The 144,179-nt window shown below is 38.0% G+C and overlaps 4 protein-coding genes, 1 long non-coding RNA gene and 2 pseudogenes across 5 annotated transcripts; all 7 read right to left on the bottom strand.

Annotated features, from left to right (window-relative positions):
- Nucleotides 1-33,268: 33,268 nt before the first annotated feature.
- Nucleotides 33,269-34,225, bottom strand: LOC144302839 (glyceraldehyde-3-phosphate dehydrogenase pseudogene; annotated as a pseudogene).
- Nucleotides 34,226-38,435: 4,210 nt separating this feature from the next.
- LOC144303623 (olfactory receptor 4F3/4F16/4F29-like) lies at nt 38,436-41,003 on the bottom strand. Its single transcript, XM_077882074.1, has 2 exons — nt 40,062-41,003; nt 38,436-38,456 (listed from the first exon to the last, which is right to left on the bottom strand). The coding sequence occupies exons 1-2, from the start codon at nt 40,974-40,976 to the stop codon at nt 38,436-38,438; spliced, it is 936 nt and encodes a 311-aa protein (XP_077738200.1). The 5' UTR covers nt 40,977-41,003.
- Nucleotides 41,004-43,671: 2,668 nt separating this feature from the next.
- LOC144303636 (uncharacterized) lies at nt 43,672-95,564 on the bottom strand. Its single transcript, XR_013370634.1, has 4 exons — nt 95,421-95,564; nt 90,955-91,100; nt 90,307-90,371; nt 43,672-43,775 (listed from the first exon to the last, which is right to left on the bottom strand). It is a non-coding gene; the product is annotated as an uncharacterized LOC144303636 (long non-coding RNA).
- Nucleotides 75,577-76,513, bottom strand: LOC144303622 (olfactory receptor 4F3/4F16/4F29-like). Its single transcript, XM_077882073.1, is given in 3 exon segments — nt 75,577-75,773; nt 75,776-76,183; nt 76,186-76,513. Coding segments are annotated over 3 exon segments (933 nt in total).
- On the bottom strand, nt 89,177-90,115 carry LOC144303621 (olfactory receptor 4F3/4F16/4F29-like). The gene has a single exon (XM_077882072.1). The coding sequence runs from the start codon at nt 90,113-90,115 to the stop codon at nt 89,177-89,179; it is 939 nt and encodes a 312-aa protein (XP_077738198.1).
- A 10,889-nt stretch (nt 95,565-106,453) lies between the features above and the next one.
- LOC144303620 (olfactory receptor 4F3/4F16/4F29-like) lies at nt 106,454-107,836 on the bottom strand (annotated as a pseudogene).
- A 22,229-nt stretch (nt 107,837-130,065) lies between these two features.
- On the bottom strand, nt 130,066-132,012 carry LOC144303619 (olfactory receptor 4F15-like). Its single transcript, XM_077882071.1, is given in 2 exon segments — nt 130,066-130,397; nt 131,184-132,012. Coding segments are annotated over 2 exon segments (966 nt in total). The 3' UTR covers nt 130,066-130,260.
- Nucleotides 132,013-144,179: the final 12,167 nt, after the last annotated feature.

Below are 144,179 nucleotides of genomic sequence, written 5' to 3'. Positions count from 1 at the left end.
TCACTCACTCGTTCTTCCACCTCGTTAACCCTCGTCGTTAGGACTTCTAGTTTGGATTGCATCTCATTCAATTGGTTTTTAATTTCTGCCTGATTAGCTCTAAATTCTGCAGTCATGAAGTCTCTTGAGTCCTTTATACTTTTTTCTAGAGCCACCAGTAGCTGTATAATAGTGCTTCTGAATTGGCTTTCTGACATTGAATTGTAATCCAGATTTTGTAACTCTGTGGGAGAGAGGACTGTTTCTGATTCTTTCTTTTGAGGTGAGGTTTTCCTTCTAGTCATTTTGCTCAGTGCAGAGTGGCCAAAAGCAAGTTGTATTGGGAAAAAGAGAAAAAGAGAGGAGAGAAAGAAGGAAAGAAAAGAGAAAGAGAAAAAAAAAGGGAAGAAAAAGAAAAAAAAACGAAAAAAAAAAAAAAAAAAGAAAAAGAGAAAGAAAAAGAAAGGAGAAAAAAAAGGGGGTGGGGGAAGGAAACAAATCAAAAAGCAAAACAAAACAAAAACAAAAACAAAAACAAACAAACAAAAAAAGAACCACAGGGGAGTATCTTCTGATTCTGTGTTCTTTAAGTCCCTTGGCTTCTCCTGGAAGTTGTCAGTCTAGCTGGTGTTCTGGGGGAGGGGCCTGTTGTGCTGATTTTCAGGTGTTAGCAGTTGGGGGAGCTGCTGTGCCCCTGCCTGGTGCAGGGCTCGGTGGGGGTTGTTTACCCCGTGAGGCCGCAGGAGGAACAGCCCCAGTGGCGGGGCAGCTCTGGAAACCTGGATTCAGCTCCGGCAGGAACTCCGGAGCTCTCGGTCTGCAGGGCCTGGAGGCTCCGGGGCGGGGCCGCTGATGTGCTCAGCTGGGGCAGGAGCGTCCTTGCTGTCCTGGGCCCTCCCGGCCTCTGCCTGTCCCGGGGGAGGCGGGATCCTGGGCTGTGTCCCGGCGCCCTGTGCTCCGGAGCCTGCGCTGGTGGATTCGCGCTCCCGGGCCGCGCAACCCCCTCCCCGGAGCTGCCGCCCGAGCCCCTCCGAGCTGCTCCTGGAACCGCGCAGCCCCCTCCGCACGGAGCCTCTTCCTCTGCCCGAGCCCCTCCGAGCTGCTCCCGGGGCCGCGCAGCCCCCTCCGCGGAGCCGCCGCCCGAGCCCCTTCAGCTGCTCCGGGTCCCGCCGGTCCCCCGTGCGCGCTGCAGCCCTTAGGGAGCTCGGCGCACTCTCCTGGGCGCGCAGTTGCTCTGTTACTGTCCCAGGGAGCCCGAGGGCATCCCCTCCCTCCTGGGTCCTGCTCCAACTCCCCACGAGCCCCTTTCCGCCCGGGAAGGTCGGTGCAGCTCCTGCGTCTCCGGGACGGGGCTCTCCTGACCTGGGGACACTCGCCCCGGCCTCAGCCCGGCTCCTCGCGGGGCCCCTCCCCTTTGGAGGCCTTTGTTCCTTTATTTCTTTTTCCCCGTCTTCCTACCTTGATAGATGCGCGAACTCTTCTCACTGTAGCATTCCAGCTGGTCTCTCTTTAAATCTCAGGCCGAATTCATAGATTTTCAGGATAATTTGAAGGTTTTCTAGGTAGTTTGGTGGAGACAGGTGATTTGGAGACCCTACTCCTCCGCCATCTTGCTCCTCCCCCACAAATCAATAAATTTAAAAAGATTTAAATCATATCATGCATCTTTTCCAACCACAATAATATGAAATTAGAAAGTAATCACAAGGAAAAAACCCACAAACACATGGAGGCTAAATAACATGCTAAAAAACAAATGGGTCAATAAGGGAATTTAAAAAGAAATCTAAAACTACATGGAGACAAATGAAAATGTAAAAGTCCAAAATCTATGGGATGTAGAGAAAGCAGTTATAAGAGGGAAATTTATAGCAATACAGATCTATTTCAAGAGATAAGAAAAAGTGCCCCCCAAATCTAATCTTACACCTAAAGGAACCAGTCAAAGAATAAATCCCAAGGTGAATAGAAGGAAAATAATAAAAACAGAACAGAAATAAATGACAGACTTAAAAAATAGAAAAGCTCAAGGAAACCAAGAACTGCTTCTTTGAAAAGACAAACAAAATTAATAATCCTTTAGCCAGACACATCAAGAAAAAGAGAAAGGACTCAAATAAATAGAATCAGAAACAAAAGAAAAGAAGTAGTAATCAACATCAAAGATTTACAAAGAATTACAAGAGGATATTACAAAAAGTTATATGCCAATAAATAGAACAACCTAGAAGAAATTAATAAATTCCTAGGAACTTACAATCATCTAAATCCGAATGAGAGAGAGAGAGACAGACAGAGAGAAACAATGCATACACACAAGCTAGCTGAAAGATGAAGAAATAGAAAATCTGCACAGACCAATTACTAGAAATGAATCAGTAATCAAAAAACTCCCAACAAAAGCCTACAAATAGATGGATTCACAGGTGAACTCTACCAAACGTTTAAAGAAGAGTTAATACCTATTCTTTTCACTCTATCTAAGATAAAAGAGAAAGAAAAGATTCCAAATACATTCTACCAGAAAAGCATTACCATGATACCAAGTTTTTCTTTTGTTACAATTTAAGGATCTAGTTTTCTACAAATGGACCAAAATACAGACAGGATCCAGGGTATTACACCACTATGTTCACCTGTTTGATTATATTATTTATTTAATTATATTCTTTGTTTGTTTTAAGTTTGGGTTTTTTCTGATTTGTTTAGTGTATATTTCTCTGGGGTCCTTGTTGCCATCTTAGAATTTTGTTCCCTCATCCATCTATTCTTCTCTGGGTAGAAGGACAAGATGGGGAAAAAATCACCTCAAAAAAGAGAACAAGAGGCAGTACTGACTGCCAGGGATCTAACCACTATCATGTAACTAAGATGTCAGAACTAAAGCTCAGAATGATATTTACAAAGATACTACAGGGCTTGAAAAAAGCATAGAAGACCCTAGAGAATCTCTTTCCAAAGAAATAAAATAACTAAAATCTAATCAAGTTGAAATCAGAGACCTATTAATGAGATGCAATAAAAAATGGAGGCTCTTACTACTAGGATAAATGAGGTAGAAGAGAGAATTAGTGAAATATAAGGCAAAATTATGGAGGATAAAAAAGGTGAGGAAAAAAGAGATAAACAGCTACGGATTACCAGGGGAGAATTCGAGAGATAAGTATAATAAAGTAAAATAATATTAGAGTAATTGGGATCCCAGAAGAAGAGGAAAGAGAGGGTGGGGAAGAAGTTATATTGGAGCAAATTATAGCTGAGAACTTCCTTAATCTTGGAAAGAAAACAGGCATCCAAGTTCAGGAGGCACAAAGAACCCCCTTTAAAATTAATAAAAATAGGCCAACACCCTGACATGTAATAAGGAAACTTACAAGTCTCAGAGACAAAGAGAAAATCCTGAAAGTACCTTGGGACGAGAGATGTGTAACCTATAAGGGTAGAAACATTAGACTGGCAACAGACCGGTCGCAGAGACCTGGCAGGCCAGAAAGGACTGGCATGATATATTCAGGGTGCTAAATAAGAAAAATATGCAGCCAAGAATACTTTATCCAGGTAGGATCTCATTCAAAATAGAAGGAAAGATAAAAAGCTTCCAGAACAAGCAGAAATTAAAAGAATTCATGATAACCAAACCATCCCTGAAAGAAATATTAAAAGGGATTCTTTAAATGAAGAGAGAGTCCAAAAGACACCAAGACCAGAATGGGAAAGAGACAATATACAGAAAAAGTGACTTTACAGATAATACAATGGCACTAAATTCATATCCTTCAATAGTTACTCTGAATGTAAATGGGCTAAATGACCCAATCAAAACAGGGCACCATACTGGACAGAAAAAGCAAGACCCATCAATATGCTGTCTGCAAGAGACTCATTTTAGATCCAAAAACACCTCCAGATTGAAAGTGAGGGGGTGTAAAATCATTATCATGCTAATGGACTCAAAAGAAAACTGGGGTGGTGATCTTTATATCAGACAAATTAGATTTTAAATCAAAGACCATTATAAGAGATGAAGAAGGACACTCTATCATAATTAAGGGGTCTATCCAACAAGAAGATCTAACAGTTATAAATATTTATGGCCCTAACATGAGAGCAGCCAGTTATATAAGCCAATTAATAACAAATAAAAGAAGCACATCAATAATAATACAATAATAGTAGGGGGCTTTAACACCCCACTCACTGCAATGGACAGATCATCCAAGCAGATGATCAAGGAAACAATGGCTTTGAATGACACACTGGACCATATATATGGACTTCACTGATATATACAGAACATTTCATCCTAAAAAGCAGTAGAATACACATTCTTCCCAAGCGCACATGGATCATTCTCCAGAAAAGATCACATACTGGATTACAAATCAGGTCTCAGCTGGTACTAAAACATTAGGGTCATTCCCCGCATATTTTCAGACCACAATACTTTGAATCAATCACAAGAGGAAATTTGGGAAGAACTCAAATACATGGAGGCTAAAGAGTATCTATCTTACTAAAAAATGAATGGGTCAACCAGGAATTTAAAGAAAAATTGAAAAAAAATCATGGCAACAAATGAAAATGAAAGCACAAGTATTCAAAAGCTTTGGGATGAAGCAAAGACAGTCCTAAGAGAAAAGTATACAGCAATATAAGCTTTACTCAAAAAATAAGAAAATTCTCAAATACATAGGCTAATCTTACACCTAAAGGATCTGGAGAAAGAAAAGCAAATTGTTGAACACTACATATGAAACTAATGATGTACTATATGTTGCCTAACTGAATCTAAGTAAATTAAAAAAAATAAGAGTAAAAATATATTAGTAAACTGCACACAACAATATATTAAAGGATCATTCACTATGCTCAAGTGGGATTTATTCCAGGTATGCAGGGATGACTTAATATTCACAAATCAATAAATAAGATGTACCACATTAACAAAGTCAAAGGCTAAAAATTGAACAATCATCTCAAAAGTTATAGAAAGAGCATTTGACAAAATACAACATTTGTTCATAATAAAAAACTTTCAATGATATGGCTTTAGAGAAAACAACATAAGGCCCTATATGAAAAACTCACAGCTAACATCATAGTCAATAGTGAAAAACTGAAAGCTTCCCTCCAAAATCAGGAAAAAGACAATGATATCCACTCTCACTGCTTTTATTCAACATAGTATAAGTCCTACCCACACACAATTAGTCAAGAAAAAGAAATAAAAGGCATCCAAATTGGTAAGGAAGAAGTTAAACTGTCAGTATTTGCAGATGAAATTATAGTATACATAAAGCAGCCACCATATACTCCACCAAAAATGTTCTAGAACTGATAAATTAATTCAGTAAAGTTACAGGAAACAAAATTAATATATATGTCAGTTGCATTTCTATAACTAACAACAAAACAACAGGAAAAGAAATTAACAATTTTATTTATGATCTTACCAAAAACAATGCCTAGAAATAAACAGCCAAGGACATATATAATGAAAACTATAAAACACTGATGAGAGAAATAGAAGACAATACAAACAAATGAAAAAATATTCCATCTTCAGGGATAGGAAGAATTATTATTGTTAAAAATGTCCATACTACACAAAGCAATCTACAGATTCAGTGCAATAAGTATCAAAATACCAACAACATTTTTCACTGAACTGGAACAAATTACCCTGAAATTTATATGGAACTACAAAAGACCCTGAATAGCCAAAGCAATCTTAAGAAAGAAAAACAAAGCTGGAGGGACATCTCTGTGGCTCAATTGATTAAGTGTCTGCCTTCAGCTCAAGTCATGATCTCAGGGTCCTGGGATTGAGTCCCCAGTCAGGTTTCCTGCTCAGTGGGGAGTCTGCTTCTCTTCTCCCTTTGCTCCCACCCCCCCACTCATGCTGATGCCTCCTCTCTATATATCTCAAATAAATAAATAAAATCTTTTTTAAAAACCTGGAGGTATAACCATTCTACATCTTAAGATATGCAACAAAACTGTAGTAATAAAAATCAGACACATAGATCAGTAGAATAGAATAGAGATCCCATATATAAACCCACACTTCTGTGGTCAATTAATCTATGACAAAGAAGGCAAGAAGATATAATGGTGAAAAGACAATCTGAGAAAACTGGACAGCTACATGCAAAAGAACGAAACTGGACCACTTTCTTATGCCATACATGAAATAAATTCAAAATGTATTAAAAACCCAAATGTAAGACCCCATATAACTCCTCAAAGAAAATATAGGCAGTAATTCATTTTGCATCAGCCATAGCAACATGTGTCTAGATATGTCTCCTCAGGCAAGGGAAACAAATGCAAAAAAACTATGGGGACCACACTATAATAAAAGCTTTTGCACAGTGAAGGAAACCATCGACAAAACAAAATGGCAACATACTAAACAGGAGAATATATTTCCAAATGATATATCAGATGAGGGGATAATATGCAAAATATATGAAGAATTTCTACAACTCAACACCAAAACAAACAAACAGACAGATAAACAAGTAATCTGATTTAAAAATGGGCAGAATATCTGGACATTTTCCCAAAGAAGATATCCAGATGGCCAAAAAACACATGGAGAGATGCTCAACATCACCCATCATCAGGGAAATGCAAATCAAAACTAAAATGAGATATCACTTCACATCTGTCAGGATGGCTGGAATCAAAAAGACAAGAAATAAGTGTGGCAAGGAACATGGAACATGGAGAATGTGGAGAACAAGGAACCCTCATGCACTTTTGGTAGGAATGTAAATTAGTGCGGCCACCATGGAGATCAGTATGGACTATGGACATTTCTCAAAAAAATAAAAACAGAAATATCACATGATCCAGTAATTCCACTACTATTTAAACAAAGGAGAAAAAAATCCCAGTAATTTAAAAAAGATATATGTACTTCTATGTTTATCGCAGAATTATTTGTAGTAGCCAAGATACAAGAGCAGCCTGTGTCCATCCATAAATGAATGAAGAAAATGTGAAATATAATATATGCATTATTACTGATCCATATAAATGAATGAGATCTTGCCATTTGCAACATCAAGGATAGACCTAGAGAATATTATGTGAAGTGAAATAAGTCAGAGAAAGACAAATAACTTATGATTTCACTTACATGTAAAATCTAAAACAAAATAAAATAAAACCAAAAAAGCAGAAACAAACTACAAATAAACATAACAAACTGATGCTTGTGGAGAGAGGAATGGGTAAAATCGATAAAAAGGAACAAGAGATTCGGGTTTGCAAATGATTAATTCACAGGAATAAAAGGTATAGCATAGAGAATATAGTCAATGATATGATAATAGCTTTGCATCATGACTCATAGTAGCTACACTTGCAGTGAACATAGCATAATGTACAGTGGGGTCAAATTGCTAAATTGTACACCTGAAACTAATTTTGTGTCAACTATACTTCAATTTTTAAAAAACATTAAAAAAACATTTTAAGAGAAATAAATGGGATAAAAGATTACAACTGAGGCAAACTATACATTTCTGAAAACCTGAGAGAAAAGATAAGGGGAGATTTCCTTTGGAAAGTGAAGGTATTCAAAACTACCCATTTATACTGGGAATTGAAAAACCCATGTGCATGCACAGGACAGGACATATACTCACAAAAATGCCTGAAAAGACCTGAAATTTTCACCCCTCTCTGATTTCCAGGATGGTGCAAGCACTTTAATGCAGTTGTTGTTGTTGTTGTTTTTTAAGATTTTATTTACTTATTTGAGTGAGACAAAGAGAGAGAGCATGTGTACAAGCAGGGGAGGTGGTGAGGAAAGGGTCAGGGGGATAAGCAAGCTCCCCAGAGAGCAGGGAGCCCTTTTCAGGGCTCCCAGGACCCTGGGATCATGACCCTAGCTGAAGGCAAATGATTAACTGATTGAGCCACCCAGGCACCCTCATTAATGCAGATTTTGATACAGCCTAAGAGTTTCAGAGTGCCCCAGTAGACAGCCAACCAGCAAATCCTTTTTGTTTTTATTTTTTTGTCCCGTTTTTCTTAGTTTTCCAAACATGTGTTATGTCAGATCTCTGGATTCAGCTGCCATTTGGATGGTACAAAGGTCAATGGAAATGCTGAACTGCAATGAGTGCCTGCAATCAGCAAAATTCAGAGTGTGGGAAATCAAGCGTCAAAGGCTCATGTTTTTCAACAAATGAATTATAAAGAAAAGAAAAAGGTTGGAGGAAAATCTATATTGAAGAGATTTGAAAGACATGTCAAGTGACAAAAAAAAGAGGGGGAACACCACAAATTAGAGTGTCTTGGGATACATATCTGGAAGACAAAGCTATAAAAAAATGCAAAGAACTCTTCACTGTAGCAGCCATGATACCTTTTGAGGGGGAAAATGGTTGTAGTTTGAATGAGTCACAGATATTTCTGGAATGGGATACTTGACAATTTTATACCTTGTCTTGGGTAATAATTACTTTATAAAATTTGATTGAGCTATTAATTTGTTTTATATCATTTTCTGTATCATGTTTTATTTTGCAATTAAAATCAGTCAAAGCATGGTGACAGTGGCAGCACAAAACCTCCAACCTATAAACATTGGAGTGCAGGTGTCCCGGCGTTTCATTGCATCTGAATCTTTGGGGTAAATCCCCAAAAGCGCAATTGCTGGGTCATAGGGCAGATCTATTTTTAACTCTTTGAGGAACCTCCACACAGTTTTCCAGAGTGGCTGCACCAGTTCACATTCCCACCAAAAGTACAAGAGGGTTCCCTTTTCTCCGCATCCTCTCCAACATTTGTGGTTTCCTGCCTTGTTAATTTTCCCCATTCTCACTGGTGTGAGGTGGTATCTCATTGTGGTTTTGATTTGTATTTCCCTGATGGCAAGTGATGCAGAGCATTTTCTCATGTGCATGTTGGCCATGGCTATGTCTTCCTCTGTGAGATTTCTCTTCATGTCTTTTGCCCATTTCATGATTGGATTGTTTGTTTTTTGACGTTGAGTTTAATAAGTTCTATAGCAGCAATGTCCACAATAGCCAAACTGTGGAAGAAGCCTCAGTGTCCATCGAAATATGAATGGATAAAGAAGATGTGGTTTATGTATACAACGGAATATTACTCAGCCATTAGAAACGACAAATACCCACCATTTGCTTCAACGTGGTTGGAACTGGAGGGTATTATGCTGAGTGGAGTAAGTCAATTGGAGAAAGACAAACATTGTATGTTCTCATTCATTTGGGGAATATAAATAATAGTGAAGGGGAATATAAGGGAAGGAAGAGGAAATGCGTGGGAAATATCAGAAAGGGAGACAGAACATAAAGACTCCTAACTCTGGGAAACGAACTAGGGGTGGTGGAAGGGGAGGAGGGCGAGGGGTGGGGGTGAATGGGTGATGGGCACTGAGGGGGGCACTTGACGGGATGAGCACTGGGTGTTGTTCTGTATGTTGGTAAATTGAACACCAATAAAAAATAAATTTATTATTAAAAAATTTAAATAAAAACTTAAAAAAAAAACCCTCCAACCTATGACCACTCTTGCTTACAGAACTACATTCAATTACCATTCATAGAGGCTACTCACATCAGTCTATATGGATTTTTTAAATACTGAAACACAATGAGCAGGAGAATTGTGCCCCTCTGCCTGAGGGCATAAAGCAACTGTACCTTCAGGGAGTCAGAACAACTCAGAAAGTTTCTATCTGCTGCATGATTCTCCCCTGTGCAAAAAGTTACACAAAATACTGCCATCATAAAAGCAGCTAATTAACAACACTAATTGTGCTTGGGTAGTGACCAAGTTCAACTCAGAGACTTGGCACTGCCAGCCAGGAATCAGTCTGTTATGGGAATTGTCTCCTAGAAATGTGTTTTTTTTTTTCAGAGCAACTACAGGGGGGTGGTGGTGGTGGTTAATGAGTCACCTGAGGGGGGGTGGTCACATCTCTTCTTTCTGTAAATTACCATTTCCTTCTCCTGCTTAAAAAAAAAAAAGAAATTTGGCCATGAAGTAAAAAAAGCACTCTTGAAAAACAAGGAAAACAAATAACAAAATAACAGGAATAAAAATAACAGTATCAACAATTGCAGCTTTGCAACATTCTTCAGCCTTTGAATAACTTTTGAAAGTATAGAGTCACTTGCCATCAGGGAAATACAAATCAAAACTACAATGAGATACCACCTCACACCAGTGAGAATGGGGAAAATTAACAAGGCAGGAAACAACAAATGTTGGAGAGGATGCGGAGAAAAGGGAACCCTCTTACACTGTTGGTGGGAATGTGAACTGGTGCAGCCACTCTGGAAAACTGTGTGGAGGTTCCTCAAAGAGTTAAAAATATACCTGCCCTACGACCCAGCAATTGCACTGTTGGGGATTTACCCCAAAGATACAGATGCAATGAAACGCCGGGACACCTGCACCCCGATGTTTCTAGCAGCAATGGCCACGATAGCCAAACTGTGGAAGGAGCCTCGGTGTCCAACGAAAGATGAATGGATAAAGAAGATGTGGTTTATGTATACAATGGAATATTACTCAGCTATTAGAAATGACAAATACCCACCATTTGCTTCAACGTGGATGGAACTGGAGGGTATTATGCTGAGTGAAGTAAGTCAGTCGGAGAAGGACAAACATTATATGTTCTCATTCATTTGGGGAATATAAATAATAGTGAAAATAAGGGAAGGGAGAAGAAATGTGTGGGAAATATCAGAAAGGGAGACAGAACGTAAAGACTGCTAACTCTGGGAATCGAACTAGGGGTGGTGGAAGGGGAGGAGGGCGGGGGGTGGGAGTGAATGGGTGATAGCACTGGGGGTTATTCTGTATGTTAGTAAATTGAACACCAATAAAAAATAAATTAAAAAAAATAAATAAAAAATAAAAAAAAAAGAAAGTATAGAGTAAGAAGGTTCTGGCAGATGAGTCTCATTTTATGTATTCTAGCTTTGGATCTAAGTTTGATTAGCAAACAGATAAAGCAAACAGCTATGGTCACTTCAAGCCATCTGAGCTAATATACTGAACACAGAATCATTGTTTAGTGTAATAATACTAAGTGTGGCCTAATCCAACATTATACTCCCTCCATTCTAACCCAACACCCTTAAGGATCTACTTCAAACATATATGTTCAGATTTCTGTTGATATAAATATGTAAAATCTTAGTTCTTTTGATATGTATTGCATCTTGTCATGAATTCCACTTTGTCCCTGACTCACTGGAGCTCTCTGGAACTTGAGCCTGCTTATAGGACTGGGAGTAATGTGAAGAGGTGGGAGCAGGCACTGAGGATTACCAGCAGGCCCCTCTAGGGCAACCAACTCAGGAAAGGTCATTATAATTTTCAGATAAATATACACAAATCTCTTCCGATAGAGGAAGAAAAGGTGCTTCCACCAGGAAGGATAATTGAAAAAAACTTAGGAATTCAAGTTTCCCAGTTTTATTGGAATCTACCAATATTTCCCATCCTGATTTTCAAAGTCTTACCCCTTCCTATCCAATCCTATAACATTGAGAGACAGTATGAGATTGTAAATTCAATTTACCTTTCTAACTCAGCAATTCATATATTAGGATTTTTCCCTCCTAAAAGCCATGACCTCATAGCTGCAATAGATAAAAGTTTCTTTAAGGGCAATCATAGAGGCTTTCTGGTCCCTTACATGGACTTTAGATAAGAATTTAAAGCCTTGAATTCACCCATTTCTTTCCCCAAGTTCTCCAGGCACCTATAAACAATCAATCAAACTCATTATACTCCTTATTTTTCCTAAATTATTCTATGACAACAATTTCTTGATCATCCAAAGCCTTGCCTCTATGAACACTTTGTTGCAAGTGTCTACAGGTGATAATTGATGTAACTGTTCTGCTACTTCATGGTAAGGGCTATCAATATCCCCTTTATTGCTGACAATAATTAATACTTTATTGCTGACAATAATTAATACTTTTAAGTCTAATCTGATCAGTGGGGGAGGAGTTACAATGGCAGAGTGGTAGGGGGACCCTGGTTCTTGCCTTGTCCCTTGAACACAGCTAGGGAGGCAGCTGTGCTTGATCTACATCAAATCATTTTTAACAACTAGGAAACCAGTCTGAGGATTAAGAAAACAATCTGCAAAAAAAAAAAAAAAAAAAGAAAAGAAAAGAAAACAATCTGCACAATTGGAGGGAGCCAATGTGATAGACACAAGGCTCTGAAATGTGAATTGGGAGAGAGAAAAGCCAGGGTGCCTCAGAGAGGTGGGAGCCCTTTCCGCAGAGAGAAGTCAGGGAGAGAAGGAGAGAGTGGGAGAGAGCAGCTGTAGGGTTCACACAAAGCACTGTTTATGTGGGGATCCCCTGGGTCACATGGGGAGAGAATGTTACTCTTCCTGGAGTACATTTGGAAAAGGATATATTGCCTCTCCAAGGACAAAAGACCCACCAGGCAACACTGAAAGGCTGTTCAACAGCAGGGGACAGAGATGCAAGCAGAGGGTAGATAACCTGGTCCTAACTTTTCACTGTCCCTCAACATAGATTCCAGGCACTCACATAGGCATGGTACTAGTTTGGGGGACAGAAAGGTGCCAGGTACAGTGCTGCAAGGCTCTCCTCCAGGGGAAGGAAGCAGGCCCACACCCTGCTGAGTACTTAATATTTGTCGTTTTTGAATCCCAGCCATGGGCCAGAGATAAAACACAGGAGAACCATGGCACCAGGCATGCTGATGGCCAGGCAGACAGATTGAGGGCAGAGGTCTGACAAAAGCCTGGGACACAGCAAGGGCATTGCTCCCTTTTCTGTGAGGGTCTCCTGAGTAGTGGTAGCCAGGATTCCCCACCCATGGGAGAAAGGGCAGGGTGACTCAATCTTCCACTGCACCTGCCTCCCTCCAACCAGCATGTAGGACTTCAGAGAGAAACACAGTGCCTCCAGGGAAGGCTGGAGTAGCTTACAGCAAACCCCACCCATCAGGGGCACTTTTTATTTTTTTAAAAAATTTTATTTATTTTAGGGATTGAGCTAGTGAGACAGAGAGAGAGAGTAAAGGTAGAAAAATAATAAGGGGAGAAGCAGAGGGACAGGGACAAGCAGACTCCATGCTGAGTGAAGAGCCTGACTCGAGGCTCAATCCCTCAATCCCTATTTACTGTGTTCTAAGATCATGACCTGAGCCAAAATCACGAGTGGGATGCTCAACCAATTTATCCACGCAGGTACCCCAGGGGCATCATATTTAGGGCAGGTCTATAAGCCAGTGCAGTGCACCTCTCCCATTCATCTTTCTCTCCATTCATCTTTCGATGGACTAGTTTCCAAGATCTATAAAGAACTTATTAAACTCAACACCAAAGAAACAAACAATCCAATCATGAAATGGGCAAAAGACATGAACAGAAATCTCACAGAGGAAGACATAGACATGGCCAACATGCACGTGAGAAAATGCTCTGCATCACTTGCCATCAGGGAAATACAAATCAAAACCACAATGAGATACCACCTCACACCAGTGAGAATGGGGAAAATTAACAAGACAGGAAACCACAAATGTTGGAGAGGATGCGGAGAAAAGGGAACCCTCTTGTACTTTTGGTGGGAATGTGAACTGTGCAGCCACTCTGGAAAACTGTGTGGAGGTTCCTCAAACAGTTAAAAATAGACCTGTCCTACGACCCAGCAATTGCACTGCTGGGGATTTACCCCAAAGATTCAGATGCAATGAAACACCAGGACACCTGCATCCCGATATTTCTAGCAGCAATGTCCACAATAGCCAAACTGTGGAAGGAGCCTCGGTGTCCATCGACAGATGAATGGATAAAGAAGATGTGGTTTATGTATACAATGGAATATTACTCAGCCATTAGAAATGACAAATACCCACCATTTGCTTCAACGTGGATGGAACTGGAGGGTATTATGCTGAGTGAAGTAAGTCAGTTGGAGAAGGACAAACATTATATGGTCTCATTCATTTGGGGAATATAAATAATAGTGAAGGGGAATATAAGGGAAGGGAGAAGAAATGTGTGGGAAATATCAGAAAGGGAGACAGAACATAAAGACTCCTAACTCTGGGAAACGAACTAGGGGTGGTGGAAGGGGAGGAGGGCGGGGGGTGGGGGTGAATGGGTGACGGGCAATGATGGGGGCACTTGACAGGATGAGCACTGGGTGTTATTCTGTATGTTGGCAAATTGAACACCAATAAAAATAAATTTATTATTAAAAAAATAATGTTTATATTAACTAACCTGAATTTAAATAAAATCTTGAAAGAAAAAAATGGCTATTCTTTTGAGAAGATCAATAAAATGGACAAAACTTTTTCTAGACCAATAAGAAAAAGAAGACACAAATAAATAAAATTACAATGAAAGAGAACACAGTAAATAATATCACAGAAATACAAAAGATGACAAGGATTACATGAAAAATGATATTGCAACAAACTGGATAACCAAGAAGAAATAGAGAAATTTCTAGAAACATATGACCTACCAAGACTGGATCATAAAGAAATACAGAATTTGAGTAGACCAGTAATGAGAAAGATTAAATCAGTAACTGAAAACCTAACAATACAAATCTCAGGATGAGATGGCTTCACTGGTTAATTCTGCCAAACATTTAAAGAAAAATTAATAGCAGTCGTCTTCAAACTCTTCGAAAAAACTGAAGAGGAGTGAATACTCTCAAACTCATTCTACTAGAACAGAATTACTCTGATACCAAAGCTAGACCATGACATTAGAAGAAAACTAGAGGCAATATTCCTTATGAATATAGATGCAAAAATCTTCAACAAAATACTAGCACTTTAAAATTCAACTGCACAATAAAAAATTATGTGCCATAATCAAGTAGGATTTTTTTCTGAGATTCAAGGATGGTTAAACATATGCAAATCAATAAATGTGACCTATGTTATCAGAATGAAGGATAAAAATCATGTCATCTCAATAGATACGGAAAAAGCATTTGACAAAATATACTATCCTTTCATGATAAAGACAATAAACAAATTAGGCATAGAAGAAATATGACTTATTATCATAAAGGCCATATTTGACAAGCCCACAAGTAATACTATACTCAATAGTGAAAAGCTGAAAGCTTTTCTTCTAAGATCAGGAATAAGACAAGGATGCTGTCACTTTTATTTGACATAGTTAAGCCAGAGCAATTAAAGCAATTTAAAAAATGGAATAAAGTAATCCAATTCAGAAAGGAAGAAATAAAACTATCTCTATTTTCAGATGATGTGATGTTATATGAGAAAAGCCTAAAGACTCTACCAAAAACTGTTAGGATAAATGAAATAAAGTTGCAAAATACAACATTGACATACAAAACTCACTTATATTTCTATATACTACCAAAGAACTGTTTATTTAAAGATTTTATTTGTTTTAGAGAGTGAGTGTGTGAGTTGGGGAGGGGCAGAGGGAGAAGAAGAGAGAGTCTCAAGCAGACTCCTCTCTGAGTGCAGAGCCTGATGTGGAGCTTGATTTCACAACCTTGCAATCATGACTTGAGCCAAAATCAAGAGTAGGACACTTCACTAACTGAGTCACCCAGGCTCCCCACAAAGAACTATTTAAAAAAGAAATTAAGTAAAATATTTATAATGCCACCAAACAATATGAAATACTTAGGAATAAATTTAACCAAATAGGTTAAAGATCTGTGACTAAAAACTTAAAGTCAGTGATGAAAGGAATAAAAAAAGACACTAATAAATGGAAAGCTATCTCATGTTCATAGGTTAGAAAATTTAATATTGTTAAAATATCCACACTCCCCAAAGTGATCTGTAGATTCAATGCAATCCTATCAAAATTCAAATGGCATTTTTTACATAAATGGAAAAGAAGTCCTAAAATTTGTGTGGAACCACAAAAGATCCTGAATAGCTAAAGCAGTCATGAACAAGAACAAAACTAGAGGCGTCACAGTTTCTGATCTCAAACCACATTACAGAACTGTAGTAACCAAACAGTATGGTATTGGCGTAAAAACAAATAGACCAACTGACTAGACATAAAACCAAAAATACAACCAAAAATATATGGACAAACAATCTTTGACAAAGATGCCAAGAATACACAGTAGGGAAAGGATTCTCTCCTCAGTAAATGGATATTACATGCAGAGGAATGAAATTAGATCCTTATTTCATACGTGATAGCATGTGATGTTGAAGGTGGGGGAATTTGGTGTGTGCATATGTTAGAGGGTTATGTAAAAACTGTGTACTTTCTGCCCATTTTATTGTGAATCTAAAATCGTTATAAAAAGTCTGTTAATTAAAAAAACACAAGCAACTCAGTTGGTAAACACTGATTCCGTTTATGATAAGTATTCTTAGAAGTTTGAATGGATACAAGAAGCAGTTCAAGCATAACCTCAACTAGGTTCTTATTCTATAGATAACCAAGAATAAGATGTTTCTGATGTAGTTTTCAAATTTTTATGGTCCAAAATTTAGCTGTGTGTCTCCAGGAATATTTATTTTGAAGAGTTACCCTGAAGTCTAAATAATTATGACTAGAAATTTTGAGTACTTTAGGATGCCCCCTGGTGGAGTTTTAGAGGTGTTTAACACTAGAGAGAAAATCTGATACAATAATGCCAAAGCCATACGTATTGGATGTAAAGAATACTGAGGCTCCTTCCACACTTTGGCTATTGTGGACTTTGCTGCTATAAACATCAGGGTGCAGGTGTCCCGGCGTTTCACTGCATCTGAATCTTTGGGGTAAATCCCCAACAGTGCAATTGATGGGTCATAGGGCAGGTCTATTTTTACTCTCTGAGGAACCTCCACACAGTTTTCAGATGAAGGGCAGGTCTAGCCCTTTATCTGATACGTCATTTGCAAATATCTTCTCCCATTCTGTAGGTTGTCTTTGAGTTTTGTTGACTGTATCCTTTGCTGTGCAAAAGCTTCTTATCTTGATGAAGTCCCAATAGTTCATTTTTGCTTTTGTTTTCCTTGCCTTCGTGGATGTATCTTGCAAGAAGTTACTGTGACCAAGTTCAAAAAGGGTGTTGCTTGTGTTCTCCTCTAGGATTTTGATGGAATCTTGCCTCATATTTAGATCGTTCATCCATTTTGAGTTTATCTTTGTGTATGGTGCAAGAGAGTGGTCTAGTTTCATTCTTCTGCATGTGGATGTCCAATTTTCCCAGCACCATGTATTGAAGAGACTGTCTTTCTTCCAGTGGATAGTCTTTCCTCCTTCATCGAATATTAGTTGGCCATAAAGTTCAGGGTCCACTTCTGGGTTCTCTAATCTGTTCCATTGATCTATGTGTCTGTTTTTGTGCCAGTACCACACTGTCTCGATGACCACAGCTTTGTAGTACAACCTGAAATCTGGCATTGTGATGCCCCCAGATATGGTTTTCTTTTGTAAAATTCTGCTGGCTATTCGGGGTCTTTTCTGATTCACCACAAATCTTAAAATAATTTGTTCTAACTCTCTGAAGAAAGTCCATGGTATTTTGATAGGGATTGCATTAAATGTGTCAATTGCCCTGGGTAACATTGACATTTTCACAATATTAATTCTGCCAATCCACGAACATGGAATATTTTTCCATCTGTTTGTGTCTTCCTCAATTTCTTTCAGAAGCCTTCTGTAGTTTTTAGGGTATAGATCCTTTACCTCTTTGGTGAGGTTTATTCCTAGGTATCTTATGCTTTTGGGTGCAATTGTAAATGGGATTGACTCCTTAACTTCTATTTCTTCAGTCTCATTGTTAGTGTAGAGAAATGCCATTGATTTCTGGGCATTGATTTTGTATCCTGCCACCCTGCCAAATTGCTGTATGAGTTCTAGCAATCCTGGGGTGGAGGCTTTTGGGTTTTCTATGTAGAGTATCATGTCATTGACGAAAAGGGAGAGTTTGTCTTCTTCTATGGGAATTTGACTTTAATGTCTTTTTGTTGTCTGATTGCTGAGGCTAGGACTCCAGTACTATGTTGAATAGCAGTGGTGAGAGTGAACATCCCTGTCTTGTTCCTGATCTTAGGGGAAAGGCTCCCAGTGCTTCCCCATTGAGAATGATATTTGCTGTGGGCTTTTCATAGATGGCTTTTAAGATGTCGAGGAATGTTCCCTCTATCCCTACACTCTGAAGAGTTTTGATCAGGAATGGATGCTGTATTTTGTCAAATGCTTTCTCTGCGTCTAATGAGAGGATCATATGGTTCTTGGTTTTCCTCTTGCTGATATGAGGAATCACATTGGTTGTTTTACGAGTGTTGAACCAGCCTTGTGTCCCGGGAATAAATCCTACTTGGTCATGGTGAAAATTTTTCTTAATGTACTATTGGATTCTATTGGCTAGTATCTTGTTGAGAATTTTTGCATCCATGTTCATCAGGGATATTGGTCTATAATTCTCCTTTTTGGTGGGGTCTTTGTCTGGTTTTGGAATTAGGGTGATGCTGGCCTCATAGAATGAATTTGGAAGTACTCCATCTCTTTCTATCTTTCCAAACAGCTTTAGTAGAATAGGTATGGTTTCTTCTTTAAACGTTTGATAGAATTCCCCTGGGAAGCCATCTGGCCCTGGACTTTTGTGTCTTGGGAGGTTTTTGATGACTGCTTCAATTTCCTCCCTGGTTATTGGCCTGTCCAGCTTTTCTCATTCTTCCTGTTCCAGTTTTGGTAGTGTGTGGCTTTTCAGAAATATATCCATTTCTTCTAGATTGCCTAATTTACTGGCGTATAGCTGTTCATAATATGTTTTTAAAATCGTTTGTATTTCCTTGGTGTTGGTAGTGATCTCTCCTTTCTCATTCATGATTTTATTAATTTGAGTCTTCTCTCTCTTCTTTTTAATAAGGCTGGCTAATGGTTTATCTATCTTATTAATTCCTTCAAAGAACCAACTCCTGGTTTGTTGATCTGTTCCACAGTTCTTCTGTTCTCGATTTCGTTGAGTTCTCCTCGAATCTTTATTAACTCTCTTCTTCTGCTGGGTTTAGGATCCATTAGCTGTTTTTTCTCTAGCTCCTTTATGTTTAAGGTTAGCTTTTGTATTTGAGGTCTTTCCAGTTTTTGAATGGATGCTTGTGTTGGAATGTATTTCCCCCTTAGGACTGCTTTTGCTGCATCCCAAAGATTTTGAACAGTTGTATCTTCATTCTCATTAGTTTCCATGAATCTTTTTAATTCTTCCTTAATTTCCTGGTTGAACCTTTCATCTTTTAGCTGGATGGTCCTTAACCTCCACGTGTTTGAGGTCCTTCCAAACGTCTTGTTGTGATTTAGTTCTCATTTCAAGGCATTATGGTCTGAGAATACCCAGGGGAGGATCCCAATCTTTTGGTATCAGTACAGACCCGATTTGTGACCCAGTATGTGGTCTTTTCTGGAGAAAGTTCCATGTCCACTTGAGAAGAATGTGTATTCAGTTGAGTTTGGATGTAAAGTTCTGTAGATATCTGTGAAATCCATCTGGTCCAGTGTATCATTTAAAGCTCTCGTTTCTTTGGAGATGTTGTTCTTAGAAGACCTATTGAGGGTAGAAAGAGCTAGATTGAAGTCACCAAGTATAAGTGTATTATTATCCAAGTATTTCTTCACTTTGGTTATTAAATGATTTAAATATTTGGCAGCTCCCACATTCGGGGCATATATATTGAGGATTGTTAAGTCCTCTACTTGAATAGATACTTTAAGTATGATATAGTGTCCCTCTTCATCTCTCACTACAGTCTTCGGGGTAAATTTAGTTTATCTGATATAAGGATGGCTACCCCTGCTTTCTTTTGAGGACCATTTGAATGGTAAATGGTTCTCCAACCTTTTATTTTCAGGTTGTAGGTGTCCTTCTGTCTAAAACGAGTCTTGCAGACAGCAAATAGATGGGTCCTGCTTTTTTATCCAGTCTGACACCCTGAGCCTTTGATGGGGTCATTAAGCCCGTTCACGTTCAGAGTTACTATTGAAAGATATGAGTTTAGTGTCATTATGATATCTATTCAGTCCTTGTTTTTGTGGATTGTTCCACTGACCTTCTTCTTACAGGGGAATTTTAAGAGTCCCCCTTAAAATTTCTTGCAGAGCTGGCTTGGAGGTCACATATTCTTTCAGTTCCTGCCTGTCTTGGAAGCTCTTTATCTCTCTTTCCATTTTGAATGAGAGCCTTGCTAGATAAAGTATTCTTGGTTACATCTTTTTCTCCTTTAGGACCCTGAATATATCCTGGCAGCCCTTTCTGGCCTTCAGACCTGTCTCTGTGGAGCGGTCTGCTGTTACCCTAATACTCCTCCCAGTAAAATGAGGGATTTCTTGTCTCTTGCTGCTTTAAGGATCTTCTCTTTATCTTTGGAATTTGCAAGCTTAACTATTAATGTCGAGGTGTTGAACGTTTTTTTTTTTTTTTTTTTTTTTAATTTTAGGGGAGTTCTCTATTTCCTGGATCTGAATGCCTGTTTCCCTTCCCAGATTAGGAAAGTTTTCAGCTATGATTTGTTCAAGTACATATTCTGGACCTCTGTTCCTTTCGGCATCCTCAGGAACCCCAATTAAACGTAGGTTTTTCTTCCTCAGGCTGTAGTTTATTTCCCTTAATCTATCCTCATGGTCTTTTAATTGTTTGTCTCTTTTTTCTTCAGTTTCCCTCTTTAATATAAACATTATTGATTTGACAATTCACATCTTTTTATTTTGTGTATCCATTAGATTATTATACTTATTTTTTTTTGTCTTTCAACTTTTTTGAAAGGCTTGAAAGTGATTTGTGTACCACGATCATAGTATTAGCATGTTCTGTATTTCACTATATATCTACCTATACCAGTGAGTTCTCTTTTTTTTTAAGATTTTATTTGTTCTTTTGAGAGAGAAACAAAGGAAGAGAGAGTGGGAAGGGGAGCAGAGGGGAGTGAGAAGCAGACTCCCCGCTGAGTAGGGAGACCAACGCAGGGCTCCATCCCAGGATCCTGGGATCATGAATGAGCCAAAGGCAGATGCTCAACCAACTCAGCCACCCAGGCGCCCCTACCAGTGAGTTCTATACTTTTTTATCCCATGAATTGGCATCCTATTGTTTCAGTTTGAAGAATTACTTTAGTAGCATTTTATTTTAAAGATTTTATTTATTCATTCATGAGAGACACAGAGAGAAAGCAGAGACACAGGCAGAGGGAGAAGCAAGCTCGCTGCAGGGAGCCTGATGTGGGACTCGATCCCAGGACCCTGGGATAACACCCTGAACCCGAGGCAGGCGCTCAACCACTGAGCCACCTAGGCATCCCGTTTTTAAAGCATTTTTATAAGGCAGATCTAGTGATGATGAATTCCAACTTTGGGAAAATCTTTCTCCTTCATTCTGAACGTTATCTTTGCCAGCCATAGCATTCTTGTTTGGCATTTTTTTCTCTTTCAGCATTTTGAATATATCCCACCCCTCCTCTTGCCTAAAAACTTTGGCTGAAAAATTCACTGACAGCCGTAAGGCTCTATTGTATAAAATCAGTCACTTTTTTCTTGCTGCTTTCTTTTTAAGATTTTATTTATTTATTCATGAGAGACACACAGAGAGAGCGAGAGAGAGAGGCACAGACACAGGCAGAGGGAGAAGCAGGCTCCATGCAGGGAGCCTGATGTGGGACTTGATCCCGGGTCTCCAGGATCACACCCTGGGCTGAAGGCAGCGCTAAAGTGCTAAGCCACCGGCGCTGTCCAGCTTGCTGCTTTCAAAATTCTCTTTGTGGAGGAGGGGCAAGACGGCGGAAGAGTAGGGTCCCCAAGTCACCTGTCTCCACCAAATTACCTAGATAACCTTCAAATCATCCTGAAAATCTACGAATTCGGCCTGAAATTTAAAGAGAGACCAGCTGGAACGCTACAGTGAGAGGAGTTTGCGCTTCTATCAAGGGAGGAAGACGGGGAAAAAGAAATAAAGAAACGAAAGACCTCCAAGGGGGAGGGGCCCGCGAGGAGCCGGGCTGAGGCCGGGGCGAGTGTCCCCAGGACAGGAGAGCCCCGTCCCGGAGACGCAGGAGCTGCACCGACCTTCCCGGGGGAAAGGGGCTCGCGGGGAGGTGGAGCAGGACCCAGGAGGGCGGGGATGCCCTCGGGCTCCCGGGGACACTAACAGACACCTGCGCCCCGGGAGATGCGCCGAGCTCCCTAAGGGCTGCAGCGCGCACGGGGGACCCGGAGCAGCTCGGAGGGGCTCGGGGGGGCTCCGCGGAGGGGGCTGCGGGGCGGGAGCAGCTCGGGGGGCTCGGGGGGGCTCCGCGGAGGGGGCTGCGGGGCGGGAGCAGCTGGGGGGGCTCGGGGGCGGCTCCGCGAAGGGGGCTGCGGGGCGGGAGCAACTCGGGGGGGCTCCGGGCGGCTCCACGGAGGGGGCTGCGGGGCGGGAGCAGCTCGGGGCGCTCGGGGGCGGCTCTGCGGAGGGGGCTGCGGGGCGGGAGCGCGAATCCACCAGCGCAGGCTCCGGAGCACTGGGCGCCGGGACACACCCAGGATCCGGCCTCCCCCGGGACAGGCAGAGGCCGGGAGGGCCCAGGATCGCAAGGACGCTCCTGCCCCGAGCTGAACAGATCAGCGGCCCCGCCCGGAGCCTCCAGGCCCTGCAGACGGAGAGCTCCATGGTTACTGCGGGAGCTGACTCCAGGGCTGCAGAGCTGGCCCCCCCACTGCGGTTGTTCCTCCTGGGGCCTCACGGGGTGAACAACCCCCACTGAGCCCTGCACCAGGCAGGGGCAGAGCAGCTCCCCCAAGTGCTAACACCTGAGACTCAGCACAACAGGCCCCTCCTCCAGAAGACCATCTAGACGGACCAGTTCCAGGGGAAGTCAAGGGACTTAAAGTACACAGAATCAGAAGATACTCCCCCATGGTTCTTTTTTTCTTTTTGATTTGTTTGCTTCCACCATCCTTTTTTTCCTTTCTTTCTTTTTCTTTCTCTTTTTCTTCTCTTTTTTTTCTTTTTTTCTTCTTTTTTCTTTTTCTCTTTTCTTTCCTTCCTTCTCTCCTCTCTTTTTCTCCTTTTCCCAATACACCTTGTTTTTGGCCACTCTGCACTGAGCAAAATGACTAGAAGGAAAACCTCATCTTAAGAGAAAGAATCAGAAACAGTCCTCTCTCCCACAGAGTTACAAAATCTGGATTACAATTCAATGTCACAAAGCCAATTCAGAAGCAGTATTATACACCAACTCGTGGCTCTAGAAAAAAGCATAAAGGACTCGAGAGACTTCATGACTGCAGAATTTAGATCCAATCGGGAAGAAATTAAAAATCAATTGAATGAGAGGCAATCCAAACTAGAAGTCCTAACGATGAGGGTTAACGAGGTGGAAGAACGGGTGAGTTACATAGAAGACAAGTTGATGGCAAAGAGGGAAACTGAGGAAAAAACAGACAAACAAAAGACCATAAAGATAGATTAAGGGAAATAAACGACAGCCTGAGGAAGAAAAACCTATGTTTAATTGTGGTTTTCGAGGGCGCAAAAGCGAAAGAGGGCCAGAATAGGTATTTGAACAAATCATAGCTGAAAACTTTCCTAATCTGGGAAGGGAAACAGGCATTCAGATCCAGGAAATAGAGAGATCCCCCCTAAAATCAATAAAAACCGTTCAACACCTCGACATTTAATAGTTAAGCTTGCAAATTCCAAAGATAAAGAGAAGATCCTTAAAGCAGCAAGAGACAAGAAATCCCTGACACTTATGGGGAGGAGTATTAGGCTAACAGCAGAGCTCTCCACAGAGACCGGGCAGGCCAGAAAGAGTTGGCAGGATATATTCAGGGTCCTAAAGGAGAAGAACATGCAACCAAGAATATTTTATCCAGCAGGGCTCTCATTCAAAATGGAAAGAGAGATAAAGAGCTTCCAAGACAGGCAGGAACTGAAAGAATATGTGACCTCCAAGCCAGCTCTGCAAGAATTTTAAGGGGGACTCTTAAAATCCCCCTGTAAGAAGAAAGTCAGTGGAACAATCCACAAAAACAAGGACTGAATAGATATCATAATGACACTAAACTCATATCTTTCAATAGTAACTCTGAACGTGAACGGGCTTAATGACCCCATCAAAAGGCTCAGGGTGTCAGACTGGATAAAAAAGCAGGACCCATCTATTTGCTGTCTGCAAGACTCGTTTTAGACAGAAGGACACCTACAACCTGAAAATAAAAGGTTGGAGAACCATTTACCATTCAAATGGTCCTCAAAAGAAAGCAGGGGTAGCCATCCTTATATCAGATAAACTAAAATTTACCCCGAAGACTGTAGTGAGAGATGAAGAGGGACACTATATCATACTTAAAGGATCTATCCAACAAGAGGACCTAACAATCCTCAATATATATGCCCCGAATGTGGGAGCTGCCAAATATTTAAATCATTTAATAACCAAAGTGAAGAAATACTTGGATAATAATACACTTATACTTGGTGACTTCAATCTAGCTCTTTCTACCCTCAATAGGTCTTCTAAGAACAACATCTCCAAAGAAACGAGAGCTTTAAATGATACACTGGACCAGATGGATTTCACAGATATCTACAGAACTTTACATCCAAACTCAACTGAATACACATTCTTCTCAAGTGGACATGGAACTTTCTCCAGAAAAGACCACATACTGGGTCACAAATCGGGTCTGTACTGATACCAAAAGATTGGGATCCTCCCCTGGGTATTCTCAGACCATAATGCCTTGAAATGAGAACTAAATCACAACAAGACGTTTGGAAGGACCTCAAACACGTGGAGGTTAAGGACCATCCAGCTAAAAGATGAAAGAGTCAACCAGGAAATTAAGGAAGAATTAAAAAGTTTCATGGAAACTAATGTGAATGAAGATACAACCGTTCAAAATCTTTGGGATGCAGCAAAAGCAGTCCTAAGGGGGAAATACATTGCAATACAAGCATCCATTCAAAAACTGGAAAGACCTCAAATACAAAAGCTAACCTAACAAATAAAGGAGCTAGAGAAAAAACAGCTAATGGATCCTACACCCAGAAGAAGAAGAGAGTTAATTAAGATTCGAGCAGAACTCAATGAAATCGAGACCAGAAGAACTGTGGAACAGATCAACAGAACCATGAGTTGGTTGTTTGAAAGAATTAATAAGATAGATAAACCATTAGCCAGCCTTATTAAAAAGAAGAGAGAGAAGACTCAAATTAATAAAATCATGAATGAGAAAGGAGAGATCACTACCAACACCAAGGAAATACAAACGATTTTAAAAACATATTATGAACAGGTATATGCCATTAAATTAGGCAATCTAATTATAGACCAATATCCCTGATGAACATGGGTGCAAAAATTCTCAACAAGATACTAGCCAATAGGATCCAACAATACATTAAGAAAATTATTCACCATGAGCAAGTAGGATTTATTCCCGGAACACAAGGCTGGTTCAACACTCGTAAAACAATAAATGTGATTCCTCATATCAGCAGGAGAAAAACCAAGAACCATACGATCCTCTCATTAGATGCAGAGAAAGCATTTGACAAAATACAGCATCCATTCCTCATCAAAACTCTTCAGAACGTAGGGATAGAGGGAACATTCCTCAACATCTTAAAAGCCATGTACGAAAAGCCCACAGCAAATATCATTCTCAATGGGGAAGCACTGGGAGCCTTTCCCCTAAGATCAGGAACATGACAGGGATGCCCACTCTCACCACTGCTATTCGACAGAATACTGGAAGTCCTAGCCTCAGCAATCAGACAACAAAAAGACATTAAAGGCGTTCAAGTTGGCAAAGAAGAAGTCAAACTCTCCCTCTTCGCCGATGACCTGATACTCTACATAGAAAACCCAAAAGCCTCCACCCCAAGATTGCTAGAACTCATACAGCAATTTGGTAGCATGGCAGGATACAAAATCAATGCCCAGAAATCAATGGCATTTCTATACCCTAACAATGAGACTGAAGAAGGAGAAATTAAGGAGTCAATCCCATTTACAATTGCACCCAAAAGCATAAGATACCTAGGAATAAACCTAAACAAAGAGGTAAAGGATCTATACCCTAAAAACTATAGAACACTTCTGAAAGGAATTGAGGAAGACACAAAGAGATGGAAAAATATTCCATGCTCATGGATTGGCAGAATTAATATTGTGAAAATGTCAATGTTACCCAGGGCAATTGACACGTTTAATGCAATCCCTATCAAAATACCATGGACTTTCTTCAGAGAGTTAGAACAAATTATTTTAAGATTTGTGGTGAATCAGAAAAGACCCCGAATAGCCAGCGGAATTTTACAAAAGAAAACCATATCTGGGGGCATCACAATGCCAGATTTCAGGTTGTACTACAAAGCTGTGGTCATCAAGACAGTGTGGTACTGGCACAAAAGCAGACACATAGATCAATGGAACAGAATAGAGAACCCAGAAGTGGACCCTGAACTTTATGGTCAACTAATATTCGATAAAGGAGGAAAGACTATCCACTGGAAGAAAGACAGTCTCTTCAATAAATGGTGCTGGGAAATTGGACATCCACATGCAGAAGAATGAAACTAGACCACTCTCTTTCACCATACACAAAGATAAACTCAAAATGGATGAAAGATCTAAATGTGAGACAAGATTCCATCAAAATCCTAGAGGAGAACACAGGCAACACCCTTTTTGAACTTGGCCACAGTAACTTCTTGCAAGATACATGCACAAAGGCAAAAGAAACAAAAGCAAAAATGAACTATTGGGACTTCATCAAGATAAGAAGCTTTTGCACAGCAAAGGATACAGTCAACAAAACTAAAAGACAACCTACAGAATGGGAGAAGATATTTGCAAATGACGTATCAGATAAAGGGCTAGTTTCCAAGATCTCTAAAGAACTTATTAAACTCAACACCAAAGAAACAAATAATACAATCATGAAATGGGCAAAAGATATGAAGAGAAATCTCACAGAGGAAGACATAGACATGGCCAACATGCATATGAGAAAATGCTCCGCTTCACTTGCCATCAGGGAAATACAAATCAAAACCACAATGAGATACCACCTCACACCAGTGAGAATGGGGAAAATTAACAAGGCAGGAAACCACAAATGTTGGAGAGGATGCAGAGAAAAGGGAACCCTCTTACACTGTTGGTGGGAATGTGAACTGGTGAAGCCAGTCTGGAAAACTGTGTGGAGGTTCCTCAAAGAGTTAAAAATAGACCTGCCCTACGACCCAGCAATTGCACTGTTGGGGATTTACCCCAAAGATTCAGATGCAATGAAACGCCGGGACACCTGCACCCTGATGTTTCTAGCAGCAACGTTCACAATAGCCAAACTGTGGAAGGAACCTCGGTGTCCATCGAAAGATGAATGGATAAAGAAGATGTGGTTTATGTATACAATGGAATGTTACTCAGCCATTAGAAATGACAAATGCCTACCATTTGCTTCAACATGGATGGAACTGGAGGGTATTATGCTGAGTGAAGTAAGTCAGTCGGAGAAGGACAAACATTGTATGTTCTCATTCATTTGGGGAATATAAATAATAGTGAAAGGGAATAGAACGGAAGGGAGAAGAAATGTGTGGGAAATATCAGAAAGGGAGACAGAACATAAAGACTCCTAACTCTGGGAAACGAACTAGGGGTGGTGGAAGGGGAGGAGGGCGGGGGTGGGGGTGAGTGGGTGACGGGCACTGAGGGGGACACTTGACGGGATGAGCACTGGGTGTTATTCTGTATGTTGGTAAATTGAATACCAATAAAAAATAAATTTATTAAAAAAACAAAAACAAAAACAAAATTCTCTTTGTCTTTGTCTTTTGACAATGTGATTTTAGTGTATCTCTTTGTAAATATTCTTAATTTCAACCTATTTGGAGTCCTTTGAGTCTCATGATTGTGGATATCTATTTCCTTCCCCAGATTTACAAAGTTTTCAGCCATTATTTCTTTAAATACGCTTTCTGTCTCTTCTCTCTTTCTCTTTTCCCCTCATCTTCCTCCTATTTCTCCTTATCTTCTTCCTCCTTCTCCTTCTTCTTTATTTCCCATAGTATATATATTAGTTCACTTGATGAAATCCCATAGTCACTTAGGCTTTCTTCACTCATTTTTAACTTTTTTCTTTTTGCTCCTCTGACCTAATAAGTCCAAATGACTTGTCTGTAGGTCACTGATTCTTTCTTCTGTTTGATTTAGTCTGTTTTTCAACCCCATCAGTGAATTTTTCACTTCCGTTATTATATACTTCAGCCCTAATATTTATGTTTGGCTTATTTTTATATCATATCATTCTAATATTTGCATTTTATTGTGTATTACTTTCCTGATTTTGGTTGTCTACCTTATTCTCTTATAATTTAATGAATTTCCTTAAGATCTTTACTTTGAATTTGTCAGGCAATTTACAGATTTCCATTTCTTTTGGATTGGTTACTGGAGATTTGTTTTTCTAATTGGACTATGTGATGTTTCATGATTCTTCATGTTCCTTGTGGATTTGCTTTGTTGTCTTTGCTTAAAGAAGCAGCTTCCTCTTGCAGTCTATATGGATTGCTTTTGAGGAGGAGAGATTTTCGCCAGTCACCAGTACTCATTGTGAAGCAAGAGACCAATCCATTACGGCATGCGCCAAAGCCTCAGTTCTGTGCTTTTTTCCTAATCCCACAGAACAATTCCAGCTATAAGAGGACACCTACCCCTTTCCTTTTTTACTGTTCAAGCCAGAAAATTAAGCTTTTACATTTTTAAGCATTTGGTATAAGTGAGAAACAAATTGGCTCTTCAAAAGGGGAACCCTCTCACACTTTTAGCGGAAATGCAAACTACTACAGCCACTCAGGAAAACAGTATGAAAGATTAACTTTTCTTGAGAAAGATGAACTTATCTCAAAAAGTTAAAAATAGAACTACCCTATAATCAGCAATTGCACTACTGGGTATTTATCAAAAGGAGACAAAAATACTGATTCAAAGAGGTACTTGCATTCAAATGTTTATAGCAGCATTATCAATAATAGCCAAATTATGGAAAGAGACCAAATGTCTATCAACCAATTAATGGATAAAGAAGATGTGGAACAGCAGCAGCACATATACTATATACTAAGAAGATGTGGTGTATGTATATCTATGCAATGAAATATTACTCAGTGATCAAAAAGAATGAAATCTTGTCTTTTGCAACAACATGAATGGAACTAGAGTATATTATAGTAAGTGAAACAAGTCAGAGAAAGATAAATACCATGATTTCACTCATATGTGGAATTTAGGAAACTGAAGAACATAGGGGAAGGGAAGGAAAAATAAAATAAGATTAAAGACAGAGAGGGAGGCAAACCATAAGAGACCATAGTTAAGAGAACAAACTAAGGGTTGCTGTAGGGGAGCTGGGTGGGAGGATCGAGTAAACAAGTGATAGACACTAAGTAAGCCACTTGTGATGAGCTCTGAGTGTTATATGTAAGTTATGTATCACTAGTTCTACTCCTGAAACTAATACTACAATATATATTAACTAATGTGAATTTAAATAAAATCTTGGAAGGAAAAAATCATGTTTCACACACACACACAAAGAAAAAAAAAGAAAAGAAAGGAAAGGAAAGGAAAGGAAAGGAAAGGAAAGGAAAGGAAAGGAAAGGAAAGGAAAGGAAGGAAAGGAAAGAAAAGAAATAGGCTCTACAAAGGGCACTCTGAATTTCTGGAGATTAGGCCCCCATCGCTTCCTTCCTTTGTTCCTAGAAGAAAAACCTCAGTTCTGTGCTTATTTAAAATCTCAAAGAGCAGCATCAGCTGTAATTGGATGGCCTCTCAGTTTCTATGTTCCGAGTTGTCCCGAGGACCAGGCTCTGCAAGTTATTAACTATTCAATATAAGGTGAGATAGCAACTGGCTGTTTTATGGATCATAAGACAAGTCTCCATAAATTTAAAAGTATTCAAATCATAAAAAGTAAATTATTGATTACAACAAAAATCAACTAGAATCAGTAATAGAATGATATCCAGAAACTTTTTATGGGAATTATAACCCATGTGTTAAAGAAATTAAAAGTAAAATTGTTAAAGTAATTAAAAGCAAAGTTAGAAAGTATTTTGAACTGAATGAAAAGACATATGGAAATTTATATGGTGTAGTTAAAGCAATTATTAAAGGGAAATTAATGGGATTAAATACTTGTATTAGAAAATAAGAAAGGTATCAGATTAATAACTATGGTTCCTACTAAGTAAAGTAATAAAAGATCAGGGAAGATGTTGGCAGAGTAGAAAGACCATTGGTTCACCTCAAACCATGAATACAACTAGATAACTATCAAATCATCCTAGATAGTCCAGAAATTGACCTAAAGACTGGAAGAACAAACTCCACAACTAAAGATAGAGAAGAGGCCAGATCAAATAAGGTAGGAAGTGCAGAGATGAAGTTGAGATATAAACAGATTATTGCTGCTGCAGTAGGGAGGGAGCCACAGTCACAGAAAAGGGGAAGAGACAGACATGAGAGCACACAGGTTAAATATATGGCCAAAGCAATTGGCTTGGAAAGCCAGAAAGCCTGAATTTCATAGGTTCTTACAATCATCAGGGCTTTAAGATTTGAGTTTTAAAGGTCAGTGGGTGTGACTAGGACAGAGTCCAGAGGGTACTGCTCTAGGTGAGGAGGCAGGCAAAGAAACTCCTGGCCTACAACATGGAAACAGTGATCTGAAGAGTGCCTGAGACATACAGTGAGGTTATTAACTCATCTAAGAACACATCCCAAGAAGGCAGCATTCACTGAAAGACCCCTCTGGGAAAAAAGAAACCCTCAGGTGCCATTTCCCTCCCCTGCCCTTCAGCATAAGCATAGGGCCACCTGCAGGAATGAGCACAGTGCTGAAACTTGTTACCTAACTTGCTTACATCAAGTCCTGCCCCACAAAACCCTTCACCCCACCCCATTCCCCCACCAGCACACTCCAGTGGAACCATCCCTCCCAGTCATACTTGCTTCAGGCTTAGCCCAAGTGGGCCCTCTCCTTCAGAAGACCAGCCCAAACCTGTACTCACACTGCATCTCCCAAATGAGTTTTGCAGAGCTCAGCTCTAGTGATATTGGTGACAGATCTCATTTCATAAGCAGACCAGAGTCCATCTAGTTAAAACATGGCACAGTCAGCCCAGGGACCACACACTGCCCTCAAGTAAAGAGAACTTCTGTAAACAACTGACTGAAAAGATAAAGCAACCAGGAAAAAATAGCAGAGTAAACAGTTTACACATTGGAGATGTTCCCAGAAGCACCAGGCACAGGGGAACAGGGTACACTACACAACAGGGCACCACACGACCTCTTCTTCATAACACCATCATTCTCAAGAGCAGGAGACATAGCTGACCTTCTTGATCACAGACAGGCACCAAGACTTAGACAAAATGAGAAAATAGATAAATTTATTCCAAGTGAAAGAACAGAACAAAGCCATGGTCAGAGATCTAAGTAAAACAGATACAAGTAACATGCCTGAGAGATAATTTAAAGTAATGATTATAAGGATACTCACTGGACTTGAGACGAGTGGAAGACAAATAGGAGACCTTTAACATGGAGATAAGGAATAACATAGAGGAGATAAAAGGTTTTAAAAATGAAATGAGAAATGATGGTATGGAACAGCTGGCTGGAAAAGCAGAGGAATGAATTAGTGACCTGATAGGATAATGGAAAGTAATCAAAGCTGAACAAAAGAGAAAAAAGAATTGTGTAAAACAAGAATTGACTTAGAGAACTCCTTGACTCCGTCAAACATAGTAACATTCCTATTATAGGAGTCCCAGAAGAAGAGATAGAAAAGGGGACAGAAAATTTATTTCAAGAAATAATAGCTGAAAACTTCCCCAGTGTAAAGAATGAAACAGCTATCCAGAATCAAGAGACACAGAGAACTCTCATCAAAATCAACAAAATCAGTCCTATACCCAGACAATTATAATTCAAATTACAAAATACAGTCATAAAAAAAATCTTAAAAGCCACAAGACAAGAGAAGTCATTAATTTACAGGGGAAAATCCATAAGACTAGCAGGAGATTTTCAACAGAAACCTTCCAAGCTAGAGGGAGTAGCATGATATATTCAAAGTGCTGAATGGGAAAAATCTGCAACCCAAAATACTCTTTCTAGTAAGTCTATCAATTCAGAATAGAAGGAGACATAGTTTCCCAGAAAAACAAAACTAAAAGAGTTTGTGACCACTAAACCAGACCTGCAAGAAATATTAAAGGGGACTTTGAATAGAAAGGACAGAACAAAAGGAACAATATAAAGGTAGAATACATAAAAGCAGTGAAATGAATATTTCTATAAAAAATCAGTCAGGGAACTCACAAGAAAAACATATTAAATATAACAACATATACCTAAAACGTGGGAAGGAGAGAAGAAAAGAATGAGTTCAAACTTAAATGACATCAACTTAATACAGACTGCTATATGCAGAAGATTAACCATATATCAAAAACCACTAATAAACATGCAAAAATAAAGACAAAGGAATCCAAATATATCACTAAAAAGAATCAGCAAAACAAGAAAGAAAGATATGAACGGATCAGAGACAATCTTCTGAACCACAAAACAGGTAACAAAAAAAGCCGTAAATATGTATCTATCAACAATTATTTTTAATGTGAATGGACTAAAACCCCAATCAGAAGACAAAGGTTGACAGAATAAACAAGATACATCTATATGCTGCCTACAACAGACTCATTTTAGACCTAAAGACACCACAGATTGAAAGTGAGAAGATGAAGAAATGTCTATCATGCAAATGGATATCAAAAGAAAGTCAGAGTAGGGGTGTCTGGGTGGTTCAGTCAGTTAAGCATCTGACTTTAGCTCAGGTCATGATCCTGGGGTCCCTAGCAGGGAGTATGCTTGTCCCTCTCCCTCTTTCCCCCTCCTGCTCATGCTCTTTTTTGCTCTCTCTCAAATAAATAAATAAAATCTTAAAAAAAAAGAAACAAGAAAGCCAGAGTAGCAATAATTATTTCAGACAAAATAAAATAGTCTTTATTTTATTTTGGCTGGGTACAGTATACTTTATTGGCGTACATAACAATGTAAGGCTCCCTGAGCCCCCCCCCTTCTCCAAGGGGTACGAAATGGAAACTATGGAGTTTAGGAGATTCTCCCTGTGTTAGGGGATGAGTTAGGGCAAGTACTTCCCAGAAGATAAGGACCTCTCTCTTCCTCTTGCTCTTACTGGGGCTGGTGGTCCAGAGGGATTTTACTTCTTGGAGGCCATGTGAACCATATCATTCACCATGTGGTTGCTATAGCCAATTCATTGTTATACCAGGAAATGAGCTTGACAAAGTGGTCATTGAGAGTATTGCCAGCCCCTGCATCAAAAGTGGAAGAGTGGGTGTCATTGTTAAAGTCACAGGAGATAATCTGGTCCTCAGCATAGACCAGGATACCCTTAAAGAGGCCATCCAATACCTGTTTTACCACCTTCTTGATATCATTGTATTTGGCAGCTTTCTCCAGGAGGCAGGTCAGATCCATAACTGACACATCAGGGGTGGGGACATGGAGAGCCATGCCAGTGAGCTTACCATTCAGCTCAAGGATGATCTTGCCTATAGCCTTGGTGACACTGTAAAGCAGAAATGGTATTCTGGGCAGCCCCTTGGGCATCATGCCACAGCTTCTCAGAGGGCTGTCCACGGTCTTCTGGGTGACAGTGATAGCATGGACTGTGATCATGACTCCATCCACAATACCAAAATTTTCATTAGGGGCCAAGTAGTTGGTGGTGCAGGAGGCACTGCTCATCACAAAATATGGGGACATAAGCAGAAGGGGCAAAGATGATAATTCTCTTGGCCCTGTCCTTCAAGTGTGCCCCAGGTTTTGTGGAGGTGAAAATCCCAGTGGATTCCACAACTTACTGAGTGCCAGCATCACTATATTTGATGGTGAGATCTGACTTCTGGAGGTTGGAGATGGGCTTTCCATTGATAACAAGTTTCCCATTTTGAGCCTTGACTGTGCCACAGAATTTGCCATGGATGGAATCATACTGGAACATATAGACCATGTAGTTGAGGTCAATGAAAAGATCATTGATGGTGATAATATCCACTTTGCCAGAGTTAAAAGCAGCTGTGGTGACCAAGTACCGAATATGGCCAAATCTGTTTGACCAAATCTGTTTGTCACCAACAAATCTTGGTGACATGGTTGGCACTGCACCAGAAGATATGGCTGTCTGGTGAATGGATAGGAGCAGAGAACCAAAATAAAACAGACTTTACAACAAGAGACAAAGAAGGACACCATTTAGTCATAAAGGGGACATTCCAATGGGAAGATACAACAATTGTAAATATTTACACATCCAACATAGGAGCACCCAAATATATAATGCAATAGCAAACATAAAAGAACTAATCAATAATTATACACTAACAGTAATGACCTTAACACACTACTTACATCAAAGGATAGATGATCTAAACAGGCAATTGGGTACTTGGGTGGCTCAGTTAATTGAGCATCTCTCTTCGGCTCAGGTCATGATCCCAGGGTCCTGGAATTGGGCCCCACATCTTCTCCCGCTCCTTCTGCTACCATCCTACTTGTTCTCTCTTGCATTCTCTCTCTTTCTACCTCGAATAAATAAAATGTTTAAAAAATAAATAAAAATAAACAGGTAACCAACAAAGAAACTATGGCTTTTAATCACAGACTGGACCAGATAGACTTAATAAATATACATATAACATTCCATCCTAAAACAGCAGAATACACAATCTTTTCAAATGTACATGGCACATTCTCCAAAATAGACCATATATTAGTTCACAAAACAAGCCTCAACAAATTCAAGAAGATCAAAGTTATACCGTGCATCTTTTCTGACCACAATGCTATGAAACTAGAAGTCAACCACAACAACAAAAAAAAAATGTGGAAAGACCACATATACATGGAGGTTAAATAACATGCTATTAAACAATGGAAATCAAAAAATAAATTTAAAAAGAATGTGGAAACAAATGAAAATTACAACACAACAATTCAAAACCTCTGGGGTGCAGCAAAAGTAGTTCTGAGAGGGAAGTTTCTAACAATACACCCCTATCTCAAGAAGTAAGAAAAATCTCAAATAAATGATCTAATTTTGCACCAATGGGAACTAGTAACAGAACAACAAAACCTAAAATCAGCAGAAGGAAAGAAATAATAAAGATTAGAGCAGAATTCGGGATCCCTGGGTGGCGCAGCGGTTTGGCGCCTGCTTTTGGCCCAGGGTGCGATCCTGGAGACCCGGGATTGATTCCCATGTCGGGCTCCCGGTGCATGGAGCCTGCTTCTCCCTCTGCCTGTGTCTCTGCCTCTCTCTCTCTCTCTGTGACTATCATAAATAAATAAAAATTAAAAAAAAAAAGATTAGAGCAGAATTAAATGACATTGAAACAAACAACAATCAACAATACAACAAATCAGTGAAATCACGATAGTTCCTCAAAAAACATTTTGATGTTTAAAAAAAAAATTGGTAAACCTCTAGCCAGACTTACCAAAAAGAAAAAAGACTCAAAATCACAAACAAGAGAAGAGAAATAATAATCAACACCACATAAATACAAACAATTCTAAGAGAAAATTATAAAAAACTATATGCCAACAAATTGGACAGCCTAGAAAAAAATGGATGAATTCCTAGAAACATATAATCTCCCAAAACTGAAACAGGAAGACATAGAAGGTTTTAACACACTATTAACCAGCAAAGAAATTGAATCAGTAAACAAAAACAATCTCAACAGAAGTCTAGGACCAGGTGGCTTCACAGGAAAATTTTAGCAAACATTTAAAGAAAAGTTAATACCTATTTCTTCTCAAACTTTTCCAAAAACTAGAAAGGAAGGAAAATGTCCAAATTCATTCTATGAGGCTAGCTTACCCTTAAGGACAAGAGCCATAAGATCATTTCAATGGATGCAGAAAAAGTATTTGACAAAGTACACCATCCATTCATGATTTAAAAAAAAAACCCTCAACAAAGTAGAGAGGGAATATACTTCAACATAATAAGGCCATACATGAAAAACCTATGGGTAGCATCATCCTTAATGGGAAAAACAGAGCTTTTCCCCTAAAGTCAGGAACAAGACAAGAATGTCCACTCTCACCACTTTTATTCAACAAAGTACTGCAAGTCCCAGTCACAGCAATAAGACAACGAAAATAAATAAAAGTCATCAAATTAGTAAGGAAGGAGTAAAATTTTCATTATTTGGAGATGACATGATACTACATATAGAAAACCTGAAAGATTACCAAAAAAACTACTAGAACTAGTAAATGAATTCGCTAGAAAATTAACATACAGAAATCTGTTGCATTTCCATATACCAATATATATTTCCATACACCAGCAGAAAGAGAAATTAAGAAAACAATCCCAGGGGATCCCTGGGTGGCTCAGTGGTTTGGTGCCTGCCTTTGGCCTAGGACGTGATCTTGGAGTCCCGGGATTGAGTCCCACATTGGGCTCCCTGCATGGAGCCTGCTCCTCCCTCTGCCTGTGTCTCTGCCTCTCTTTCTCTCTGCCTATGTCTCATGAATAAATGAAATCTTAAAAATCTTAAAAAAAAAAGAAAACAATCCCATTGAACAAAAATAATACCCAGAAATAAACCTAACCAAAGAGGTGACAGAAACCAAAGAGGTGACAGATACCCAGAAATAAACCTAACCAAAGAGGTGACAGACCTGTACTCTGAAAAATATAAAATACTGATTAAGAAGTTTAAGGCAACACAAAGAAATGGAAAGACATTCCATGCTCATAGATTAGAATATTGTTTAAAAATGTCTACATTACACATTTAGTGTAGCCTTAATCAAAATATCACCAGCATTTTTCACACAGCTGGAACAAACAATCCTAAAATTTGTATGAACCACAAAGACTCCAAGTAGCCAAAGCAATCTTGAAAAAGAAAAGCAAAGCTGGGGTCATCATAATTTGGACTTCAAATTACATTATAAAGCTGTAGTGACTTAAAATTAAAAAACCGTATGGTACCAGGTACCAAAAAAAAAAACAGTATGCACCAAAAATAGACATATAGATCAATAGAACAGGATGTAAAACCCAGAAATGAACTCACAACTCTATGCCAATTAATCTTAGATAAAGCAGGAAAGAATATCCAATGGGAAGAAGACAGTGGTGCTGGAAAAAAATGGACAAATGGTGCTGGGAAAACTGGACAACTACATGCAAAAGATAGTAAACTGGACTACTTTCTTACATCACACACAAAAATAAATTCAAAATGGATGAAAGACCTAAATGTTAGACCTGAAACCATAAAAATCCTAGAAAAGAACACAGGCAGTAACTTCTTTGACATCAGTCATAGCAACTTCTTTCTAGATATGTCTCCTGAGACAATAAAAACAAAATCAAAAATAAACTATTGGAACATCAACAAAATAAAAAGCTTCTGCACAGCAATGGAAACAGTCAACAAAACTAAAAGGCAACCCATGGAATGGGATAATATATTTGCAAATGACATATCAGGTAAAGGGTTAGTGTCCAAAATCTATAAAGAACTTACCAACTCAGCACACATAAAACAAATAATCCAATTATGAGATGGGCAGAAGACATGAATAGATATATTCCCAAAGAAGACATACAGATGGCCAACAGACACAAGAAAAGATGTTTATTATCACTAAATATTAGGGAAGTGCAAATCAAAACTACAGTGAGCTATCACCTCACACTTGTCAGAATGGCTATTATCAAAAGGACAAGAAGCAAATGTTAGAGAGAGTGTAGAGAAAAAGGAATGCCCTGTTAGTGGGAATGTAAATTGGTGCAGCCACTATGGAAAAGAGTAGAGATTCCTCAGAAAATTAAGAATAGATCTACCAAATGATCCAGCTATAGCACTTTTGGGTATTTATTCAAAGAATATGAAAACACCAATTTGAAAAGATGTATGTACCACTATGTTTATTGAATCACTGTTTATAAAAGACAATACATGTATGCAACCTAAGTATTCACCAATGGGTGAAAAGATAAAGAGGATGTAGTATATATAAACAATAGGAAATTGCTCAGCCACAAAGAAAAATGAAATATTTTCATTTGTAACAACATAAATGGATTTCAAGGCTATTATGTTAAGTGAAATAAGCCAGAGACAAATACTGCATGGTTTTACTGATATGTGGAATATAAAAAAAAAACTAAAACAAAGCAGTAAAAAATAAAATTCATAGATACTGAAAACAGTTTGGTGGTCACCAAAGGGGAAGGATGATAGGGGATGGATGAAATGGGTAAAGAGTCAGTTGTGTAATAATGAAAATTAACTAGACTTTTGGTGGTAAACACTTTGTTGTGTATTCAGATGTCAAATTATAAATTTGTACACCTGAAACATATATAATGTTATATACTAGTCTTACCTCAATAAAAAAGGTGAAAAATCCTTGAAATGCTAAAATATTTTATTTTTTTTTATTTTTTATTTTTTTTAAATTTTTAAAATTTATTTATTTATTTATGATAGTCATCAGAGAGCGAGAGAGAGAGAGAGAGAGGCAGAGACACAGGCAGAGGGAGAAGCAGGCTCCATGCACCGGGAGCCCGATGTGGGATTCGATCCTGGGTCTCCAGGATCGCGCCCTGGGCCAAAGGCAGGCGCTAAACCGCTGCGCCACCCAGGGATCCCCCTGCTAAAATATTTTAAAAGACATAAACTACCAATAGACAATGATAGAGAGGAAAATATCACAAGTCTTATAGATATTTCATAAAAGAGAATATTAGAACACTTCTTCCAATAAATTTGAAAGATTAATATACAAATTTCTTTGAAGACACACTACCAAAAATTTAATTTATAGCTGAAAACCTTACCATAGAGAAAAGTGCAAGCCAAAATGACTTGTCTGGGGAATTTTATCAAACATTTAAGAAAGAAACTGTATCAGTTCCACAAAACTCCTGCAATAAATTTAATACAAGAAAATACATCCTATAAGGCCAGCATTATCCTGATCCTAAACCAGAAAAAGCATTGTTTCAAAATCAGCATCCATCCCTGATTTTAAAAACTTTCAGCAAACTAAACAGAAAGGAATTTCCTCAGCCTGATAAAAAGCTTCTACTAAAAATCCATAGCTAGCATCTTACTTAACGGTGAAAAACTGAATGTTTTTCTCATAAGAATAAAAACAAGTCAAGTATGTCTGCCCTAACCACTTGTATTCTGCACTACACTGTTCAATCTAGCAAGTCAGGCAGCAAAAATGAATAAAATGACCAATACTAGAATAAAAGAAGTAAAATGTCTTTATGCACTGAAAACATGATCATCTATGAAGAAAATCCTACTTACTCTATAAGAAAACAAGTAGAAGTAAAAGATTTTGCAAGTTTTCAAAATACAATGCCAATAAACAAAATATCTATTATATTTCTATATATTAGCAATAAAAATATAAATGAAACAAAAATGCCATTTAAAATAGTACCAGAAGGGATGCTTGGGTGGCTCAGTGATTTGAGCATCTGCCTTTGGCTCAGGTCATGATCCCAGGATCCCAGGATCTAGTCCCACATCGGGCTCCCAGCGTGGAGCCTGCTTCTCCCTCTACCTGTGTCTCTGCCTCTCTATCATGTCTCTCATGAATAAATAAGTATTTTAAATACATTAATTAATTAAATTAAATAGTACCAAAATTAAAATAATTAGGAATAAATCTCAAGAAAGATATGCGAGACCTGCTCACCAGAAACTATGTAACATTGCTGAAAGAAATTAAATGGATAGCGAGATATACTGTTCTCATGGTTCACTCTTCATAAGGACTACATTATCAAGTAAAAATTATATTACAACTGTGATAACACTCAAATCAATACTTGATGTCTCAAGTTTTCTGAATCCGAAGTATCAAAGATAGAAACAAAAGGCTACACCATGATTAGTGAGAAAGCCTTATATTACCTATGAGATCTTCCTGTAAATCACTAGCTGTCTGCATACTCTTTTCATTGCTGACTTCATGTCTTTATTCCTGAATGTGTAGATAACAGGATTTAAAAAAGGAGTGAGAACTGCATCAAAAATAGCAAGAAATTTGTCCATCTGGGATTTGGGGTGTGGCCATGTATAGACAAACATGGTTGGACCAAAGAACAAAAGGACCACCATGATGTGAGCTGACAAAGTGGAGAGGGCCTTGGATGAGCCACCTGAGGAATGTTTCCAAACAGTAAACAGGATGAAGACGTAGGAGATGAGGAGTATGAAGAAGGAACCAACACAGATAAACCCACTGTTGACAGTGACCATGAACTGCAACCTGTAGGTGTCTGTACAGGCCAGTCTGAGGAGACGAGGAAGGTCACAGTAAAAGCTGTCCAGCACATTAGGACCACAGAAGGGTAGATTAACAACAAATGCCAGTTGGAACAGTGAGTGACTGACACCAAGTGCCCAAGCAGCAGCCAGAAATAAGATGCACCTCCGTGGGCTCATGATGGTCAGATAGTGGAGGGGCTTGCATATGGCCACATATCTGTCAAAGGCCATGGCAATGAGCAGCACCATCTCCACGCCACCAATGACATGGATGAAGAAGATCTGGGCGATGCAGCCGCCAAAGGAGATGACTTTGTGCTTTCTGAAAAGGTCATAAATCATCTTGGGTGAGGTAGCAGAGCAGGCTCCCAAGTCAATGAAAGAGAGACTGGCCAGGAGAAAGTACATGGGGGAGTGTAAGTGAGGATCAATGGTCACAGAAAACACAATGAGGATGTTTCCAGTCATGCTTGCCACGTAGAGCACAGAGGAGAACACCAGAAGGAGAAGCTGGATCTCCCATGAGTGAGTGAGTCCCAGGAACACAAACTCAGATACAGCCGAGTGATTCCCTCCATCCATGGATCCGGCCAACTGGGCTGCCACTGAAATGATGGGAACTAAGAATGTGAGAAAGAAACTGTGATTATGGAGATGATAATCGTAATAGAATTACTAATGTTTCAATATCCTTATCATGAATGAAAAGTATTTAGTTATCTACTTCCTCACATATATAAAAAGAAAAATCAACACACTATCATCACACATGTGAGTGATGACGTGTTAAACCATTCACCAAAACTCTGACTGCAACGTTCTGTTCTCAAATTAACAGATTAAACATGAACATGGTTATATGAACATCCATGACATTCAGTAGCTGTCTTCTGATATTGACTATTCCTCATTCCAACATATCTCAAATTGCTTTTATGTATATTCTCATAATCCACTCCCCAGTTTGCTCCCACAGTTTGCTGATAAAAAGCAGGAATGAGAAGGGGTGCTGCGGTGGTTCAGTTGGTTAAGCGTCCAACTCTTGATTTTAGGTCAGGTCATGATCTCGGGGTCATGAGATCGATCTCTAGGTAGGACTCCATGCTGGACAAAAAGTGTGTTTAAGATTTTCTCTCCCCTTCTCTCCCTGCCCATCCCTGCTGTCTGCTGTCACTCTCTGTTTGGGGTGGGGGGATGGATAAATTAAAAAAAAAAAAGATAGAATGAGAAGAAAGCATGATTAACAAGTGGAATGTCACCTGAAATTAGAAGTGCTTGATGTAAAATTTAAGACTGAATTAAGACAAGCTGCAGATTGAGATTGAATAATGAGACTAGGGTATGTGAAACTGGGCAGCTCACAAGGGTAGTAGACACTTGTCACATGCACTCTACTACAAAATATAACAACTATTTCCCCATCACATTTTATTATGTCATTATCCTGGGTGCCTCTAGGTTCCATGCAATTTTCCATAGCTACAAAACCCTAAACTGACCTCAACATTCAGTAAGAATTTCAAAAGGAGTGTATGCCCCTAGGGATGCAAGGCTTTCTCCAAACCTAATGAATGCATATTTAAAAGATTTCACCAATTTCATTTAAGATGCATGCCTAAAGTGGCCACTGAGTGTTTAACATATTTTTGCAAACAGCTTTTCTCTGTCCACACATATAAAGGTTTTAAAGATCAGCACTTGGAATTGTTGGAGTAATTTTTAATTCATTAGTGTCTCGGCCTCTCTTTGGTATCAACTTTTATGTGCCTGACATCCCCCAACCCTTGAAAGTGCTCAGTACCACCCGCAGGGTAACCTGTTGTGATATGCGGTATTATCCTGCTTACTTTGATTGAAATCCATTCAGAAACTTTATTTTCAAGGAAATTTGTATTTTATACTTTTGATTTATGATTTAAGAATTAAGAAAATAGCTGAAAAAAACATAAAATATACACATAATAAATATAGTCTAATGTGATATACAATACATCCAAGTGAATACTAAGACAAATATGTGGTCATGTGGAGCAGGGAAAGGGAAGTGGGCTAAAAACATTCAAAGGGAGAAGACAACCTGTATCAAGACCAGATGGGCAGCAGATGGCTACCCCAAGAACACATATACTTAGATTACAATTACACAACATATATATAATTGAATTTAAATAAAAAAATAAGTCTTTGAAGGTAGTTAACAGTCATCTCAAATAAAATGTACACCTTTTCAGAAAGAGAGAAAAGTCATTGTATTTTTTAAGTCACTGTATTTGAAACACTGGAGATTTATACTGTTTATAAATTGAATAAATAACTTGTCAATCTCACAACATAAACCTATAATAAAACTGGGTTAAACATACACGTACACACAAAAAAGAATTAAACTGAATAAAAAGAAATATACAGTATGGAAAATGGAAAATACCTTGAATTACATAATATGAAAGTAACTTTTAATATTTTTAGTAATTTTTAATACTAACTATTATCATTATGCATGTGTGTATAACCCATATTATGTAACCAGGTATATACAGAAAGTCAGTAGATAGTTTTTGATGGTTTTTTTTAAGATTTTATTTATTTATTCATGATAGTCACAGAGAGAGAGAGAGAGAGAGGCAGAGACACAGGCAGAGCGAGAAGCAGGCTCCATGCAGGGAGCCCAACGCAGGACTCGATACCGGATCTCCAGGATCGCGCCCTGGGCCAAAGGCAGGCGCCAAACCGCTGCGCCACCCAGGGATCCCAGTAGATAGTTTTTGATTAAGAAGTTAGATTAATAACTCCAAGCTGTAGTAAGCCATGCCTTCAGGTCAATGATCTTTACTATTTTTTATTCTCTCCTTTCTTGGTCATCTTCTCCAATCATTTTAACAGACATAAGGGGAAATTTCTCACTTAAAATCTTATAGTAACCATAACCAATAGTCTCCTAGTGAGAAGGCACCTAAGGCTTTACAGTGTATTTCTTGGTGAGGATTAAATCACATCTAATCTTCAAGCCTATAGGCAGCACTCAATTTATTTTCCTGAAATCGATGGAATAATCTGAGATGGAGAAAAAAATAAAGCAGAGAGAAAGAAAAATGAATGAAGATTTTAAATATGGGGAAAAGGGGAAATTAGGAAAGACATATATGATAAAGAACAAAAAGAAAGAAACCACCAGAAGAAACAAAAAAAAAAGAGCTGAACAAGGTTCAGAGAGTATTAAATATGGTAGCCAAGGTTTCTGAGAACCCAGGTAAATTAAAGAGAAAGTCAATCTCTCACCTTAAATTCACTGATTCAGGGCTGCTCCTGAATTTGACATTGGGTTGCATTTAAGGAAGGCAAGATGCTTCTGTTACCTGCCCGGTGAGGCTTACAGAGTTTCTGTGGAAATCACACATGATAGTGAATGGAAAGATTGATTGTCTTTTATACTGTACAATGATATAGACAAGTAAAATTTTTACTGGTTTTATGATTTGAGGAATCAAAGCATGTACTAAGCAGGACAAGGAAGCATACAGAACAAACATCAGGCAAGTGAGATTCCGCCCACTGTGTGTTCTCTGTGTGTATCCCACTCTATCTTCTCTGTCCATCATCTGCTACTGAAGGTCACAGTACAGTTATTTCCAAAGGTGGTGTTCTTCTACATGGCAGACTTATCACATGGCTGTAGGCTCACATTCAAACACCCAGAGATCATTTCCAAATTTTCATCTCTATATTCTTCAATCCTAAAAATACAAAAAACTCACAGACTGCCTTACACACACGATAGTAGAATGATTAGCAGCTTGGGCTTTAATGGCATCACCACTCCCTTGTTACATGAGCATATCAAAGTTACCTAATCTCTCTGAGCTTCAGTATTCTCATTACTAATGTGGAGATAATACCTCCTTGCAGGGTGTTGTGAGAAATAAATGATATATGTAAACCTGCCTGGCCCAGTACCTACCTACCATACAGGGTAGCACAATAAATTACTATATACGGAAGTGACTACATGAATAACTTTCAAGTACAGAAAATTGTTCCTCAAATTCTGAAACTTCCATTGCTCTACTAAACCTGGTTTTAGGTGAAGCTTTCATATCCACACTTGCATTCAATCACTTAAGCATATTTCCCAAATAACAATTTTTCTCCTTAATGGAAATCAAAGACTAATGAGACTGCCTAAGGGATGCAGGAAGGAGCTTTGTGCTCTAACCAGGGGACCTCTGCTGTCCCCACAATCCAAATCCATAAATTTCAATTTAAAAAAGTAAGTTTTTCTAACCACCACACATAACACTGGATATTTCTCTTGTTGTTAGTGGTAAGAGGAAAGAGAGAACAGAGAAGGAGCCAAGGCAGGTGCTCCAAGGAATTTCTGAAGGCTGTGCCTATCCAGCCTCAAATTTGTGTTGGTCTGCCAGGAAAATAGACTTTTCTTTAAAACTGCCTTTTTCATAAGGCATATAAAATTCTTTAGTTTTTACTTCCACTTTAATTGTACAAGTGGAGAACGCAGAGATAGTTTAGGCATATTATACTCAGATGGTTATTCAAAACCAAAGTATTGATTATGTTCTAGTCCCCATTCTTCTCATTTATTCATTTTGTTAAAGTGGATTTACTTACTAAATATACTTCAGGCATTGCATGATACATGTCATGAAAGTGTAATTGACCCTCTAATATATGAGCAGAGTGGAAAAAGATCACTATAGTGATGAGAAAAGGCAGCATAGCAGAGGTGGCAGTTGTATATAGCTTCAAGAGTTGGTAGATATTACAATACACAGAGTCAAAAGAAAAGACATTTCAAGCAGATGATAAAATATGAAAAACAGAAACATTTTTATTTGTTAATGGTGAACCATGCAGATTATCTACAGAATAGATACTGTTTTTGGAGAGTAGAAAAAATAAGAGAAAGATGGTAAAAGTTAATTTTTGCCTAACATTAGGAACTAATATAGATATTTAAGAATTATGAGATAAGTATAGGGAGTCAATAAAGAGGGTGCAAGAAATTGATAATAAGACCGGTAATTAGCGAAAATGCTCCATCTGTAAGTGTAATGGGTCATTTGGAGGAAAGAAATAATGGAGGTAGAAAGTCCTCTACAGAGAATAAAGCAGAAATAAAGCAGATCTGGGGGGCGTATACAGATACACTAAAACTATAAAGTTTTAGCTTTAAGACTCTCAATTTAGAAAATGAAAACATTAAGAAATACACACCAAAAATTGGTGGCTGATTAAAGTTGGAATGAACATGAAGAGCAATGTCAAAGATGACACCAAGATTTGAGCATGGATAGATAGGACAATGGTGGATTCATTTTTTTAAAAGAAAGAAATTGGACATAGAATTTGTGAGAATGGGGAAAATAGATGATCATATTTATATTAAACAATTGGAGTTTCAGATACTAATGAGATGTACAGGTGGAAATATGAGTCAGGATATGTGGAAAGAAATACAGGTTCAAAATATAATTGTATAGTAATCCATATGAGTAATAACTGAATGTACATGGGTGAAAAATTCCCTAAGGGAAAGAATATATAGGGAAAAAAAGCAAAATCCAACATATAGAAAGTCATAGTAATAATGTGATAACAGACAGAGCCAACAAATTAGGCAAAACAATCACAGAGATAGGAGAACAATCAGCGGTGAGCCAGAGAAGCCAAAATTGAACAGCAAGTCAAAATGAAGGGTGAAAAAAAGAGAAGAAAGGGAGAGAGTAGAGAAATTTTAGAACAGTGGAGAAAATGTGATGAGAGAGTTATATATATATATATATATATATATATATATATATATATATATATAAATTGAGATACCAATTTACATATATTTTTCTGCTTTGTAAATGGGAAATTTGGCCTGGTGTATCAGAGGCACACATTGTAAATATCAAATGGGTTCATTAACGAATAAATAATATAATGAATGAGAGAATTGTCAAAGAATGGATGAATGAAATAACTCCCCTATTAGGAACTGGATGACAAAGTTTTCAGAGAACCTATGTGCCACTCTGTTATGATACAGACCCTCAATATTCAGCAGCTTGAAATCAGTCAAAGAACTGTAACCACTAGGATGAGGGCAGAGCAGTGGAATGGCAGGTAAAGCAGAAGTTTATGATGGAATGAAGTTTCTGGGCACTGAATAGATGGGTCAGGTGGCCAAGCTGACCATAAATCATAAGCCAAAAAGGAACCCAGAGACTAAAAAAATAACTAAAAGCAAAACAAAACAAATACAAGGTCAGGGGCACATGAGTAGCTCAGCCAATTAAGCATCCAACTCCCGGTTTTGGCTCAGGTCATGATCTCAAGGTCATGAAATCGAGCCACATATCAGGGCTCTGCACTCACTGGGGGAGTCTGCTTGAAGATTCTCTTTTCCTCTCTCCCTCTGCCCCTCCATCCTCCTCTAATAAAACCGATCAATCAAGCATCTTTAAAAAAACACACAAGGTCAAACTGTTGAGAAACTTGGAAAGGAAGATAGTCATATGATAAACTCTGAATATTCTATGATATTCTTCTACAGCTTTATTATTATTCTTTGAGGTCAAATGTACACTTTACCCTACCCATACCCTCAGCTGCCCATACATAGTGACTCTCCTTCACAGGCCTGATTCCTGTTCCATCCTCCTTTTCTAGGATACCAGCAGCAACATGCTATATCTGGTTGACATCATGGTGAGTTGAGAAAAACTTAATTTCTGGAACATAGAAACCTTGGCTTCCTGATTTTATGTCTGTCCCTCCCACTTACCTGTTTTGCCAATAAAATTAATAGCAAATTAAAGATTCAGATAGATTGTAGTTCTCCCCAAATCAAAGGGATCCTATACAGAATCATTACAGACATTCACAAAGAGCTGTTAATAGTCAGAGCAGCAGTTAATTATATCCCCAGAAGGTAGTGACCAAGTGATGCTGCAGAGATCTGGGATTGCCTAACTGAGATCACTTGGCCTGGGGAATTATTGCCTATAGTTGTTTTGGTTTTCCCAGGGTAGTCAAGCACAGAAGCTGTTAATAAGAAAAAATGAGAGGCCTTTAGTTTTCTAACAACAAAGGTGACTTTACCATCTTTTAGAGCAGCTTTAAATCTTTATTTTATGATGGATTCCAGAGCAACATTAAAAAATTTTCCTTAGAAATCTTTAATCTTTTTTATCATTTCTGTCAATTACCTCAATAATATTCAATCTAAACACAGAATAGATTAAAAAGTATGAAGAGGCTAACACGCACATGAGAAAATGCTCTGCATCACTAGTCATCAGGGAAATACAAATCCAAACCACAATGAGATACCACCTCACCAGTGAGAATGGGGAAAATTAACAAGGCAGGAAACCACAAATGTTGGAGAGGATGCGGAGAAAAGGGAACCCCCTTACACTGTTGGTGGGAATGTGAACTGGTGCAGCCACTCTGGAAAACTGTGTGGAGGTTCCTCAAAGAGTTAAAAATAGACCTGCCCTACGACCCAGCAATTGCACTGTTGGGGATTTACCCCAAAGATTCAGATGCAATGAAATGCCGGGACACCTGCACCCCGATGTTTATTTTTTTTAATTTTTTTAATTTTTATTTTTTATGATAGTCACAGAGAGAGACAGAGGAGAGAGAGAGAGAGAGAGAGAGAGACACACAGGCAGAGGGAGAAGCAGGCTCCATGCACCGGGAGCCCGACGTGGGATTCGATCCCAGGTCTCCAGGATCTCGCCCTGGGCCAAAAGCAAGCGCCAAACCGCTGCGCCACCCAGGGATCCCATGCACCCCGATGTTTCTAGCAGCAATGTCCACAATAGCCAAACTGTGGAAGGAGCCTCGGTGTCCATCGAAAGATGAATGGATAAAGAAGCTGTGGTCTATGTATACAATGGAATGTTACTCAGCCATTAGAAATGACAAATACCCACCATTTGCTTCAACGTGGATGGAACTGGAGGGTATTATGCTGAGTGAAGAAAGTCAATTGGAGAAGGACAAACATTATATGGTCTCATTCATTTGGGGAATATAAATAATAGTGAAAGGGAATAGAAGGGAAGGGAGAAGAAATGTGTGGGAAATATCAGAAAGGGAGACAGAACATGAAGACTCCTAACTCTGGGAAACGAACTAGGGGTGGTGGAAGGGGAGGAGGGCAGGGGGTGGGGGTGAATGAGTGACGGGCACTGACGGGGGCACTTGATGGGATGAGCACTGGGTGTTATTCTGTATGTTGGCAAATTGAACACCAATAAAAAATAAATTTATTATAAAAAAATAAAAAATAAAAAAATAAAAAGTATGAAGAATAATACACGGAGATAAAACCATATTATATTGCATGAAAAAAGTAGAATATATAAGGAAATAAGATTTAAATTGACTTCAAATATAACACTTTTTTACATATTCTACTGAATCCTCGCAACCACACTGTGAAGCACATGTTGCCACCTAACCTCAAATTATTTCTCATCTAAAATTACACAGATATTAAAAACTAGGTCTATATATGAATTTAGGACAGTCTCCAAATTTTCTTCTCTTTCTCCTATAGCTAACTTCCTTAAATTATTGAAAAGTCAATGTTACACAACATATTCATGAAGCACATATAATCTTGAATCCAAATTTCAGGCAAGTACAACAGCAAAAATATATTATGTTATCCTCAATTATGTAAATAAATTCAGATTTCCAGACTAAGAGTCCAAACTTAAGAGATGCTTCTTTCCTCTTCCTTTACAGCGGAAGAAACATAAATGTAAACCCCATCCCTAGAAAGGGTAGGAAATCTATCTACAATTCCAAACCACAATACATGAAAAGAAAAATTGTACAATAAAAATTGAAACAGGACAAGAGTGAACACCAAAATAAAAATCATGCCTCCTAAGATCTTGAGCTAGTCACTAAGCTCAGCAGTCTCAAAAAGAGGTGGATACACTTAAAACAAAACCAGCGATATTTGCTTTGAACAGAAATATAGCAGTGTGTGAACAGTCACTCCAGAGAGTGACCAAGGAAAGGAACTTTAAGGGAAAGACACAGGTATAGCAACTCCAAATAAGTAGGCCATGTGTGATGGAATGAAAGAAAAATCAAGGCAAGGGGAGATGAGAAGCAGTGAAACATTAACTATTTCCAATATGTAAAGAGATGAAAAAGATAAATCAGGAGCATCTGGGTGGCTCAATGGTTGAGTGTCTGCCTTTGCCTCAGGTCATGATCCAGGGGTCCTGGGATCCAGTCCCGAGTCTCATATCAGGCTCCTCACAGGAATCCTGCTTCACCCTCTGCCTGTGTCTGCCTCTCTCACTGTGCCTCTCATGAATAAATAAATAAGATTTTTAAAAATTAAAAATAAAATGATAAGTCATAGGACATATGACCAAAATTAACTAATATAGCCGCTCTGAGCCAGTAGTTAACCCTGGAATCCAGGAGAGAGTCATTCCAAAAGGTAAAAGGTGATTTGGAGACATTCCAAACTCAGCTGCCTTGGACCATACCTCAATAAAACCCTTAGTTCCTCCTCCCATAGTATCCTTTCACATTTCTGGTATATTAAAATAATAACAATAATAACATATTATAATTTCATTATAAAATAAAGCAGGTGATGACATATAGGAAAATACTTCAAGAAGAAAGAAAAGGGGGACTGCTGGATGGCTCAGGGGTTGAGCGTCTGCATTTAGCTCAGGGCGTGACCCTGGGGTCCTGGGATCAAGTCCTGCATCGCGCTCCCTGCAGGGAGCCTACTTCTCCTTATGCCTGTGTCTCTGCCTCTCTCTCTCTCTGTGTCTATCATGAATAAATAAATAAAATCTTTTAAAAAAAGAAGAAAGAAAAGGTAAATGACACAAGGTATATATCATACACATAATATAAACTTATATACCATGAGGTAGTTAAAGTTATAAGCAAAATTCTCTATGAATTTTTAAAGATATAACTTCTTTCAAAATGACAAAATATATATGAGTTATGCAAAGAAATAAATGACAGAAAATATGAAGTGATGAAAAATAAATTGGAGAAATTCAAGAAGTACAGGCATACCTCATTGTATTGTGCTTTGCTTTATTGCACTGTGCAGATAGTGCTTTTTTTTACAAATTGAAGTTCTGTGGCAACCCTATTTTGAGCAAGTCTATTAATGCCATTTTTCTGACAATATTTGCTTACTCCATGTCTCTATGTCACATTTAGGTATGATCACAATATTTGAAACTTTTTCATTGTTATTGCATTTGTCAGGGAGCTCTGTGATCACTTACCTTTGCTGTTACTACTGTAATTGTTTTGGGGCACCACAAGCCACATCCATATAAGACAGCAAATTTAATCAATAAATGTGTATGTTCTGACTTCTCTACCAACTGGCTATTCCCCATCTCTATTCCTTTCTTTGGGCCTCCCTATTCCCTAGACACGCTATTGAATTAGGCCAATTAATGACCTTACAATAGCCTCTAAATGTTCAAATAAAAGCAAGAGTCACATGTCTCTCACTTTAAATCAAAAAGTAGAAATGCTTAAGCTTAGTGAGGAAGGCATGTCAAAAGCTAAGACAAGCTAAAACTTTGGCCTCTTACACCAAACAGCTAAGTTGTGAATGCAAAGGAAAAGTTCTTGAAGGAAATGAAATGCACTACTCCAGTGAACATACAAATGATAAGAAAGCAAAATAGTCTTATTGCTAATATGGAGAAAGTTCTAGTGGTCTGGATAGAACAAGCCAGCCAAAACATTCCCTTAATTAAATGCCTAATCCAGAGGAAGGCCCTAGCTCTCTTTATTCTATGAAGAGTGAGAGAGATGAGGAAGCTAGATAAGAAATTTTGAAGCTAGCAAGGAAAGCAGCCAAGGAATAAAGAGAAAAACAATTAAAAGATCATGAGGAAAGGTTAAGGGGAAAAAATGAGAGCCTCAGAAGGAAAAATCTATGTTTAATTGGAGTTCCAGAAGGTGCCAAAAGGGACAGAGGACCAGAAAGTGTATTTGAACAAATCATAGCTGAGAACTAACCTAAATTGGAGAGGGAAACTGGCATTCAGATCCAGGATACAGAGAGATACCCCCTTAAAATCAATAAAACCAGTTCAACACCTCGACATTTAATAGTGAAACTTGCAAATTCCAAAATTAAAGAGAAAATCCTTAAAGCAGCAAGAGACAAGACATCCCTAACTTACAATGGGGAGAAATATTAGATTAACAGCATACCTCTCCACAGAGACCTGGAAGGCCAGAAAGGGATGGCAGGATATTTTCAGGGTCCTAAATGAGAAGAATATGCAGCCAAGAATACTTTATCCAGCAAGGCTCTCATTCAGAATAGAAGGAGAGATAAAGAGCTTCCAAGAGAGGCAGAAATTGAAAGAATATGTGATCACCAAATCAGCTCTGCAAGAAATATTAAGGGGGACTCTGCAAAAGAAAGAGGAAGCCCAAAGAAATAATCCACTAAAACAGAGACTGAATAGGTATCATGATGACACTAAATTCGTATCTTTCAATAGTAACTCTGAATGTGAATGGGATCAATGATCCCATCAAAAGGTGCAGGGTTTCAGACTGGATAAAAAAGGAAGACCCATCGATTTGCTGCATACAAGAGACTCATTTTAGACCTAAGGACTCCTGCAGCCTGAAAATGAAAGGTTGGAGAACCTTTCAAATGGTCCTCAAAAGAAAACAGGGGTAGCAATCCTCAATCAGATAAAGTTTATCCCAGAGACTGTAGTAAGAGATGAAGAGGAACACTATATCATACTTAAAGAATCTATCCAACAAGAGGACCTAACAATCATGAATATTTATGCCCCAAATGTGGGAGCTGCCAAGTATATCAATCAATTAATAACCAAAGTAAACACATAGATAATAATACATTATACTAGGAGACTTCGACACGATGCTTTCTGCAAATGACAGATATTATAAGCAAAACATCTCCAAAGAGACCAGACCTTTAAATGATACGCTGGACCAGATGGATTTCACAGATATTTACAGAACTTTACATCCAAACATAACTGAAAACACATTCTTCTCAAGTGCACATGGAACTTTCTCCAGAGTAGACCACGTACTGGGTCACAAATCGGGTCTTAACCAATACCAAAAGATTGGGATTGTCCCCTGCATATTTTCAGACCATAATGCTTTGAAATTTGAACTCAATCATAAGAAGAAATTTGGAAGGAATTCAAATATGTGGAAGTTAAAGAGCATCCTGCTAAAAGATGAAAGGGTCAACCAGGAAATTAGAGAAGAATTAAAAAAATTCATGGAAACTAATGAGTTTGAAGATACAACTGTTCAAAATCTTAGGGATTCAGCAAAAGCAGTCCGAAGAGGGAAATACATTGCAATACAAGCATCCCTCAAAATATCAGAAAAAACTCAAATATACAAGCTAACCTTGCACCTAAAGGAACTGGAGAAAGAACAGCAAATAAAACCTACACCCAGCAGAAGACAGTTGATAAAGATTCGAGCAGAACTCAATGAAATAGAGACCTGAAGAACTGTACAACAGATCAAAAAAAACCAGGAGTTGGTTTTTTGAAAGAGTTAATAAAATAGATAAACCATTAGCCAGCCTTATTAAAAACAAAAGAGAAAAGACTCTAATAAAATCACGAATGAAAAGGAGAGATCACAACCAATACCAAGGAAATACAAACAATTTTAAAAACATATTATGAGTAGCTATGAATCAATAAATTAGGCAATCTAGAAGAAATGGATGCATTTCTGGAAAACCACAAACTACCAAAACCGGACCAGGAAGAAAAGGAAAACCTGAACAGGCCAATAACCAGGGAGGAAATTGAAGCAGTCATCAAACACCTCCTAAGACACAAAAGTCCAGGGCCAGATGGCTTCCCAGGGGAATTCTATCAAATGCTTGAAGAAACCATCCCTATTCTACTAAAGCTGTTTGGAAAGATAGAAAGAGATGGAGTACTTCCAAAGTCCTTCTATGAGGCCAGTATCACCTTCATTCCAAAACTAAAAGACCCCATCAAAAGGAGAATTATAGAGCAATATCCCTGATGAACATGGATACAAAAATTCTCATCAAGATACTAGTCAATAGGATCCAACAGTACATTAAGAAGATTATTCACTATGACCAAGTGGGATTTATCCCCGGGATGCAAAGCTGGTTCAACACTCGTGAAGCAATCAACATGATAGATCACATCAACAAGAGAAAATACAAGAACGATACGATCCTCTTAAGAGATGCAGAGAAAGCATTTGACAAAATACAGTATCCATTCCTCATCAAAACTCTTCAGAGTGCAGGGATAGAGGGAACATTCCTCAGCATCTTAAAAGCCATCTACGAAAAGCCCACAACAAATATCATTCTCAATGGGGAAACCCTGGGAGCCTTTCCCCTAAGAACAGGAACACGACAGGGATGCCCACTCTCACACTGCTATTCAACATAGTACGAGAAGTCATAGCCTCGGCAATCAGGCAACAAAAAGAAAGAAAAGGCATTCAAATTGGCAAAGAAGAAGTCAAACTCTCCCTCTTTGCAGATGACATGATACTGTACTTAGAAAACCCAAAAGACTCCACCCCAAGATTGCTAGAACTCCTACAGCAATTCGGCAGTGTGGCAGAATACAAAATCAATGCCTAGAAATCAGTGGCATTTCTATACACGAAAAATGAGACTGAAGAAAGAGAAATTAAGGAGTCAATCCCATTTACAATTGCACCCAAAAGCATAAGATACCTAGGAATAAACCTAACCAAAGAGGTAAAGGATCTATACCCTAAAAACTACAGAATACTTCTGAACGAAATTGAGGATGACACAAAGAGATGGAAAAATATTCCATGCTCATGGATTGGAAGAATTAATATTGTGAAAATGTCTATGCTACCCAGGGCAATTTACACTTTTAATTCAATCCCTATCAAAATAACATGGACTTTCTTCAGAGAGTTGGGACAATCATCTTAAGATTTCTGTGGAATCAGAAAGGATCCCAAATAGCCAGGGGAATATTAAAAAAGAAAACCAGAGCTGGGGGTTTCACAAGGCCAGATTTCAAAGTGTGCTACACAGCTGTGATGATCAAGCCAGTGTGGTACTGGCACAAAAATAGACACATAGACCAATGGAACAGAATAGAGAACCCAGAAATGGGCCCTCAACAATATGGTCAACTAATATTTGACAAACCAGGAAAGACTATCCACTGGAAAAAAGACAGTCTCTTCAATAAATGGTGCTGGGATAATTGGACATCCACATGCAGAAGAATGAAACTAGACCATACTCTTACACCAGACACAAAGATAAACTCAAAAGGGATGAAAGATCTAAATGTGAGACAAGAATCCATCAAAGTCCTAGAGGAGAACACAGGATGGGGTCACAGCAACTTCTTATAAGATACATGTATGAAGGCAAGGGGAACACAAGCAGAAATGAACTATTGGGACTTCATCAAGATAAAAAGCTTCTGCACAGCAAGAGAACCAGTCAACAAAACTAAAAGACAACCTACAGAATGGGAAAAGAGATTTGCAAATGACATATCAGATAAAGGGCTAGTATCCAAGATCTATAAAGAACTTAGTAAACTCAACAGCAAAGAAACAAACAATCCAATCATAAAATGGCAAAAGACATGAACAGAAATTTTGCCAAAGAAAACATACACATGGCCTACAAGCACATGAGAAAACGCACCGCATCACTTGCCATTAGGGAAATACAAACCAAAACCACAATGTGATACCACCTCACACCAGTGAGAATGGTGAAAATTTACAAGACAGGAAACGACAAATGTTGGAGAGGATGTCAGAAAGGGGAACCCTCTTGCACTGTTGGTGGGAATGTGAACTGGTGCAGCCACTCTGGAAAACTGTGTGGAGGTTCCTCAAAGAGTTAAAAATAGAACTACCCTACAACCCAGCAATTGCACTGCTGGGGATTTACCCCAAAGATACAGAGGCAGTGAAATGCCAGAACACCTGCACCCCAATGTTTATAGCAGCAATGTCCTCAATAGCAAACTGTGGAAGGAGCCTCAGTGTCTGTCAACAGATGAATGGATAAAGAAGATGGGGTATATGTATACAATGGAATATTACTCAGCCATTATAAAATACAAATACCCACCATTTGCTTCAATGTGGATGGAACTGGAGGGTATTACGCTCAGTAAAGTAAGTCAATCAAAGAAGGACAAACAGTATATGGTCTCATTTATTTTGGGAATATAAAAAATAGTGAAAGGGAAAAAAGGGAAAGGAGAGAAAATGAGTGGGAAATATCAGTGAGAGTGACAGAACATGAGAGACCCCTAACTCTGGGAAATGAACAATGTGTGGTGTAAAGGGAGGTGGGCAGGTGGTTGAGGTGACTGGGTGATGGGCACTGAGGGGGGCACTTGACGGGATGAGCACTGGGTCTTATGCTATATGTTGGCATATCAAACTCCAATAAAAAATATATACAAAAAATATGTCTTCTTTCAGAAGAAGATGATACCATCTAGGATTTTCATAGCTAGAGAAGAGAAGTCTATACTTGGCTTCAATGCTTCAAAGGAGAAACTGACTCTCTCATTATGGCCTAATGCAGCTGGTGACTGAAGCTGAAGCCAATGTTCATTTACCATTCTAAAAATCCTAAGGCCCTCAAGAATTATGCTAGAACTACTCTTCCTGTGCTCTATAAATGCATCAACAAATCCTGGATGATGGCATATCTGTTTACAACATGCTTTACTAAATATTTTGACCCCGTGGTTGAATAACTACTGCTCAAGGAAAAAGATTCCTTCAAAATAGAATCGCTCATTGACAATGCACCTGTTCACCCAAAAACTTGGATGGAGATATACAATGAAATGTTTTCATACCTGCTGACACAATATTCATTCTGCAGCCAATGGATCAAGGAGCAATTTTGACTTTCAAGTCATATTATTTAAGAAATACATTTCATAGGGCTATAGCTGCCATAAATAGTGAATTTCCTGATGGATCTGTGTAAAGTCAATTGAAAACCTTCTGAAAAGGATCCACCATTCTAGGTGCCATTAAGAATATTCATGATTCATGAGAAGGGGTCAAAAACAACAACATGAACAAGACTTTGAAAGAAGTTGACTCCAGTTCTCATGGATGACTTTGAGGGGGCTTCCATGGAGAAAGTAACTGCAGATGTGTGGAAAGAGCAACAGAACTAGAATAAAAGGAGTCTGAAGGTATGAGTGAATTGCTGCAATCTTGTGATATAACATTAATGGATGAGCACCTGATTCTTAGAGATGACCAAAGAAAATGGTTTCTTGAGAATCAAATCGAATCCTGGTGAAGATACTGTGAAGATTGTTAAAATGACAACAAAATATTTAGAATATTTCACAAACTTAGTTGATAAAGCAGTGGCAGAGTTTGAGAGGTTTAACTCTAATTTTGAAAGAAGTTGTATTGTAAGTGAAATGCTATCAAACAGCAGCACATGCTGCAGAGAAATCATTCATGAAAGGAAGAGTCAATTGTAATAAACATCATCTTATTGTAAGAAATCGCCACAGAAACCCCAACCTTCATTGACCACCACCAAAGTCAGTCAGCAGCCATCAATATCAAGATAAGACCCTCTACTGGCAAAAAGATTATGATTCATTGAAAGTTCAGATAATGGTTCGTATTATTTAGCAAAAACATATTTTTAAATTAAAGTAAGGTTTTTTAGATGGGTTTTTAAATGGCTTTCTAGATGTAATGTATTATACACTTAATAGGCTAAATATAGTGTAAACATAACTTTTATATGCACCGGGAAACCAAAAAATTCATTTGACCCACTTTATTGCAATATTTGCTTTATTGAAGTAAATCTAAAGCAACCTACAAAATCTCTGAGGTACGCCTGTAAATAAAAAGTCATAACAGAAACATAAGTCGTTATAAGAAGAAAAAAAAGTGTGGACTTAAATATCCTGAGAAAAATGAAATATAAAAGCCAAAGAGCTTAAAAGAATTAGAGAAAAAATAAAGATTAAAATAAGATCTAAGAAATGAAAAATTAGTGTTCTTTATAAGTTCACTATATTTGGTAAAGAAAAACGTTCAAAAGAAAACTTTCCCAAATGAAAGAAGTATTGAACCAACAGTCTAAAGATACTGTTATGACCCAGAGAAAAAATGTTACTGTATGGGTCACATCAAGGCCAATCCAGCTGAAGTGTATCAGACTCCACGTGTACAAAATAAACATTCTACAAAATAACAAAAATAAACAAATAAGCAAAACTCTTAGGAAATAGAGTTCCCATGAGGTCTTATTATCGAAAACGAAATATTAAAAGAATTAAACTCCACTAATCAAAAGTGAGGGGATGACATACTGAATTATGAGGCCTAATATTAAACAATTCTGGGGATTATGATTAAAGAACATGTTATTTATACATGATAGTATTAAAGAATAATTATGCTTAAAAAGTTTTTTTTTTAATTCTACTGAAAAACTCTGGTTTTCTCACCTTCACAGTGGTAGAGAATCAACAGATATTTTATGGGTAATTAAGCATGATATTAAAGTATAAAGATAATGATTGGAAGAACTAAAAATACTAGAACCAAATAAAATTAGTGAAAGGAGAGAGGGAAGTGGGGTAAGGGTTAAAGTTTATATCTTTCCTCAGATTTATAATACTTTTCCCCACTATGTGGCTTGTCACTTCATTAACAAAGTAGAAATTTTTAATTTTGATGAAGCACAATATGTCAGCTTTTTTGTTTTATGTTTTTGGTGTCATATCTTAGAAATATTTACTACACTAAGGTCACAAAGTCTTTTTCAAGATTTTTCTCCTAGAAGTTTCATAGTTTTAGATTTTAACATTTAGATCTACAATTCATTGTGAGTTAATTTTGTGTAAGATGTAAGGTATAGATTGAGTTTCAATGTTTGCATATAAATGTTTGTTTTAGGACAATTTGTTGAAAAGACTACCTGTTCTCCATTGAATTGTATTTGTGCATGTGTGGGTCTATTCCTTGAGGTCTTTTTTATGTTATACTGATCTACGTGTATTTCATAAAATTTTAACTTGTTCTTTTTTAAACTGCTTTTGGCTGTTCTTGTTCCTTTGCATTTCCATACAAATTTTAGAATCAGTCTATTGATATCTTCAAAAATTTGATGGTATTTTCACTGGGGTTTTGTTGAATCTGAAGATCATATTGGGAAAAATGTGACATATTAACTATATTGAATGTTCAATTTATGATTTATTTATACTCTGATTTATTTCATTAATGTTTTATAATTATCAAAGTGTATATATATTCTGTTATATTCATATTTAGGTGTTTCATGTTTATAAATGCTATCACAAACAGCATCTTTAAATATTTTTATTTACAACTGTATATTTCTAGTACATAGAAATACAATTGAATTTTATATATTGACTTGAAGTCTGTGGCCTTCGCTTATCAGTTTTTGGAGCTTGTCTTACAGAATCTTTAGAATTTACGATATAGAAAATAGTCATGTGTTTGGCACATGGAGGAAGTTTTATATTTCTTCCTTTCAAAATTACACATCTTTTCTTTCTCTTGCTTTTCTCACCAGCTGGCTTTTCACTGGCTTTTCATTATGATCTGATGATCATAGTCATGAGAAGGTACATCTTTACCTTGTTCCCAATAATAGGATAAAAGTATTCAGCCCTTTACCAGTGAGTATGATATTACCTCTACGTTGATGATGCCTTTAATCAGATTAAGGAAATTCCCTTCTACTTTTGTTTCCTGAGAGTTTTTGTCATGAATGGCTATCTAATTTTGTCAAATGTTTTCTCTGCATCTATTAAGATGATCATGTAGTCTTACTTTTTTTAGTCTGTCAATTGATAAGTGTTGAGCCAGGCTTCCACAACTTGGATAACCCCTTCTTAGTATAATGTACTTATTCTTTTTATACATGTCCAATTTTAATTTCCTAATCATTTTTGAGCATTTTTGTGTCTATGCTCATGGTAGATATTGGTCTACAGTTTCCTTTCTTGTAATGTATTTGTACAGTTTTGATATCAGAGTAATGTTGATCCCATATACTGAGTTGCTAAGTGTTCCCTCCTTTAGTATTTTCTGAAAAAAAATATTGTGTAAAATAAAATATATTTCCTAAGTATCTGATAGAATTTGCCATTGAAATCATCTGAACCTAGACTTTTCTTTATTGGAAGGTTTTAAACTAGGAATTCCATTTCCTTAACTAATATAAGACTATTCAAATTATTTATTTCTTCTCAATTCAACTTGAATATTTCCTTTCAAGAATCAAAACATTTAAGTTGTTAAAATTATGGGTATAAATTACCTTAGTATCTCACTATTATCTTTTTGATGTCTAGAATATACAGTGAGGCCACATCTTTCACATCTCCTAATAATAATTCAGTATTCTTTTTCTTGATTAATCTGATTACAGAGTTTTCAATTTTATTGCTATTTTCCAAAGCCTTTTGGTTTCAATGTTATTACTTGATTATTTTTCTTTAAATTCAATTGATTAACATATAGTATATTATTAGTTTCAGATCTTTCTATTTTCAAAACTTTTTCTTTAATCATTATTGTTTCTATTCTGCTTATCTGTATTTAATTTTTTTTAAAGATTTTATTTATTCATAGAGACACAGTTAGAGAGAGAGAGGCAGAGACACAGGCAGAGGGAGAAGCAGGCTCCATGCAGGGAGCCCGACGTGGGACTTGATACAGGGTCTCCAGGATCACTCCCTGGGCTGCAGGTGGCGCTAAACCGCTGCGCCGCCAGGGTTGCCCTCTATTTAATTTAATCTTGTTCTATTTTCTCATGGTGAAACATTAGAATACTGATTTAACAAGTTCCTTATTTTCTAATATTAGTATTTTTAAAAACCTCTCCCTAAGCATTGCTCTAACTGTAACCAGAAATTTTGATGTTGTATTTTTATTTTCCTTGACTCAAATATTTTCAAATTTCCCTTATGATTTCCTTTCCTACTTATGTATTATTTAAAGTGTGTTGCTTATTTTCCAAATATAGGGGATTTTCCTAGATATAGTTTTATTTATTTTTAATTTAATTCTGTTGTTGCCAGAGAATGATTTGGTATGATTTCATTTTTTAAAATTCTGGTAACATCTGCTTTATGGTTCAGAATATAATGTCTTTGTGAATAATGCATATACACTTGGGGGGGGATGTATATTCTGCTGTTGTTAAATAGATTTTTCTAGAAATGATTATTGGATCCAGTTGGTAAGAGTGTTACATAGGTCTTCTGTATCATCAGTTATTTCTCTGCATATGTTTTCTATCAAATTACTGAGAGTTATAAGTCTCCCAGTATAAGTGTGGATTTGTCTATTTTTCTTTTCAATTCTATCAGTTTTTATCTCATGTATTTTATAGCTCTATCATTTAGGGCATGCGCATTTATGATTTTTATGTCTTCCTGGTAAACTGACCATTTCTATAATTTTGTTATGTCCATCTTCATTCCTAGTAACTTTCTTTGTTTTAAATTCTACTGTTATTTATTAATATAACTCCCATTTTCTTTTTACTAGCTTTTGTATGACATATTGTCCATCTTTTTACTTTTAACATAATTATGTCTTTATATTTAAAGTGGGTTTATTGTAGATAGCATATATTTCTTTTTTCAATCTGACAATAGTTGTCTTTTTTTAAAGATTTTATTTATTTATTCATGAGAAACACAGAGAGAGAGGCATAGAGAGACATAAGCAGAGGGAGAAGCAGGCTCCATGCAGGAAGCCTGATGTGGGACTCGATCCCGGGACTCCAGGATCATGCCCTGAGCCAAAGGCAGATGCCCCACTGCTGAGCCACCCAAGCACCCCAATAGTTGTCTTTAATTGGTATGTAACCTTCTATATTTAATGAAGTTATTAACATGCTCATTTAGGTCTACCATCTTATCATTTGTTTTTGGTTTGCTCCTCCCATTTTTGCTCTTTATCTTTTCCTGCCTCCTTTTTGGGTTATTTGAATATGTTTTATAATTTGACTTAAATTTTTATACTGAGTTTTTTTTTTTTTACTATATCTCTGTTACTGTTGCTGCTGCTGTTTAGTTGTACTCTGGAGATTATAATACATATACCTAATATTTCCCAGTCCACTTAGATTTAATATTTTACCAGTTGAAGCAAAATGTAAAAGACCTACCATAACAGTTCTCCATATACTCCCCATTTTATGTTATGGTTGTCATATGTATTATATCTACAAATATACAAATCCCTTGATCTGAATATCCCACTTGTGAAAATCCCATGATTCAATGTTATAATTTTTACCTCTAACATTCATACATCTTTTAGTGAAATTAAGAGGAATATAATAATCTATATTTGCTAGAGCTTTACCATTCCTGTTCTTACTGAAATTCCACTCTCTTCTGTCTTTTATGGACTTTTTTCTGAGTAATCCATTAACATTTATATCCCTTCTATATAATGTATCTTCTTTTCTCAGGCTTCTTTCAGGATTTGTTTTTCTTTTGTCTGTAGTTTTGTGAAGTTTCACTGTAATGATTCTGGGTATGTTTTTCTTTGAGCATATCCTGCTTCATTTTACTGACCTTTTTAAGTCTGTAAGTTTATGCCCTTCAATAAATTTGGGAAACTTTCAATCATTATTTCTTCAAACATTTTCTCTATACTAATCTCTGTCTCCTCTTCCTCTGGGACACCATGAAAAGAATGGTAGCCCTTTTCATATTGTTCTCAGGTCTCTGAGAATCTGTTCATTTCTTTCTAAATCTTTTTAATCTGTGTTCTTCAGAGTGGATCATTTCTACTGATTTATCTTGAAATTCACTGTCACTTTCTTTTATCATCTTCATCTGTCATTGATCCTATCCTGCAAATTTTCATTTCAAATATTATATCTTAAAATTCTAACGTTTTCATATAATTTCTGTTTATAGCTTCTATACCTCTGTTAAGAAACTTTCTATTTAAGGCATCTTTTTATCTTTCCTCATAAATCATTATAATGATAGTTGCTATGAATTATTTGTCAGTTCTAGTATCTTGGTAGTCTTGGGGCATCTGCTGATTATCTATTCCCTTGGGAACTGATCACATTTTCCTCATTCTTATATATCAAGTAATTTTAGATTTTATCTCAGACATTTTGATTTCATGTTGTGAAACTCTGGGTAATGTGGAATCCTCTGGAAAACTTTGTGTTGCTCTTTGCTTCTCCTAGTAGGCAACAAATTAGATTCAGATCTTACATTCTGTTGCACCATATGTTGGTAGTAGTTCCAACATCAGTTCTGTTTTCAAAGCATTTGCTATGCTACTTTGAGTCAGCCCCACTCATGAGATACCCATTGGTTTGCCTGGGATTCTGGTACTGGTTTATACCATAGATAAATTCTCAAAAGTCTTATTATCCCACTTTAATTCTGCATCAAATGTGCACAGATCAGGATATGTGCTGCTGAATACACTGAATTAGGGGATCTCTTTCTCCAAGTTGTTCATCCATCCAAGAATCTTCATATAATCTTTGACTTGTAGGGCCTATTTTCATCATCTGACCAGAAATATGGGGTTTCCTTTAGGCTTTCAGCTGCTTGAATTCTGCTGAGCTGCAGCTCCATAACTAGGTCCTTTCCTCAGGTAATATGGCATGATAAAAGAGGCAAGAAAAAATATGAAAAATTTATTTCATACACTTTAGACCACAGAAGTCCCTCTCTCAACTCTTTTTCCAAAAGAATGGGGAATCTCTCAGAGTCTTAGCTATCTGCTACATTGCCATTACTCTGCAACAAGAGCTGCCTTAGAATAGGGAAGAAAAAAAAAAAAAAAGAATAGGGAAGAAAGAGAAAATAGGGAAGAAAAAAACCTTTCCTTTATACTCACCAGTTTGCAAGGACCAGTTTTCCCCATTCCCTGGCCAGAAGTCTTGATTTTCACTTAGCATTTTTTTTCTGCCTGTATCATAGCAACCACAGGTCTGCATTTGGGATTTGTTCTCAATAACAAGCCATGAGAGAAAATATCCAGAAAAAATCACCTGGGGTTGCTTCTTCAAGGTCGAATTCCCTCTATAAAATACCAACTTTTCTTTACCTTCTTTTTTCTTGTTGCAGGTGGGAGTTTTTTGCATTTCTTTTGAGATTGTTTGGATATAATTCATGGGAAAAATAGGCTGTACTGGGCTTATGACATTTGGACAGCACTGAAAATCTCACAATGGGTTGTTACAAAGCACTACCAAAACTTTTTACGTGTTTGTATTTGACTCATAACGCTCTCCAATTATAACTCATCTAGATGGATGGATGAGGAATATACATATACATGATGGTATACACACACACACATACACAATGGAATCTTATGCAGCTATAAAAAGGAAATCTTGCCATTTGCAACAACATGGATGGACTTAGAGGGTATCATGCTAAGTGAAATAAGTCAAACAGAGAAAGACAAGTATAATATGATTTCACTTACACGTGGAATTTTAAAAAACAAAAGAGATGAATGAGGAGAGGAAGATGGCAGCAGAGCGGGGAGGACTGTCAGCTCACTTCATCCCATGTACAACTAAGTCACTATCAGTTCATCCTAATACCCCAGAAATCAACCTGAAGGCTGATAGAACAAACTCCACAACTAAAGGGAGAGAGGAAGGCACATCAAAGGATGAAGTGCAGAGATGTGATTTAGGTGAGAAACAGATCACGGTTGCTACAGAGGGAAGGGAGCAGAGGCCATGGAAAAGGCAAGAGAATGAGGAACACACAAGGGAATGCACAAGGAGAACATTTCCCCAAAGCCATCGGCTTGGAAAAAGAAAGGGGCTGAATTTTGTCAGTTCCTGCACCAGCAGACCTTAAAGCCTGGAATTTTAAAGGTCAGAAGTCTTAGCTGGGATACAGGCTGGAGGATATTGTACTGCTCCTGCAGAGAAATCAGGCAAACAATCTACAGGGAGACAGTATGGAAACATGATCTAATGAGAACTTGGGGCACACAGCGGGGAGATTATTCATTCTTATTGGAGCACATCCCTGAGAGGCAGCATTTACAAAGACACCTCTCTGGAACAAAGGAGCTGGCCAGTGCCATTTCTCTCCCCACCCTTCAGCATAAACACAGAGTCACCTGCTGGCACCAAAAGAGTGCTGACACTGGATGCCTAATTTGCTTACACCCTCTACACAGCAAGCAAGGAGAGCCTCTGAGACAACTTGCCTGAAGGATAGACCTAAAGACACCTGCAAAATGAAAAGGGGTAGGAGATTGAGAAATATGTATCATGCAAGTGGATGTCAAAAGAAAGCCAGAGTAGCAATACTTACACCAGAAAAAAATAGACTTAAAAAAAAGATTGTTAATCATCAAGACAGCATCATACTGGGAGTGCCTGGGTGGCTCAGCAGTTGAGTGTCTGCCTTTGACTCAGGTCATGATCCCGGGGTCCTGGAATCAAATCCCATACCAGGCTCCCCAGGAGAGCCTGCTTCTCCCTCTACCTATGTCTCTGCCGCTCTCTCTGTGTCTCTCATGAATAAATACAAATCTTTATTTTAAAAAAAAAGACAGCATGGTACTGGCACAAAAAAACAGACAGATAGATCAATGGAACAGAACAGAGAATTCAGAAGTGGACCCACAACAAATGGCCAGCTAATCTTTGATAAAGCAGGAAAGAATATGCAATGGAAAAAAGACAGTCTCTTCAACAAATGATGTTGGGAAAACTGAACAGCCACATGAAGAAGAATGAAACTGGATGATTTTCTCACACCATACACAAAAATAGACTCATAATGAATGAAAGACCTAAATGTGAGACAAAGAAATCATAAAAATCTTAGAGAACACAAGCAGCAACCTCTGTGATCTAGACCACAGCACCTTCTTACTAGACGTGTCTCCAAAGGCAAGGGACACAAAAGCAAAAAAGAACTATTGGGACTTCTTCAAGATAAAAAGCTTTTGCACAGCAAAGGAAACAGTCAACAAAACCAAAAGACAAACTACAGAATAGGAGAGGATATTTGCAAATGTCTTATCAAATAAAGGATTAGTATACAAGGTCTATAAAGAACTTATCAAATTCAACACACACACACACAAAAACAAAGAATCCAGTCAAGAAATGGGCAGAAGACATGAACAGACATTTTTCCAAAGATGATATACAAATGGCCAACAGACACATGAAGAAATGCTCGATATGACTCAGCATCAGGGAAATAAAAATGAAAACCACAATGAAATACCACCTTACACCCGTCAGAATCACTAAAATCAACAAGTCAGGAAACAATAAATGCTGGTGCAGATGTGGACAAAGGGCAACTTTCTTACATTGCTGGTGGGAATGCAAGCTGGTGCAGCCACTCTGGAAAAACAGTATGGAGATTCTTCAAAAAATTAAAAGTAGAGCTATCCTATGACCCAGCAATTGCACTACTAGGTATTTACCCAAAAGATACAAACATAGTAAGCCAGAGGAGCACCTCCCCCAATGTTTATAGTGGTAGTGTCCACAATAGCCAAACTAAGGAAAGAACCCAGATGTCCATCAACAGAGGAGTGGATAAAGAATATATACACAATGAAATATTATTCAGCCATCAAAAAATGAAATCTTAACATTTGCAATGATGTGGATGGAACTAGAGGGTATTATACTAACTGAAATAAGTCAATCAGAGAAAGAATTATCATACAATATCAGTCATATGTGGAATTTAAGAAACAAAACAGAGGATCATGAGTGAAAAGAAGGAAAAATAAAATAATATGAAATCAGAAAGGGGGACAAACCATAACAGACTCTTAACTATAAGAAATAAATTGAGGGTTGCTGGAGGGAAGGAGGATGGGGCGATAGGGTAACTGGGTGGTGGGTATTAAGGAAGACACATGATGTAATGAGCACTGGGTGTTATATGCAAGTGATGAATTACTGAACCCTACCTCTGAAACTAATAATACACAATCCATTAGCTGAATTTTTAAAAATTAAAAAATAAAATAAAAAAATAAAGACTACAACAAGAGACAAAGAAGGGCATCATATATCAAAAAGGGAACAATACAACAAGAAGATATAACAATTGTAAACATTCACACACCGAACACGACAACACCCAGGTATACAAAACAATAACACACCTAAAGGAACTAATTAAAAATAATAATAGGAGGATACTTTAATACCCCACTTGAATCAATGGACAGATTATCTAAACAGCAAATCAACAAAGAAACCATGGCTTTGAATGGCATCCTGAACCAGATGGCCTTAACAGATAAATTCAGAACTTTGTATCCTAATGCAGCAGAATACACATTCTTTTCAAGTACACATGGAAAAATCTCCAGAATAGATCACATATTAGGTCACAACACAGGCTTCAACAAATACAAAAATATTTAAATCATACTATACACCTTTTCTAATGACATTATAAAACTCGAAGTTAACCACAACAAAAAACCTGGAAAGACCATGAATACCTGCAAGTTCAACGACATGCCACTAAACAACGAATGAGTCAACCAGGAAATAAAAGAATTAAAAAAAATATATGGAAACAAGTGAAAATGAAAACATAATGGTCCAAAACCTTTGGGGTGCAGCAAGAGCAGTCCTGAGACGTAAATAGCAATACAGACCTACCTCAAGAAGCAAGAAAAATCTCAAATAAACAAATGAAACTTACATCTAAAGGAGCTAGAAAAAGAACAATAAATGAAGCCTAAAGCCAGCAGAAGGAAAGAAATAATAAACATTAGAGCAGAAATAAATGATATAGGAACTAAAACAAAACAAAACAAAAACAGTAGAATGAGTCAATGAAACCAGGCCTAGTTCTTTGAATAAAAGTAATAAAATTGATAAACCTCTAGCCTGACTTATCAAAAAGAAAAGATAAAGAGAGGAAAAATAGCAATCAACACCACAGAAATACAAACAATTATAAAAGAATATTATGAAAAACTGTACACCAGGAAATTGGACACCTGGAAGAAATGGATAAATTCCGAGAAACATATAACCTACCAAAACTGAAACAGGAAGGAGAGAACTTGAAGAGATCAATAATGAGCAAAGAAATTGAATCAGTAATCAGAAAACCCCCAACAAACAAAAGTCCAGGATCAAATGCTTTCACAGGCAAATTCTATCAAATATATATTTTTTTAAGCAAAAAGAATTTAATAGGATTCCAAACACTCTCGTGGACCCGAGGGAAGCCCTAAGGTACAGCCAGAAGGGAAACAGAACAGCGAACCATGTTCTCTCTTTTCTAGCCTGACCTGCAGAGGCAGGATAGCTTTATCTTGCATATTTTCTCCAAACTTACGTTTCCTTCTTTTTCTCTGCAGCTTTCTTTGGATAATCCAAAAAGCATTTCCAGAACCCCACATTTGCCAAGATCAACAATTTGACTGGGGTCCCTTGGTGGCACAGTCTTTGAAGCGTCCAACTTGCTTTCAGCTCAGGTCTTGATCTGGTAAGGTGGGATCGAACACCATGCTCAGTACAGAGTCTGCTTCAAATTCTTTCTCCCTCCCCTCTCTACCCCTCCTAACTCTAATAAATAAATAAAATCTTTTTTTTAAGATTTTATTTATTTATTCATGATAGTCACACACACACACACACAGAGGCAGAGACACAGGCAGAGGGAGAAGCAGGCTCCATGCACCGGGAGCCCGACGTGGGATTCGATCCCGGGTCTCCAGGATCGTGCCCCGGGCCAAAGGCAGACACCAAACCGCTGCGCCACCCAGGGATCCCATAAAATCTTTTTTTTAAAAAAAGAATTTAATTATAATTCCTAGTTACAATTTCCGGCTTAGCCTGGGGCTTGAGCCAGATATATGACCCCTAGTCTAGGTCACTAGCAGGGGAAAGAGGCATGTAGTCTAGTCACCAGTAAGTGCCTTTTCATGGCTGAGGGAACATTTCATTCTTTGGAGAGACAATTTACAGTTACTTGTTAAAGTTAAGCATTTGAAAACTTTCCTTAAGGTTTTAGGTTTAACATAAATATTCCATCCATAAAACTAGTTCATTTTAATAATCACTTTCAAGGCGGCCTTTAATTCATGATTGATAAGAGAATATTTAAGTTGAATACACTAAATTTTAAATTTCTTTAAACAAATCCATTTACAACCCAAATTCCTTTTAACAATAGCATTTATACATTTAAATTGTTTTTCTCTTAAACAGCACTTCAAATACTTGATCCAACAAGCAGACCTTCCCAGTGCTTAATTCTTATAATAAATTAAATGTACAATGAGTTCCTAAATTCTCTGGAACATGTCAAGATTTTTGCAGACTTAGTAACATTTTAAAGTACTTTTCAACTAAAATTCAGAAGACTTACTATCTGTTATTCATTTTATATTAGAATCCAAAGACCAATACGACATACCATAATATGCCTGATATGTCAGTTGGGTTTAAATACTTTAAATAACAAATACTAGTTTGTCCCAATGAATATAAAAACTATTCCTGAAATTACCATACAGTATCGATGGCTTTGGGAATTGCAAAACCTCTTTGAAAATTAGTCATCATTCTAGATTTCATCCAAAAAATGCAGCAATCTGAAGTCCTCTTAAAGGGCTCAGTAGGTTTGGTCCCAGGGGCCAGGTAGGTTGACAGTGCCAGGATGATGAGGGACTCAGGCCTGGGGAATTCAAAAGTGGGCTGACCACTGTAGCTCATTCAGCATTAAGTCAGAACATTAACACTGGATGGTTGTGATGAGACTTGAATAAAATAATGTATGGGAAAATTCTTGTCACGTGTTACACACTTGATGGCAACTAGTTTTGAATTTTCAACTTTTAATTTTTACTAGTATACAGCATACTTAAAGTTAAATACTCTTAAAAGCCTTTAAATACAAAATTTACTTAAATAAATTAACCCTTTTAACATGAAGACACAGTTTCTGACCTTGTCTAATCTCATAATTACTCAAGGAAACAAACTCCTGGTTCCTTTAGAGGCCACTGTGCATTCACCAATTCAAGAAAGGGAAACTAGAGCCTACTTTTTAGCACATGCCCTTTCCAGACCACAGAAATATTTTTTTCTGCCTTAAAAAAAGAAACCTGAATTCACAAAACTAAATTTTAAGAGGAGATTCCCATTACATAATCTTCCTTAAAGGTGTTGTTGTTTGTTTGTTTTTTAACACAAGGCATGTTTCCTTAAAAATAATTATTTGAGGTGGAATAGGAACTGGGAAAAGGGAGAAATAGCAAGTGTGAAATCAGTGTCCTAAAACAGTAGCCAGTGACTATCCATCATGAATTCACATATCTCAGAAAACCAAGAAAAAAATAATAATATCTTTATTAAAATGTGGCTTACATTGACCTTTAAAAAACAAAAACAATTTTCCAAAGCAAGCTACTGTAGCTTTGAGCTCTAAAACACAAGATGATTGTGGAGATTAGAGAAACAAATTCTAAAGACTGATTACAGAAAATCGTTTTCAGAAGGGTAGAGAGCTATAAGATAAGCTCCAAACATATGTACAAAAGATTGAAAGGCTATTTTATTACAAGAGAAATGGCAAATTTTGTCACTCCTCTGACCTGAAGCAAGTTGAAAACTGGGTAGAAAAACGTTGCATATCAAGGAGAAAATTGTGTTCTGAAAAGGTCTATCTGTAGACCTTGTTTTGGTAAGAACAGTCAAGATTAAAGGAATGGAAAGAATCTGTAATGGGTAGCACAATTTTTAGGTATCAAATCTGCCTCATCACACTATGAATACATGTTCTAACTAATTCAGAGTTAAATTGTTCAAAGCTAGCCACTGATGTGTCGCTTGTGGAGCAGATGCAATCCCATCACTAGCAGAAGCAGAACATGGGACCTAGGATAAAAGATGACATCAAGGCAAGGGAGGCAAAATCAGCAGCGCCTGGAAATCCCACACTGATTAGAGTGAAGAGAGAATTTATTTTGGTTGCCATTTCTGTTGTTGTTTGTCCAGGAGAAAAGTAAAAAATAAAGCCCTGCCCCTTTAGCAGGATTCTCAGTTGAAACCCATTCTAGGGTTCTGAAGGCCTACCCAAATGTTGATACAGAACTTTGCTGTATTAAAATTAATATCCCTTTGTCCAAGGTAGACAATACACTATGACCAAGACAACTCAGATCTTCTAGCCAAAGATGCCATGAAATGATTACATGGAAAACCATGTCTTACAACAGGTACTTATTTATCAATTATAGATATTCCAGTCTCTTCCATCAAACTGCTTCTGTGAATAGTTTTTTGGGTTTATTTTTGTTGTTGTTGTTGTTGTTGTTGGCTTTTCTTTTTGGAATAAATCTCCTTTATTAGATTAAGGATGTTTTTTTTAAGATTTTATTCATTTATTCATGACAGAGAGAGAGAGAGATAGGCAGAGACACAGGCAGAGGGAGAAGCAGGCTCCATGCAAAGAGCCTGATGTGGGACTCAATCAGGCTTTTGGATAAAAGTCTAACTGAATGAAATTATGTCTGGGTACAAGCCTGCAGCTATTCAGACATATCCTGTACTTGGTGAAAAAATCACCGAGGATACACCGTATTGGAACAATTATAAGACCCCTGTTCAAATCAAGGAGTTTGGTGCAGTGTCAAAAGTAGATTTTTCTCCACAACCTCCATATAATTACGCTGTCACAGTTTCCTCAAGGATTCACATTTATGGCTGGTACTCTCAAGAACCTTTAGAAACGTTTTCCCAATGTAAAGACACAACATACTGTGCTTCTTTTCGTAAGGATGGTAGACTGCTTGTGGCTGGCAGTAAAAATGGTTGAGTTCAGCTTTTTGATATAAGTGGGAAAGCTCCCCCCTCAGGCAGTTTGAAGGTTATACTAAAGCAGTTCACATGGTTGATTTTATAGCTGACAAATATCATGTGGTCTCTGGGGCTGATGATTATACAGTTAAATTGTGGGATATTCCAAACTCCAAGGAAATTGTGACATTCAAAGAACATTCTGATTATGTGAGGTGTGGATGTGGTAGCAAACTGAACACAGATCTGTTTGTAACAGGGTCATATGATCATACTGTGAAGATGTTTGATACATAAACAAACAAGAGTAATAACAAGAGTAAGAGTAAACAATGGTAATAACACTGAATGGTGATGGTAGCTACAGTTATGGTCTCTCTTTCTGTCATGAACAAATAAATAAAATTTTTAACGAAAAAAAAGAAATAGACTTTTTAAAAAATCATTCACCACAATCTAGTGAGATTTATTCTAGAGCAGTAAGTATGGTTCAATACTCTTCAATCAATCAATGTGACATACCATATTAATAAAAGAAAGGACAAGAACCATATGATCATTTCAATATATGTGGAAAATCATTTGAAAAATAAAATATCCATTCATGATAAAAAAAAACCCTCCACAAGTAGAATTAGAAGGCAAAAACTGCAAAATAATAAAAGCCATATATGAAAAACCCACAGCTAGTATCATCCTAAAGGGGGAAAAATTGAGAGCTTTTCTTCTACAGTCAGGAACAAACAGAGGTGTCCATCCTCACCATTATTATTTAACACAGTACTAGAAGTCATAGCCATAGCAATGAGATAACAAAAATAAAGAAAAGTATCCTAAGTGGTAAGGAAGAAGTAAAGCTTTTGCTATTTGTAAATGATGGGATACAACATATAGAAAACCTGAAAGATTCCACAAAAAAACCTGCTACAACTAAAGAATAAATTCACTGTCACAGGACACAAAATCAACATACAGAAATCTGTTGCATTTCCATACTCCAATAATGAAGCAGCAGAAAAAGAAATTAAGGACTCAATCCCAATTGGATCAAAAATAATAAGATACCTAGAAACAAACCTAACCAAAGAGGTTAAAGACCCATACTCTGCAAACTATAAAACACTGGTAGAGAAATTTAAGAGAACACAAAGAAATGGAAAGACATTCCATGCTCATGGATTGGGAAAACAAATATTGTTAAAATGTCTATACTACCCAAATCAGTCTACATATTTAATACAATCCCATTCAAAATACCACCAGCATTTTTCACACAGCTGGAACAAACAATCATAAAATTTGTATGAAACTACAACAAAGACTCTGAATAGCCAAAACACTCTTAGAAAAAGAAAAATAAAGCTGGAAGCATCACAATTCTGAACTTCAAGTTATATTACAAAACTGTAGTCATCAAAACAGCGTGGTAGTCACGCAAAAATAGACACACAGACCAATAGAATTGAACAGAAAGTGCAGAAATGAATCCACAACCATATGGTTAATTAATCATCAGCAAAGCAAGAAAGAGTATCCTTTAGGAAAGTCTCTTCAACAAGTGGGTTTGGGAAAACTTGACAGCTATCTGCTAATGAATGAAACTGGACCATTTTCTTACACCATACACAAAATAAATTCAAAATAGATTAAAGACCTAAACATGAAACAGGAAACCATAAAAGTCCTAGAGGAGAACACAGGCAACAACCTCTGTGGCATTGACCATAGCAACTTTTCTCTAGATATATCTCCTGAGGCAAGGGAAACAAAACAGAAAATAAACTATTGGGATGTCATCAAAATAAAAACTTCCGCACAGCAAAAGAAACCATCAAGAAAAAAAAAATAGGGATCCCTGGGTGGCGCAGCGGTTTAGTGCCTGCCTTTGGCCCAGGGCGTGATCCTGGAGACCCAGGATCGAATCCCACGTCGGGCTCCTGGTGCATGGAGCCTGCTTCTCCCTCTGCCTGTGTCTCTGCCTCTCTCTCTCTCTCTCTCTCTCTCTCTCTTTGTGTGACTATCATAAATAAATAAAAATAAAAAAAGAAAAAAAATAGACAACCTATGGAATGGGAGAAGATATTCACAACTGATATATTCAGTAAAGGGTTAGTATCCAAAATCTATAAAGAACTTACCAACTCAACACCCAAGAAAACAAATAATCCAGTTTAAAAATGGCCAGAAAACATAAATAGACATTTTTCCAAAAAGACATACAGATGGCCAACAGATGCAGAAAAGATGCTCAACATCACTGTTAATCAAAGGAAATGCAAATAAAAAATACAATGAGATACCACCTCACACCTGTCAGAATGGCTAAAATCAACAACACAAGAAACAACTTGAGGAGGATGTGAAGAAAAGAGGAGCCTCGTACACTGTTGGTGGGAATGCAAACTGGTGCAGCCACTCTGGGAAACAGTGTGGAGGTTCTTCAAGAAGTTGAAAGTAGATCTACCCTATGGCCCAGCAATTGCACTACTGGGTATTTACCCAAAGGATACAGAAACACTGATTGAAAGGGATACATGTACCCCAATGTTTATAGCAGCATTATCTACAATAGCCAAACCATGGGAGCATCCTAAGTGTCCCTGGACTGATCAATGGATGAAGAAGAAGTAGGATATAGATACAATGAAATATTACTCAGCCATAACAAAGAATGAAATATTGCCATTTACAATGACATGAATGAGCTAAAGAGTATTATGCTAAGTGAAATAAGTCAGAGAAAGACAAATACCATATGATATCATTCATATGTATAATTTAAGAGGCAAAACAAATGAGCAAAATGTGAAAAGAGAGAGAGAGAGGCAAACCAGACTCTTAACTATATAAAACAAACTGATGGTTACCAGAATGGGGGGGTGGATAATGGGTGAAACAGGTGAGGGGATTAAATGGAACATGTGATGAGCACTGGGTGTCATATGGCAGTGCTGAATTGTATACCTAAGACTAATATTACAGTGTAGGTTAAGTAACTGGAATTTAAATTAATTTTTTAATAAAACAAATAAATAAACAAAAAGCATAATCAGATATGCAAATACAGAGAACAAATGGATGATTTCCAGAGGAGAGGAGAGGGTGAGCAAAATGAGTGAATATGAGTGGAAGATACAGGTTCTAGTTATAGAGAAAATAAGTCATGGGACTAAGAGGCACAACACTAGTGATATACTCAGTAGTATTGTAATAACACTGAATGGTGATGGTAGCTACAGTTATGGTGTACACAGAATGACATATACAGAAGTTGAATTGCTATATTGTACACCTGAAGCTAATGTAACATTACAGGTCAACTACACTCAAAATTTTAAAATGTTTTAATCAAAATAAAATAAATACATAATCTTCCAGGCCATATATTTTAGGATGCTTCCATGAATTCTCAGAAACAATTCCAGATATAGAGTAAGCACAACTCCATATGTGTAGTAAGCCAAAAAATAAGTTTAGAGAACAGATGAATAAAACAATAAATTACTGGTTCATGAATGTGCATATGTATGTAATCAAAAAGAAATCAAAGGGTGTTATTGGTTTATGCTTTTCAAAATTCTCCCCAGAAAGTGTTACATCACCAACAGAAAAAATATTGTGACCATTAGGCAATTATCTAAAGGACAGATTAGCAAGAAAAAGGATATGAAGGCAGAATACAATGAAGCAGGAGAGATCAGTACTCCTCTAGTCTGAAATCAAATTATTTTTATTTGAAGAACAATCTGAGCACAAAATTTTCCTGTTGAACAAGACAACTATAAGCTGATGGCTTGTTATAGATGTGAAGAATCAAAAATAAAGATATGAAGAACCTGGGATATGAATATAGATATGAATATTTCCCAACTCACAAAAGGAATAAGAAAAAGAGCTATTATTGGTAAAGGTGGAGATTATCAATCGTAAGTGAATAATTAGCATGTGGGACATCAAGAGATATATTATAAGAAAGTATGTAGATAAACTGAAGAAACAATAATAAACTGAACACTTCAACAGAAAAAGTGAAGCAAGGAAATTATAAGTAGCACATATATATGCAGCACCATATGAATCAACATATGTTTTCAGTTAAGGTTTTGTCTACATCTTCATTATTTCTAAGGAAAGAGGTGCATTCTTAAAGGGTGTGGTAATATTCAAATCAACTGCAGATGCACTAAATAAGCCAATTCTAAAATTACAAATACAAACTATATGATGATCAGGATAAAAATCTTACAACATTTTTTATGAAATCTTTCTAAAAATCATTAATGGTCTGAAAGCTCTTTTCATTGCTGCCTTCATCACTTTATTCCTGAATGTGTAGATAACAGGATTTAAAAAAGGAGTGAGAACTGCATCAGAGAGAGCAAGAAATCTGTCCATCTGGGAATTGGGGTGTAGCCATGTATAGACAAACATGGTTGGACCAAAGAAAAAAATACCACAGTGATGTGAGCTGACAAAGTGGAGAGGGCCTTGGATGAGCCACCTGAGGAATGTTTCCAAACAGTAAACAGGATGAAGACGTAGGAGATGAGGAGTATGAAGAAGGAACCAACACAGATAAACCCACTGTTGACAGTGACCATGAACTGCAACCTGTAGGTGTCTGTACAGGCCAGTCTGAGGAGACGAGGAAGGTCACAGTAAAAGCTGTCCAGCACATTAGGACCACAGAAGGGTAGATTAACAACAAATGCCAGTTGGAACAGTGAGTGACTGACACCAAGGGCCCAAGCAGCAGCCAGAAATAAGATGCACCTCTGTGGGCTCATGATGGTCAGATAGTGGAGGGGCTTGCATGTGGCCACATATCTGTCAAAGGCCATGGCAATGAGCAGCACCATTCCACGCCACCAATGACATGGATGAAGAAGATCTGGGCGATGCAGCCGCCAAAGGGGATGACTTTGTGCTTTCTGAAAAGGTCATAAATCATCTTGGGTGAGGTAGCAGAGCAGGCTCCCAAGTCAGTGAAAGAGAGACTGGCCAGGAGAAAGTACATGGGGGAGTGTAAGTGAGGATCAATGGTCACAGAAAACACAATGAGGATGTTTCCAGTCATGCTTGCCACGTAGAGCACAGAGGAGAACACCAGAAGGAGAAGCTGGATCTCCCATGAGTGAGTGAGTCCCAGGAACACAAACTCAGACACAGCCGAGTGATTCCCTCCATCCATGGATCCGGCCAACTGGGCTGCCACTGAAATGATGGGAACTAAGAATGTGAGAAAGAAACTGTGATTATCAGGAATGATAGTGGTATTGAATATTTATGCTGCATTGCAAATGAGAACTAGCTGATAATCCAGTTCTTCACACTTCTTAAGTAATGACAGTAATGACGACAATGATGATGATGATGATGTAAGCACAACTCAGAAGATCATATTATAATTGGAACTACTAGGAAAAGCTCTCGTTGCCTAAAATTAATAGGAGAATTTGGCAAGAAGAAAAGCTTCGCAGGGCCCTGTAACAAGAAACAGAATATACAAGCAAGAAGGTATATTTGTTCACAAAAGAAAAAGAGAAGTCGGTGAAAATAAATTCATTTAATTACCCACAAAGAGAAATAACACAGTTATACAAATTACATCTGACCCTACTTTCCCATAACAACACATTTCATCTCCCACTTATGATCATTTTCAATTTCTTCTCTCCATACAATTTACATTCAGAGAGTAGGACTGTGGAGAAGCTGATTAATCAGTGGATCACCATTTAGGAGTGAAAGTTTTCTGAAACATGAGACGGGAATGAATTAAGGAGAAACACACTGTAGAAGAGGACACCGATTGAGATAAGGGACAATGCAACTGGGGAATAAGAAAACACCCAAATCATGCAAGCGTAGTCAAAGAGAAATGGGCTTCAGCAAAGATAGAATTTCATTCTTTGTCATCATGTCAGATCAGGTTCACTGCTTTTCTGAATCTTCCCATTTTTTATTGTGGTAGAAACCATATAGCATTAAACTTTACCATATAAACCCTGCACAAGTGTACAGTTAAGTATTATTAAGTATATCCATCTGGAAAATATGCCTAGAATTTCTTCATCTTGTAAATCTGACACTCCACACCCATTGAACAACAGGTTCCTGTCTCCTCTCCCCTCAGCCACCATCTACTTTGTTTTTATGAATTTCACTACTTTAGGTACCTCATAGAACTGGAATCACACAGTATTTCTTTATTTTTTACTGTCTTATTTCACTTAGCATAATATCCTCAGGTTCATTGACTACATCTTTCCATTTTTTAAAAGTTCTTTCAAAATGATACAGAGATCTCTACTGGCCACTCTACTCAATGAAGTTCCCTCTGGACCTACACCTGGCCCTGCAGGATTTTTTTTTTTTTTTTTAAGTTGATCAATTGATGGATTTTATTTACTTTTAACTGTTTATTTTTTTTTTTTATTGGTGTTCAATTTACTAACATACAGAATAACACCCAGTGCCCGTCACCCATTCACTCCCACCCCCCGCCCTCCTCCCCTTCTACCACCCCTAGTTCGTTTCCCAGAGTTTGCAGTCTTTATGTTCTGTCTCCCTTTCTGATATTTCCCACACATTTCTTCTCCCTTCCCTTATTTTCCCTTTCACTATTATTTATATTCCCCAAATGAATGAGAACATCCAAAGAAACGAGACCCTGCAGGATTTTTATCCAGACCTAAGATATGTACAAATACTTGGGATTTCACCCTAGTTCCTGCTAAAGAATGGACCTGTATCACCACAAGGAATGTGAAATATACCTGGAAACAACTTCTATTTGTCCACACATATAAAAGTCTTATGGCCAGCACTTACAAACACTGAAATATTACATTTTTCTTCATCAGCAATTCAGCCATTCATCCCTTTTTTTGCTCAGTAGTATATCCATTCTTTTAAATTATTCGGGACTTTATTGTCACCTGCTCTGATATTTGACATCATCAGTCTCAATATGTCTGAAATCCATGCAGGTATGTGGTGTCTCCAAGGTCATTTGCACTTTTAAGCATTAGCACATTTTGAAATGAAAAGAATGTCAAACTTCAGTAACAGTATAGGAGGGCACATTGCCTTGGCTTAATCACATGCACTTAGAGCACATACTAAAGGGTTGGTAGTTGGGGCACTTGCCTGGCTCAGTTGGTAGAGCATAGATCTCTTGATTTCAGGGTTGGAAGTTCAAGTCCCACAGTGGGTATAGTTATTACTTAAAAATAAAGTCCTTTAAAAAAAAAGTTGGGGGCTGGGTTGGTTGAGCATCTGCCTTTGGCTCAGGTCATGATCCCAGGGTCCTGGGATGAAGCCCCAGGTCAAGTCAAGCTCCCTGCTTAGCAAGGAGCCTGCTTCTCTCTCTCCCTCTGCTGCTCCCCCTGCTTGTACACACACACACACACATTCTCTCTCTGTCCCTCTCTCTCTCTCTCTCTGTCAAATAAACAGATGGGATCTTTAAAGAAAAATAAGAGTTCTATTTACTTAAATAAAAGGGGGGCTGGTGACTTTTAAGTTTTGACTATGTTTTTCTTTGGGAGGAGAAGGGATGAAAGTGGTGAAGATTCCACTGCTCTGTGTCCAAATACCCACCATAATGAACTCCCAATAGAGGGTAAGCCCTGAAAACAGCTGCTGAAGTTTTATTCCTTTTAGAAGGTGTTGGGATGCAATACAGGCTTACTGATCTTTTGCAGACACATCTCCAGGTATTTGAAGAATCTTCTCAAAAAAAAATTCAGTTGATACCTATCCTAAAACATCTCTCTGCTCCCAAACTGAAAAACACACTCACTGTGATCCGACCCCAAGTTTAGCTCATCAATGCTAAGCTGAGTCTATATACAACTGAATCAAATGATTTTGCTGTCACCTCCTGAGGCTACAGTCCATAGTCTCAAGATACACACTTTTTATAGCCCAAGCTCTTGGGTCAGAAGTCTCTGAGCCTGGGCTGGAGAAGAAGGAACCACCTATGCAGCCATTGTGTGAGGGACAGAGGAAAGGACGAGGACTGGTTGGTAAATATGCAGAGACAGATGGCTAGAAATACTCAGCAACTGAGGATGAAACATGGAGACTTCTGTGTGGAAAGCATATGTATCCTGTGAAATCCTACCAATATTTTTATCTAAGAAACAGCCTGTTCCAGATTGACCATTTTTCAGATGAGAAATCTGAGATTCAAAAATGTAAACTGAATTGCTTATAGTCACACAAGTGCCGGAACTAGGGACTAGAATCCAGGTCTCTGGATTCTTGATCCAGAAACTATAGATCCTGTAGAATATAACCTAAGAAAGAAGAGTAAAAAATCAAAACTTAAAATGTGACTTTCAGAGTTAAAACTAACACCAAACACCAGCATTTATACAAACCACCTATTATTTGTATTAAATTATTTTGTATGACAATAATAACTACATACATACAACAAAATGACCAATGGAATGTTAGAAGTAAATGGTATACAGAAATGAGATCTTTCAAAAGACAAATACCATATGATGTCACTCATATGTGGAATTTAAGAAACACAACAGATGAACATAGGGGGAAAGGGGGAAAAAGAGAGAGAGGGAGGCAAACCATAAGAGACTCTTAACTATAGAGAACAAACTGAGGGCTGATGGAGGGAGACAGGCAGCGGGATGGGCTAAATGGGTGGTGGGCACTAAGGAGGGCACACGTTGGGATGAACACTGGGGTGTTGGTGTTGTATGTAAGTGAAGAATCACTGAATTCTACACCTAAAGCTAAATTCTACACCTAACACTATATGTTAACTAACTCGAATTTAAATGAAAACTTGAAACAAACAAGCAAAAAGAAATGACGTCATTTATTGCTGCCACACTTTGAGTGCTCACTCTTCTCATTTTGGTGCTCATTTGGAAGACCAAAACAGTGGTGCAATATCTGAAAGAAAATCTTTATCACACCATCCATCATTTCTGCCTCTCCATAGTTTGCTGTCCTCAAAAGTCAAGTAAAAGTTCTTAATTATTTTATAAAGTTCTCCTTGATAGTTCCAGTCCATAATGAGTCAGAGTTTGGGTTTTTTTCCAACTTCTATAAGTCACAAACTCAATAAACCCAGTGGAAAGACATAAATTGCACACATAATTGCTATAACACAGTATACAATATATGCCATATGAACAGTAGACAAGATTATATGCTGAATGTGAAAAGAAAACCATATCTGGGGGCATCACAATGCCAGATTTCAGGTTGTACTACAAAGCTGTGGTCATCAAGACAGTGTGGTACTGGCACAAAAACAGACACATAGATCAGTGGAACAGAATAGAGAATCCAGAAATGGACCCTGAACTTTATGGGCAACTAATATTCGATAAAGGAAGAAAGACTATCCATTGGAAGAAAGACAGTCTCTTCAATAAATGGTGCTGGGAAAATTGGACATCCACATGCAGAAGAATGAAACTAGACCACTCTCTTTCACCATACACAAAGATAAACTCAAAATGGATGAAAGATCTAAATGTGAGACAAGATTCCATCAAAATCCTAGAGAAGAACACAGGCAACACCCTTTTTGAACTCGGCCATAGTAACTTCTTGCAAGATACATCCACCAAGGCAAAAGAAACAAAAGCAAAAATGAACTATTGGGACTTCATCAAGATAAGAAGCTTTTGCACAGCAAAGGATACAGTCAACAAAACTCAAAGACAACCTACAGAATGGGAGAAGATATTTGCAAATGACGTATCAGATAAAGGGCTAGTTTCCAAGATCTATAAAGAACTTATTAAACTCAACACCAAAGAAACAAACAATCCAATCATGAAATGGGCAAAAGACATGAACAGAAATCTCACAGAGGAAGACATAGACATGGCCAACATGCATATGAGAAAATGCTCTGCATCACTTGCCATCAGGGAAATACAAATCAAAACCACAATGAGATCCCACCTCACACCAGTGAGAATGGGGAAAATTAACAAGGCAGGAAACCACAAATGTTGGAGAGGATGCGGAGAAAAGGGAACCCTCATACACTGTTGGTGGGAATGTGAACTGGTGCAGCCACTCTGGAAAACTGTGTGGAGGTTCCTCAAAGAGTTAAAAATAAAACTACCCTACAACCCAGCAATTGCACTACTGGGGATTTACCCCAAAGATACAGATGCAGTGAAATGCCGGGACACCTGCACCCCAATGTTTATAGCAGCAATGTCCTCAATAGCAAACTGTGGAAGGAGCCTCAGTGTCCATTGAAAGATGAATGGATAAAGAAGATGTGGTATATGTATACAATGGAATATTACTCAGCCTTTAGAAATGACAAATACCCACCATTTGCTTCGACATGGATGGAACTGGAGGGTATTATGCTGAGTGAAGTAAGTCAATCGGAGAAGGACAAACATAATATGGTCTCATTGATTCAGGGAATATAAAAAATAGTGAAAGGGATTATAAGGAAAAGGAGAGAAAATGAGTGGGAAATATCAGAGAGGGCGACAGAACATGAGAGACACATGACTCTTGGAAACAAACAATGGATAGTGGAAGGAGAGATGGGTTGGGGAGACAGGGTGACTGGGTGAAGGGCACTGAGAGGGCACTTGACAGGATGAGCACTGGGTGTATGCTATATGTTGGCAAATTGAACTCCAATTTAAAAAATACACAAAAAAATTAAAAATTTAAAAAATAAAAATCATGATGAGATACCACATCATACCTGTGAGAATGGTAAAATTAACAACACAAGAAACAACGGGTGCAAGGATGCAGAGAGAGGGGAATGTTTTGGGAATACAAACTGATGCAGCCACTGTCGAAACCTATATGGAGGTTCCTCAAGTAGTTAAAAATACAACTACCCTATGGCCCAGCCATTGAACTACCAGGTATTTACCCAGAGGGTAAAAAATAATCATTCAAAGGAGTACATGCAGCTTGCTACAGCAACATTATCAACAATAACCAAACTATGGAGAGAGATCTAATGTTCATTGGTTAATGGATAAAGAAGTGATATGGGGGCACCTGGGTGGCTCAGTTGGTTAAGCTTCTAGCCTCAGCTCAGGTCATGGTCCCAGGGTCCTCAGACCAAGCCCCACATCTGGCTCTCTGCTTAGTGGGGAATCTGCTTCTCCCTCTGTACTCCCCTCATGCTTGCTCTCACTCTCACATGTGCACTCTCTCTCTCTCAAATAAAATCTTTTAAAAATAGGAAGTGATACACACACACACACACACACACACACACACACACAATGGAATATTACTCAGTCATCAAAAACAATGAAATCTTGCTATTTGCAACAATGTGGATGGAGTGTATTATGCTAAATGAAATCAGTCTGAGAAAAACAAATACCATGTAATTTCATTCATACATGGAATTTAAGAAATAAAAAGAGGAACACACAGAAAGGAAAATTTAAATAAAAGAGAGAGGGAAACAAACCATAAGAGACTCTTCTTTTAATATTTTATTTGTTTATTCATGAGAAATTCAGAGAGGAGTGAATGGGTGACGGGCACTGGGGGTTATTCTGTATGTTAGTAAATTGAACACCAATAACAAATAAATTAAAAAAATAAAAAAAAAAACAGAGAGACAGAGACAAAGGGAGAAGCAGGCTCCCTGCAGGGAGCCTGATGTGGGACTCAATCCTGGAACCCCGAGATCACGACCCGAGCCAAAGGCAGACACTCAACCATTGAGCCACTCATGTGCCCTATCATAAAAGACTCAACAGTAAAGGACAAATGAAGAGTTAATGGAGGGAGATGGGTGGAAGATGGCTAAATGGGTGATGGGTATTAAGGAGGGCACTTGTTATAATGAGCACTGAGTGTTACATGTAAGCTATAAACCACTGAATCAAAATAATTAAACATAAAGTGACCAAATTAATCATAAAATAAATAATAAATAAATAAATAAATAAATAAATAAATAAACATCTGTGTACCAGTCTCTTGCTCATATTTATACCCTGTATTTCAGACTTGCTTATCCAGATACCTACCTTACATTTCTACTGTTAAATCCCAAAGCATCTTAGATGTAATGTGCACACAATTGAGTTCCTGCTTTAACATACCCCTTCATCTTAAGTGATGAAAGATACATCTTTCTAACTGCTTGTCTCAAAAAACTTGGGAGTCATTTCTCTAAAATTCAATATCCATCAGCTGGCAATTGTGTTAGCTGACCCTTCAAGAGCTCACTATATCTTATCATTTGCTACCAAGCCACAATTTCCCTCTTCCTTTAATTTCTGCAACACAGTACTAACTTACCACTGCTTAAACCACTGCACGTTTCCTAGACTATTCTTTGTAAGATAATCAGACATAAAACTAATTTAATTTTTTCTCCTTTTTTTTTTGTAAATAGGCTACATGCATAGTGTGGAGCCCTGTATAGGGCTTGAATTCACAACCCTGAGACCAAGACCTAGGCTGAGATCCAGAGTGAGATCCTCAACTGACTGAACCACCTGGGTGCCCCAAAGTTAATTTTACATGTAAATGATATCATGTCACTTCCCTGCTCAGAATTCTCCAATGATCCCCCTTTCTCAGAGTAAAAACCAAATATGTTACAATGGTTTACAGAATCCTGAATGATTTGGCCTCACTTTACCTCCATGAATAGTCTCCTTCTATTCTCCTTCTTTTATATTGACAAAGTCACACTGGCCTTCTTGCTGTTTCTTGAATACAACCAAGCCTTTTAGGCCTTTACTAACTGTACCCTCTGCATAGGATGCCTTCCTCTGGATATTTACATTGACAATCCATTCAACTATATCAAATCTTTGCTCAAGGACACCATCCCAAAAGATGCCTACAGTTTGACTACCTTACTCAGAAAAGCAATCCACTACCCCACAACTCTGGAGTTTCAGAATCACCTTAACCTTCTCTATTATATTGGTAGCTCACTTATTTCTTTTTAACTTAGTATAGAACTTTCTTGTTTATTTTGCTTATTATTTATTGTCTGGATAGCACCACAAAGGTAGGAATTTTATATACATATAAAATATATATTATCTATAAATATATATTCTCAACTGAGATATCCCAAAAACCTACAATAATGCCTGGCACTTGATAGGCATTTGGCATTTGCTTCATAAATGAAAAAGTGAAAAGAGGATGTGGAGAGAAAAGGAGAGGGAGAGAATGAAAACCACTTCTGGGTTTCTTGTTTTCATGACTGAATAGATAATTGTGGAAGAAGACACAGTTTTCAGTGATGATCATAAGTACCATTTTGCACTTATTCAGTCAAAGGACATATGCAAGATGCCAGAAGATATATTACACATGAGTCCAGATGCCAGAAGAGTCAAGGACTGTGTTTTATACAATAGTGTAGTAAAAAAATGGTTAGAGATCAGAAGGGAAATGATTATTCATTAAACAGTACCAAGAAAATTAGTAACGAACTAGGGGTGGTGGAAAGGGAGGAGGGCGGGGGGTGGGGGTGAGTGGGTGACGGGTACTGAGGGGGACACTTGACGGGATGAGCACTGGGTGTTATTCTGTATGTTGGTAAATTGAACACCAATAAAAAATTAATTTATTAAAAAAAGTAAATTTGAGAAACTCAGATCCTCTCCTATTATTTTCACTAAAAATAATTTTCAGGTGGATAAATATTTTAGAAATACACGTTCATTGATATTCTTTAGGTATTAGAATGGAAAAGGACTAAGAATAAAACTTAGTCACAATAAGAATAAAGTCACAATTTAAAGCTCCATGAAGTTGGAGTCAAAAAGATCATTACTTTCATGTTGCAGAATATGAATATAAAATTAAAAACAACAAATTGGGGGAAATATTTTGAACACAGATATGATAATAAAGGAGGTAGTGCCATCAACACATATGTGAGGCTGGTAAATCAATATGACAAAATTAATATTCTATCTATGGGGATGGGGAAGAAGAACACCTTAGCAAAGGTTCTATTTCAAATAAGAAAAGAATATGTGACAACTTTTTGCCTGCCTTAAATCACTTTTTCCCCACCACTGATGGTTGCTCCCCATCCCCTCCTTCTGGGAGATGACCCTACTCAAATTTATGTAGTTCTTTGGAGGCTCTCAGCCAGATTACATTGACCTCTGCCCACCTGAGAGGACATGTGATCCAGACCGGGCCATGGAAGACCCATCTCAGAGCTAAAACAATGCCTGTTAGGATCTTTTCTCTAGGTTTTAATATGGAGCTGAGAAAGAAAGCCTTTCCCTTTTCTATGAGGCTGCCCTGCTGGAATGAGTTAAACTTAGAGTTATTGGCAGTGTCCCTTCTCTCCTCACACCACACATAATGAAATCCATGTGTAAAACAAGAAAATAAGATCAAGATTCAGGGATAAACAGAGTTAAGAGAGGGAAAAGAAAGAAAGAAAGAAGAAGAAAGAAAGAAAGAAAGAAAGAAAGAAAGAAAGAAAGAAAGAAAGAAAGAGAAAGAAAGAAAGAAAGAAAGAAAGAAAGAAAGAAAGAAAGAAAGAAAGAAAGAAAGAAAGAAAGAAGAAAGAAGAAAGAAAGAAAGAAAGAAAGAAAGAAAGAAAGAAAGAAAGAAAGAAAGAAAAGAGAAAGAGAGTAAAAGAGGAGCAAAATCCAAGAGTGTAAAAATGAGTGAATCCCTGGAGTCTATGAGGCTGATGCCACTATTGGACATCCCAATAATCTGAGTCAGTTAAGTCCTTTTTTATAAAATATTTTTTTAAATTTTGCCTGGAGTGCCTGGGTGGCTCAGTCAGGTAAGCATCTGTTTTCAGCTCAGGTCATGATCTCAGGGTCCTGGGATTGAGCTCCAGGACAGGCTCCCCACTCATGCTCTCTCTCTCTCTCTCAAATAAATAAAACCTTTAAAAATAAAATAAAATGCTTTATTTTTAATTGTAGTTTTAAAATTTACCACCTTGAGCAGTTTTAATTGTACAGTTCAGTAATGTTAAGTGTATTAACATTGCTGTAAAATATCTCTAGATCTCTTTCCTCTTGTGAAACTAAAACTTTTCTAGTTATTTTAAGCTAGTTTTGATTGCATTCCTGATACATGTAATTCAAATAGTTCAGGTTAATAGCAATATTTAAAAGATTACAAGCATATAAAAATAGAAGAAATTTAAAATAAGTTTTTATCTTTTTGCCTTTTAAATTGGCTAATATTTTTAATAAGTGGTCATATTCAGTGTGTTGGGGGGTGCTAAAGTGTATATACTTCTTAGCAGGTACAAATCTTTGGGGAGAAATGATAATATGAATAGAGTTTAAAAGTTTATTATCCCCTATTAACTCCAAGTATATCAATCTATAAAGGAAGCAATCTGAAATATAAATAATATATATGCAAGATTTTCAAAACAGAGTAAAAAATATAAAAGAATCTGATCAATGAGAGGAATAACAAATATAACTATGACATGGTCATATATAGAATACTATGTATTTAAAATTATTTTGCACTACAATATTTAATAAGGTGAAATTTTTATCAGAATGTAATACTCATCAAAAAGGCAGGATAAAAGTGTAGATACCATTAAATCTCCATTTTGTAAATATATGTTTTTATTTAAGCATAGAAAAACACTAGAAATAAGTATACCAAGATATTACTACTAATTATCTCCATATGGTGACTTTATGGATGATTGCTATTTTATCATCTCTAATTTACAAATAAAGTTTTCTTTATTAGAAGAAATTTTTTTCTTTTATTAGGAAAAATATACTCAGATAAAATATGGAGGATTTCACATCAGAAGTAACGGAAAATACAATCTTCTTAGAAGCAGAGATGTATTTATCAATATCCTTTTGACTGTAGATGACAGAACCGCATCTTAAACTTAAGCAAGAGGGTTAACGTATTGGCTCATTTATTAGTTCAGCTGGTAGCCAAACTAATAGGGGGGTAAGAATGAAGCTGAATGCCCAAGACATTTGGAACCATGGAACTGATTAATGCCAAGCCTCTATCTTTAAAACTTATAGCTACTCCCACATATCTTTTCTCAGTATCCCAGACTTGATTTTTGACAGCAGGAAATATGATTGCCAGCAGTTTCTGCATATATAGCTCTAAAATGGATTGAGTTTGTTTTCTCTTTATTCTCAATTCCAATATCCTAGAGGAAAGCTCAAACTTGGCCCATCCTGGTCAGACTGATACCTGTACTCTTCAACGCTAGCTAAAAGATGTCCATTATGACTTGGTTCAGAAGCCCAACCTTTGACCAAACAGTTGGAGTTAGATGTAGGATTTACGTGTCACCTTCATAATCATACCACACAGTTACTGCACGAGAAAGCTACATTTACCAAGAGAAAGAAGTTGCTTATTTGAGCAAACAACAGACTAGATGTCCACTAAAAGTAGTTATTTCTTCAGAGTAAAAGGAAAGACCTTTAAAATTAGATGATACAGAAAATCTTTAGGCACTATGAAGTTGGAGAATCTACCTTGTAATAGATATAGACTTGAGAGAAAAGCAGAAAGACAAAAGATTGGGAGGGGTAGGCCGTTTTAAAATCAATACACATAAACAGTGAGGAATTTGGGAATCCCTGCTAGACCTATTGAACAGTATTTAATCAATGAAAGAGAAAAATGAGTGGAACTTCCATTTAAAAAACGCCACTCCCAAACAAATTTTAGGGAGCCTGAACATAAGTGGTAGCTAGTAAACTGATAATATAGGTACTGGTTTTCCAAATGTCCAACAGAGGGCTTAAAAAAATAAATAAAGGATATAAGAGCAATGGAAATCAAAAAAAAAAAGGCAAATAAATTATCAAGTGAGATAAACTATGAGGTAAATAAGGACCATTTATAAAATAATAGGAATACTGATAAACCCATTAAGATATATGGAGTATGTGTAAGGATTTATAAGGTTCAGAGTCATTTGTATTACATCTCTGAGAATGAGCCTTTGTTCCTCTTTGTTGAGATAGATAGGAACTGAAATTTCTAAATCTATGTACACAAATCTCTCATTTCTATAAGAGAATTGGGTCATATATAAAAAGCCTCTCAAACTAAAACTTAGCTTATAATGATTCAAATTATGTAAATGCAATGGGAATAGTATTATATCAGCAGCGAAGAAAAAGGAAGAACCTGGCTAGTTACAAATGAAAATAACAATGAATCTTAAAGAACATAGGAGTTAGACAGCCTAAAACAGTGCAAACAAAAGTTAAATTTTGTTGAGACCAGCTAGCACTGTCCAGATAAGAAAGTGGCCTGGTCTAAGGATCCTGTTTTTCCACTCGTGATGGAAGGCATATCCTAGTGTGGAGATACAGGCATTAATCATCAAAATCTGATATGATTAAAAATTTTAATAATCTATATAACTCCTCTTACTCTGATTCCCTGCTTATTAATATCCTTATCATCACCTGACTTCTCAGAAAAGTCCCTATAGTGAAATAGTAAGTTGGGCTTTCATGACAGTTCAGACCACTTTACTAATTTTTTACAGCAAATTAGTGTAAATCAGCAAGCATTTCCTTATATAACCCATCTGGACACTGAAAAGACTCAATTTTGAATTCTAGACCATAGTAAATTCATCAAAGTAATGTCTCCTGAGAGATAAGCAATTGGCCTTCTCTGGGAGATACTTTTTTTTTTATCATACCACATGTTTCCTCTAACCATAGGCAGCAACACAATTTTTCAGTTAAGATTCTTAAATAATCATGTTATTTTCATCTGAGACACCTAAACAGTAGTAAGGTTCTTGGAAACTGATATTGCAAGTATAGGAATTTAATGTTATTTCAAATAAACTCCATAATATTTTTGTAATTTAAGAAATCCTTCTATAAATAATAAATTGACTGCATATTTTACTCATTGCCACTTTCATTTCTTTGTTCCTTAATGTATAGATGACTGAATTAAAAAAGGGAGTAAGAACTGCATCAAAAACAGCAAGAAATTTGTCTAAGCATGATGTGGGGTGAGGCCAGATATAAACAAAGATGCAAGGACCAAAGAACAAAATCACCACCATGATATGAGCTGACAAAGTGGAGAGGGCCTTGGATGAACCTCTTGAGGAGTGTTTCCTAACAGTGATCAGGATAAAACTATAGGAGACAATCAATATGAAGAATGACCCCAGAGATATAAAACCACTGTTGGCTGTGACCATGAACTCTAGACTGAAAGTATCTGTGCAGGCAAGTTTGATGAACCGAGGGAAGTCACAGTAAAAGCTGTCCAGCACATTAGGGCCACAGAATGGCAATTTTATAACAAAAACCAGTTGAATCATAGAGTGGGCCAAGCCAACTACCCAAGCAGCAACCAGAAGCAAAATACACATTTTTCGGTTCATAATGGTCAAATAGTGGAGAGGCTTACATATGGCCACATGTCTGTCAAAGGCCATGGCGATGAGCAGCATCATCTCCACACCACCAATGACATGGAGAAAGAAGATCTGAGTGATGCAACCACCAAAGGAGATGACTTTACGTTTTCTGAAAAGGTCGTAAATCATCTTAGGAGAAATGACTGAAGAAACTCCCAGGTCAATGAAGGAGAGGTTGGCCAACAGAAAGTACATGGGAGAGTGCAGGTGAGGGTCAAAAGTCACAGTGAGCATGATGAGGGAGTTTCCCATCATGCTTGCCACATAAAACATGGAGGAGAACACAAAGAGGAGAAGCTGGATCTCCCAGGAGTTGGTGAGTCCCAGGAACACAAACTCTGACACCACAGAGTGATTCGCTCCACCCATTAATTCTATCAGCTAGAATGTTTCCAGATTAAATAAATAAATAAATAAATAAATAAATAAATAAGAAACTAAAATAAGAATGTTAATGAAGTTCTATATTATAATGATTAATTATTTAAGGATATTCATACTGTGAAGACTATATATCCCCTCAGTTCTTTCACAGGGCCATTATGAAATAAGCATTTTACCTGGTGTCACCTAAAGCAGTTGAGTCACTTCCATCCCTAACACCATGGTTTCCAGGACTATTCACCTATAAACAAGAAAATGAAGCAAACATTGTAGATGTACATAGCAAGGATTGGGAGGGGGAAGGAAGGTGGTACAGTACAACACAATGAGGAAAAAGAAAGAGGTAAGAAAAATGGCATTTGCCAAAATTCATTGGTACTACTTTAATTGATGAAGGGACAGGAGAGGATCAATGGTTATATGGCAACAATGATATTAGTGTGCATTTCTTCATCCCCAGCAAATTCCAAAAGCTTAGGACTCCATTTGGAATACAACTGCCAACTGACTGTCTTGCTAGGATGAGCTATGGCACCACTAGAGAAAAAGGAAGGGAAATTTATTTGTAGGAGGCCAACTTTTACAAAGCACAATTCCATGGGAGTAACTATAAACAAGGTTCACAAAATTAATTATGAAGAATCTGGACAGATAAATCAAATTGGCTTCTTTATTCCTTAACTTCCTTCATCAACCTTAACCTCTTTTATCCCTCTTATCTCCTCTCTGTGCTTTAAACCTCTCAAGTGTCTGGGATCTAATGCCAAGTCTGACTGTTCTCTGACCCTATTCTGGGTGACTACATGAATCTCTTTAGTTCTTACCCTTTATTTTTTGGCAGGCAATATGTTACCACATGGAAGGTATATTCTCTGGTCTGTGTGTCAAACAAAAGAGCTGGTAAGGTAAAGGTACATGAATGCACAAAAAGCCTCACATCTGGAACTGAAAGGAAAGGGCAAGAGAAACCCTGCAATAGAAAAAAAAATGGATCTCAAAGCTTTGTCTTAATATGTGTATTTATATGCACATATACACACACCTTAGTTGTGCATGAGTGAAATCAGTCATAAGAACATTATACCACAAATCTCATGAGTGATTACTTAGACCAAATTAATCATTTACAAATAAGAAAACAGTAGTCCAGTGAGGAAGAAAAAACTAGTTATAGACAGAGAATCTGGGTTTTCAAGTCCACATATGGCTTCAGATTCCACATGCTAGAAAAAAATCATAGGGTGAGAAGAGATATGCCAAACCTAGATCTACTCAGTCCAAAATGGTAGCCACTAGTTACATATGGTTATTAAATGAAACTAAAAATTTCCTTGGTCATACCAGCCACATTTCAAGTGCTCCACAGCCTCATCTAGAGAGTGGTTATGGAAAAGATAGTGCAATACAGAATATTTCCAATCACTACTCATCACTTAAAGGTAAATCAAAATCCCATTTCCTCCATGAAAAATTTCCTAGTAACTCCACTTTTGATTAATCTCTTCTGTTATTCCTAAAAGTTAAGAAACTTAAATTTTAATTGAAATATAGAAGTTATCCACATAAAAATAAACCTCCATATCTAGCATCATAGAAAACATTGCAGATGTCTACTCTTGGCCAGGATGGACATACAAGAGTCCAGGAAATTCAGAGACAGCTTTACAAAGGAGAAAGGACTTGTGAGTTTTGAAAAAACCAACTGCAAGAGTTTAATAAATTGAGAAGGGAAAAGAAAGCATTCTGAAAAGAGATAATAACTGATCGCTTATTTAGAGCAAATCAGTTGTTATTAATCATAATTCCTCAATGGGTTCAATTTTATAGATTTTCTCTTCTCAAATATATGTAAGTTTGAGGAGGGAAAGAACCATTTCTTCTGACTCTTACATTTCCTAAAATACAGTTAATAACACTTCTCTGAAGTAAAGCCATTTTCTCAGGTCCATACTTTTTCACAGTTGCTGTTTTTCTGATCTATCATCTCTTTCTATGAAGTCCAGTATGCACAAAGGAAGTCTCCAAATTCAAAACTAAGCATTAACACATTTCCCAATCACTCCCAAGAGAATGCCTGGTATTCTTGCTATAAACTTCCAGCTGGGGAGAAGGGAAGCCTTAGCTCAAGACTTATAATGGCCCATGGCTTAACTTCATGGAGTTTTAGAAAATAAGATGAAGCACATTAAAGAAAAAGAAAGGGTTGGGGGGAGCAAGAATTCCAGTAGCAGCCAGCATAGCAGAGAGCTTATAGTTTCTATTTTCCAGACCTCATGATGCAATTAGTAATCTTCCATGTCATTGTTAAAGTCAAAAAAGAAAATATAGATTTTTTTTCTGCCATATTCTAAAAGTTTCTAAAATATTTAATGATGGAATCTTAGAGCTTGAAAACCATACATTATTTTTATTGTACATATTTATTGTATATATTTACTAAGCACTTCACATGTTTGATCCTTATAATTACCTATAGGTATTATATCTGATAGAATTATTTTCATTTTTAGATGAAAAACCTCAAATTCAGAGAAGTTAATAACTTACCTAAAAACATAGTTACTTAGTTTGAAACCAAAAACCAGACCTTCTGATTCCAAATCCAGTGCTGTTTTGACTACATCACACAAATATGGATATCTGTTCATGATCTAAAACAATTATCCCATTATGAACTTTGGGCAAGAATGCAAAAAATGTACCTCTTAAACAGACATAATGTTATATGTCAATTATATTTCAATAAATCTGGGGGAAGGATTCCATTTTATTCAGAAGAATATTCCATCCGACCAACATAAACATTTAATACCCACATAAATTAACTTACCCAAGATTTTATAGCTACTGGTGGCAGAGCCAAGATTTAAACCTACATATTACTGCTACAAGTTAAGGGGAAGGGAGAAAGGTGACTGATGATCAGAATGGGGGAAAAAACCACCAAAGGTTTGGTGTTAGTAAAAGACACCAGGGGCGCCTGGGTGGCTCAGTTGCTTAAGGTCTGACTAAGGCTCAGGTGATGATCTTAAGGTCCTGGGGTCAAGCCTTGCTGTCAGGCTCCCTGCTTGTCTCTCTCCCCCTGTCCCTCCCCTTCCTCCTTCCTCTGTTCCTGCGTGCAGGCTCTCTCTCAAATAAATAAACCTTTTTTTAAAAAGTGGGGGGGGGGCTAATCAAGACAAGGGGCCATTTACTCATAAAAAACCATAATAACTAACAGATGAGGAATATCCTACCTGGAGACAAAAATTTAGAATGCATCCAAAATTTGAAGTCATGAGAAAGAAAGATTTGCTTAAAGGATAGCATGTAAAGAGATAAAAGAAAACTAATAGAGGAAACATCCATTGCCAAAAAAGTACATAGTATTTGTCGTCCTTAATTTTATTACTATTACTACTATTTTTACATATTATCTGTCTTTTAAAAGTCCTGTTTCAGTGTACAAAAAGCAGGGGGGAAGGAATGTCAAAGAAATGAGTAATGGCTCATTTTCACAGGCTAAAGAGTGATCAAAATTAGAAGACTAAGTAAAAGGCATAGATTTAGGGCCGAGATATCACTGGTACCATTAAAAAGGGATGAAATCTAAAGCAGAGAGAAAATTAAGATTTTAGCGAGGTAACAGATGGTGTTAAAGTGTAGAAAGCAAAATCAGGAAATGACAATTTCAATAATACAGGGGAAAAGTTTTGAGGTGGGAGGAGTGGGAAAATAAGGCAACATGCTATGTGTAGAAAATATGTAGAGTGTCAGAAATCAACAAATCGTTACAAGATAGTTTCCAAGCAACTATGGGAATCTTGTTGAAGAGGAGTATCATTATCATGAACTTAGCCAATAGCTAGATGGAAACTTTTTGTGACACCATTCAGAAATGTTCAGGAACTTCATATTCTGAATTTTAGAGTAGCACATCTGTGAGGCACAAAAAGCAGAATGGAGTATCAAAAGAGACAGATCCTTTATTTGTTTTGTTTCTTAGATTCTACATATGAGTGAAATCGCATGGTATTTGTCTTTCTCTGACTTATTTGCTTAGTGTCATACTTTCTGGATCAATCCCTGTTGTTGCAAACATTCTTTTTATGGATGAATAATATTCATAGTGTGTATATATATATATATGATATAAGATAAGATATATATATATATATATCTTCTTTATCCATTCACATATCAATAGACAGTTGGGCTGCTTCCATAATTTGGCTATTGTAAATAATGCTGCAATAAATAATGCTCACCTTGATGGTTATGAAAGTGGAGATGGCTGGGGGGATAGGTGAAGAGGATGAAGAGTACACTTATAGTGATGAGCACTGAGCAATATATAGAATTCTTGAATCACTATACTGTACACTTGAAACTAACGTAACACTGTTAACTCTGGAATTAAAATTAAAAAATTTTTAAATAAGATACATTCCCTTAAAAAAGAGCAAGATATAGAAAGAAAGAGATCCTTGGAGGTCTGAGGTCACAATGAAATTCTTTAACCAAATTACATCCTGGGCAATGCAGCAAGTGCAGCCAAAGATGAGGAGACATGTGGAAATAACAGAATACAGATCAGAGCTCTTAAAAACAGTAATTACAGTAGCTATATGCTTGTGATAACTCTTTTACTCTTTTCTCCCATATCTTGATTCTCAAAACTATATCCCCATTAAAAATCAACTTCACTACAACATTATGACTACAGTTAACTCTGCTATATGGTATATAAGAAATTTGTTAAGAGAGTGAATGCCTGGTATGCCTGGGGGCTCAGTGGTTGAGCATCTGCCTTCAACTCAGGGCATGATCCTGGGGTCCTAGGATCAAGTCCCACATTGGGCTCCCCACAAGGAGCCTGCTTCTCTCTCTGCCTATGTCTGCCTCTCTCTCTGCATCTCTCATGAATAAATAAATAAAGTCTTTTTAAAAAGAGAGTTAATGCTAAGCGTTCTCATCACAGGAGAATTTTCTCTTTCCCTTTTATTTAATCTATAAGATGATGGGTGTTAACCTATTGTAATCTTTTTACAATATATGTAGATCAATCCATCATACTGTGCACATTAAACTTATAGTGATGTATGTCAATTATTTCTCCGAAAAGCTAGAGAAAAATCAACTTTACTTTCCTTCACATGCCTTTCTGTACACAAGTTGCCTCCCACTCTTCCTTCTTGTACAATTTCTCCTCCTGCTCATTTTATCATATCCTTCCTCTCCTATGAAGGGGATTCTTCTTCTGGTAGACTATGGTTCACCAACCCCTCCACTCCTCTTCACTACAACCTACCTAATCCATCAAAAAATCTCAGGTGGCAGCATGGTCAGGGAATCAGAGGAGATCCATAGGCTGAATTTTCTCCTGTGCATAAGCATTGCCCATGTCCTTCTATCCACCCTCCCCAGGACAAGGAGCTAAACAAAACTCTGCTGTTTTGAGAAAGGCACCTAATTAAGCTATAGCAGAAAGTGGTGACCAAATAATGCATTAGAGTTCTGGGATTCTCAGACTGAGAGCATCAGGCCATGGGAACTGTCTTATGGGATTACAAGGGAGGGAGGAAAGAGGTGTAGGATTTTCTTGTAATAAATAAAGATCCCTCATTTTATTTCTTATATACTTTTTACCTTTATTTTATGATATGACCCAGGAAAATCCCTATTGAAAGAAAAGATGCATTTTCTAATTTTTAAATGGAAAAAAACTCCAAAACTTCCATTAAAAAAAGTTGTAGAACTTAGAAATCTTGACATATTTTGTCAACTAAGTCTTTGTGTGTGTTCAAAGCTCTAGACAACAATTAAGAGCAGCAAGTATGAGCAATGAAAGACTCAGAATAATGGAAGAAGATGTGAACACTTGGAGTAGGAACAGATAGGACAAGAGACACAGGGATGGAGATGGGGAGATGTGTGCACAAACCCCTTACTTTCCAGAGAATCAAAAGGAAACCAACTAAAGGAATTGTCAGAGTGTAGCAAATTTGAAAACCACAAAATAATTCATCCAAAAACTGTTATACAAAGACACACAATTAAATACATTAAGATTATTACCTTCAAAATAAAGCTCAGAATACAATTTTCTTGGATTTTACATATATTAAATATGAAAAACATTAAAATGAAATACATTTCAAATAAGAGTATAATCATTACAGACCTTCTTCTACTCTAGTAAATCAAATATAGTAGAACCAGTAGAAGACAAAAAATAGAATGAATTGACTATTCATAAAGGAAGAAAATTAAAATGCCAATAAAGATATAGAAGTAGAAAACCTGTAGGCAAAGAAACTTGGTGTTTATCCTTTCAACATTACATTGGGTAAAAAGCACCCAAGCATTATCCAGGAGAATATACTTAATTAATCTTTAAGTATTGATTAAAGGATATAGATTTAGTGAAGTTCCAATTTTCCTCATAGATTTTTGCCCAATAAATAGATAGATCAACAGATATAGATAGATAGATGATAGATAGATAGATGATAGATAGATAGATAGATAGATAGATAGATAGATAGATAGACAGATAGATAATTTCTGTCCAATAGAACAGATAATCCCAGCTATTTATGGCCTGTTGAACATTAACCAGTGTTCTATCTATAATTCAGCAATCATACTAGAATTTCTTTGGAAAAATACCTATGGATGCCCTAAGTTTTTTCCAGGTTTACTGAGATATTGGCATATGATATTATGTAAGTTCAAAGTGTACAGCATGTAAAAAATAAATAAAAATTTAAAAAATAAAGTGTACAGCATGATTTGATACATACATTATAAAATGATTTTCACAATAAAGTTATTTAACATCTCCACCAATTCAATAATTACCATTATTATGTATATGGTGGTAATATTTAAAATTTACACTCAACAAAAAAAATTTACACTCAACAATGTGCATGTGTGTATATATATATAGTGTATATAATATAGTATTGTTAGGCATTGTTACTATGCTGTACATTAAATCCTCAGAAGTTTTCCATTCTAAAGCTGGAAATTTGTACCCTTTGGACAATATCTTCCCATTTTTCTGACCCCTTCATCCTTGGCAATCACAGTTCCACTGTTTTTGAATTTTCAAAATTCCACATATAAGAAAGAATGTACAGTATTTCTCTTTCTCTGCCTGACTTATTCCAACTAGCATAATGATCTCAAGTTCCACCTATACTGTTGAAAAAAGAGGATTTCCTTCTTTTTATGGCTGAATAATATTCTGCTGTGTGTGTATATGTGTATATCATAGCTTCTTTACCCAAATATCCATCAGGGACATGAAAGTTGTTTCTATGTCTTGGCTACTATGAAGAATGCTGCAGTGAACATAGGAGTGCGGGTATCTCCTTGACACAATGATTTCGTTTTCCCCAGGTATATGCCCAGAAGTGAGAGTGTGGGATCATATGGTAGTTCTATTTTTAATTCTTTGAGGAACCTTCAAACTGTCTCCATAGTGGCTGCACAAATCAACATTTCCACCAACAGTGCATAAAGTTTCCATTTTATCCACACATCCTTGCCAACACTTATCCCTTGTTTTTGATAACAGCCATTCTAACAGATATAAGATGCTATTTGATTTGCATTTCACTGACAATTAATGATGTTGAGCAATTTTTCATGTACCTGTTGGCCATTTGTATGTCTGGGGAGATGTCTATCCATTCTTTTACTCATTTTTTGATTGGATTATTTATTTTACTATTAAGTTGTAGGAGTTCTTTATATATTTTGGATACTAACCCTTTATAATATAGATGGTTTGCAAGTATTTTCTCCCATTCTGTAAGTCATTTCTTCTGTTATGCAGAAGCTTTTGAGTATGATGAAATCTCTTTTCTTTTTTAAGATTTTATTTATTTATTTGTGCCTGCACACACAAGCAGAAGGATCAGAGGGGGAGGGAGAAGGACAAGAAGACACTAGGCAGAATGCAGAGCCTGACATGGGAGAGATGATGACCTGAGCTGAAATCAAAAGTAGGATGCTTAACCAACTGAGCCACCCAGATGCCCTACCTACTTCTCTGGGTGTGACTGTATATGCAGGGGTTTATCAGAGGCTCTTGATTCGTTTCATTGATATATATGTCTGGTTTTATGCCAGTACCACACTATTTTAATTACTATAGCTTTCTTTAATAAACTTTGAAATTAGGAAGTGTGATATGCCCGGCTTTGCTGTTCTTTCTCAGGATTGCTTGGCTATTTAGGGTCTTTGGTCACATCAATTTTAGGATTGCTTTTTCTATTTTGGTGGGGAAAAATGCCATTGTAATTGTGATAGGTATTGCATTGAATCTATAAAAATATAAAATTAATAATTATGGAATATTTGAAAGTGTTTCATAGTTTGAAAGAGCTTTGAGTAAATATTTTATTCATTCTTCCAATCCAGAAACACAAGATATCTTTCCATTTATTTGTGTCTTCTTCAATGTCTTTAATCAATCTCTTTGGATCTTCTACCTTCCTGGTTAAATTTATTTTTAAGTATCTTATTCTTTTGATGCTACTGTAAATTAGATTTTCTTTATTTCTTTTTCAGGTAGCTCATTGTTAATGTCAGAAAGGCAAGGGATTTCTGTATGTCGATTTTGTATCTTGCAACTTCACTACATTCATTTATTAGTTTTTAAGGTTTTATGGAGGAGTCTTTGGGATTTTCTGTATTAAAGAAAGTCATATCAACAGCAAACATAGACAATTTACTTTTTCATTTCTGATTTGGATGCCTTTTGTTTCTTTTTCTTACATCTCTGCTGTGGCTAGGGTGTTCAGTGCTATGTCGAATAGAAGCAGCAAGACTGGGCATTTCTGTTTTGTTTCTGATCTTACAAAAAAAAGTTTCAACCTTTCCCCATTGAGTATGGTGTTTGTTGCCTCTGGATTTGTCGTACGTGGCCTTTATTTTGTTTAGGTACATTCCCTCTACACCCAAAATGGTGAGAATTTTTAATCATGAAAGTATGTTGAAGTTTGTTGAATTCTTTTTCTGTATCTATGCTATGGTCATATGATTTTTATCTTTGACTCTATTAGTGTGGTATATCATATTTATTGATTTGTATATGGCCATCAAATTATCACTCTGTATACCTCAAAGTTACATATGTATCAATAATACCTTAATATAGCTGGAAAATATATTGTTGGGCTGGTGAGACTGGGGACCTCAAAATAGCTTACTGGAGGCCAGCAACCTCCCAATAAGGCCGCCTTGCCCATCTACCCCCAACCCCCAATGCCTCGCTGCCCTACCCTAACTTAGTTTACAAGATCTGTAGCCCTTGCCCTAACTGGAATGCCGCCCTACCCCCATCTTCCCCCGAAAACTCTTTATAAACCCCACTGTGGTTTGCCTGGGTGTGACTTCCCTGATTCAGGCCTCCTCTCCGAGTCTCAGAAAGGAACCTTGCCCAGGAGCGCTCCCCATTAAAGCACTCTGAACCTACCACCTGACTCTGCTGTCTTTAATTTTCTCCGCTGATCATCAAAAGAAAAATTAACATATATAATCTATTTTTCTAATTTTAAGATTCTGTCTTTACTGGGCAGCCCAGGAGGCTTGGCAGTTTAGCGCCAACTTCAGCCCAGGGCCTGATCCTGGAGACCCGGAATCCGGGCCCACTTCAGGCTCCCTGCATGGAGCCTGCTTCTCCTTCTGCCTTTGTCTCTGCCTCTCTCTCTCTCTCTCTCTGTGTCTCTCATGAATAAATAAATCTTTAAAAAAAAGATTCTGTCTTTACTAATCATTGTTGAAAAGAAACTAGACTTATAGAGGCACCTGGGTGTCTCAGTCAGTTAAGCATCTGTCTTCTGCTGAGGTCTTGATCCCAGGGTCCTGAGGTCAAGCCACACTTTAGGCTCTGTTTCAGCTGGAAGCTTGCATTTCCCTCTCCCTCTGCCTCTCACTCACTCTCTCTCTCAATAAGTAAAATCTTTAAAGAAAAAAAAAAAGAAAAGAAAAGAAACTAGACTTATCAATGTAATCATTTAACCAGGAAACCACATTTGCCCCCAGAGAGTTCCAGTTGTCTACTTAAGTTATAACACAATATGTTGTTGTTGTTGTTGTTGTTGTTGTTGTTGTTGACCAGTCCCAAATGTGCAGTGTGACAATGAATAAATACACAGTGGGGATCTCAAAGCCTCAAGAACTGAAAGCAAGCTCTTCCCTTACAGGCTGCATTTATTCAGTTATTACACAAAAGCAGACAAAGCACGCCCTCTGTTTCTCCTTTCAATCTATTTTAGGGGTTGTTTACATATGAACTGAGGTCGGCAGCTCTTTTGCACAGGACAAAAGGATGAATCCATATTGTTTACAGCTTGACCTTGCATAAGATAAAGTTTCCATCTAGACTGTCACATACATGTGATGAAGTTTTGGAATTATAGGTGAGGTCCAGAGCCAATGACCAAGAAAAAATCCTTGAGACGTCTTTGGTGCAAAATGGTGGTTTTATTAAAGCCCGAGGACAGTACCCGTGGGCAGGAAGAGCTGCTGCCCAGGGCCTGTGAGGGGTGGCTGATTATACTCCTGGGAGTTGGGAGGTGTTTGAGGATAACGTGCTCTCTAAGGAATCTTGGAAGCAAGGTTTCCAGAACCTTGAGGGGGTGACTTATCACCGGCTAATAAAACCTGAGTCATGAGACCCTTCAGATGGATATCGGTGGCCCATGTGCTTGGGGGATGATCATCAACATGTATCTTGGGGAGGTTAGAGATAAAGGAAATTTCTAAAGGAAATTTTATATGTTAAAATAGACTTACAGGCTCCTGGCGGAAGGCTAAGATTGTCTTCTGCCCTTAGCAAAGTATGAACATTGAGCAGTTGAGTCTGTAGAGGAATGTCCCTCTGCCTATTTCAAGGACTTGTCAATGTGCACCCTGGTTTGTCATCAGCTAGTCCTCTGTTCCCCCATCACATGGCATCTCTGTTTGCAGAGTTTACTGTATGGACAGTTCCTTCTGGAACCTTCCATGCAGTCATTCCTCAACAATATGTTTATTATTAGAAGTAAAATTTGTTCACTAAAGCTATAAAACTACTCAATACTTCTGTGATAAGTAAATCTATCTCTATTAAGGTTTAGAGATCTTTCTTGCTAAGTCAGAAAACTTCAGCACCTAAGTCCACAATTCTCTTTGCAGCCCTAAAAACTATAAGTCAAGTCAAACTCCAGAAGCTCTTTTTTTTTTCAGATAGCAACTTCCAACACAGGGTAATAATAAATAAAAACTATAAGTCAAGTCAAACTCCAGAAGCTCTTTTTTTTTTTCAGATAGCAACTTCCAACACAGGGTAATAAAATAGTGCTAGCTTAGCACTAAATCACAGGTACGCCAAAAACTTAGAGCTAGAATCACTAAAGGGCTTTCAGTGAGAGCTCCTGATCTCTGCAGCTAATCTCTAATTAAGGATAGAACCAGTTTGTTTTGTTTGTTCTTTTTTTTTTCCTATAAATTTGCTGGAAGCATTAATGAGATAAGGGAAAGGAAATTCATGAAATTACTGGGTAAGGATCCTAGGTCATATGATGCTTGTAAAAGTTGTACTTTTCCACTCATGAACTTTCATAAGACTCTATCTAAAAGCAGTTTTAGAAATTAAGAAAATAGGAGCAATACATTCTCAGGAGCAAAAAAACAAATAACAAGCAATGACTCCACCATAACTATAAACTGACCAGTCATGAAAACACACACACACACACACACACACACACACACACAGAAGTATTGAAAATGAACAAGGTGTACCACATCCCACTTCCAGTTAACAAACATTTGCTAAGCCATGTCTCAATAAAAACCCTAAGTGAAATTTGTTCAAGTAGTCACTACCATAGTCTTCTTGAATAAAGCACTTGCCTTTGCCTCTAATTAGAGCCTAATTAGTTGCAATTTCTGTCTTCTCCGTGTGAAAAAATAAAAAGGAAAATTAAGAAACAGAAGAAAGTGTTGAATTGAAATATTTTATAGAATCCAATATAGAAACAGACTAAAAAAAAAATTTAAAGACTTGTAGTTTGAAGGAAATGGGAAGCTGAAAGCCCATGATCTGATTCAGTCCCATATTGGGAAAGCAATCTTTAAATTTTTGCCATAAACAGCATGTACTGACACTGCCATTGACAGAATCCATTTCCATTGCTCTGAACGGGAAATATGCATTACTATCAATTTTCTCCAAATTAACTTCTATTTCTATAGGACTGTAAAATAGCCTAATCAAAGACAAAGGCCCATGTTCCTATAGAACCACACAATCCCAGAGGATTCCCTAGCCAATGCCCAGTATTCCGCAGAAGCAGCACCCAGTAATTTGCCATTTCCAAGTCACTCTCAATTTTTTTACTAACAGAAAATATTTCCTTGTTTCCCAGAACAAGACCTGATTAATTTGAGGGGGAAAAAAAAGTCTTCCCTCCAGTACAATCAAGTGAGTTCAAAGGAAAGTAAAAATTCTCCTGTGGTTACCCATTGGCCAAATCTAACTGCCTCACTGGAGAGAAACTAGTCTGCAAAAGTGTTTAAAATGCTATCCCACAGTAAACTTCTCCCTTTCCCTCTGCAACTCCGCCACTCGTTCTCACTCACTCTCATTCACTCTCTCAAATAAATAAAATCTTTAAAAAGAAAGAAAGAAAGAAAGAAAGAAAGAAAGAAAGAAGAAAGAAAGAAAGAAAGAAAGAAAGAAAGAAAGAAAGAAAGAAAGAAAGAAAGAAAGAAGAAAGAAAATATAGAAAGTAATAATTAACATGAGGGAGAACAAAGAGATAAAACTTACAAATAAGTCATAATTTGACCTCTAACCAGAAAAGACTGACTTACAACATTAACTAACTGATAAAATCTTTCTCATTTTAGTTTTGAAAATCAACAAAAATCCTTTCTGGCAAAGGAAGTTGGTTAAATGCCAAGGCTATTGATGGAAAGTGGTAAGGATATAGATTAAAAATGCTCTGTTTTGATTATATTTTTCTCTTTTTACACCTTAACTTGTTTAAAAGATAACTGTATGAAAACAACATAGCCAAACAGAAGATTTACATAAATTTGTGAGAAGTTTTGTTGGTTTTTCAAAAAGGCTGGATACCTTTTGTCATTCTAGGCTACTTGATGGATTCTGAGTACACTAGATTTTAAAGGTCTTACAAATAATTGAATTGTGTTATCACAAACTGAGTTATTCATTAAAATAATTAAGTTGAGGAGTTCAGGCTTGTAAAAAAACTAAAACGTACTGAAGGGCAACTAATTTCAATGAAAGTACTCTTTTATCTCAAAGACAGACTCCATTGATTCTTTAGGGTTAGAGATCAAATAAAGAGACAAAGACTAACATGCAGACACACATTTGAGAAAGTGTCTGGCCTCCTTTGAATCTTGATTTGAAGCTACTGCTCCTATAGTTTCTGATCTGAGAAAGTCAAAGAAATAGCCACCCATTCTTCTACTATTTTCTAAAATAAGGATGAATTTTAAAATTCACATTACAGGGGCTCCTGGGTGGCTCAGTCAATGAGGTGTATATCTTCAACTCAGATCATGATCTCAAGGTCCTGGAATGGATATTCACTGGATAATTTTTAAATAAGATTGTGTATTAAAACATCAGTCATGTGTGTGTTGGGGGGTATGGGGTGTATCACTTTATTTATACCTTTATACCTTTATAGGGTATATCTTTGGATCATGTTAGTAAATTTGTTCATTTTAACTACTCCAAGAATAAGAGACTCTTAGCTGTAGTAAACAAACTGAGGGTTGCTGGAGGGGAGGTAGGTGGGGGACGGGATAATTGGATGATGGGCATTAAGGAGAGCACTTAATAAGCCATGGGTATTATATGCAACTGATAGATCACTAAATTCTACCCCTGAAACTAATAATATACTATATGTTAACTAAATTGAATTTAAATACAATTTTTAGAAATAATAACAATAATGTTTAATAGCATTAAGAAGGTGTAATTAGGATGTTTGTGACAATAGGGAATTATATTTTGAACATTCTTGAGCCTTATTAGTCTATTAAGATAATGTATGAGAGGCAATTCTTAATCATCCACCTTTAAGTTAACAGATCTATCTTCTTGAACAAAATTTTAGGTCAAGTAATTAGGCTACTCTGAGCATTTTTCTTCCCTAACCTTCAACCGGAGGCCCATGCTTGCTAGGTTTGCATGGGCCAATTTTAACTAGAATCCTACTAAGTCAGTTTAGTGAAAAACCCTAGGATAAAGAAGATGTGGTTTATGTATACAATGGAATATTACTCATCCATTAGAAACGACAAATATCCACCATTTGCTTCAGCGTGGATGGAACTGGAAGGTATTATGCTGAGTGAAATGAGTCAATCGGAGAAGGACAAACATTATATGGTCTCATTCATTTGGGGAATATAAATAATAGTGAAAGGGAATATAAGGGAAGGGAGAAGAAATGGGTGGGAAATATCAGAAAGAGAGACAGAACATAAAGACTCCTAACTCTGGGAAACGAACTAGGGATGGTGGAAGGGGAGGAGGGCGGGGGGTGGGGGTGAAGGGGTGACGGGCACTGAGGGGGGCACTTGACGGGATGAGCATTGGGTGTTATTCTGGGTGTTGGCAAATTGAACACCAATAAAAAATAAATTTATTATTTAAAAAAAAACCCTAGCCTTTGATATCTGACTCCTAACCACCCACTCTCAATACCTGATCACTCTGGCCTACCTTCAGCAAGATGGTTAGGTCTGTTTAGCACGAATTCTTCCCACCTTTACCATCTCCTCTTAGTAATTTCTATATACCAACTACCCCTCACCTGCTCTTTGGCTATAAATCCCTACTAGTTCTAATGTATTGGAAATTAAGCCCAGTTCTATACTGAGGTGTCCTTTCCCCTATTGTATTAGTTCCTGATGAAAACCAGTTTTTCCGGGCAGCCGGGGTGGCTCAGCGGTTTATTGCCGCCTTCGGCCCAGGGCGTGATCCCGGAGACCCGGGATTGAGCCCCATGGAGCCTGCTTCTCCCCCTGCCCCTTTCTGCCTCTCTCTCATGAATAAATAAATAAAATATTTAAAAAAAAGTTTTTCTCACTTAAACTACTGCCATAGACTGGGTTGTTTTTGTTTTTTGTTTTTTTGTTTTTTAATAGAGTACTATCTGTGAAACAAAAGTTAGTTACTTTGGCTGAAATTGTAAAATGGATGATTAAGACTTTATGCGAAATAGTTGCAAGGTAATAGGATCTAGTTTTGTTTATCCAGTGGGAAAACGGATAGATTTATTCTAGGATAAAATGTCTGGTTATTCCACACTCTGAAAGAGGAAGACAAACTCCAATGTAGATAGAAAACTGTAGAAGATTCAGGAAGTAAAATCTATTTGCCTTGGTTTTATATATGAGACTGAAAAAAACAATGATATATGTTACTATTTTACTATTTTGGCAGTTTGCAAAGCTCAGTTTTAATTGGTTTATTTTTAAAAACAGAAATGCTTTATGACCAAATACTATACTGAAATAAGACTCGAATTTGGTTTTTTCTCATTTACAATGACATGATAATTTATCTCGATATATTTATTCTACTCAACCAAAGGCAGTAAACGTTATTCTTTACCTTCTGCGCAATCATCCAAGTTAGCAGAGATTCTTTAGCTCTCAAGAATAACTTTTTGTGTCTTATGCTGACTTAGTATGCTCTATTATTTTTAAAATATAGTTAATTGCCTATGAAAGAGCTGAAGTTCCTTCTATTGTTTATTTTAAATACATATCACTCTGATTAATAGGTAGCTATACTACAACAATTCTTGTTCTCAGAGCCTATACTACTTACACCACCGTTGTGGGGTGTTTTGTGTCTACCAAATATATAAATTGAAATCCTAATCCCAAATACCTATGAATGTGACCATGTTTGGAAACAGTCTTTGCAGATGTAGTTAAGAAGATTACAGTCATCTGAATTAAGTCATACTGTATTAAGGTGGATTGGGAGATACTTAATGTTCTGAAGGTCTCAAAGAAGTATGCCCTCTCATATTTCTAAAAGTTACTTCATATAAATATTATTCCTTAGGAATTTAGTTTTGAGATTACTATAATCATTGGTTAAAAATATCTCCTGTATAACTCTTTCTTTTCAAAAGTGAATATCTCCCCCTCTTGAGTGAAAGGCAAAATAGTATCAATGTGTGTCATTAAATCAAAGTAAGACAAAAGCTTCTCTCTCAGTTTGACCATCAGTAAGGAACATCAGTAATCAACACAGGCTCTTCATAATACAGGCATAACTTAAGAGATCTTCCTGTAATTCACTAGCTGTCTGCATACTCTCCTCATTGCCACCTTCATTTCTTGATTCCTGAATGTATAGATGACTGGATTCAGAAAGGGAGTGAGAACAGCATCAAAGATGGCCAGAAATTTATCCAGGTGTATGGAGGGAAATGGCCACATATAGACAAATATCAAAGGACTAAAGAACAAGAATACCACAGTGATGTGAGCTGACAGTGTGGACAGAGACTTGGATGAACCAGCTGAAGAGTGTTTCTGAACAGAGAGAATGATGATGATATAGGAAATGATCAGTATGAAGAAGGAGCCAACAATCCAGGCAATCCACTATTGGCTATGACCATAAACTCTAGTCGGTAAGTCTCTGTGCAGGCAAGTCTGATGAACCAAGGAAGGTCACAGTAAAAGCTGTCCAGCACATTAGGACCACAGAAGGGGGGATCCCTGGGTGGCGCAGCGGTTTGGCGCCTGCCTTTGGCCCAGGGCGCGATCCTGGAGACCCGGGATCGAATCCCACATCGGGCTCCCGGTGCATGGAGCCTGCTTCTCCCTCTGCCTCTCTCTCTCTCTCTGTGACTATCATAAATAAATAAAAATTTAAAGAAAAAAAAAAAAGGACCACAGAAGGGTAAGTTTACCACAAAAGCTAGTTGAACCATGGAATGGATAAGGCCAGTCATCCAGGCAGCCACTAAAAAGAAGATGCACATTCTTGGACTCATGATGGTCAGATAGTGCAGAGGCTTACGTACGGCCACATATCTGTCAAAGGCCATGGCGATAAGCAGCACCATCTCCACACCACCAATGACGTAAGAAGATTTGAGCAATGCAACTACCAAAGGAGATGACTTTTTTTTTTGCAATAAAATTTTTTAATGAAAATAAATAAATATTGGCCCAATGACTGATTCTTCCAGTTGTTTACCACCAGCTAGTCTGCTGACTTTGTCTTGTTTTCATATTCATTCACCTTTTGCCTTCATTCTTTAAAGCTATCTTTCCTGAACATAAAGTCCTAGGCTCAGAGGTGCTTTCTTTCTATACTTTGTGTCATCATTGCAGTGTCTTCTGACCTGTTTTCTGAGAAGTCACGGGCCTTGGAATTTGTATCTTTTCTGAAAGATCATAAATCATCTTGGGAGAAGTGACTGAAGAAACTCCCAGGTCAATGAAGGAGAGGTTGGCCAACAGAAAGTACATGGGGGAGTGCAGGTGAGGGTCAGAAGTCACAGTGAGCATGATGAGGGAGTTTCCCATCATGCTTGCCATATAAAACGTGGAGGAAAACACAAAGAGGAGAAGCTGGATCTCCCAGGAGTTGGTGAGTCCCAGGAACACAAACTCTGACACCACAGAGTGATTTGCTCCATCCATTGGTTTGGTTGGCACTGCTACCTCAAGAAGAAAATATAAATTAGACTAATTATGTTAATAAATTAGGAAAGAGGTCAAAATTATGAAAGCCTGTCTCTATTAGAACTGACCTGATATGTTCATGGCCCCTCAAATGTGATTACCCGGAAAAATTGGTGGCTGGCATGTGGAGCTGCTCTCTACCCCCAGGTTGTCTCTGCATTTGATACCCTCTGCTTCCACCCAGGGGAAGCCATGATTATTCATGAGCTATGACATGGTCAACATGAGCCAAACCATTTGATTTGGGTTCAAAACTAATATGATTTGACCCACTCACATAGAATAATCACTGCTGTAATCCCTTCCAAGCCCATAAGCTTTTATCTAGAAGACAGACCCTTCTCTTCCAACCCAGTCCCCACTTCTGGGAATGTATTCATCTTTTTTTTTTTTTAAAGATTTTATTTATTTATTCAAGAAAAACACAGAGTGGAGAGAGAGAGAGAGGCAGAGGGAGAAACAGGCTCCATGCAGGGAGCCTGACATGGGACTCGGGTCTTCAGGATCACGCCATGGGCGGAAGGCGGGCTAAATTGCTGAGCCACCCGGGCTGCCCAGTATTCATCTTTAATATTACTTAAATGTTTACAATGTCTGCAAAATCTTGCTTTATTATTACTAGCATATCCACCAATTTTTCTCTGCATTTAATACTGCTCTGCTTCTTCCCAGGGTAGACACTATGATGTTTTTCATGAAATATAAGATTGGTCAACTAGAGTAACAAGAATTCAATGCCAAATTCTTTGATTTTTGGTTCAAGACTAATGTAGCCTGGCTGTAATCACAAAAAAACAAAATAAAACAAAACAAAAAAAACAAAAAAACAAACAACAAAAAAACACCTCCACCATTTCTAAACTATTTCATTCACTTCCAAGACTACAAGCCTTATTCTGACAGACACTTCCTCCTAACTCCCCACCTCTGGAACATATTTATCTTCAAGGCTTATTAAATTTTAACTCTATCTATGAGGTCTTGCTTTATATCACTAGCATTTATTTACAGTTCTAACTCACAAAAGACTGTGAACTCCTTGAAGGCAGCGATTATGACATATTCATATTTGGATTCCCTGAAGTAATGAAGTGGTCCATACAGAGGTGCAGGCCCATTAACTGTCTGTAACGAGTTTGCATCATTCTAGGCACAGAAATTGAGAGTGCTTAGAAACTTATCTAGTGATTTTACAACACAGAAAACCCAGATGTATGATTTTTGTATTTACTAGAGTATCCATCCATGAAGGATGGAGGGTGAGGAGATGCTCTCACCATTTGAGAAGCACTGTCCTAGAATACTGAACACATGATCTGAGAAGCCTTAACCATGAAGGGTGCAGTGGAAAGTATTTTGTCCAAGTCTCTATATAAGAACTTATCATGTTACCTTGTAATTTTAGTTTCATTTATTGAAGCAACATAGCATAGTGGAAAGAATATAGATTTGGGATCCACAAAACCAAGAGTTATACTCTGGTTCAGCAACTAAGTTAATATTGGGCAAGATACTTAAATTCTTGAACCTCAGTTTATCTATGAAATTGCAATTAATAAGACTATTCTGAGTAAGTTGTAGAGATAAAGTTTGTCATCATGTATTCAAAGTGTAAATATTTAGCAAATGTTGATTTCACTTCCCTTTATTTCATTTGTCCTTAATAGTGCTCAACACATGAAATAAATGAATGAATAAGAAAATAAAATGGCACTGGCCAGCACACAGTATCAGAATTTTATATCTGAAAGATATTTAAACAATACATTATGATTAACTCCTTCCACGTAATAGATATAATATTCATAATCTTTTAGTGATCAAAATAAATACCATCCTATGTATGGGATTTCACTCAAAAATCACCAAATTTCAGGGGATCCCTGGGTGGCTCAGCAGTTTAGTGCCTGCCTTCAGCCCAGGGCATGATCCTGGAGACCCGGAATGGAGTCCCATATTGAGCTCCTTGCATGGAGCCTGCTTCTCCCTCTGCCTGTGTCTCTGCCTCTCTCTCTGTCTCTCCCCCTCTCAATCTCTGTCTCTCATGAATAAATGGGTAAAATCTTAAAAACAATTCATATAAAAAAATCACCATTTTTTGGGTGGCTCAATGGTTGAATGGCTGCCTTTGGCTCAGGGCGTGATCCTGGAGTTTTGGGGTTGAGTCCCAGATCAGGCTCCCCAGAGGGAGCCTGCATCTCCCTCTGCCTGTCTCTGCCTCTCTCTATGAATAAATAAATAAAGTATTTTTAAAAATCACCATATTTCTTTTAATAGTACTTACGACAAATGTAATTCATTGACTTTTTTGTTTGTTTGTTCTCCTTCCTGGTGGTACTGCAACCACCACAGAGGGAAGAACTACATCTATCTTGTTGTCCAGTATATCCTAAAACTTAGAACCACAACAGTTACAGAGTAGGGATATATAAGTATTTCAGCAAATAAATATTTGCTGAAAGAGGATATATTTAAAAATAATTTTTTTAAAAAGAGGATATATTTGGATGATTAAAAAAGTATGTCCAGGGGGAGGAGCAAGATGGCAGAAGAGTAGGGTCTCCAAATCACCTGTCTCCACCAAACTACCTAGAAAACCTTCAAATTATCCTGAAAATCTATGAATTCGGCCTGAGATTTAAAGAGAGACCAGCTGGAATGCTACAGTGAGAAGAGTTCGCGCTTCTATCAAGGTAGGAAGACGGGGAAAAAGAAATAAAGGAACAAAGGCCTCCAAGGGGGAGGGGCCCCGCGAGGAGCCGGGCTGAGGCCGGGGCGAGTGTCCCCAGGTCAGGAGAGCCCCGTCCCGGAGACGCAGGAGCTGCACCGACCTTCCCGGGCGGAAAGGGGCTCGCGGGGAGTTGGAGCAGGACCCAGGAGGGCGGGGATGCGCTCGGGCTCCCCGGGACAGTAACAGCAACTGCGCGCCCAGGAGAGTGCGCCGAGCTCCCTAAGGGCTGCAGCGCGCACGGCGGGACCCGGAGCAGCTGAAGGGGCTCGGGCGGCGGCTCCGCGGAGGGGGCTGCGCTGCCCCGGGAGCAGCTCGGAGGGGCTCGGGCAGAGGAAGAGGCTCCGTGCAGAGGGGCCTGCGCGGTTCCAGGAGCAGCTCGGAGGGGCTCGGGCGGCAGCTCCGCGGAAGGGGTTGCGCGGCCCGGGAGCGCGAATCCACCAGCGCAGGCTCCGGAGCACAGGGCGCCGGGACACAGCCCAGGATCCGGCCTCCCCCGGGACAGGCAGAGGCCAGGAGGGCCCAGGACCTCAAGGACGCTCCTGCCCCAGCTGAGCAGAGCAGCGGCCCCGCCCCGGAGCCTCCAGGCTCTGCAGACGGAGTTCCTGCCGGAGCTGAATCCAGGTTTCCAGAGCTGCCCCGCCACTGGGGCTGTTCCTCCTGCGGCCTCACGGGGTAAACAACCCCCACCGAGCCCTGCACCAGGCAGGGGCACAGCAGCTCCCCCAACTGCTGACACCTGAAAATCAGCACAACAGGCCCCTCCCCCAGAACACCAGCTAGACGGACAACTTCCAGGAGAAGCCAAGGGACTTAAAGTACACAGAATCAGAAGATACTCCCCGGTGGTTCTTCTTTTTTTTTTTTTTGTTTTTTTGTTTTGTTTTGCTTTTTGATTTGTTTCCTTCCCCCACCCCCTTTTTTTCTCCTTTCTTTTCTTTCTCTTTTTCTTCTCTCTCTCTTTTTTTTTTCGTTTTTTTTTTCGTTTTTTTTCTTCCCTTTTTTTCTCTCTTTCTCTTTTCTTTCCTTCTTCCTTTCCTCTCTTTTTCTCTTATTCCCAATACAACTTGCTTTTGGCCACTCTGCACTGAGCAAAATGACTAGAAGGAAAACCTCACCTCAAAAGAAAGAATCAGAAACAGTCCTCTCTCCCACAGAGTTACAAAATCTGGATTACAATTCAATGTCAGAAAGCCAATTCAGAAGCACTATTATACAGCTACTGGTGGCTCTAGAAAAAAGTATAAAGGACTCAAGAGACTTCATGACTGCAGAATTTAGAGCTAATCAGGCAGAAATTAAAAATCAATTGAATGAGATGCAATCCAAACTAGAAGTCCTAACGACGAGGGTTAACGAGGTGGAAGAACGAGTGAGTGACATAGAAGACAAGTTGATAGCAAAGAGGGAAACTGAGGAAAAAAGAGACAAACAATTAAAAGACCATGAGTATAGATTAAGGGAAATAAACGACAGCCTGAGGAAGAAAAACCTACATTTAATTGGAGTTCCCGAGGGCGCCGAAAGGGACAGAGGGCCAGAATATGTATTTGAACAAATTCTAGCTGAAAACTTTCCTAATCTGGGAAGGGAAACAGGCATTCAGATCCAGGAAATAGAGAGATCCCCCCCTAAAATCAATAAACACCGTTCAACACCTCGACATTTAATTGTGAAGCTTGCAAATTCCAAAGATAAAGAGAAGATCCTTAAAGCAGCAAGAGACAAGAAATCCCTGACTTTTATGGGGAGGAGTATTAGGGTAACAGCAGACCTCTCCACAGAGACCTGGCAGGCCAGAAAGGGCTGGCAGGATATATTCAGGGTCCTAAATGAGAAGAACATGCAACCAAGAATACTTTATCCAGCAAGGCTCTCATTCAAAATGGAAGGAGAGATAAAGAGCTTCCAAGACAGGCAGCAACTAAAAGAATATGTGATCTCCAAACCAGCTCTGCAAGAAATTTTAAGGGGGCCTCTTAAAATTCCCCTTTAAGAAGAAGTTCAGTGGAACAGTCCACAAAAACAAAGACTGAATAGATATCATGATGACACTAAACTCATATCTCTCAATAGTAACTCTGAATGTGAACGGGCTTAATGACCCCATCAAAAGGCGCAGGGTTTCAGACTGGATAAAAAAGCAGGACCCATCTATTTGCTGTCTACAAGAGACTCATTTTAGACAGAAGGACACCTACAGCCTGAAAATAAAAGGTTGGAGAACCATTTACCATTCGAATGGTCCTCAAAAGAAAGCAGGGGTAGCCATCCTTATATCAGATAAACTAAAATTTACCCCAAAGACTGTAGTGAGAGATGAAGAGGGACACTATATCATACTTAAAGGATCTATTCAACAAGAGGACTTAACAATCCTCAATATATATGCTCCGAATGTGGGAGCTGCCAAATATATAAATCAATTATTAACCAAAGTGAAGAAATACTTAGATAATAATACACTTATACTTGGTGACTTCAATCTAGCTCTTTCTATACTCGATAGGTCTTCTAAGCAAAACATCTCTAAAGAAACGAGAGCTTTAAATGATACACTGGACCAGATGGATTTCACAGATATCTACAGAACTTTACATCCAAACTCAACTGAATACACATTCTTCTCAAGCGCACATGGAACTTTCTCCAGAATAGACCACATATTGGGTCACAAATCGGGTCTGAACCGATACCAAAAGATTGGGATTGTCCCCTGCATATTCTCGGACCATAATGCCTTGAAATTAGAACTAAATCACAACAAGAAGTTTGGAAGGACCTCAAACACGTGGAGGTTAAGGACCATCCTGCTAAAAGATAAAAGGGTCAACCAGGAAATTAAGGAAGAATTAAAAAGATTCATGGAAACTAATGAGAATGAAGATACAACCGTTCAAAATCTTTGGGATGCAGCAAAAGCAGTCCTAAGGGGGAAATACATCGCAATACAAGCATCCATTCAAAAACTGGAAAGAACTCAAATACAAAAGCTAACCTTACAGATAAAGGAGCTAGAGAAAAAACAGCAAATAGATCCTACACCCAAGAGAAGAAGGGAGTTAATAAAGATTCGAGCAGAACTCAACGAAATCGAGACCAGAAGAACTGTGGAACAGATCAACAGAACCAGGAGTTGGTTCTTTGAAAGAATTAATAAGATAGATAAACCATTAGCCAGCCTTATTAAAAAGAAGAGAGAGAAGACGCAAATTAATAAAATCATGAATGAGAAAGGAGAGATCACCACCAACACCAAGGAAATACAAACGATTTTAAAAACATATTATGAACAGCTATACGCCAATAAATTAGGCAATCTAGAAGAAATGGACGCATTCCTGGAAAGCCACAAACTACCAAAACTGGAACAGGAAGAAATAGAAAACCTGAACAGGCCAATAACCAGGGAGGAAATTGAAGCAGTCATCAAAAACCTCCCAAGACACAAGAGTCCAGGGCCAGATGGCTTCCCAGGAGAATTTTATCAAACGTTTAAAGAAGAAATCATACCTATTCTCCTAAAGCTGTTTGGAAAGATAGAAAGAGATGGAGTACTTCCAAATTCGTTCTATGAAGCCAGCATCACCTTAATTCCAAAGCCAGACAAAGACCCCGCCAAAAAGGAGAATTACAGACCAATATCCCTGATGAACATGGATGCAAAAATTCTCAACAAGATACTGGCCAATAGGATCCAACAGTACATTAAGAAAATTATTCACCATGACCAAGTAGGATTTATCCCTGGGACACAAGGCTGGTTCAACACCCGTAAAACAATCAATGTGATTCATCATATCAGCAAGAGAAAAACCAAGAACCATATGATCCTCTCATTGGATGCAGAGAAAGCATTTGACAAAATACAGCATCCATTCCTGATCAAAACTCTTCAGAGTGTAGGGATAGAGGGAACATTCCTCGACATCTTAAAAGCCATCTATGAAAACCCCACAGCAAATATCATTCTCAATGGGGAAGCACTGGGAGCCTTTCCCCTAAGATCAGGAACAAGACAGGGATGTCCACTCTCACCACTGCTATTCAACATAGTACTGGAAGTCCTAGCCTCAGCAATCAGACAACAAAAAGACATTAAAGGCATTCAAATTGGCAAAGAAGAAGTCAAACTCTCCCTCTTCGCCGATGACATGATACTCTACATAGAAAACCCAAAAGTCTCCACCCCAAGATTGCTAGAACTCATACAGCAATTCGGTAGCGTGGCAGGATACAAAATCAATGCCCAGAAGTCAGTGGCATTTCTATACACTAACAATGAGACTGAAGAAAGAGAAATTAAGGAGTCAATCCCATTCACAATTGCACCCAAAAGCATAAGATACCTAGGAATAAACCTCACCAAAGATGTAAAGGATCTATACCCTCAAAACTATAGAACACTTCTGAAAGAAATTGAGGAAGACACAAAGAGATGGAAAAATATTCCATGCTCATGGATTGGCAGAATTAATATTGTGAAAATGTCAATGTTACCCAGGGCAATATACACGTTTAATGCAATCCCTATCAAAATACCATGGACTTTCTTCAGAGAGTTAGAACAAATTATTTTAAGATTTGTGTGGAATCAGAAGAGACCCCGAATAGCCAGGGGAATTTTAAAAAAGAAAACTATAGCTGGGGGCATCACAATGCCAGATTTCAGGTTGTACTACAAAGCTGTGGTCATCAAGACAGTGTGGTACTGGCACAAAAACAGACACATAGATCAGTGGAACAGAATAGAGAACCCAGAAGTGGACCCTGAACTTTATGGTCAACTAATATTCGATAAAGGAGGAAAGACTATCCATTGGAAGAAAGACAGTCTCTTCAATAAATGGTGCTGGGAAAATTGGACATCCACATGCAGAAGAATGAAACTAGACCACTCTCTTTCACCATACACAAAGATAAACTCAAAATGGATGAAAGATCTAAATGTGAGACAAGATTCCATCAAAATCCTAGAGAAGAACACAGGCAACACCCTTTTTGAACTCGGCCATAGTAACTTCTTGCAAGATACATCCACGAAGGCAAAAGAAACAAAAGCAAAAATGAACTATTGGGACTTCATCAAGATAAGAAGCTTTTGCACAGCAAAGGATACAGTCAACAAAACTCAAAGACAACCTACAGAATGGGAGAAGATATTTGCAAATGACATATCAGATAAAGGGCTAGTTTCCAAGATCTATAAAGAACTTATTAAACTCAACACCAAAGAAACAAACAATCCAATCATGAAATGGGCAAAAGACATGAACAGAAATCTCACAGAGGAAGACATAGACATGGCCAACATGCATATGAGAAAATGCTCTGCATCACTTGCCATCAGGGAAATACAAATCAAAACTACAATGAGATACCACCTCACACCAGTGAGAATGGGGAAAATTAACAAGGCAGGAAACAAGAAATGTTGGAGAGGATGCGGAGAAAAGGGAACCCTCTTACACTGTTGGTGGGAATGTGAACTGGTGCAGCCACTCTGGAAAACTGTGTGGAGGTTCCTCAAACAGTTAAAAATAGACCTGCCCTACGACCCAGCAATTGCACTGTTGGGGATTTACCCCAAAGATACAAATGCAATGAAACGCCAGGACACCTGCACCCCGATGTTTCTAGCAGCAATGGCCACGATAGCCAAACGGTGGAAGGAGCCTCGGTGTCCAACGAAAGATGAATGGATAAAGAAGATGTGGTTTATGTATACAATGGAATATTACTCAGCTATTAGAAATGACAAATACCCACCATTTGCTTCAACGTGGATGGAACTGGAGGGTATTATGCTGAGTGAAGTAAGTCAGTCGGAGAAGGACAAACATTATATGTTCTCATTCATTTGGGGAATATAAATAATAGTGAAAGGGAAAATAAGGGAAGGGAGAAGAAATGTGTGGGAAATATCAGAAAGGGAGACAGAACGTAAAGACTGCTAACTCTGGGAAACGAACTAGGGGTGGTAGAAGGGGAGGAGGGCGGGGGGTGGGAGTGAATGGGTGACGGGCACTGGGTGTTATTCTGTATGTTAGTAAATTGAACACCAATAAAAAATAAATAAATAAATAAATAAATAAAAAAGAAAATTAAAAAAAAAATATATGTCCATTTATATAATTAAAGAAGATGGGTAAAGAGGCAGCATATCCTTTCTTTTTAAGGCAGCATATTCTTAAGCAACAGAGAAGATAGACAATAAAGGATTGTAAAAGTGTAGAAGAGTTAGGAAAAAAATAAACAAGATTAAAATGGAAATCTAAAAAAAATAAAATAAAATAAAATGGAAATCTAAAAATGATGAAGAAATTAGGAAAATATATGTTTAATAATGAGGAAAAGAAGGATAAAGCTTGCTTAAATTAAGTAAAAGGTAGTTTATGAGGTTATGATTTGCATTACTTTCTGGACCCACTATTGACAAATTCTGTGATCACAAATATAGTATTATATCTCCAGATGTCTTTAAGGTGCCAAGGCTATTGGGAAAGTGTCTCAGAAAGTCTTCATCAACATGCACATAGAGCCATGGATTTATTTGCCATTTGGCTCTCCAATCTCCATCAACTAGGGAAGAACTGAGAATTTTAGGGAAAGTGAGTTTAAAACAGAACAAGATATGAAAGTGGAACGAGATGTACTAAAAGGATAAAAATACATCCATTCAAAAACCAGGGAATACAGAAACTTGAAAAGTTTGGGTCCTCACAATTTTAAAGTGACTTGAGACAGGGTCATATCCAAATCCCAGTCCAGAATGAAAGTCAGAGATGGAGATACAAAGAGGTGTTTATTCACCTGAAAGTCATCAAATACCCATAGAGAAAAGCTCCTGAATGATGATATTCTAACTCATCTTCTCTTATATATTGGCTGTGCTTTGAAATAATGCTTCTTAAACACATTAATTATACCCATAATTTTGTAACTAATTAAATATCTATAATAAAAAAGACAAGGTCTAACTCTTTGTCTTCTGTTGTGATTAATCCTTTTTCTTGATCCAAATGGAAAAGATTAATCCTCCAAACAGATCCCTAGACATTTAATTCTGTATAGATGTAAAGGAAATACTGGAAACTGAAGTTTTAAATGATAGTTATCAAGGTGAAAGGGATCTACAGACAGCTGTTAGGTTTGAAAAGGGTACTAATCTAAATCTAAATTTTCTGAATATAAAAATATTGTGAGTTTAACATATCCCTCAGCACACACTTTCTACATTTTTTAAATTTATTTTTTATTGGTGTTCAATTTACTAACATACAGAATAACCCCCAGTGCCTGTCACCCATTCACTCCCACCCCCCACCCTCCTCCCCTTCCACCACCCCTAGTTCGTTTCCCAGAGTTAGCAGTCTTTACGTTCTGTCTCCCTTTCTGATATTTCCCACACATTTCTTCTCCCTTCCCTTATATTCCCTTTCACTATTATTTATATTCCCCAAATGAATGAGAACATATAATGTTTGTCCTTCTCTGATTGACTTACTTCACTCAGCATAATACCCTCCAGTTCCATCCACGTTGAAGCAAATGGTGGGTATTTGTCATTTCTAATAGCTGAGTAATATTCCATTGTATACATAAACCACATCTTCTTTATCCATTCGTCTTTCGTTGGACACCGAGGCTCCTTCCACAGTTTGGCTATCGTGGCCATTGCTGCTATAAACATCGGGGTGCAGGTGTCCGGGCGTTTCACTGCATCTGTATCTTTGGGGTAAATCCCCAACAGTGCAATTGCTGGGTCGTAGGGCAGGTCTATTTTTAACTCTTTGAGGAACCTCCACACAGTTTTCCAGAGCTGCACCAGTTCACATTCCCACCAACAGTGTAAGAGGGTTCCCTTTTCTCCGCATCCCCTCCAACATTTGTTGTTTCCTGCCTTGTTAATTTGCCCCATTCTCACCGGTGTGAGGTGGTATCTCATTGTGGTTTTGATTTGTATTTCCCTGATGGCCAGTGATGCAGAGCATTTTCTCATGTGCATGTTGGCCATGTCTATGTCTTCCTCTGTGAGATTTCTCTTCATGTCTTTTGCCCATTTCATGATTGGATTGTTTGTTTCTTTGGTGTTGAGTTTAATAAGTTCTTTATAGATCTTGGAAACTAGCCCTTTATCTCATACGTCATTTGCAAATATCTTCTCCCATTCTGTAGGTTGTCTTTTAGTTTTGTTGACTGTATCCTTTGCTGTGCAAAAGCTTCTTATCTTGATGAAGTCCCAATAGTTCATTTTTGCTTTTGTTTCTTTTGCCTTCGTGGATGTATCTTGCAAGAAGTTACTGTGGCTGAGTTCAAAAAGGGTGTTGCCTGTGTTCTTCTCTAGGATTTTGATGGAATCTTGTCTCACATTTAGTTCACATTTAGATCTCACATTTAGATCTTTCATCCATTTTGAGTTTATCTTTGTGTATGGTGAAAGAGAGTAGACACTTTCTACATTTTTATCTTTCAATTTGTCACAAAACCTCCTATATACTCAAGTAAAATCTGCATCCTCTCCTTTTACTTTTTATCACTCTGGGAAAGATGAATGTTGAAAAGAACTTTTCAAATAACCACTTCTGTACACATATGGAACAAATTAAGTCACCTCTGAGATTTCTGTTTGTAAGATTCAACAAACTCAGTATTTTGTTATTTTTCTGTTGTGCCCAAGATTGCGAATCTGAGAAACCACCAAGGAGCTCACACCGATGCAAGCACACGAGGGTTTATTAGCAAGCTCGAGCTTGGGTCCAAGTATACCCGACACAGCGGAGCAGGAACTTGGATCCCGAGATGGGTTACAGCTTGGTTTTTATGGGCTGGTCTAGGGGTAAGGTGGGGGTTTTCAGTAAGGGTGGGGGTGTGAGAATCTCCAGTAAAGAGGTCTCACAAGCTCTTGCTTCCTTATTGCGATAAGGGCGTGCTTTGTGTGTGTGTGTGTGTGTGTTTTTTTTTTTTTTTTCCTGTAGCCAGGGTAAGGTAGAGTTCAGAACCTGGTCACAGTGGCCTGGTCGCAGTGGCCTGAGATGGCTACCGAAGCTACAATGGCTGTACTTGTGCCAATGTTAAACTTGAAATGCTCTAATTCTCTTGGATTCCACATTTCCTCTTAAAATCTTTTTCTCACTCCTTTCCATTCAAAACAAAATTCTCATTCAGAAGCCTTATTTAAACCTCTCTTCTTTCTACTTACAACATAGAAACATATAAAACACTCTCATTCCAAAGGGATGAGACCTAATTAAGGGACCAGAAAAATTAGTGTAATCTCCTAATAGCTTTATAGGATTTTTTAAATCTTCAAATTGTATTTTAAGACGATGTTACATTGGAAATTATTTATTCAGCTTTGAAGTTTTGGGTCTCCATGTCTTCTATTTTTATTGAAATTCTGGGAAATCCTTTTCCATCTTATAAACTTGACACGTTCCTAATAAATTTGCTTCCCTTTTCAGAGATGATCATTTTATTCCCATCTCTTTTGAAAAGCAAGTGGGGAGACAAATATAATTACCCTAGTTTTTTGTATCTTTCTGTGTCATCAATCTTTCTCATGTGTTGATCAATTTTCATATAATCAGCATAGGAACAGACTGATTAATTGCAACCAATGCTGAATACAAAATATTACAAAACCATTTGACTGTTTCTAAGGTCTTTCACATTACCCAAGGTACAGTGTGATTCTAGCTAAAAGTCAAGGTCAGTTAACCTTTTCCAAAATGTCAATCAACTTTCCCACAATTATTCTATACTATTCAATTCCTTATCCTGGACACTATTTACTTTGTTTTAGGATAACACTTAAGCACTTGGCAATATGACTCATATTCATAGCAATTCCAACAACAAAATCACATCTAAGATTAAAGCCACTTTTTGCATTGCTATATTTATTTCCATCCTTCTATTTTACCTGTATAAAAGGAATAGCATCTTCTGGAAGTTTGACATTTTCCTGTGTTTTCTAACACAAAGTGCCATATAAAATCCTGCCATTAGAAGAAATGAAGCTAATTACAGCTTCAGAAGACAGTAACCAAGTGATACTGCAAAAACATGATAGTTTAGAAGGAGCTCCTAGATCAAGGGACTTTACCCCTAGAGAACTATTTGGTTTGACCAGATCAACCAATGATTTAAAACTTGTAATAAGATACTAGAGAGGAAGGAGGAAATAAAAGTGGAATATTTTTCTTTAATACCTTTATGCTATTTTGTTGAAAATTTTATAAATATAGGCAATTACTCTTAGAATTAATCTCTGGAAATAGATAAATATTAACTCAAAAAATTAACTATGATTATCTTGACCATCTCCAAAAAAGCCACAGTGCTTAATTTTTTAGTGTAATTTAAGTAGTAGAAAAATGCACATGCAATATTTTTTTAAGAATTTTTAAAAATATTTTATTTATTTATTTATTTATTTATTTATTTATTTATTTGAGAGAGAGAGAGAGAGCATCAGCAAGGGGAAGAGGCAGAGGGAAAGGGAAAAGCAGACTCTCCACTGAGTAGGAAGCCAATGTGGGGCTCAACCCTGGGACCTGAGATCAAAACCTGAGCCAAAGGCTCAGGTTAACTGAGCCACCCAGGTGCCCACACACAACTTCATTTTTATGCAATCATTATATTGAGTAATTACAGATTTATACAAAGATTTAACTATACAGTTATTCATTCCAGTGAATAGAGTTTAAAAGTAAGTAAAACAATTGAAACATATATCAACTGATGATTAATTAAAGAAATTATGATATATCCATACAATCTAATTCTCTGAAGGCATTGAAAAGCAAGTTCAAGCTTTATATAAAGACAACTTTATATAAAGACAACACTGTTGAATGAAGCTGTAGGTAGCAAAAGAGCATGTATAGTATGTTGCTGTGCATGTAAATAGACCTACATATCTGAACAAATAGACAATAAACTTTTTTTGATAAATACTTCAGAACAGTAGATTGTTAGATGAGAAGCTAAGGAATTTAGCTTCCAATTCTCTTTGGAAACATTCTTCCCTGGGGCACTATGACTTCTGAACCTATCAAATCAAAGTTCACATGAGTAAAAAGCAAAAATTCTCCCAGTATGTTATTTGGTTTTATTGATAGACTGACTTTTTCAACCTTGGATGCATATATTCCAGCTTTAAAATAGATAGCAATATACATATATTGGCCACTGGTTTAAGATATGAACTGCATCAGATAGTGTCCTAAAATTGCAAGATGTTCACCTCTCAGGTGATACAAAAGCTGAGCCTTCTGTATGCCACTACACTACTCTATCAAGTCAGTTGTTTCTGGGGTTTGGAGCACAAGTAAGTCCAGTGAATGCAATGGGTATAAACTCATGGTCATACTTCACTTCCTATAAAAATATGCTCAAATACAATATTATATATTAAACTATAACCACAGATAAGGCAAGGAAGATATTCTATGAATCAATAAATGGTATTTCTGGCAGCACCACAGTGGGTAAGAAAGGCAAAGAAGTACTCAGAATTAACAAATAGATGATAGATCATTTATATTATGTAAACATATATTATGACATATATTACAAATATATTCATAGTTTCATTTCTTTACAATGTACATTATATGTTTACATAAATATAATTTATAAGTATTTTATATAATATATATTTTATATATTTATATAAATTTATATAATTTATAAGTATTTTAATATTTATATCTATATATAAAGTATGTAAGATATATTTATATAAATAATATTTTCCCTATGAAGTGAGATTAGAGAAAGACATAGATAGAAAAGAGGTAAATATCCCTATGAAGATAAGCATCTCCTCGTTCCATAGAAGAAGGATTTAACTTAAATCAATGTGCCACAAGCGTGAATAATCTCAGTCCTCTCAGAGTAAAGTAAGATATGGTACCAGACAGGGAGCTGACCATTTATGTTTATATTGGCAGCTTGGGCACCAGCAACAAGGGTCAGCAAACCAGCCTTAGTGATGGAAAATTCATGTAGCTGATTTTATGCAGAGACATCAACTCTGCTGCTGTGGCAATTTTCAATGCTAATTAAGCAGTTCTAGGACAGCTGGGGAAAAGGCTGACTGACAACCACAGGGGCAGGTCATCTTATTCATGTACAATGAATATCCTTGGTTGGGCTCTTATATGGGCATGTATACTGTCATTCTGCATTTTTCTGAGAAGTCCAGCTACCTACCTCTCCCTAGAACTCCATGCCAACAACTGTATAAGCTCATTCTTTCTTAGTCCCTGAAGAAACCAATTAGGCCTCCCACAAATTAGTAAGATTGGTACCACAACTATTCTTTCCTTCCAAGAGAAGCATACGATTAAATGTATCCCCCAAAGTTCTTTGCAGTAGAATGATTTTCCTCCACCACCATCCTTCAGGGCAATCTCTGAGTAGTTTAATGCAATGGCCATTTACTTACAGCTGATGCCAACATAATATGTATAACTATTCATAAGTCAGGTTGTGTTTTCTCCTCCATCATTAATTGGTTATAGAGAATATGCAAAGAAAAATGTGGTGTAAGAGTAGGAGATCCTGGGATCTAAGCCTTCTGCTCATATAGACTACTTTTGCCTTGCAGATTGCCAACAGAGCCTTTTCTTGCTCCAGACCCACTTCAAAACTGGCAGCCTTAGGGGCATCTGGGTGGCCCAGTCAGTTGAGTGTCCAACTCTTGGTTTCATCTCATGCTGTGATCTCAGAGTCTTGAAATAGAGCCCCTGAATGGCCTCCACACTGGGCAGGGAGTCTGCTTGGGATTCTCTCCCTTTCCCTGTCACTCTCCCTCTCCCTTTGTCTCTCACCCTACTTACACACTCTCTCTCTTTCTCTCTCAAATAAATAAATAAATATTTTTCTTAGAATCTGACAGGCTTATAACTTACCCAGTAAATTATTATTGCCTCCAAAATCAAGGCAATTCACCAAGGATTGGACCTCTTTCTCTGGTGGGTATGAGAAAGTGAAGAAACTCTAGGAAAGGGACGCCTGGGTGGCTCCGCAATTTAGCATCTGCCTTCGGCTCAGGGCATGATCCTGGAGTCCTGGGATCGAGTCCCACATCGGGCTCCCCACATGGAGCCTGCTTCTCCCTCTGCCTGTGTCTCTGCCTTTTCTCTCTCTCTCTCTCTCTCTCTCTGTCTCTCATGAATAAATAAAATCCTAAAAAAAAAGAAATTCTAGTAAAGAAATTCCAGTATACTCCAAACCAATTGGAGATGTCATTGATGTTGAATATCTCTAAAATTTTGGTGCATTTTTCTCATCTTATGACAAACGTGTCATATTAAAGCATCTAGAATACTTACTACTCCTAGTTCACAACATCTGATTAGCATGATGTCATTAAGAGTAACGGACAAACATAATATTCCATGTGATGCCAAAACCATCAGGTACCTTCTATGACATTCATCTGAGAAGGATCAGGAAAATTGTGTCAAAATTTAGAACCCCAGGAGAACAGATTTCTGAGATGAAAATCAACACAGAAAAAGCTTGTTAGAGAGTGCTATTAGGATCAATTAATATCAATTAGTTCATTTGAAAGTAAGGAATTAAGCAGGAGGTGGCAGAGGCAGAAGTTGGATGACAGTTCTAACAAGGCCTCAGCCAAACTTGCAGGAGTTCTGCACCTGGAATGAGATTCCAGAACTGTCTCCAGTGGACTGTTAACCAATCATTGGATGAAACTAACACAGAAAGTGAGTATGGACTTGGATATGTCAGCTCTAGTTAGTCAAAGGCATTCCCAAAAGAGCAAATTGATGGGAGATGTCAGATAATAACTCTCCAACAATGGGGAACAAATATTTCTGTCCTGAATAAATCTTTCTGTCCTAAGAGTTAGGGGAATAAATCTTTCAGTCCTGAAGGAGGGAATCTGGGTGGCAGAGCATAATACATGTGATGTCCACCCCTAGGTCACTTGCATCTCCTTGATTTATTTGAGTTCTTGGAGTAGCTCCTTCAGGACTTTACTGAACCTCTTATCCTGTGGGCATCCTATAAAGGGAAAGTTAATGGGATGAAATATAACACCTTTTCCTGAAGTGAGCAGGGAGACCACAGCTTATACTCATATCCTTCCACTGCATAGTCTAGATCTCTTGGTTGGCAACTCTGCTGGCCCAGGAGGATCACCTTATTAGCCTGATGCATAGGCACTCCAACAGCCACAGTGGCTGTTGTGTTTGCCCACTTACTGGCAAAACTGGTTAAGAGAGTTTTTAAAGTCACCATGTAGATCAACTGGTGCCAAATTGTATCCTTCCTACTATCATGTGTAACAGCAGATTTACTTCTTCCTAAAAATCAATTACCCCTGCCAGGGTGGTTATTCCTCTTCTTCAGGTGCAAAATTCACATGCAAAAACTCTGAACTTCCTGAGCAATAGCCTCAGACCAAAATTTAATGGAACATTTTTGTTGTCTCTCTGGTGGAAATGTTTCCTCTTGTTATAGAAACCAGGACCTGTAAACCCATAGACCCAAGAGTTCCAAGAATGGTAAGCTCAAATTTCCTAGTTGTATTTTAGATCCTGGACCCATGTATGCTGCCTAACAGGGACACAGCCCTAAATATTAATTATCTGTTGTGTATGTACATACATGTATATATCTCAAACTAACAAGTCCAAGCTGGTGCTTCAGCTGCACTTGTAGCTAGCCTTTTCACTCTCTGTTAGACCAGCAGATTCTGGTTGGTATAGTGTGATAGGACCAATAGATCTAATGTTCATGTGCCAACATCTTCTTTTCTTTAACATGGATCCAGAGATGTTTTCTTTAACGTGGATGTGATAGTTTGTATTATCATGTTACTGTATTTCAATTACACTATAATCCTTGGGGGAAATGTTCACAATAGTCCAGAACTATAAAAAAAATAGTGTTCTGATTATTCAATTGATGCTTGCTATAAACTTTATATCTTTTCTTTTTTCACTACCAATTTTTCTAATTCTACAGGGTATGCCAGGTAAGATGGTCTGAGTACAAAGGTTATTTGTGTCAAATCTGGAAATGCTACAAAAAATCTTTTCCAGATCTGCGACCATGCTTGAAGCTGAGAGCCTTTCACATCTTTTAGTACATGAGTTTGAGTGCTATTCCTGTTATAGAATAGGTTTCCTCCAGAAACAGGGGAAATCTACTAGACATTGTGCTTCCTTATTAGTGATAGAAGATACAAGGTGCAGTAATTTTCCTTTACTTTGAGAGAATATCCTGACATGCCCCAGACCATTGAACTCCTATAGGGTTTTTTTATAAACCTGATTCAGGTTAATTGACAAACAAAATTGTATATATTTAAAGTTTACAATGCCATGACCTGATATATACATATACTGTGTAATGATTGCCAAGATCGGGATCCCTGGGTGGCGCAGCGGTTTGGAGCCTGCCTTTGACCCAGGGCGCGATCCTGAAGACCCGGGATCGAATCCCACATCAGGCTCCCGGTGCATGGAGCCTGCTTCTCCCTCTGCCTGTGTCTCTGCCTCTCTCTCTCTCTGTGACTATCATAAATAAATAAAAATTTAAAAAAATATTAAAAAAAAATGATTGCCAAGATCAAGAAAATAACCTCATATGGTAAATTCTTGGGGGGGTGTGTCCCTATGTCTGTGTCTGTCTGTCTGTTTGTGATAAAAAACACTTTATATTTATGTCTAGCAATTTTTAGGTACACAATACCATATTATTAACTAAGGTTTCCACACTGATCTGCTGAACTTATCTTTCTATAAATGAAAGTTTATATTCTTTGACCTGTATCTCTATATCTCCCCATTTCTGCCTCTCCTGAAGCCCTAGCAACCACCATTCTATTATCTATATCTATAAAATCAACTTTTTTTATATTACTCCACATCTAAGTGATACTGTACTTTATTTGTCTTTCTCTACCTGACTTACGTCAGTATAATGGCTTCCAAGTTCATCATGTTATCACAAATGGTAGGATTTGCCTTTTATAGCTGAATATGCCACTTCATATATATACCACAGTTTCTTATTCACTCGGCCATTGAAACACATTTACATTGTTTTTGTATCTTGGCTACTATGAATAATGCTGCAGTGAAGATGAGTGTGCAGATACCTCTTCAAGATCCTGATTTCATTTCCTTTCAATATATACCCAGAAGTAGAATTGCTAGATCATATGGTAGTTCTGTATTCAATTTTTTTGAGGAATCATATTGTTTGTTGTAAACTTTCATAATGTCTATGGTTAATTAGCAGATGAACCAATTTGCATTTCAACCAACAGTACACAAGGGTTCCCTTTTCTCCACATCCATGCTAGCCATTTTTTCTTGTGTTTCTTAGAATAGCCATCCTGACAGGTGTGAGGTGATATCACATTGTGGTTCTGATTTGCAATTCCCTCATGACTAGTGATGGCAAGCAACTTTTCATGTGTCTGTTGTCCATCTGTATGTCTTTTTTGGGGAAATGTCTATTTGGTCTTTTATCCATTTTTATTTTTTTTAATTTTTATTTATTTATGATAGTCACACACACAGAGAGAGAGAGAGAGAGAGAGAGAGAGGCAGAGACATAGGCAGAGGGAGAAGCAGGCTCCATGCACCAGGAGCCCGATATGGGATTCGATCCCGGGTCTCCAGGATCGCGCCCTGGGCCAAAGGCAGGCGCTAAACTGCTGTGCCACCCAGGGATCCCTTTTATCCATTTTTAATTAGATTAATTTGTTTTTGCTATGACTTATATGACTTTTTTATTGTTTTGTATAATAACCCTTTATCAGATATAGGATTTTCAAGCATTTTCTCCCATTCTGTAAATTGCCTTTTCAATTTAGTGATTCTTTTTCTCTTGTGTAGAAGCTCTTTAGATTGATACTTTCTTAATTGTTAATTTTAGCTTTTGTTGCCTGTGCATTTGGTGTCTTACCCAAGAAACCATTCCCAAGACCAATGTCAAGGACCAATATATTGCCCCATGTTTTCTCCTACAGTTGTCTTTGATCCATATCTTGAAATCCTAAAATTTTCATGATATGTCAATCTCCTCATTCTTTATGCAATTTATTCACTCCCTTGACAACACATATGTATGACCTAAGCATGAATGTACTTAGCATTTCTTCCTTATCTGAGTTGATGGCATGGTGTCATGAATATTATAGACAATCCTAAATACATACAAACTAGCATACAAATGCATACAAACATGATCCAGATCTCTTCAGACTATCTTATAAAAGGGTAGAACTATAGATATGGATATTCATTCCATATAAATTCTGTTTCCAACTCTACTTTCTGACAGATTGAAAAGCAGATTTACCAGATCAGTGACCACATATCATATGCCCAAGGCTGTGTTAATCTGCTCTGGCAACAATACCACCTTTTTCCAGCAACTGCAATTAAGGCTACTACTTGATTGAATTTACAATAGTCCATTGTCATTTTCAAAGATATGTCTGACTTTTGTAGAAGCCACAGTGGTGAATTAAATGAACAGAAGATGGAGATCACCATTCCTATATTGTTTGGATATCGTATTGCCATCACTATCCCTACAGAGTATAATGTACTTTCTAAAATACTGAGTGTGTGGATGTGACAGTCTCTATGCCTTCCCCTCTACCATAACTGAATAACCCACAGTGCAAGGAAACAGTGTGGGAGTTGTACCAGCTACCAAGTATATCCATTCAGATTATACATTCAGGAAATAGTGTAATGATCATGGGGTGCGAGGGGTGTCATTTGGTGGCCCCACTATGCAACAGATCTAGACTGGGCTTCTGTATATAGTTAATTCCCTCCTGCCTCCATTCAAATAAAGGGCCACAATGACCCTTTAGGGATTTGAGTATACATTTCAACTCAGACTCTGTGTCCAACAGTTCTCAAAATGTTGTGACTAGCTTTTATTCCTAGTGTATGATTATGCAAGTGAATGGTCAAGAGTACCTTTGGGCAAAGTACTGAGAGAATAATTGTCATGTATACTCACTAAGCTATTGCACAGCCCTTCCTCCTGGCATTTTTGTTAAAGCAGTCTTGGTGATGCCATACCCCCAGACCCTCCCACAAGGACACAGGGGTTATCTAAGTAAGTTACACATTATAGATCCATTCAAAGATGTTCTTGAGCCTTTAAACTCCTTCATCTACAGTATATCATGGGAAATCTGGCGTTTCAACTCCCTTTTCTAAGTATTAGTGCCCTGGACAATGCCTAGTTGGTTTTACATACATAATAAACACTTGTAAATTTACTAACCTCATAAATACTGGGTTTTGGCGGTGATGAGATCACCAAAGGAAGCCCACAATAGAGATTGATTTCAAGTAAAGAACTTATTCGGTATTTTTTTTTTTTACCAGGGATGCATTAGAGTGCAGGAGTTAAGATTACAGATCCTGCAAGAAAACTGCAAGATTCTGTGCCCAGTCATATTACTTAATACAACTTGAGAATATTTAACATCTTCACACATCAGAGCCCTTCTCTGTAAAATGGGGATGGTGAGAGTATGCACTCCATAAGATTCAAGGTAAAGCCCTGAAAACAATACCTAGATTGTAAAAAGTACCATATAAGTCACCTCACTTATTACCTCTGCTAGAATACAAATGATGACAAACAATCGTAACTTCGTTGCCTCATGAAGGAAACTTCAGTTAATGCATTCCTTTCTGTTCTTTAGTAATTTTGTTAAATAACAAGCTGTGGAATATCTGGAGGGATGGATTAAAATTCAGCTTTGGTAGGACTTAAACAAGGAAGTGTATGGTCATGGTAAAAACTAATACAAGATTTAGAAATGATAATGAAGTAGTCAATACTAATGACAATTTACCAGGAAAAAAAAAGGAATACACATAAGTGATGTAAACCTCTTATGTAAGATAGACCTATAAGAAAAAGCTGAAAGAGTAGCATATGTTCAGCAATTCAAATGCAAAACTGATTTGAAGGTGAATGAACATTAACCAGGGACAAGGTTTCTGCTACCTGGCTCTCTGATAAATCTGTTGTACCCCTGGACTAACTGCATCACCCCTCATTTCCTGGGTGATAGCTAGTGCAACAGAAGGAATTAGAGGCAATGATGTAGGTGATCCAATCTAGCTTTAAAATATATAATTGTAACATAGGATTAACAATTTCCTACACTGCCAGATAGGGGAGACTGATAAGGATGCAAAGAATGCAGAAAATGGAGAAATAAAAAGCAAACAGACTAGCAACAAAGAGAATTGAAATCAAAACATAAATCCAACCAGATGGAAAATAATATAAATGCACAATTTGTCTATCAAATAATCTGTCCAATACAAGAAAAACATAAAACTTATTATTTACTCAACTATATGATGGCATTCTCCTAACCATGTAGGTTACAAAGCATATATTATTCACTTTTTAACACTTTGGTGTACAGAGTACCAGAGAATAATATCACTTCTAAACTAACACTGAAAAAGATACTGTACTTTCATAGATAGTAGGTTTGTAGGCATATAACATGTCCTAAGTGATGAGGATTTTTCTGAAACTGCATAATGTCTTTCCTACAACCAACATGAGGCAGAATCTGTGATTTCATGTCTTCATAGCCATCCGTTCACGAAATCTTCCTGTAACACACGAGACGACCACACAGTCTCCTCATTGCCACTCTCATCTCTTTGTTCCTGAACGTGTAGATGACTGGATTCAGAAAAGGAGTGATAACTGCATCAAAAATAGCAAGATATTCATGTCTTTTGCCCATTTCATGATTGGATTGTTTGTTTCTTTGGTGTTGAGTTTAATAAGTTCTTTATAGATCTTGGAAACTAGCCCTTTATCTGATATGTCATTTGCAAATATCTTCTCCCATTCTGTAGGTTGTCTTTGAGTTTTGTTGACTGTTGGTGGGAATGTGAACTGGTGCAGCCACTCTGGAAAACTGTGTGGAGGTTCCTCAAAGAGTTAAAAATAGACCTGCCCTACGACCCAGCAATTGCACTGTTGGGGATTTACCCCAAAGATACAGATGCAATGAAACGCCGGGACACCTGCACCCCGATGTTTATAGCAGCAATGGCCACGATAGCCAAACTGTGGAAGGAGCCTCGGTGTCCAACGAAAGATGAATGGATAAAGAAGATGTGGTTTATGTATACAATGGAATATTACTCAGCCATTAGAAACGACAAATACCCACCATTTGCTTCAACGTGGATGGAACTGGAGGGTATTATGCTGAGTGAAGTAAGTCAGTCGGAGAAGGACAAACATTATATGTTCTCATTCGTTTGGGGAATATAAATAATAGTGAAAGGGAATATAAGGGAAGGGAGAAGAAATGTGTGGGAAATATCAGAAAGGGAGACAGAACGTAAAGACTGCTAACTCTGGGAAACGAACTAGGGGTGGTGGAAGGGGAGGAGGGCGGGGGGTGGGAGTGAATGGGTGACGGGCACTGGGGGTTATTCTGTATGTTAGTAAATTGAACACCAATAAAAAATAAATTAAAAAAAATAAAAATAGCAAGATATTTATCCATGTGTGATGTGGGAGAAGGCCATGTGTAGAAAAACATCAGCGGCCCAAAGAACAAAACCACCACAGTGATGTGAGTAGACAGAGTGGACACAGCCTTAGATGAGCCACCAGAGGAATGTTTCCAAACAGTAAACAGAATTAAGACATATGAAATGACCAAGAGGATAAAGGAGCCCACAGAAATGAGCCCAATATTGATAGTGACCATGAACTCTAATTCTTGGGTGTCTGTACAGGCAAGTCTGAGGAGCCAGAGAAGGTCACAATAAAAACTATCCAATACATTAGGGCCACAAAAAGGCACACCACAAAACTAATTAAACCAATGAGTGGAAGGACCAAAAAAAAAAAATAACAATGAGTGGATGAGGCCAATGACCCAAGAAGTAACTAAAAGGTATAGACACATCTTTGGACTCATGATGGTCAAGTAGTGCAGAGGCTTACAAATGGCCACATATCTGTCAAAGGCCATGGCAATGAGCAGCACCATCTCAGTGTCCGCAAAAGCATGGCTAAAAAAGATCTGCATAATACATCCACAAAAAGAGATGGCTTTGTGTTTTTTAAAAATATCACAGATCATTTTAGGGGCTGTGATTGAGCAAAACAACATATCAATGACTGAGAGATTAGCCAGGAGGAAATACATAGGTGAATGCAGATGAGCATCCAAGGTTACAGTGAGCACAATGACAAGGTTTCCCATCATGCTTGCCAAGTAGAACAAAAAGGAGAAAACAAAAAGGAGAAGCTGGATCTCCCATGAATTAGTGAGTCCCAGGAACACAAACTCTGATACTATCAACTGGTTCATTCCATCCATTGCCTCAGACACTGGGATCAGTTTTCACGTCACCTGAAGGAAGGAAAAAAATGAAAACCAATTGTCTGGCAGGTACTGATGTTCACAAAAGGAAGCCTCTAGCCCATGAAAACACTTATCATATTAAAATAACTCCCACAGCCAAATAATCTTCATCACAAGTGCCTTGGACTTCTACTTAGAGGAGGCAGCTGGTTCCCAATGCCAGTATGGATTTTAAACTGCTACAACTAAATGAATCCCATCTCTGGACCTGTTTCCCTTCTGCTTTCTTTTACTATCACATGGCTATTTCTTATTTCCTCCTGCCCTGCATTCCACTTCAGTAACATGCAAGGTCAACCTCAAGTACTTCGGACTCTGATTTCTTATAAATGGATAGGATTTCAGCCACTCATCTGAGCTACCTAGTAATTCCTCATTCACAGCAGACAGCTTTCAAAGTATGTTCTGTTATTCCTAGTGCTTGATTAGACTTTAAAGGTTTTCCTTATTTCAGCTTTCAAAATTTCTCATCCTATTCTCTAATGTCCCAATTTTCAACATCCCAGTCCAAATGCTCCGTCCCTTGTGAAATCCTCTGTATCTGCTTCAGTCCCTCTACTCTCTCTGTACTTTTAGCATTGATTTCAGTCTGCCTCTCTTGATTGTATAAATTTCCATCTCTCAAAGTAAATGTGTAGTTTCTTGGGCACAGGTATCATCTTAGTTCATGAGTGTTCCCTACCTCCATCACAATCACCAGTGCTGACTAACACTACCAGTTATTTAATGAGTGCTTCACACTGGTTAGATGAAGGAAGAAATTAAAGGGACTGAAGAATGTCTCCTGCAATGAAGATGGTTTATCATAATCCACCAAAGTTCACATTAATCATATATTTTGTGGTACCAGTCAGGAGTTACCACAGGATCCCAAGCCTCATTCCTGCAATTGTTTAACTACACAACATAATTATTTCATGAGAGAACTCTGTCATCAAAAAAATATACATAGGGTCTCAACTATTAATTTAAAGTAGTCAATAGGAAGCCTTTTATATGTTTCAAATGGAAAAAATTATTTTATCTTTTCATTATACTTACTTTCCCCAAAATGCACAATTTCTAACATAACACATGTGTTGACCTGAGGCAAATAATCTCCTCCTCCAATAGACAGACAGACAGACAGATACAGATAAGGATACTTTTGGATCCCCAACAATATGAATGCTGCCACATAGTAGTCTTCTTTTTTTTTTTTTTTCAAAATACATTTGTTATTGGGATGCCTGGGTGACTCAGGGGTTGAGCATCTGCCTTTGGCTCAGGGTGTGATCCTGGAGTCCCGGGATTGAGTCCTGTGTTGGGTTCCCTGCATGGAGCCTGCTTCTCCTTCTGCCTGCATCTCTGCCTCTCTCTCTCTTTCTCTCTCTCTCTCTCTTTCTCTCTCTCTCTCTCCCTCTCTCTCCCTCTGTCTCTCATGAGTAAGTAAATAAAATCTTTTTTAAAAAATACATTTGTAATAGATAAAAGAGAAACAGGAAAAGGAAAACTGGGTGAAAACAGCCAGACAGTGTCTGTGTCTGCAATTGAGACAGGGTTACAATTGAGTTACAGGAATAATGGGCAGAAAAAGAACTAAGGGACAGTATCCAACCACAGCAGGGGCAGCTAGGATGCAACTATTGTTCTTTAAGGATAAAAAATAAATAAATAAAACTTGCCAGAAACAAATCATCAGAGGTTCACTGATCATTGCTGGTTTCTGACTTAGTACAACTCTATGTCTTCATTTATACCAATGAAATAATTTATATAGAAAGAGATATACAAGGTGACCTGCTTGTTACCAGAGAAGTAATTGGTGAGAGGGTTTACAGACAATCAAGAACCCCTGGCTCCCACTGAAAGTTCTTTGTCCTAAATAGAACTTCATATTAGTTCTATATGTATTCCATTATCTATTTCTGCAGTAACAAATTACTGTAAATTTAGTGTTTACCAAAACACAAATGTGTGATTCGCAGCTCTGAAGAGGCGAAGACCAAAATGGGTCTTCCAAGATAGAATCTTGGAATCATGAAGCTCATCAGAGCTGCATCCCTTCTACAGGATCTAGGAGAGAACTCATTACCTTCCTCTTCCAAGGTTGCCTGCATTCTTGGCTTCATGACCCTTTCATCCCTCTTCAAAGTACATCAGTCCAAACTCTGCCAACTTTCGTCACATCTCCTTTCTGACTCTAACCGTCCTCCCACCCTTTTGTAAAGTAGGAATCATGTGGTTACATAGGCTGGTCCTCATAATCCAGGATAATATTCCCATCTCAAAATTCTTAATCACATTGGCAAAGTCCCTTGTGCCATGTAAAGTAACCTATTCTCAGGCTCAGGGATTAAGACATGGATACTTTGGGGCCATTATTATCATAATCGAACAGATGTTTTAGGGGGAAAAAAAGAAAATCTTATCACTAACCAAGGATTCGGATGGAGGAACTTTCAGAGAGCCTGTCAGGAAGATGGGAGAGATATTGAAAGAGGAAGAACAGGTAGTGCATCTGGATCTTCTTCCTGAAACTACATGTAAGACCCTTCTGACTCCTACTATATCTAGGACCAAGTCTGACCAATTAATATCCACTAACGATGGAGAATCTATCAAGGGATGACCTCAAGATAATCAGCCAACCAATATGTACTTGGACAACTTGATTTAGTCATCAGTGCTTCTCTGAATGATTTTGAAATGACTTTTGTTTGTTAGTTCAGTTAATATTTTTGAAGGCCCAGAATTCCAAGCACCATTCCAGGCACAGAGGATACAGCACAGACAAGAATTCCTGCCTTTTGAAGTCCACATTTGTAACAGAAAATGCAATTTGAGTCTGCTGCATACAGATTCTCTTTTCTAGAAAGGATAAGAACACTTGAAGAAATGCTATAGTCCATCAAATACTGAGGAGTCACAAACACTCTGCTTCTTTCTAGTTCAATTCCCATATTCACAGAATCTCCTCTCAGTATTCTGATTTATTTTTTAATCTGAATTTTTGCATCAATGATTTCTATTACAGTAATTTTTCAATGGTTTTCTGATAAATATGCATGGGTTTTATCTCCCCAAATATGTTACAAGACACTTGGGGCAGGTTTTGTGTACCATAGTTGTTTGTTCTGGCTGAAAAGTAGCTCAGATATGATGCTGACTGGATTTCATGGCTAATTCACTCATTCATTCAACAAATATTTCTGTAGCAGCTATCATGACAATTTTAAGTAAAGTTGTTTAAACCATTTTATGACTTAAAACCAAGCCTCCATGTAATGAACTATGAACTAACTAATCAAAATTTTTCCAGGAATGGGCAGAAAAATAAGGCAAAAGCATTCCTTCTAATCACGAAGGAAAAAAAGTATAAGACAAAACTCTTCCAAGTCTTCCATGAAGTAGGAATAACAATGAGAATATACTATAACATAAAAATCTAACTAGTGCTTCGTCCAAATTGAAATGTGAAGAGCAAAAAAACAAACAAACAAACAAGTGATGGTGGGGCACCTGGGTGGCTCAGTCGGTTAACTGTCCCATTCGTGATTTCAGCTCAGGTCAGGATCCTAGGGTCTTGAGATGGAGCTCTGCATCAGGCTCCACACCCAGTGTAGAGCTTAAAATTCTTTCTCTCCCTTTCCCTCTGTTCTGGAAACCCCTCACTGGCTCTCTCTCTCTCTCTTTAAAAAAAAAAAGAAGAAGAAGAAGAAAAGAACAAGTGAGGGCAGCCCAGGTGGCTCAGTGGTTTAGCGCTGCCTTCAGCCCAGGGCCTGATCCTGGAGACCCAGGATTGAGTCCCATGTCGGGCTCCCTGCATGGAGCCTGCTTCTCCTTCATCCTGTGTCTCTGCCTCTCTCTCTGTCTCTCATGAATAAATAAATAAAATCTTAAAAAAAGAAGAAAGAAAGAAAGAAAGAAAGAAAGAAAGAAAGAAAGAAAGAAGTGAGAAGTAGAAGAAATACTGACAAACCTGACCATTAATAAGTTTGTAAGGAATAGAGTTAGCAAAATCAGAAAGGGATTTATTGAGTCATTCAGGGAAAATTTACACAGACTTATGATTCTGTGTAAAGCTTACATAAAGACAGAGTCTAGCCAGAGGACAAAAGGACAATTTGGGGGGGAAAGAAAGTTAAATACATTTTAAAAATCAGAAAGGAAATTGGTGGAAAGATGACAAAAGGTAAGACAATAGGAAATTGGGTTTTTGAATGCAGCAGGAATCCAAGATAGTTGGTTAGATGGAAAATTGTGATAAACAGTAAGAAATGCAGACTGGGAACTTATTTAGATATGCAGTCTCAAAAGTCCTCATGCTCAGAATTGCTTCCTACTGGACTGGCAGCTAGCGTTAGAGTTGCTTTGTTTTTGACTAACACACTGCCTCCTCTAGTTTTACTTACATTGCTAAGGGAAAGGGGCCACATTAAGCTATTGTAGACAAACAAGTCACCATATGGCTCTCCTCACACATCTTATGTGTGCAAGAAATGATGATTTTCACAATGAAGAAACAACTGATTCATTTTAAACCTGACTCATTACCCAAGAAGGAAGAGAGAGCCAGACTCTGAGAATAAGAGCTATGCCTGAGAATAGAAGGATTCATGGGCCAAAGACAAAATGTACCTACTTTATATCCCTAAAAGAACAAAAAATGATAATAAAACAACTAACAAATAGAAGATCTGGAAACTTACCCAGCTCCTGTCTTCAACTATTCAAATTTCTTGAGTGTCTCTCCAGTGCTTCTGAGATATAATCTCAACAGCTTCTGGAAGGAGACACTGGGTTCTGGAGGCTCAATCACCTTGAAACATTGCAGACTTTCCATGGAAGCAGCGTTGCCCCTGTAAGGTCATTGACATTAGAAGATATTCCACTTTGAGCTCTCTAGTTCTGGTCTAGCTATTACACTCAAGAATTACCACATGAATCACAGCCATTATTTATTTAGGCTGGGTAAATGAAAATCCAGATTCTGCAGCATTTAATGGAATCATCATTTATTTTACTTTTTCTATTTTATTTTATTTTAAATTTTTATTTATTTATGATAGTCACAGAGAGAGAGAGAGAGGCGCAGAGACACAGGCAGAGGAAGAAGCAGGCTCCATGCACCGGGAGCCCGATGTGGGATTCGATCCCGGGTCTCCAGGACCGCGCCCTGGGCCAAAGGCAGGCGCCAAACCGCTGCGCCACCCAGGGATCCCTACTTTTTCTATTTTAAATTCAAGTTAGTTAACATATAGTGTATTATTAGTCTCAAGGGTAGAAGTTAGTGATTCATCAGTTGCATATAACACCCCAGTGCTCATTACATCAAGTGCCCTTCTTATGGAATCATCATTTAAGTGTCTTGATGTATATAGAATTAGAATTGGGGAAATCCTTAGAATATATTCATGGGAATTTTACATTTTAAAATATTCTGGGGGGACAAGGAGAAATATACTCATTATTCCCAATTAATAAAATCACTCAGGGGACCCCTGGGTGGCTCAGTGTTTGAGCATCTGCCTTTGGCTCAGGTTGTGATCCTGGGGTCCTAGAATCAGTCCTGCATCAGGCTTCTCACAGCGAACCTGCTTTTCCCTCTGCCTATGTCCCTGCCTCTCTCTGGTGTCTCTCATGGATAAATAAATAAAGTGCTTTTTTAAATTTTAAAATTAAAAAAATAATAACATCATTCAGTTGGAAGAGGTCTAAAAATGTGTTCTGACACAGTTCCTTTCTCCATTTCTCCATTCAAGACATGTCCATTTCTCTCTAGTTTACATGGTTTGAAAATTCATTTTCTTCCTTGGCATCTTGCTTTTTCTTAACATAATAGTCCAAAGGTTCATCCTTACATAAAAAAAAAAAACCTCTCATCCTTTCAAGTAAGCTGATGTCCACTTGATTCTTTCTCTGTGAACATAATGACATTGTCAGCAACTCTCTCAGATAAATGTTTGATATCCTTGGACCTGGTAAAGGCAAATAAAGATCACTCATTGGTACCTGTTGTGCCCAAGATCATGAATCCGAGAAACCACCAAGGACCCGACACCGATGCAAACACACAAGGGTTTATTACAAGTTCGAGCTTGGGTCCAAGTATACCTGACACAGCAGAGCAGGAACTTGAACCTCCAGGCTAAGAGGCAAAGCAGCTGTATAGGGGCCAGTGGCCAATGGGATTGTAACATACCCAGAAAGTTGCACAGTCATGTAGGTCCACACGCAGGTGGCCGATTGAATTACATTTTACCCTATAGTATCCATTTGAACTGGCCTATCACTCGGTTGGAATTGGTGTGCAGTTTTGGCAGGCACAAGGCAGGGTTACATTGTTACCAAACGATTTTCAGTAAGGGTGTGCCCAGCGGTTTGACTAGGGTGGGGCAGCGCCTTAAGCAATTAGCAGGTCATGTGGGGGTGATACAGGAGGTGGGGTGCAGCACAAAATGGAGTTAGTCCTGCTTTGCTTGTCCAGAGGTAGGGGATTTTTGTTAAATTTCCTGGGTCCCACAGTACCCTCCAGTTTTACCACTTGGATTCCTTTAGCCTTCCCTCATAGGACCATCTTCTATCCCTTCATCTGTGGCACTCTGCCTAAATACCCCCATTTCACCACCAAACATCTCTAGAATTGTGACAAACAATTCTAACAAACGTTTAAAGAACATAAACAAAATCAGGAAGATTGACTACTGGTTGTTAAACATTACATATTTAGTTTCCTACTTTTTTCTCCATCCTTCCAACACTTAATTTTAACCTACACTACATTAGATTAGGGTGAGTTAAATCCCTAGATATTTTTCTTCTAAGCAGGGGTTCAATGATCTTTTCTCCATCCCGCTTCTACAAAATTAGGTTTTCTTTTCTTTTTTTCCTAATTTCTCATATCACTTGTACCTACTTCAAGTTAGTTCACTTCTTTATGTTCACAACTGCTTGTGTTTATTCTTCTGCTCTGCTCATCATCTCTCCACCACCACCTGTTTTTTCCTGCCTCTGGGCCAAAACATAATGGAAATAGACAAATAGCAAACCATTCTCTGAGTTCTCTTTGTCACTGAAGTTTATCTAGTTTAATATCTTCCTCCTCTTGTAAGTTTCCACTCCATCCTTCCCTTGGAGCTATTCAAGGACCATTATCTCAAAGGCACAGAAGTATATAAAAGGTTTCTAAAAATAGAAAAAATTACCTGAACTGGAGGATAAGACCCACTAATGTTATCATGACCAAGGATTACACAACTAAGGTCAATTAGTCAAGGAAATTGTTTCCTAAACATATATTCATTGTGATCACAGCAACAAAGGGAATTGTTCTAAATGAGTTGTAGGAGGGAGGAATGACACTACTCTTTAAAAAGATCATCTCGGTTATATTCTTTGCCACTTTAAATACTATGATGAATAATAAAAGCATTCTTAAGTAATTTGATAATACTAACTTTCTGAAAAATTAATAGACATTTTATGGACCAGCCTGATAAATAAAAATTTCCTCTGTATATATATGAACTGGGAAACTGAAGGAAAATGCTAAAAATTTTTTACTTAAAAAAAAATCTTGGAGGGAGAGGCAGACCATGGAAGAGTACGGTCTCCAAATCACCTGTCCCCACCAAATTACCTAGATAACCTTCAACTCATCCTGAAAATCTATGAATTCGGCCTGAGATTTAAACACAGACCAGCTGGAATGCTACAGTGAGAAGAGTTCCCGCTTCTATCAAAGTAGGAAGACGGGGGAAAAAGAAATAAAAAAACAAAAGGCATCCAAGGGGGAGGGGCCCTGCGAGGAGCCGGGCTGAGGCCGGGGTGAGTGTCCCCACGACAGGAGAGCCCCGACCTGGAGAAGCAAGAGCTGCACCAACCTTCCTGGGGGGAAAGGGGCTCGCAGGGAGGTGGAGCAGGACCCAGGAGGGAGGGGATGCCCTCGGGCTCCCAGGGACACTAACAGACACCTGCGCCCCGGGAGAGTGCACCGAGCTCCCTAAGGGCTGCAGCACGCACGGCGGGACCCGGAGCAGCTCGGGGGGCTCGGAGGCGGCTCCGCGGAGGGGGCTGCGGGGCGGGAGCAGCTCGGAAGGGCTCCGGCGGCGGATCCGCGGAGGGGGCTGTGGGGGGGGGAAGCAGCTCAGAGGGGCTCGGGCGGAGGAAAAGGCTCCACGGAGGGGGGTGCGCAGCTCCGGGAGAAGCTCAGAGGGGCTCGGGCGGCGGCTTCGCGGAGGGGGCTGCGGGGCGGGAGTGCGAATCCAACAGCGCAGGCCCCGGAGCACAGGGCGCCGGGACACAGCCCAGGATCTGGCCTCCCCCGGGACAGGCAGAGGCCGGAAGGGCCCAGGACAGCAAGGAGGCTCCTGCCCCGAGCTGAGCAGATCAGCGGCTCCGCCCCAGAGCCTCCAGGCCCTGCAGACGGAGAGCTCCGGAGTTACTGCGGGAGCTGACTCCAGGGCTGCAGAGCTGGCCCCGCCACTGCGGTTGTTCCTCCTGGGGCCTCATGGGGTAAACAACCCCCCACTGAGCCCTGCACCAGGCAGGGGCAGAGCAGCTCCCCCAAGTGCTAACACCTGAAAATCAGCATAAAGGGCCCCTCCCCCAGAAGACCAGGTACACGGACCAGTTCCAGGGGAAGTCAAGGGACTTAAAGTATACAGAAACAGAAGATACTCCCACGTGTTTTTTTGTTTTGTTTGTTTGTTTTGCTTTTTGATTTCCGTTTGCTTCCCCCACCCTTTTTTCCCTTTCTTTCTCTTTCTTTCTCTTTTTTCTTTTTTCTTCCATTTTTCTTTTTTTCTTTTTCTCTTTTCTTTCCTTCTTTCTCTCCTCTCTTTTTCTCCTTTTCCCAAAACAACTTGTTTTTGGCCATTCTGCACTGAGAAAAATGACTAGAAGGAAAACCTTACCTCAAAAGAAAGAATCAGAAACAGTCCTCTCTCCCACAGAGTTACAAAATCTGGATTACAATTCAATGTCAGAAAGCCAATTCAGAAGCACTATTATACAGCTACTGGTGGCTCTAGAAAAAAGCATAAAGGACTCAAGAGACTTCATGACTGCAGAATTTAGATCCAATCAGGCAGAAATTAAAAATCAATTGAATGAGATGCAATCCAAACTAGAAGTCCTAACGACGAGGGTTAACGAGGTGGAAGAACGGGTGAGTGACATAGAAGACAAGTTGATGGCAAAGAGGGAAACGGAGGAAAAAAGAGACAGACAATTAAAAGACCATGAAGTTAGATTAAAGGAAATAAACGACAGCCTGAGGAAGAAAAACCTACGTTTAATTGGAGTTCCCGAGGGCGCCGAAAGGGCCAGAGGACCAGAATATGTATTTGAACAAATCATAGCTGAAAACTTTCCTAATCTGGGAAGGGAAACAGGCATTCAGATCCAGGAAATAGATCCCCCCCTAAAATCAATAAAAACCGTTCAACACCTCAACATCTAATAGTTAAGCTTCCAAATTCCAAAGATAAAGAGACCCTAGAGCAGCAAGAGACAAGAAATCCCTGACTTTTATGGGGAGGAGTATTAGGGTAACAGCAGACCTCTACACAGAGACCTGGCAGGCCAGAAAGGGCTGGCAGGATATATTCAGGGTCCTGAATGAGAAGAACATGCAACCAAGAATACTTTATCCAGCAAGGCTCTCATTCAAAGTGGAAGGACAGGTAAAGAGCTTTCAAGACAGGCAGGAACTGAAAGAATATGTGACCTCCAAACCAGCTCTGCAAGAAATTTTAATGGGGACTCTTAAAATTCCCTTTAAGAAGAAGTTCAATGGAACAATCCACAAAAACAAGGACTGAATAGATATCATGATGACGCAAAACTCATATCTGTCAATAGTAACTCTGAACGTGAACGGGCTTAATGACCCCATCAAAAGGTGCAGGGATTCAGACTGGATAAAAAAGCAGGACCCATCTATTTGCTGTCTACAAGAGACTCATTTTAGACAGAAGGACACCTACAACCTGAAAATAAAAGGTTGGAGAACAATTTACCATTCAAATGGTCCTCAAAAGAAAGCAGGGGTAGCCATCCTTATATCAGATAAACTAAAATTTACCCCAAAGACTGTAGTGAGAGATGAAGAGGGACACTATATCATACTTAAAGGATTTATTCAACAAGAGGACTTAACAATCCTCAATATATATGCCCCGAATGTGGGAGCTGCCAAATATTTAAACCAATTAATAACCAAAGTGAAGAAATACTTAGATAATAATACACTTATGCTTGGTGACTTCAATCTAGCTCTTTCTATACTCGATAGGTCTTCTAAGCACAACATCTCCAAAGAAACGAGAGCTTTAACTGATACACTGGACCAGATGGATTTCACAGATATCTACAGAACTTTACATCCAAACTCAAATGAATACACATTCTTCTCAAGTGCACATGGAATTTTCTCCAAAATAGACCACATACTGGTCACAAATCGGGTCTGAACTGATACCAAAAGATTGGGATCGTCCCCTGCATATTCTCAGACCATACTGCCTTGAAATTAGAACTAAATCACAACAAGAAGTTTGGAAGGACCTCAAACACGTGGAGGTTAAGGACCATCCTGCTAAAAGATGAAAGGATCAATCAGGAAATTAAGGAAGAATTAAAAAAGATTCATGGAAACTAATGAGAATGAAGATACAAGCATTCAAAATCCTTGGGACACAGCAAAAGCAGTCCTAAGGGGGAAATACATCGCAATACAAGCATCCATTCAGAAACTGGAAAGAACTCAAATACAAAAGCTAACCTTACACATAAAGGAGCTAGAGAAAAAACAGCAGACAGATTTTACACCCAGCAGAAGAAGAGAGTTAATTAAGGTTCGAGCAGAACTCAACGAAATCGAGACCAGAAGAACTTGGAACAGATCAACAAAACCAGGAGTTGGTTCTTTGACAGAATTAATAAGATAGATAAACCATTAGCCAAGCTTAGTAAAAAGAAGAGAGAGAAGACTCAAATTAATAAAATCATGAATGAGAAAGGAGAGATCACTACCAACACCAAGGAAATACAAATGATTTTAAAAACATATTATGAACAGCTATATGCCAATAAATTAGGCAATCTAGAAGAAAAGGACGCATTCCTGGAAAGCCACAAAACTGGAACAGGAAGAAATAGAAAACCTGAGCAAGCCAATAACCAGGGAGGAAATTGAAGCAGTCATCAAAAACCTCCAAAGACACAAAAGTCCAGGGCCAGATGGCTTCCCAGGGGAATTCTATCAAACGTTTAAAGAAGAAACCATACCTATTCTACTAAAGCTGTTTGGAAAGATAGAAAAGAGATGGAGTACTTCCAAACTCGTTCTATGAGGCTAGCATCACCTTAATTCCAAAACCAGACAAAGACCCCGCCAAAAAGGAGAATTACAGACCAATATCCCTGATGAACATGGATGCAAAAATTCTCATCAAGATACTGGCCAATAGGATCTAATAGTACATTAAGAAAATTATTCACCATGACCAAGTAGGACTCATCCCTAGGACACAAAGCTGGTTCAACACTCGTAAAACAATCAATGTGATTCCTCATATCAGCAAGAGGAAAACCAAGAACCATATGATCCTCTCATTAGACGCAGAGAAAGCATTTGACAAAATACAGCATCCATTCCTGATCAAAACTCTTCAGAGTGTAGGGATAGAGGGAATATTCCGCAAAATCTTGAAAGCCATCTACGAAAAGCCCACAGCAAATATCATTCTCAATGGGGATGCACTGGGAGCCTTTCCCCTAAGATCAGGAACATGACAGGGATGTCCACTCTCACCACTGCTATTCAACATAGTACTGGAAGTCCTAGCCTCAGCAATCAGACAACAAAAAGCAATAAAGGCATTCAAATTGGCAAAAAAGAAGTCAAACTCTCCCTCTTTGCCAATGAGATGATACTCTACATAGAAAACCCAAAAGTCTCCACCCCAAGATTGCTAGAACTCATACAGCAATTTGGCAGCGTGGCAGGATACAAAATCAATGCCCAGAAATCAATGGCATTTCTATACACTAACAATGAGACTGAAGAAAGAGAAATTAAGGAGTCAATCCCATTTACAATTGCACCCAAAAGCATAAGATACCTAGGAATAAAC

The sequence above is a fragment of the Canis aureus genome, chromosome 32, assembly GCF_053574225.1.
Source record: "Canis aureus isolate CA01 chromosome 32, VMU_Caureus_v.1.0, whole genome shotgun sequence".
In the NCBI taxonomy this organism is placed as follows: Eukaryota; Metazoa; Chordata; class Mammalia; order Carnivora; family Canidae; genus Canis; species Canis aureus.
Note: the sequence above shows the minus strand (reverse complement) of the source record. Positions and strands in the feature narration are given on the sequence as shown.

Excerpts from the sequence above, each read along its gene's own strand:
- LOC144303623 (XM_077882074.1), bottom strand. The coding sequence starts at position 40,976 with ATGGATGGAGGGAATCACTCGGCTGTATCTGAGTTTGTGTTCCTGGGA. Across the intron at positions 38,457-40,061 it reads AAAGAGTATGCAGACAGCTA|GTGTACAAATTTATAATTTG; the intron begins GTGATTTACAGG and ends TATATGTTTCAG.
- LOC144303621 (XM_077882072.1), bottom strand. The coding sequence starts at position 90,115 with ATGGGTGGAGCGAATCACTCTGTGGTGTCAGAGTTTGTGTTCCTGGGA.